This window comes from Eubalaena glacialis, chromosome X, assembly GCF_028564815.1.
Source record: "Eubalaena glacialis isolate mEubGla1 chromosome X, mEubGla1.1.hap2.+ XY, whole genome shotgun sequence".
In the NCBI taxonomy this organism is placed as follows: domain Eukaryota; kingdom Metazoa; phylum Chordata; class Mammalia; order Artiodactyla; family Balaenidae; genus Eubalaena; species Eubalaena glacialis.
Window position 1 is genome coordinate 77,750,280 of NC_083736.1, and position 144,179 is coordinate 77,894,458.

A 144,179-nucleotide genomic window follows, 5' to 3' on the forward strand; every position below is an offset into this window, starting at 1 on the left:
AGGGAGTGAAGTGAGCAAGCTACAAAACAAAGCAAGCTACAAACTACAAAGAGTTTATAGCACCTAACTAATATTGGTCTTGGGGCTAATGTGAAACTGCAAAACGCTGAAGCATGACTATAAAAGCAACACTTACTATTTAAAATAATAGCACAAACAGCCATCCTTAACATAGTATTTAATTTACCCTTCAAATAAATATTGACCAAATATCTAAAAGACGTATGTTGGATTGTCTTCCACATGGTTGCCCAGCTGGGAGTCCTACAAGTCTCCTTCTCTCTTTGCCTGAATATCATCCTTGACTTCCAGTGGGAATTGACAGTAATGTTTAAGCAGGGGAATGAGATATCAGTTTTGTTTGTTTTGTTATGCAAAGTGATCTTTGTGGTGGTGTAGACTTTACACAGTAAAAGATATCAAGTGGAGTAAAGACAGACTTGTAGCCGAGAAATGAGTTAGGAGGCTATTGCACAGACCTATTTGCTGAGGGCCTCAACTGAAATGAAATTGGAGTCAGGAAGCTTGATTTGAGATATTTTTCTGATCTGGTGATTTTTGATTTCAGGATTTGATGGCAAATGGACCAGATGAACAAGTTAGGAAGGTGTTGCAGTAATCCAGGTAAGAAGGGATGTGAACCCGAACAAGGTAATGATATTAGGAATGGAAAAAATTGGATGAATTCCACAGATATTAAGGAAGTAGAAGTCTCAGGACATTTTGATGGAAGAGATGTTTGGAGAAAGAGAGAAGAGCAAGGATGATCTTCAGGTTTTAAAAATCATCTACCACAATGTACTGTTCACAAAGGTTTTTAATGTAAAAACCCCACATCTTTCTCAGATTTTTCCATGTCTCCTATTGGAATTGTCACTGGGAGAAGACCTTTCAAATAGTATTTGCCAGGGTATCCAATGTAGAAACACAGCATGGATGGGAATATACTCATAAAAATACCTTTCTTCATCTAGGAGGGAAAATAAAAGTGTAAACAAATAATACCTACAGGGGTCAGCAAACTATGGTGCACAGGCCAAATCTGGATGGCTGCCTGTATTTTTAATGGCCTGAGACTAAGAATGTTTTTTACATTTTTAAATAGTTTTTAAACATTCAAAGAAAAATAATTTTTCAAGACACTTTAAAATGACAAAATTCAAATGTCAGTGCCCATAAATAAAGTCCTACGGAGCACAGCCATGCTCATTTGTGTACATACTGTTTATGGCTGCACTGGGGCTACAGCTGCAGATTGAATAGTTGTGACAGAGACCCTATAGCCCTCAAAGCCTAAAATATTTACTACTTGGCTCTGTACGTAGACAGTTTGCAGACTCCCGGTCTTCTATAAGCCAGATACTGTGCCAGGGCTTTCACACCGTGTCTCTTTTACTTTTCTCAAAACCTTTAGTGGTATATTAGGTTATAGAGACATGGAGAAATTATCTAGCTGATGGAGAAAAATAACGTTTTATTTGTAAAATATTCAAATTATTTAGGCAAAGGTAATGTTACTTTTTCTTTTTCTTTTTTTTTTAAGGATCGTACCCTTTCCCTCCTTAAACTCTGCTATTCATTCCAAATGCTCATAGTACTAAAGCTAAATTTCCAGAACATAAGGCCCTTTGCAAATGCAACCTTTTAGTCACATCGCATCACTCTTTTCCCTACCCTTCACCACTGAATTTCTCACTGTTCTCCCATTTTGTTCAGACACAAGCTGAAAGTGACACATTCAAGATATTTAATATTCACTTCATTTAGGTCCTTTGTCCACCTTTCCCTTCTATGCTTTTCTTCACTTTACTTTCTTCATCGAATTGTCTACCATTAGGAAATATAAAAGAAATGAAGGAGGGAAACTGCAAAACACACAAGGGTTTCATTTGGGGGAGGTAAACCTTTTATCACTCTGGTCAGCCTAATTGGTCAAATCCTCGAGGGTAGGGCCGATTTTTTTTAACGGTATCCAACATCTATGAGAGGTTCAGTGAGTGGCCATTCAGATATTAATTCTCCCCCTCCCCCTCTTCCTCTCCTTTGAGAAACCTGGAAAACAGAAAATCTTCCCACGGAAACTCCTCAGGGTCGCGCCAAGATCGAGGCTTGCGCACTGGGTCTCGGCCGGTGGCGCAGCCCCGGCTTGCAAGTCCGCGGGGTCTCCGGGCAGAAACCCAGCGCGGGCTTCTGGATCGACCGCGCGCGCGTGCGCGCTCCCCCCTCGGCCCCCTACCCTGCAGCAAGGGGAGCGTGACGTAATGCAACCTCAGCAAGTCAGCCGCGATATAAAGGAGGACTAGGCGGCGCGCCTCCCAGACGCAGAGTAGCTTGTGATTGGCTCGAGCTGCGGAACCTCGGAAACCCGAATGTGAGGAGCTTACGGATCCACAGCTGCCGCCCCCCGCAAAAATCCGGAGCGCGGTCAGAAGCCAACTGGCGGTGGCGGCTGCAGGTAAGGAGACTCCTGAGGAGAAAGTAGAGGGATTCGGGTCCGCTGCGCTCAGTGTCGTTAGCGTGAGTTGAGGAGAGGCTCCCACCCAGCGTGTAGTGTAGGACGAAGGGAACAATGGAAGTGGCGTCTAGTCCCTAAGCGTTCCCTCCCCCTCGGACAGACAGTGTTTCTCCTCAGCAGCAGCGGGCGGCTGGAGGAATTGAGAGAATTACTTACCCCTCAGCCGATCTGTTCTTCCCCAAGGCCAGAGCCCCCGGGGGCGAGAACCGTCGTGGAGGCCGTCGGTGGTTTAGGGTGACGGGAAAATGGCGGAAAACAAAACAGTGAAGTGAAGAATGCGGCGGCCCCCTGGCATTTTCTCTCGGCGACCCCCCCCCCCCCGCAATATTCCTCTCGGTTGCTCTGCCCCTACCTCGCCCCCGCCCCCCGCCTGCCGCGGATGGTAACCTTGGAACGCGCGAGGGATGGCGGCATTTGCGAGAAGGTGGCACTGAATCGGGCATTTTAGGGGCTAGGGAGCCGTCAGAGCCTGGGGTGGGGGTGGGGGGCCGTGTGCGGCAACTGTCGCCTCCGTTAAAACACCACCATTTTGGTTCCCAGCCGCCGTCTCCCTTGTAGCGGGGCAGAGGTAGCAGGAGGAGGATGAGGGGTTGGGCAGCACGGCGTGGGTAGCAGCGGTGGCGACCGCTGCACCAAGTGCAGGAGGAGGGGAAAGGGTATTCTTGTCTCTTCGGTCTCTTGACTTTCCACTGCGAAGGTTCTCTTGTTTGGTTGAAGATCCAGGCAGATGGGTAATATATGGGAGGGCACATGTGTGCGTTCTGCTCAAAATGATTGAAACTTGGCATGATCATGGGAAAGGGAGACTTCTGCGGGAAGAGGGTTGCGTCCAAAGCTGCAATACTGCTACTTGCCAGGGCTCCTTTGTCTCCTATCTCTGCTAATACTACTTTCACATTCTCTTGCTCTGCCGCCTTAGGATTTCTCTCCTGTCCTTCACCCTATTTACATTATTGAGAAGCTAGGTCCTCAGTGAACTATGTTTAGAGGAGACGAGGAGACGAATGAGAGTAAAATGTGGGGGGGCGGGGGGTTGTCTTGTTTTGATTTTTGTTTTCTGATTTCTGCTCCCCACATATTTATGGAAAGATGTTTACTTGAAGAGTACTTGGTGGTTACCTCCATTCAATAAGGATGTGAGATACACTCTTGAGAAGACTGAGAAGCCTAGCTATCTATTGGCTGTTGAATCCTTAACACACTGCTGTTCTCATACCTCATTCATTATTGATCTTATTGAAACTTCCTATATGGGAAGAAGGTGCTCCAATTTATTTATTTGGTATTCCTACAGTGTGATACTTCCCGTAATAGTTGCACTGTGTGTTAAAATTTTTACACTTCATTGAGCACTAGTGCAGATTTTTCTCTATGAATTTGGCAAGGGTAACGCTTGCCCTTGGTTGGTTCTCTTTCACTTTCCAAAATAAGGTATTGCTAGTGATTATTAAAATATGCTTTAGGGAAGATTTTGGTTTAATCAGGTGGTCGAGTTCTAAGTGAAATAACGTTGCTTATGTCGTTTTAGGTAGTTGTTTCTGTTGCAATCCCTTCGGTTGCTTTTTAGATTAGCAGTTTTGAGCATATGAACCCTTCCAATCTCACCCTGCACATTAAAGTGTAAAGAAAAATTCTTAAGTTGTGTAAGAGATTTGGTTTAAAATGTTTTAAAATATCTAATTGTGAATGTATTTTTACAATAGGTAAAAAGAACGTTTTTCCAAAGAAAGTAATGTAGTTCAGAAGGAAAAATAACAAAAAGAAAGTGCTGCAGATTTTATTTTACAATATGTAAGAAAATCAACAGTTTCTTCAGGATACTCATATTAAGGTGATTAACAAGTTACTTAATGTTTTATCTTTAATAATTAAACAAAATTAAGTGTTTAAAACATTTTAAAGACATCTGTAATTGTTCTATTAGTCATGTGATAAAGAAAGCAATTACTCTTAATTAAATTTGAAATAGTACACTGTTTTAAATGTTAAAAATAAGTCCTTATGGCATTTTAATTTATCTCTCTGAAGCCCCGGGTAGTTTATTGTGAACTCTCTTGGCCCCTCTTGACTTCATTTTGAAGGCAGAAAATAATGTGGTATTTGAAAAAAGATAGCGAAATATAGCTAAGAGTTTCTAAAAATTTGTAATTTTGCTCACACATGAAGTAATTTTGTTTGAATCATTTTAATATACAGAAAAGTAACCTACTGCTGTAGGATTTTGATATACATGACTCAAATGTTAATAAAGATTACTCTGTGAGACTTTCCTGCCTCTTTTACACCTATCAAATTTTGAGACAAGGGAAAAAATCTTAGTGATCTCTGCTACTTAAGGATAGATTAAGTTGTCTTACATGGCAGCTTTCTAAAAGTTTCTAAAACTTAATGATGCAACCTCATCTTTTGTGTGGTATAGCCCAATTTATTAAGCATTCCTAACTAAAAATGAGGAAATGTTTTATAAAATTGACAGACTTTTTGGTTGATTTACTTAGAATCTTATGTTTGAAAGCGAAGTATACATGTAGTTGTAAGAAATACGTTGAGTTACAGAACCTGACTTTAGGTTCCATACGATCTGGTGATCTTAAATATAGGATAAGTCATTTGAAATGAAATAGGTTGAGCCCTTGCTTTCAAAACTAGCATGAGGCTAGTGTGACTTTATTAATCATTAATGAAAAAAATTAGTCATACAATTACAGTAAAAGATATTCTGAAAGAACCAATTTACTAAATGTTTGTATGTGATTGATCTTATCTCCACTATATTTAGGAAGCGGTCATGTTTCATGAGTCCTCAAAACTGTGAGACAAGAGAATGTAGTAGAATAAGGCCAGACGTCCTTACTGGCTCAAAGAACTCCAGGGAAACTGGGATAGAACATTTTACATTATAAGTAGAACCCCGGGAGCCAGAGGTGAAACACACGTTTATCTGCAGAACTACGCTGCAGAGCTGAGCTGGGTCTGGAAGAAATGGATGAGAGCCACTGGATGAAATTCACTAATACTAGACACCTGAGTCCTCTAGTAATGTATAAATATCCCAACTATTGTCTGTTGTCATCTTGTTCTCTTTTTTCTTCTTATTTAATAACCTATATTTTAAGTGGAACCTCAGTGCTACAGTTTTGTTCTTTTGCTTGCTTCTATCACTTCCCTATGGCTCATCACCCTTACTGTGCTTATTCTCCATTATCTTTGGTTTACTTCCATTTGACCCTTCTTTTATTTATGGTTGTCACATAAAGCATCTAATCAAGGTTTTTGTTTGTTTGTTTTGTTTTCCTTTGTAATGAGATTTGCACACCTGGTTGAGAGGCACATTTTCAATTGCATTATTTTCTCAAAGCAACTGACTTTGGCCTAAATGTATTTAAACTATTTTTAAAACCATTTCTTTTACAGAGATTTGTGAATGAACTTTGCTAAGTATGGATTCAGGTGGTGGAAGTCTTGGATTGCACACATCAGACTCTAGAATGGCACATACCATGATTATGCAGGATTTTGGTAAAGCATTTTCTTTGTTATATTTTTTCTTTCTTTTTTAAAAGTCAGAACATACTAAATATCAAAACTGTATTGGAGAAGGGGAGAAATTACAATGAAAAATTGTTCTTTTGCCAGGAAAATACATTTGTAAGGCTTATTTTCTTAAAGTAAAGCTATGTGTCAGTAGTCTAGATAAAATCATTCTTATAATTTTGTGGGAAGGTTGAGGTAAGGAAACTTGGAATATAGTGGTAATATGTCATTGGAAATGAAAAACTCAATTTGCATAAATACCTGCATCAGTTCTCATGTGTAGGAAATATTAAAATATAAAATACATTTTAAGTTGCATTGTTAATAAAGCTGGAAAAGGAAGGGAGGGAGATGCAAGAGGGAAGAGATATGGGAACATATGTATATGTATAACTGATTCACTTTGTTATAAAGCAGAAACTAACACACCATTGTAAAGCAATTATACTTCAATAAAGATGTTAAAAAAAAAAAAGGAAGTACTTCAGTCATTTCAAAGAAGTTAGATGCTTATATAGTGGTAGAGGAATATCTTGCACTAGGTGATTAATTGTATTCTGATGCCATATCCTCAGAAAGTTGTTACTAATAGCATTACCTTTTTCTTTTTTTTGAAAAAAAAAAATCCCTACTTTTGTGGCCAAGTTTTTCAGTAGCCTCTTAACAGTAGTCATTTCGATGAAGATGATAAGACTCCCTTGACAGTCAACAAAGAAACTGAATTTGGACAGGTTCAGTCTGAATGATAGAAGAGAGAGGTATCTGAAGTGTAAGAGGCAGGGATAGGGTGGTAAGAATTAAAGAAAAGATCAGAGCGAGAGTAGAAAAGACAAATGGCAAATTGGGACAAAAAGTAAACAGAAACATGAGATACTGTAGAATTGTTAAAGATGAAATTAGGAATGGGGGATTACAACAAGTGATACTGTACTCAATTAAGAAAATGCTCCTACTGTTTTCAGATAATATGGTTGAATATGTTATGTTGTCTCCTGTTGTAAAGCCCACAGTAATGAGAGCCAGAAGAACTAGATTCTAGTCTTGGCAGTCCTATTAAATTATCTGTGTAAATGGGCAAATTACATATTTCACTTTTATGAAGGGGTTAGACTAGAAAGCATTTAATGTCCTCCCCAGTTCTCTGATTCCTTGACATTTCTGTCTGATGGTAAAGGTGCAATGCGTAGATTAAGATTTAATATGGTGGGAATCGAGATGACTGTGTAGTTGATGAAATAGAAAGGAATTATGGATTTATTCTGCTGAAAGAGTCAGAAGTGAGTTGTGTTGATTATGGATGCTTAGAAGTGATTTTATGTGGAAAAAAAGTATAGGAATAAACTCTAGAAGAAGGACAAAAGGCTGAAGCATAAGAGATTTCACAAAGAATTTTGTGAATTCTTTGCTAGAGGTAGTTTTTCAAATGCTGGAACACTTGAAACTCAGTGTGATAAATTAAGTTTTGGTTGAAATTTCAACTTTAATTTTTTACCTTTTAAAAATAAGATATTTTTAAATGGAAGAAAGGCAGTATTTTCTCCATTTAATACAAAATATTACCTACCCTGTAGCATCTGGTAAAGCGCCAGAACCCCCCTCACTCCTGAAGAGTTGCCCATTAGCAAGTAAAACTTGATTCATTTCAAAGAGTGAAAAAAATGTCTGATTGGTGCTGGTGAATATTTGCTTGGTGTTCCTCTTACCTTTCTTTCCACTGTTCCTCCTCAATATCTTAAGGTTTAATTAATCCCTTATTATATCTAATACTAAGCTTTCCAAATTCAAAAATTGATTAGAAATTAGATACATTCTCTTTAAATTTTTGCTAACATCAAAACTTAGATATCTGCAATGCCATAAATTAATTATACTTGTGAAACATAAGAGTTTAGCATACATAGGTAGAGCTAGCCAAGCAAACACACTGTGTGGTACAGGATCTCTAAATTCTGTAAGGTTTTTGGTTGGTATGAAATGGCTATTATATTAAGAATCTGAACTATTAATTTAATTCAGAAGTTTATTGGACCAGTTTCTTTTGAAGGATACTTCAGAGTTTAAATTTTACAGTAGTATGCTTTATGTAATAACTTGTGCGTGTCTCAGTATAATAGTTGCCCTTGGAATCTGTGCCATTGAATTTAATTGTTGTTTAAGATTTTATTGCTGAAAAAAGTCCATATTGCTTTGGGACTTAAGTAGCAAAAAACCTTAGATGGTGGCCCAAGACGGACCCAACAAATACCAAATTTTATGCTGTCTTTCTGGTGAAATTCCAGGTATTCACATTTAAATTAAATAACTTTAGTAAAAAGGGGAATGCTTGAAATAATGACTTGTTTCTTACTGTTATCTGGTTATCTAATTGATTTCACACTTTTTAAAAGATCTTCATATCATTTATAATTTGCTACCTAGTGAGATAAATTTTAATGCCCTTTAATGCTGCTTACTAAATGCCTTAAATTTTAAACGAGTGACTCTATGGTAGGTCTTCTTATTCTTTCTCTTTCAAACTCTTCCTTTAGTAGTCACTCACTTGATTAGCCCTATAAATTCCTTAAAAAATACTCTCTAGAATAAGTAAATTCTATTCTCCTCATTTAGGCAAGTTTAAAAAAAAAGCCAGTCTGGAGTAAAACAATGAGTTCAGTTCCCAGCTTGAACCTTGGGCAAGGTTATTTATTTATTTATTTATTTATTTATTTATTTTAACATCTTTATTGGAGTATAATTGCTTTACAATGATGTGTTAGTTTCTGCTTTATAACAAAGTGAATCAGTTATACATATACGTATATCTCCATATCTCTTCCCTCTTGCGTCTCCCTCCCTCCCACCCTCCCTATCCCACCCCTCTAGGCGGTCACAAAGCACCGAGCTGATCTCCCTGTCTGTGCTATGCAACTGCTTCCCACTAGCTATGTATTTTACATTTGGTAGTGTATATATGTCCATGCCACTCTCTCACTTTGTCCCAGCTTACCCTTCCCCCTCCCCGTGTCCTCAAGTCCATTCTCTAGTAGGTCTGCGTCTTTATTCCCATCTGGGCAAGGTTATTTAATCTCTCTAAACCATAGTTTGTTCATATTTAAAATGGGGATAATAACACTCACCTTATTACACAGTTCTGAGGCTTAAATGAGATAATATATGTAAAAGTATTAGGTTGCTTGGTGCATAGTACTCAATAAATATAGCTAGAGTATAGCTAAAATAAGTGACTTTGTTTAGAAAGTCAGTGAAATCTAACAGATGAGTTGATAAGAGGAAAGAGCAAAATTTAATAAAAGACATCTTGGATCTTGGTCTGAGTAATCTGCCAATACCCTGTGAGGAACACATCAATTCTTGGTCTAAGATCCTTAAATTATTTTGTTCAGGGCAAACAAGGATGTTTGGATTTTTTTGGTTTAGATCTGATTTATTTTGACCTGTAAGTTTCTGCTAGAGTAAAGACTAGGTAAACTGAAAAACACTTATTCCTTCTTCTTAGAATCCTCCCAAACAGGTTAATCTGAACCCAAGCCAGCACTAGCATTATTCTATCCTTCCATCCTTCCCTAGTGTCTACTCTCAGGAACCAAACTACTCTCCAGCAATGTTGTAAAATAAATGGAATTTCCCATATTTTAAGTCTAACTTATGAAAAGATTTTATAAAATACTAATTTCATTGTTCATATACATAGAATTGCAATACTGTGAATTTTATAGGGTTAACATTTAATTCTTCCCTGCTAAAAACCACATTTCCAGTCTGGTTGAATACTAAATTTGAACCCTCACCTTCTCCCTGTCTCCAAAAATGGCCAGTGGAGTAACAAGTGAATAGAAAGTACTTGTTCTATACATACTCCCTTTGTCTACCAGATTTTCAAGGTTGAGGCTGTGTCCTTTTGGGTAATATGGTGGTTTAGGTGAGAGTTTGAGAATAGTGAGAAGGCTACAGAAGGGTTGAAAGGAAGATAATCCTGAAAGGCAGCTTTTCCCTTCTCACCTTATTTTTTGATGTGTTAAGGTATTAGTAGTGTTTACTGGTCTCCATCCTAACTTGCTAACAAACTTCCATAATGAATTGGTTAATAACAGTGAACAGTGTATAACAAATGGTACTCTTTCAGGTATTACTGTATAGAAAGTGATCATTATGTAGAAAAGGCTTTGTACCGGATTATTTCATGTAGGTAATTTTGTTGTAACCTGGTCCACAAACTCTGTTAATTTGTTTACTATACCACCTCAGAGAGAATGTAACAGAATTACTCATGAAGGAATTTTACACTCTTACAGTATTTACAAGGGGGGTAGGAGTTGGTTTTTACCGTGCTACTCAAGAAAAACGTTACTTAAAACTTTCTTCCTGCAGATTTACTAATTTAGAATTTAATATAATTTAGAGTTTGTATGTATGTTTTTTAAATAAACCAAATCTTTGTCTAAAATGAGTTGGTTTTTTTCTCCTCAAATCAGATGTTAAAGGATGCTTTCCATTTTTGAATACAGTAATTCTTGTAAAATAAAGAAGTTCAGGGACTTTTATGTTTATAATACATATTTTCTAATGTATTAAGCTTGTCATATTTTATTAACTCAATTTAACATATTAGCAACCTTTTATGTTTGTGTGTCCTTTTTATTTTAATTTTAATTTTTTGAAATGCTAGACTCACAGGAAGTAGAAAAAATAGTATATAGGGTCCTGTATACCCTTTACTCATCTTCCTCCAATGGTGACATCTTTATAATAACTGTAGTACAGTATCAAAAGCAGGAAATTAACATTGGTACACTACTGTTAATGGGACTACAGATCTCATTCAGTTTTCACCATTTGTGTGTGTGAGAGTGTATATAGTTCTATGCAGTTTTATTTCATATATAGATTTGTGTAGACACCACCACAATGAAGATATAGAATGGTTCCGTCACCATATATATGCTATGCCAAAATAGTCACACACATCCCCACCCTTGGCAACTGCTAATCTGTTCTCCATATCTATAGTTTTAGAATTTTGAGAATGTTATATAAATGATTCCATTTATACATTATACAGTACAGTAACCTTTGGTAATTGACTTTTTTCACGCAGCATAATTTTCTAGCAGTTGATTCAGGTTGTTGAATGTATCAATAGTTTGTCCCTTTTTTTATTGCTGAGTAGTATTCCATAGTAAGGATGTGCCAGAGTTGGTTTAATCAACCATTTACCTGCTAAAGGACATTTGAGTTGTTGTGTTTTTGTTTTTGTTTTTTGCTACTAGGAATAATAGCTACTATGCACTGTTATGGATATTTATGTACAGCTTTTTGTGTAAACATATTTTAATATCTATGGGAGAAATGCCACAGAGTACAATTGTTAGGTTGTATTGGTAAGCGCATGTTTTTTATAAGAAACTGGGCAAATTATTTTCCAGAGTGGCTGCTGCCATCACGTATGAGAGATCCAGTTTCTCTGCATCCTCACCAACCTGTGGTGTTATTGTTTTTTATTTTAGTTATTCTAATTGGTGTGTAGTGATATCTCATTGTAGCTTTTTTTTTTTTACTTGAAAATAAAGTACATTATTTTTAAGTTCTTAATTTAGATTTTACTAACATCGTTTTCACCCACCTCCACCCCAATTCCTGGTTGGTGATGATTTTTATTACAGTTAAATTGTCAGTGGTTCTTTAAAATGATAGTTTGCCCAGGACTGTTTCATATTTTAAAACTATTTTATGTCATCTGATATATACATACAGTACTTTTAATTAATAAAATAACTTTACATTTTTGGATAATTGTTTGTATTGTAGTGGCTGGAATGGCTGGTACTGCTCATATCGATGGAGACCATATTGTTGTTTCAGTTCCTGAGGCTGTATTAGTTTCTGATGTTGTCACAGATGATGGGATAACTCTTGATCATGGCCTCGCAGCTGAAGTTGTCCATGGGCCTGATATCATCACCGAGACTGATGTAGTAACAGAAGGTGTAATTGTTCCTGAAGCCGTACTTGAGGCTGATGTTGCTATTGAAGAAGATTTAGAGGAAGATGATGGTGATCACATCTTGACGTCTGAGCTAATTACGGAAACTGTTAGAGTACCTGAGCAGGTTTTTGTGGCTGACCTTGTTACTGGTCCTGATGGACACTTAGAACATGTGGTCCAAGATTGTGTTTCAGGAGTTGACTCTCCCACAATGGTATCAGAGGAGGTTCTTGTAACTAATTCAGATACAGAAACTGTGATTCAAGCAGCTGGCGGTGTTCCTGGTTCTACAGTTACTATTAAAACTGAAGATGATGATGATGATGATGATGATGATGATGATGATGATGATGATGTCAAGAGCACTTCTGAAGACTACTTAATGATATCTTGTAAGTGAAACTTAAAGTCCATAATTACTTGGTAGAAACTGATTTATGTATAACATGGACAGGTTTTCTGGGACGGGGATCTATTCAATAAAAGTCATGGGGGTGATCTTTTTGAAAAATAATTTTTTTTCAAAGCTGTGTTGTTGAGATGCTTTTTTGAATTTGTTCATGTTTTTAATTTATGAAAATTTATACCCACAATGGAGTAAAATAATGCAATTTATTAATATCTTAGAACAAAAATACAGATTTGGAAGGTTCAAAAAAGAACATTAAGTGACACAATATTTTAATGATAAATATTTCTTTTTAATATGACAGGTACTAGAGTTGTCAGTTCAGTTTTGCTTAGGAGTTTAAGCATAGCATGTTAAGAAATATGTGATTAGTTTTTTGAATTAAATACTTGAAAAGTAAATAATCAACTCAGATTGTGTTCTACAGTTCTGCCTGTGTTTGTTTTCTGTTGTCTATATATGTGTCTGTATAGTCTATGCAAAAATACTTTAAACATATTTATTTCAGACTGCTTTACGATGTCCTTAAGACATTCTATCTGAATGAGGAAGATAGAAATATCTTATTCTCATTTTAAGTGGTAAGTTTGCCTGAACAGCAACAATAATAAAAAATCTCATGATAAGTTATTGATGGAGCTTGAGGAAGAAGTGGGTCTATTCTTTATAAAATTTGAAGGCATTCCTTTATTAAAAAAATCCCTTTAAAACTTAAATCATTTTTTATTTTAGAAAATAGGATATACAAAAATTAAATATTTTTTATATCATTCATTCTCTCACCACCCAGATCCCTAACTTTTTATAATGGTTAGAATATTCAAATTGGGACTAGTTACTCTTTTTTTATTATTTTTTTAATTTTTATATTTATGGCTGTGTTGGGTCTTCGTTTCTATGCGAGGGCTTTCTCCATTTGCGGCAAGTGGGGGCCACTCTTCATCGCGGTGCGCGGGCCTCTCACTGTCGCGGCCTCTCTTGTTGCGGAGCACAGGCTCCAGACGCGCAGGCTCAGTAATTGTGGCTCACGGGCCTAGTTGCTCTGCAGCATGTGGGATCTTCCCAGACCAGGGCTCGAACCAGTGTTCCCTGCATTGGCAGGCAGATTCTCAACCACTGCACCACCAGGGAAGCCCCGGGACTAGTTACTCTTTTTAACCATTTTCATTTATTTTATTTTATTTAGTTTTCCCTTTTTTTTCTTCATCACTTAATCTTTAATTCATTTTTTTACCTCTTGGTTTCTGTTGACCATTGAATCTTTCAGGAGTTAGAGAATAAATTGCCTTGAAAGGTCTCAATGGTAATTTTAAAAGTCCTCTGTTTTTTTCCCAAGATATCTTCAAACTACTCAAGGGGTAAAATTGAGGACTTAAAACAGACTGTTATCTTATTCCTAAATCCCTAACTATTCCTGTAAGGAAATCTTATCAGCAGCTGAGTTTTTGTGGTAGGGAGTTTGTCTTCTCTCAGTCTCTGAGGTGCATCTGAGATTTTTCCGCTTTCAGACCAAATGTCACAATTTCTTTATCTTAGCAGTTGGTTAGGCTCTTCCACTTGTGCCAAGTAACTTGGAAATTAATATAGGATAACTGTATCTGTCTAAAGTTATCCCAGGTGTGCTTTTCTTTAAAAATACCTAACACCCTCAAAACATTTATGGGTGATGATTTTCTTTATGAAAAGCTTCACCGGAGAAGGGAGGTTCCTTTAAATAATGAACCAATATAATGCATTCAAATTATTTTTTTTACCTATAAAATCAGTTTTTATTTCAGGAAAATAATTTTGTATAAAGCAAAATATATTGGTAGGGTTATTATGGGAGAGGTCATGAAACCTCACCAATTTCAGGGGTAAAAGAGAAAAGTTAACACCTTTGTATTTTTTTTAGTATAATAGCTTTATTGAGATATAATTCACATGCCATACAATTCACTCCTTAAAGGTGTGCAATTCAGTGGTTTTTCATATATTCACAGAATTGTATCACCATCACCATAATCAATTCTAGAATTTTTTCTTCCCCCCAAAAGAAACCCCCATACCCTTGAGCAATCACCCCCGCCACTCCACTCACCCCTCAGGCAACCACTAATCCAAATTCTTTCTCTATAGATTTGCCGGTTCTCAACATTTCATGTGAATGGAATCATATAATATATGGCCTTTTGTGTCTGGCTTCTTTCTCTTAGTATAATGCTTTCAAGGATCATCCATGTTGTAGCATGCATCAGTCCTTCATTCCTTTTTATTAATGAGTAATATTTCATTATATGGATATACAGTTTATTTATCAGTTCATCAGTCGATGGACATTTAGGTTGTTTCCACTTTTTGGCTGTTATGAATAATGCTGCTCTGAACATTCATGTACAAGTTTTTGTGCACATAGGTTTTCAGATGTCTTGGATATGTACACCTGGGAGTGGAACACCTTTGTAATTTAAATATTACTAATTTTTGTTTGTTTCATCATTGCATAATACGGATCCATTACACATTGCCTCACCGCATCCCTGTGGTACATCAATATACAGTTGACCCTTGAACAACACAGGTTTGAACTGTGTGGGTCCACTAATACGAAGATATTTTTCAATAAATATATACTACAGTATTACATAATCTGAGGTTAATTGAGTCCGCAGATGCGGAACTATGGATACGGAGGGGCAACTGTAAAGGTATACATGGATTTTCGACTATGTGGAGAGTCAGCACCCCTAAGCCCTGCATTGTTCAAGGGTCAACTATAGTCTATACTGATGTCATATTCACCATATAATTTTGGTAAATGTAACATGAAAGGGGTACAGTAAAAAGCCTACTTAGTTTTTAAAAGGAATATTATACTGTACATTTTGCTAAAATGAAATTTTAATCAAATTGTACCAATGGGCTATAGAAGAATATTGAACGATAGCAAACTTTGTAGGGTTGGCAAATAATGCACCTTACTGGTTTTTTTTTTTAATTTTTATTGGAGTATAGTTGCTTTACAATGTTGTGTTTGTTTCTGCTGTACAGTAGAGTGAATCAGTTATACGTATACCTATATCCCCTCTTTCTTAGATTTCCTTCCCATTTAGGTCACCACAGAGCACTGAGTAGAGTTCCCTGTGCTATACAGTAGGTTCTCATTAGTTATCTATTTTATACATAGTAGTGTATATATGTCAATCCCAATCTCCCAATTCATCCCACCCCCCCCAACTTACTATTTTAATGTTATATTTAGCACCAGTAGAATTCTGCGTTGTATATAATATTACCCACTTATTACTGGCTGGGATGTCATGTGGGTTGGGAAACAACACCGTGGGACTTGAATGTTGTAAGCCTTATAACAAAAAGGTTAAGCTTGAATTTTGGGTATTTTGAGTATTATCTGCATAAAGAAGAGTCTTTGAGGATCTATTTCTAAAATCTGTTGATTGCCTGTTAAATCTTTGTTAACTTTGTACTTTCTATAACAAAGGATATAGAATAAATCTTGGTGAAGTTGATGGTTTATCTCTTAAAACTGTACAGTAACATATTTAATAACTTTATCATCGTCTATGAACTTAAAATAGAGAACAAGTTTAATTACTCAATACATTTCAAAATTGTTCATTCTGAGGAATCTAATTAAATAGAAAATAATGGATACATTAAACTGTGGACCTCGAGGAAAGGTATAAATGGAATCAGAATAGCACCAGTAATTTCAACACTTAAAGCAAAAATTATGGTACAAAACTTTTGAGAAATGACCAAACAAATGTCTATTTCATTTCATGAGCTTTAATTTTGTGAATTACAGTTTTAATTCAGTTTATCCCAGGAGGAACTGTGATTACTTTTAACCATTGAAGTGTAATAAAGTAGTATTTATCAGATGAGAGTACTTTTTTCATTAATTTACTGTTAGTGCAACCTAAGAAATTCATATTTTGGACACTTTTTGAGTGTTTTATATCCTATGTCTTTATTTCCAAGAATGAGAAAGTACTTTTTTTCTGAAGACTTAACTTGCCTCTTAATTTTTTTAATGATCTCATCGTTTTATTCAACGTATTTTAAAAGAGAGGCTGTTAAAAACCAGTAATATCAGATTCTTCCTCATCTTTTTTTCTTTCATTTTAATCTGTCCCATTGTGAAGAAAATATTTGCCAAAAAAATACTAACAGAATTAGGGTTTATGATGGAATGAAATTTTTTTTTCTGTTTATTTTGATCATTTAGGTACTCTCTTTCATAGACAATAAACTATTTGAACTCTTAAATAGTGTGGAATCATTTATATTTAATCACAAAGTTAAAGCAGTTTTACATTGTAAGAAGAATTTCTGAAATGTGTTTTCGCCATTTTGAAAGGCCAAAGGAATATTTTTGAATTTGCATGTATCAAATTTGAAACTGAGGTAGAGAAAATCTAGACTTTGACCCATTTAGATCTTACTGAAATTCATATTTTAAGAGTACTGAGTTAAAAACTTTTTAATGTCACTTTATTCTGTTTTCATTAGCTCTGGAATTGTTTAGATATAGTCAAGCCTTCATGATTTTGTTTCATATATGATACTATGATACATATAGTAGGGAGGAGCAGATTTTCAGTTTAGGTTACATTTCAGTTTTTATGGGGACAGGACAAGCATTGAAATAAAAAATGGTAGGCATATAATCTTTGGGGGAGTATATTGTTTAATATTTATGTCCAAAGAGCAAACTTTATGAATATAATGTATTCATTGCATAGTTTATGCACAGTATTCACTTGAAACTAAATGCTATTCTTAAAGAATCAAATTTTTAAGTATACTTAAAATGTAAGTAATTATTGTTGCTTTATTTTATATATGATTTGAAGCAAATCATACAATGGTAAACCTGGAAGTATACAAAATTTCTGATTTGAAGTTGCCTTCCGTTGACTCAACAGGAATTAAAAGTATTTACTAAGATTTTATTTTTATGATTTCTGAAAAGCCCTTTTTATAAAATAATTCAGGTGTTTTCTGTTTTCTCTTTTTTTAAATACTAGATTTCATATGTTAATTGGTTTTAGTATACTGCTATTTAATTTGGGAATTGTTTATGTCAGCTTATTTCATGAGTACTATATATTTTATGTTCTAATTTTTGTTATTAATTTTGGTGTTAGGATTTAGCTTAAAATGTTGAACGTAATGGAAGATTATTTAATCTTTTCCCAAACCACTTTAATTAAAGCTGTATGGTTAAGAGTATTTCATATACATAAATTGAAATCTGTGATTATGTCTTTTATATAATTATGATCATGTAGTATATCTGTCTTGTATACTTTTTTTCATGAAATATACCACTTTTAATGGTTGCATAATAGGTCATTAATTGAATATAGTGGGTAGGTGGTTAACACATTATTTCACATTGCACTAATACTTAACACCCACTAAATGTCAATGGTACTTTTTGACTGAAACAGTTTCCCATTTATATTTTACAGTGGATGATGTTGGGGAAAAATTAGAGCATATGGGGAACACACCATTAAAAATCAGCAGTGATGGTTCACAAGAAGATGTTAAAGAAGATGGATTTGGTTCAGAAGTAATAAAAGTGTATATATTTAAAGCTGAGGCTGAAGATGACGTTGAAATAGGTACAAATAATAATTTTAATTTATTGCTATAATGGTTAGGAATTAGAACTTCTCTTTTCTGTAGACTAAATTCTAATATTGTCTTCAAAGTGCAACTCTTATAAAAGGTTTCTTTGGGGATAGAATATTTAAAAATTATATATAAATATAAAGCAGGGATAGAGAACAAGTCATCTTAGATACTTTTAAACTTGAGTAGAAGATTCCAGTTGAAATTTCAAAACATATGAGTGGAGGGGATTTGGTTTAGAGTAGGAAATTATGAGTACTTAAAGGCAGGCTAGAGGAAGGGTGCTTTGGATTTTAATCCTAGTTCTTCCATTTAGCTGAGTGGCCTTTGGTGAATTACTTAACCTTCTTCTGCCTCAGTTTCCTCATCCATAAAATGGCCATAATGGTAGTAACTACCTTATAATGCTATTGTGAGGATTAAATGGGTAAATACATGTAAAAGACTTAAATAGTGCTTGGCATATACAAGTGTAATGTAAGTGTTAACATTTGTTATTTCTTAGTGATGACTGAAAATTTAAAGTGCAATTTATAAGAAAATTCTCTTGACACTTAGAAATTTATGTTGGAATATTTGAGGGGGAATATTTTTCTAAAGGAAAATATTTTTATGTATCCTTCTTATTAATTTAGGGAATTATTCCATGATACTTACTGATTTTGATACATGTTTTAACTTTTAAGGTGGAACGGAAATTGTCACAGAGAGTGAGTACACCAATGGGCATTCTGTAGCTGGAGTGCTTGACCAGAGCCGAATGCAGCGGGAGAAGATGGTTTACATGGCAGTTAAAGATTCTTCTCAAGAAGAAGATGATATCAGTAAGAAAAAAAGGCACTGTAGTGACTTATCAGTAGTCATCATGCATTCTTAAGAAAAAAAAAAAGCAATCTCATATTCAAGCACTACATAGGAACAAAGTTCAATAAAATAAGTCTGACCCTTCGCTATAATTAATTTAAAGGAAAAGGGTCCTTTTGACTATCCGTGCATGCATGTATTGTTCAAATGAGCAAACATAAAATACTGTGTCTGAGATACTAGGGATACAGAGATCAGCAAAATATGGTTCCTGACTTTAGGAGAGCCCACAAATATGTAGGGAATTACTGAGAATCTACTTTGTATATGTTATTGAATATGTTGCATATATAATATCTCATTTAATTCTCATAATTCATCTCTGAGGTAGGTGGTATTATCCCTGTTTTATGGAAGGAGAAAGTGCTCAGGGAAGTTAAGCAGTTGCCCAAGGTCATTCCAGTATTAAACGAGGAAGATAGGATTTGAACTCATGTCTGCCTAACTCTGCTGTCAGTGATCTTTGTACATGGCAGTGAGCACTGTTGACCGCTCTCTGAATTTAGCAGTAGAAGGGCTAGCTGGTTGTTTTCCTTCTGCCACTGAGAGATTAGCTGAGTAAGTATTCTTCCAAGTCAAGCCACCAGGATTTTTACTTATTATGCCGTTGATGGTCTCCAAGTAGTTGCTGTTTAAAGTTTCTTGCGGCTGAGTACCACAGGGTGAAAAAAGCTCCTCACATTTCCTTTCCTGCCATGGTACACATTTCCTTATGAAGATGTTTTTCTTTCTTCCTACTTTCTCCTCACCTCAGTGTAGGAATGCAGCCCTTCCCTAAGGCTTTTTCTGTCTTCTTGCCATGCTGAGACAAAAACTACTTTGTTTTGCCCTAGAAGAGCAAGAGCCTCCACTTCAGTGCATTACCTTGACAATAGTTAGCTTTACCTGTACTGCACTATGATCCCCACTCCTCAGATTTCCTCCCCTAGAAGTCATAGGGAGCTGAATTCCAATCCCAAACAAACATGAATAATATACCACAGCTGAAAATGTCAAAACAAATGAGTCTAGAGGATTTGGTTAGAGAGAAAAAGAATTAATTTCTATTTGGGCTCTAGATTCTTTCTTTTCTTTTTTACTCATTGGTCAGGAGACTGAAGGTTAGGTTAGCTGATGCCAGAATTCCATAGGGATGTGCAAAACTTAGACCAATGTTTCCTTCTGGTTAATTGAAAGAAGGGAAACCTAGGAGAAGAGGGATACTTTTTTCCCACATTTTTTCCACATTTTTCAGTAGTGAGTAGGGACTTCCCTAGTGGTCCAGTGGTTAAGACTCCATGCGTCCACTGCAGGGGGCGTGGGTTCGAGCCCTGGTTGAGGAAGTTCCGCATGCCGCACCTCGCGGCGCGGCCAAAAAAAGAAAAAAATATTTAGTAGAAAATCCCAGTATGTGAATCAAAGGAAAAGCGTAAATTTAAGCCAATTTTCTACGTTAAATCCAAATGGATTATTTCACATGAAATATACTTACTGACCTTCTAGGTTTAAATTCTTTTACACTAATCCTATGTTTTTTTAAATGTCTCACTTAACGCTTTCGTCTTCAGTAGGGTCTCTGAAAATCCTGCCTGTTAATGGGTGTCCACATAGCCTTGAGCCGCCAGCATTTTATATTATAACCGTATATTATGGTTTTACTTACTTTCATTTTTAATTCTTTTTCGATTTCTAGTATTTTTGACAATTTTTCATTGCATGTACAGTACTGCATTTAATTTACATGTGGGATAGCATGGACCACTTTCTAGTACTGATTCTATGGGAAGTGCCTTCTGAGTTCTGAAGAACTATCAGGCAGAATTATGGAATACAACTCTTCTTATAAATTCCTAATGCCCAATGGACTGTGAAATCAGTCAATATATTTCAGGCGCACGTTTTATATAATCTAAAAGTCATTTTCGTAGGACTAGGTTTTAAGAGGAGGATAAGAACTTTGATAAATTACTGTCTCCTAGTGGCACCAGCCTGCGAAGTGCCTAATGTAATTTTTAAATTAACCAAATCGAAATCTTGAAAGTTGAAAGATAATCATTTGGAAATTTTTACCCATTTATTAAATACTTGGGGTTATAAACAAGCAATTATTTCTAAAATTTAGGTTGCGCTGAAATAGCAGATGAAGTTTACATGGAAGTCATTGTAGGGGAAGAGGAAGGAACTTCTCTCCCTGAGACTCAGCTTGAGGACTCTGATGTTAATAAAACAATTGTCCCTGTTGTCTGGGCTGCGACATATGGTAGGACACTGGCATTTTTTCACCTGATAAGTACATAACATATCTATTTGATCAGCCTTTAGGTCATTAAATATGCTGTGCTAATGCCCCCCATGAGTTGGCTAATACTATAAAATGTTTTGCTGTGGACTGATTCATCTCTAGTTACTTACATAATTTTTGTACCACATATCTTGTGTTATTTACAGTGAACCTTGCTTAATGCACTTTGTTTTTCAGAAGGATTTATTTTAAATCCTACATGTATAAGTGAGTGCCATAAAAAGTTTTATTTTTCTAAAATAGGAATATCCTTTGAAAATTGATCCTTCCCCTTTTGGAAAAACTTATTTTATGTTTTAACACCACAAATAATAAGATATTGGGGTTTTGAAAAGGAACAGAAATCCAGGTGTGCTCTTCTAGGAAGTACGTAATGAAAGGTAAATTTATCAAGTTATTTTTTCCCTTTCTATTTTATTGCATTCTTACGTAATTTACAAGATGGTCCAGGTATACTCTTTACTTTGAAAAATTTTGTTGTTCAAATGCATTAATGTATCTTAACTTGGTTTTTCCAAAGGTTCGTTCATTCAACAGTCATTTATTGAGCATCTTCAATTTTGAGGGTATTCTGCAGAAATATCTACCCAGGTTTTATTTGAAAAGTAAGGTTGTCCTAGATGTTAGTAGTTCGAAGGATGCTGACAGCAGCCCTTATTTTCAGTGTGTGATATTATCTAATCTATGGGAGTGGAAGAACTCAACAACAACAAAAAAAAGTTTAATCCAAGGAACGGTGATCAAAGTAAGATTTTGTAGATTAAGATGTGATCTACTAGTAATCATTATACTCAGTCTATCAGTTTTTAATTAGTCTTTTTTTTTTAAGGAGATGAAAGAAGAGTTTCTCGAAGGTATGAAGATTGTCAGTCATCAGGTGAGAGAGCATTATATGTGAGATGTAAATTAAGTAGCTGGTTTTGTGTACTGCTTGGTAGATACAGAGTTATTAGTTTGTGTGTACAGACCCATTTGTTAGACTCTTACTTGCCTGGTCATATCTAGTTAGTTAGAAGAGTTTACCTCTTTGGGAAATTGATTAATTTATATAGAGACATAGTGTGTGTTATTCTGTGAATGCAGTTCATTTTAGATTTACCTCGGGATTTCCCTGGTGGTCCAGTGGTTAAGACTCTGCCCTTCTACTGCAGGGGACACGGGTTTGATCCCTGGTTGGGGAACTAAGATCCCATATGCCACGCAGCATGGCTAAAAAGTAAAAAATTAAAATTAAAAAAATAGATTTACCTCAAGATACAAATATCAGGCCACAAAAAAGTTACTATGGAAAAAATTATAAAATAGGAATTATTCTGACATGGGAGTAAAAGTTGTCCATGATATCAACCACTTGTTAATGTCTTCCTTGGGATGGAACTATTTTTTTAATTTCTATGGCAACCAGTAGGTTTATATAGCTGTTACATAAAGTTCATGTGTCAGCGTAAATTTTTTTTTTTTAGTTTTAATACACTTCATATAGTGTTATTTATTCCATGGTTGATAGTTCTTTTTATTTTCTTACACAAGGAGACTTTTTCTTATGATAAAGTGTCTATTTTGTTTCTATCTTTAGGAGGTATTTGACTCTCTAACTGTAGATTTCAGGGGAATTAATGAGAGGCATATATATCATAGCATTTAAGCTAAACAGTTTCTTAGGGCTACACTTTTAAACTGAATTGCATAACACAAGAGATTGTGAGAACTGAGATTTTATTAAGTACTTTATTCCATATACACTGATCCCACTGAAATTGCAGTAGATTGCCTGCCACATTTATCTTAACACTTAAAAAAATCAATCTTAATACTTTTAACATTAAGTAAACTATTCTAAAGCATAAATACAAGAAATCTGTTGTTTGTCATGTATTATAGTTACCATGATTGTATTGGATAACTGACATGTGTAAATTTCTTTGCTAAATCTCTTTAATTTCATCAGCCTTCATCAATGAGAAATTGATCTGATGTCAAGATTTTGTTTAGGGTCATAAAATTCAGTTTCTTATGTTTCATTCACCTTATCAGTTTGTTCCTTTAGGATGAATAAATTGGGATATTTTGAAGTTACTTTCACATGGTATCGTATTTAAAGTATTTGCATATACACATGTGTGTGTAAGAGTATAAAAGAGAGAGAAGGAGAAGATGGGTGTACTTTGTGAAATTTAGTACTGCAATGGCAACTGAATGCCATGTCTTCTCTAATTCATCTAACCAAAACCAAAAAAGTACAAATATATGTAGTTTAATGGTGTATCGATTTTTTTTTCCAGGAAATACTTTGGACTCAACATTAGAAAACAGAAGTAGTACAGCAGCACAATACCTTCAAATTTGTGATAGCATTAATACAAATAAAGTACTTAAACAAAAAGCTAAGAAGAGGAGAAGGGGAGAAACGAGGCAGTGGCAAACAGGTAAAATACTAATACATTACTCGATGAATATTATAATTACTTGAAATGCAGTAGTATTTTTTGTAACCCAAGAATATGCCAGTTGTTTGTAGTGTAGTTAGTCCTACTCCCATGTACCTACTTGTGTTTGATCTAAATAGTTGGGGTTTTTTTACTTAATAAAACTGTGCTTGTTTGCTTTTTACCCAAATGATGTTTTTAAAGAGAATTTTCAGGTTGGTTTAACAATAAAGGGTGCCTATTTCTAGTTTACAAAGTGCATGTGATATAGCATTTTGGCAGGTGAATAGTCTATAGTAGAGTGCTGCTCATTACTTTTTAGTGAGCTACTTTATTATAAATTGCTTTCAATGTGCATTTTATCTTACGGGATTTTATTCTACTAGTATAGTTCTCACATTGTGAATGTCAGCTAATTTTGCCGCCTTTGTGGTAAAACTGTTTAAAACAGTCTGGCCAAATTTCACAACTTCCCTGTTTTGTTTTGTTTTTGTTGTTTTTTTTAATCTAGCTGTTATAATAGGCCCTGATGGACAGCCCCTGACAGTATACCCTTGCCATATTTGCACAAAAAAGTTTAAATCCAGGGGATTCTTGAAAAGACACATGAAGAATCATCCTGATCATTTGATGAGAAAAAAATATCAGTGTACAGATTGTGACTTTACAACTAACAAGAAAGTGAGTTTCCATAACCACTTAGAAAGCCATAAGCTTATAAACAAAGTTGACAAAACCCATGAATTTACGGAATACACACGAAGATACAGAGAGGCTAGTCCATTGAGTTCAAATAAACTTATATTAAGAGACAAGGAGCCGAAGATGCACAAGTGCAAATACTGCGACTATGAAACTGCAGAACAAGGACTGTTAAACCGACATTTACTGGCTGTTCACAGCAAGAATTTTCCTCATGTTTGTGTTGAGTGTGGGAAGGGCTTTCGACATCCTTCTGAACTCAAGAAGCATATGAGAACCCATACTGGTGAGAAGCCATATCAATGTCAGTATTGTGTCTTCAGGTGTGCAGATCAATCAAATTTGAAAACTCACATTAAGTCTAAGCATGGTAACAATTTGCCATATAAATGTGAGCATTGTCCCCAAGCATTTGGTGATGAGAGGGAACTTCAACGCCATCTGGATTTGTTTCAAGGACATAAGACACACCAGTGTCCTCATTGTGACCATAAGAGCACCAACTCAAGTGACCTTAAGCGGCACATCATATCTGTCCACACTAAGGATTTTCCTCACAAATGTGAGGTCTGTGATAAAGGTTTCCATCGTCCTTCTGAGCTCAAAAAGCATAGTGATATCCATAAGGGTAGGAAGATTCATCAGTGTAGGCACTGTGACTTTAAAACATCAGATCCATTTATTCTTAGTGGTCATATCCTTTCAGTTCATACTAAGGATCAGTCATTGAAGTGTAAAAGGTGCAAAAGAGGGTTCAGACAACAAAATGAGCTCAAAAAGCATATGAAGACTCACACTGGAAGGAAGATTTACCAATGTGAGTATTGTGAATACAGCACTACAGATGCATCTGGCTTTAAACGACATGTGATATCAATACATACAAAAGACTATCCACACAGGTGTGAATTCTGCAAGAAGGGATTCCGAAGACCATCAGAAAAAAATCAGCATATTATGAGGCACCACAAGGAGGCTCTTATGTAATAAGATCAATATAAAGAAAGAAGCTATTTAGAAAATATGACATGCTACATGGGAAGATAATTTCATGAACTGTTTCACCTGGTTACAAAGCTTGATATTAAATCATAAATGTACATTCTTTTTATTAAAGATCTTAAGATATTTGAATTGAGAGGGGATCTCATAGCCCTTTGAAATTAGTTAAAGAATTTAAGGAGCACCATAGAATGGTTGCAGAAAACCTTATTGTCTATTTAATAGTATTATAAGCATAATTCAGCTACAGAGGGGAAGAGCAAAGACAACCACTTTATTTGGCTGATCATACTAGAGACAGATGTTTCTGAAAAGATCATATCTAATTGAGGAGTTTAGCAATGTTTTGCTATCGCAAGCAAGTGTCACTTTTATGCAGTTTTAGAAATGAAGTGGGGAAATAAAATGCAGTCATCCATTAGTCACTTAGTCATTGAGCCTTTATATGGTACCTGGAAATTGAATTCCAGAAATGGCAAAAGTTTTGTGTATTCATCAAAAGAAATTTCACTGGAAAACAGGTTAGATTAATTCAATACTATTTAAAAGAATTTCAGAGCTGCTAAGATTTTATCACAGGATAGGATGTTTAAAATATAGCATTCTGTACTGAAGTCTAAAGATTAAAGTTCCCCTTTTTTTGATGTTCAAGTTGATTGTTGTTCAGTGTGGCATATATGACAGAAGTATATTTGAGTCAAATGTGGCTTTCTAAAATGGATGCAACAGTAATGTTGCAAAGTTAGCACTATATTTCTTAGTGATCTAAAGATTAAATTGAGAGAACACAGTTTTCTTAAATATTATGTTTAGAGGTTTTTTTAGGACAGTCATAGCAAGTATGATTGTTCTAGTCTTACTTGCTCTAATGTTTAAAGGTGCAATTTTATGCCATTATTGAAAATTTTGATTTTTAAAATCTATATACCATATTATTAACATGCATTTTCAATATGAGGCAGTATTTATGCGGTATTTAACAAAACACTATGCTGCCAATAGAGCTTGGAGGTGGATATTCAGTTTACAGTGTATAAATTTAAAATATGCATCCCTTTAACAATGCTTTATGTTAGCATGCTGCAAATCAACATGGCGCTTAATATAAAAAGCAGGTTTAGGGAAACTTAATGAAAATCCTGTTCATAAATGTAATGCATATGATGTGTACTTTTAAGTTTTAGTTGCTTCATGTTTACACTCAGCTGTTAAACATAATTAAAATGTAATTTTACTTCATGCTATATTGTGGCTTTGTGTTTTAAATAATGTTCACCTTTCTGTTTTTGCACCAGATAAGAATCAGTTCCTTGAGAATAAATTTTTTATCTTTCTTAACTTCAGAATATTAAATTTGGAAATCTAAAATTGTGTGTCATGTGATTGTAAATGATGTACACGCTGTAAAATAAGATTGTCACTGTTACGTGCGATTATTATTTCTAAATGTTACTCATTGAAATGAGCATACAATAAAAAGCATTTATTGCACTTCAGGGTTTTATGAGTTTATTTAAAGTTGTGTTGCAGTGTCCCTCATTAAAAGACTTCACTTAAAATTGCTCTTAGGCAATTTTGTCTGCAGTTTAGTGTCTTGTAGAATTTTGTGCATTAACAACATGAGCTAGGAATTTAAACAATTATGATGACTATGGCATGATTATTCCTCAAAATTTTGTGTTTTTGCTAAAACCGTGATGGAATGTTTTAAAGTTGCCCATCTTAAGACTTGAGACTTAGTATTACAGAGAAAACTAAAAATTCTTAACCTGCTTAAGTAACACAATCCTGAAAAATGAATCTAATTATATTCCCAATAGACCAATATACGTTCAAAAGGAAAAATATTAAATCAAGTATTTGGGAAAGATTTCTGCAAATGAGCGTAAAAATAACGTGCTGTATTCAAACTAGTCAGCATTCAGTAGAATCCATGTACCTGGATATAATATATAGCACTATTGCTAAGACTCTTTGTCAGTTGTGTTATTTAATGATCACTAAGAGAAAAAGAAAGAATCTATTAGCTATTACATGTTAGACCAGTGCTTTAAGCTTTAATTCTATAGAGTTCATGTAGGGATCTTGTTAAAATATATATTCTAATTCCGTAGGTGTAGGCCAGGGCCTACAATTCTGCATTTCTAGCAAACCCCCAATGTGTTACCACCATAGAAATAGTAAGGTGTTAGACAAAGCCCCCAGTGTAATTCCTGTACACTTTGCCAACTTTGCTTAAACAAATATCTATGAGTGAGTAGATAGAGGAGATCCATACTGAGGACTTGGCATTTGAGCTGAGACATGAGTGGCAGGAAAGAACCAGTCATGAAAATCTTGTGCAAGAGCAAGAGCATTCAAGGCAGAGAAACACACATGCAAATGCGAACAACCTGAGATGGTACCAGCTTTGGCTGGATCATGGTGAAGGGGGACTGATAAGGGATGAGACCTGTGAGAATTTGAAATGGGAAGTCATTGGAGGGTTTTAAGGAAAGGAGTGATATGATGTGATTTACGTTTTGAAGATCACTGTGGAGGCTGTGTGAGGAATGTATTGTACAGGGGCCAAAGGAAGCAGGCAGCCATGTGAAGAGGTTATTCCAGTTGTTCGTGGTTACAGTGGTGCTGGAGAAAAGCAAATGGATTTTCTTTCTTATAAATTGGGCCTAGAAAACAGCCAAGGTAGAACACATAAGAATTCAGCCCATGTTACAAACAAAAGAAAAAAAAAAGGCACTTTTCCAGGACAGTTCAGGGTCATTAGGGTCATTATGTGGAGATGGATTTGTCTGATTGTCACTTCTAAGTGGCCTATACCATGATGGAGAGGAAAATATTTAGAATTATTCAGGTAGACCTCTCCAATTCACGTCTCATACAGGACAACCACCAGTTTGAACCTTGGCCTTCCCTTAAAGATATGTATGATAGATGTAGTATGACAGATAACTTTTATTGTAAAAAATTTTCAACCACATACAATATAATGAACCCCTATATAGCCATTACCCAGCTTCAGCAATCATCACTTCATGGCCAATTTTGTTTCATTTTTACTCTTCCTCACTCCTACTTTCACCAACCTGCCTCTCATTGGTTTATTTTGATGACCCCTTCTCTCACTGGCTTAATTTGAAGTAAATCCCAGACAGATTTTTAAGAATTTTTGAAGGAAAACAGCACAGATTAAGAACTGGACTTAACATCTCATCTACAAGAGACCAATCCAAGATTACCAAGACTGCCTGGCTATCATGTATTATAATCATGTCATACAACGATTCCAGTCTTCCTTTGTAGACTCAAAAGCAGTATGTCTTATTTTGTCACTAAAGATTAATGGTTTTATAAGACAGATGTAGTTGTTTATTCCATTCTTTGTTTTTAAAAAATATATTTTATTTATCCTAGGATGGGCTTGAAATATGTTGTACTTTTTTATTGGACAAAAAGGTACTATGGAAATCCAATAAATTCAGTAATGGTATGTGGTGGGAGAGAGAGACCTTGTAGGGAAGTCTTTTCATGGCTTATTATTTACTTTCGAGGGAATTATTTCTACATGTTATCTTTGTAGATTATAACAGGAAAGAAGTGAGAATGGCTTTTTGTTAAAGTGATCTAAATTGGGTGGTGACATGCAATTTTTTGAGCTTTATTTTTTTCCTTTTGTACTGTTTGTGTAAAGACAAAGTATTACAATTAAAGCACCATTACAAAGATAGGAAGAATGCTTTATGGCATCTAGTTATGAACTTAGTGAATTACAGAACTTAGAAGACTAGGTTTGTAAGCAAAGAAATTCTCATTTAAAGCAGAAACCTGCATCAACCAGAGGTCCAACTATGTTAAACTGTTGTCTCTAGTAGTCCACATCAGGATTATTTTTATAGTGGTGCTTGTTAGCTCTAACATAAACATTCACATGATAATAACTTCCTGAAAAGAGTATACAGCTAAGCTAAAACTCCATTCCGCATGTTTCCTACTAGGACTTCCACAAAGACCATACAGATATATATTTTATTTACACACTTAAACAAATTACTTTGCATGTCATTGCACAGTCTCCATTTTATTCAACATCTAAAGCAAAATATGCTGGGAATAGAAATTAGATAAACAGGCATTCCTCATCTGACAATATCTTTGCAATTTTCAGAGATAAGCTGTGCAAAACTTGTGAGAGGAAAAAAAATCACTACTATTTCTATTGAACTTAATCAAAAATTGGAAAAGAAATACATACATTTAACTTTGTTAAGTATAATAAGCACCTTGTTATGACCCCCATTTCTCACTATGCATGGATCAAGTGAGCCAATGAAGTGCTGACTTCTTAACTATCCCAAATTTTGGACACTGTTATTTTTATTTAAGGGTATTTTAGGAAAATCACACTTGTTCTAATTTTCAGACAGTTATGGTGGCACTTTTCTATCAAGCTACTAAAAACTTCCACTTATATGCAATTGGTAGATAACATGGCATAATTACAGTTACACATATGAGTAGTTAGCAGAGGAGAAACTACCCTGTTGTTTCTACACCAAGGGAAAAAATGTAAGGACTACATAGCTCATAAAGAATATTAACATTTTCTACCACAAAATAACTAATAAGACTGGAATTGTATCAATCCACATTATAGAGCTTAACATTTAATATTTTTTAATATATTTTCTTTTTTTGGCCACACTGCACGGCATGTGGGATATTAGTTCCCCGACCAGGGATCAAACCCTTGCCCCCTGCAGTGGAAGGGCAGAGTCTTAACCACTGGACCGCCAGGATGTCCCCAAGCTTAACATTTTAGTCGAGGTATTAAGAAAATAAAATAAGGCTTTTAGCTTCATATCAAGACTTATTTGGATATTTATATAAGTATTAAAAGCATTTTTTCTCTTCATTTGTGGTTTGATTTCATGTAGTGCCTTATATGTTCCTATCTTAACAGTTTCTTAGTATAATGGATAATTATTAGAATATAATTATAAAGAATAACAGAATTCTATATAGTTACTTGCAGAGACATTTCAGTGTAAAATCTCATTCACATGTAAACCCAAATTTATTTGTTACCTTAATCTATACTTTGTCAAATGCAAACATTTTAATTTTTGCTAATTCTTAACTTTAACCAAAGGGCTTGACATTTTAAAATTTCATTCTTATCTACTAATGTATTTAGAAAATACTTTAGTTCACTTTTAGTAAGGTCATTAGAACCCAATTAATCAACCAACTTCTAACTAACTACATTAAATATTCTACTATAAAGTCTCTCCCAAGTAGAATACATATATCAAGTATTTGTTTTTGCTATTTTTATTCCCTAAGCTTTTACACAGTATTTCAATGTTGTTTTGTCTACTGCTATAAAAAAAAGCCCACCTTCCTTCCACCCGCTACTACAATAATAGTGCTACAGGTTTTTAAGGAAGTGGGTGGGCTCATTTGGGGATGATATGCTTCAAAAGAACAGATTTGCCAAGCTACTGATATGTACTTAGAACCATAATAGCATAATGTACAATTTAGTGGATTTAGGTATTTTAAAAAATATACTTCCCACTTCCCTGCTAAATGAAATTAATCATCACCTTTGATTTAGTTCTGTCTCCAAGAAGTATAAATAGCATGTAATAAATCACCTCTTTTAATCACAAGGTCTAATGTGAGAAAAGCAAATATATGCTGTATATTTTTAATTCAATAGTATTGCTTTTTGTTGTTGTTAAAACACAATATTTACTCTTGTAGCTAAATTGCACATCTAATATCATAGAAAAATCTTCTAATGGAATAACTTGTAAAATCTCTACCCCAACAAAGTTAATTCAGTGTCTAGGAAGCACCCTATTGAAAAATAGTGGATTAAGTCCTACAGTGCCTGTAATTGAGTTTTAAAAGCGGTGTGTTGTCCCTTGTAAAGCAATTATACTCCAATAAAGATGTTAAAAAAAAAAAGTGGTGTGTTGCTATGCTGAATACAAAAATGTGATAGAAAGGATTCAGGCCTTATAAATGGTTGGAGAAACTCTCATCTGTATATCTAATTAATTCCATTAGACTTGCTGGGTAGTAGCATGGTTCAAAATATTGACTGACTTTAGTTATGGAAAAATAACAAAGTACTAATGAAGACAAAAAAAATTCCTTTGAGTTGGAGATTCATTCACGGCTAGAAAAGAAAAAAAAAAGTCAGTTTAGAACGGCTTATAATTAATTTAAAACATTGTAATTGTATGCACACAGTTGTAAAAATGATTTAAATTGATATGAATAATACCAAGGGAAATGTATGGCACTGTTTTGGCACTTTTTATATGTATATTCAATGAAACAATGGTTTGTCTGACTTTAGCCAAGGTATACGTTTCAAATGATTTTAAGCACAAGGGAGGGAGATGTGAGTAGATTTACTCCTTGGTGTTATAGTTAGAGGTTAAATATGTCCAAAAGTCTCTGTTAATAAATACAGATCTATCATCTGTGAATTTACTTAAATATATTTTGAATTTGCTATCAGTATCTAGTCCCTTCAGATATTGAGTTTGATGTTCATTGCTGTATGCTGTTAATGAAAGGAGAAGTAATGACTATTATTCTGTAGACCCTTTATTTGGTAGGTCTTCACATTGATGCCACCTCTGAGACACATGTGGTTAGTAGCAGCAATTGCTTCTCAGTATTAAATTTCAGAATCAAATAAACTTTGAGTGACAAATTTTAAATCCTATGCTGACTTTCTCTTGTTGCTCATCTGGTTCTTGGGCCACCAAGTACCCTTTATCAATTAATAATTAGTAATAAATTATTCTCAACTAATTAATGACCTAAGAAGCACAATATATTTCAAAGCTTAAATTTTTATTTTAGGGTTACTAAGTGTTGGTTGCTTTCACTGATAATAGATAATCATATATACAAGATTGATGGCTTGTTTGTAGTCAGAGAAGTGCTTCAGAGCTAACAACTTTCTGAATTTTTTGGTTTATTCAAATATTTGAGCTTGTTCAACCAAAAGATAATTTTTTAAAGTGAGTTATTTAACAGATGTTTAATTTTATTAACTGCATCTGTAGTAATTTATTAATTATACATCTGCAGTATTTTATTAATGATAAATCTACATTTAAAAATTTCCTCAAAAGATTCTACAGAATAATTGATTGACATATATTTATCTATTGCTCATCATGATATACTTAAGCATTTTAAGACTTTTATTGAAGTATAATAAACATAGGAAAAGTGCACATATAGGTGTACAACTAAATGAATTTTCCCAAACTGAACATGTTTATGCAACTATCACTCAGATCAAGTAACAGCATATTATTAGTACCCCAGTAGTCCTCCTTTTGTTTCCTTCCAATCAGTACCCGACCTTGAGGATAACCAGCCACTTCCTGACTTTAATAACCATAGATTAGTTTTACCTGCTTTCAGTACCTAAGAAGTTTTTAACATAACAAGACAAAGGCTGTCATTTTCATAGTGTTAAAAGTCAGATTCTACATCGTTTTAGAATGTTCTACCATGTGCAGGGCAGTCCCCCCACATCAAATTATCCAGCCCAAAATGTTAATAGTGCTGAGGTTGAGAAACTCTGCTAACACAACACAATGGCCTTAGGATTTTTTCTCCCTAATTATATACTCGAGAAATGCCCAAGTGAACTTACACAAGTCCATTTGTCTTCTGTTTTCTCAATGACAGTAGTCCGTGTGTCACTACCTGGTGGTATATATTCATAGTCATCATACATGAGGCCTAGGATTGGATATTGTGACCTGTACCTATACAGAAAAAAAAATTTGTTTACAAGCTGGACAAGAAAATAACTCTCATTACTTTTTAGTCACTCCTAGTTTGATCCTCCTTATTACTTAATTTAGCTTTGAATGACTTTTAACTCTTTCTAAAAAGAAAATCTCTTCTCAGTGGTACAAAGATTTACTACTGCTATTTTCAAGAGAGTAAGAGGGAAGTACTTTTGCTTCTGGCAATAATGGACCACTGGCTGCACAAGACAGTGATCCCAGAGAAGGGAAGCAAATGACATGAGCCCTACAAGTGCCTAGCTCACTGCCTGGAGTCAGAATTTGTGGAGCAGAATACCAGACAGGAGAGAGTTACATAGTTGGAGAGAGGTCACGGGATCTGTAGAGAGTTCCCCCACAAGTCTTGGGGTGAGCACTGATCAGTGTAGGCTTGTGAAAAAGCTACTGAGGCTGGGGAAAGAAGCACTGAAAAAGAGCAGTCTTCAAATTCCTGGAGTTCACATAGTAAAGGGAACTCCAGTCTGTGTTCCACTAACCAGAGTGGAAAGACCTCCTAATACTAGAGGGCATCAGGCAAATACTACAAAAGACTATTGCCTTAGTAGTGAGATAAACTACCAATGGCATTTTTCACAGAACTAGAACAAAATATTTCACAATTTGTATGGAAACACAAAAGACCCCGAATAGCCAAAGGAATCTTGAGACAGAAAAATGGAGCTGGAGGAATCAGGCTCCCTGACTTCAGACTATACTACAAAGCTACAGTCATCAAGACAGTATGGTACTGGCACAAAAACAGAAATATAGATCAATGGAACAGGATAGAAAGCCCAGAGATGAACCCACACATATGTGGTCACCTTATCATTGATAAAGGAGGCAAGAATATACAATGGAGAAAAGACAGCCTCTTCAATAAGTGGTGCTCAGAAAACTGGAAAGCTACATGTAAAAGAATGAAATTAGAACACTCCCTAACACCATACACAAAAATAAGCCCAAAATGGATTAAAGACCTAAATGTAAGGCCAGACACTATAAAACTCTTAGAGGAAAACAAAGGCAGAACACTCTATGACATACATCACAGCAAGATCCTTTTTGACCCACCACCTAGAGTAATGGAAATAAAAACAAAAATAAACCAATGGGACCTAATGAAACTTAAAAGCTTTTGCACAGCAAAGGAAAACATAAACAAGATGAAAAGACAGCCCTCAGAATGGGAGAAAATATTTGCTAATGAAGCAACTGACAAAGGATTAATCTCCAATATTTAAAAGCAGCTCATGCAGCTCAATATAAAAAAAACAAACAACCCAATCCAAAAATGGGCAGAAGACCTAAAGAGACATTTCTCCAAAGAAGATATACAGATTGCCAACAAACACATGAAAGGATGCTCAATGTCACTAATCATTTGAGAAATGCAAATCAAAACTACAATGAGTTATCACCTCAGACCAGTCAGAATGGCCATCATCAAAAAATCTAGAAACAATAAATGCTGGAGAGGGTGTGGAGAAAAGGGAACCCTCTTGCACTGTTGGTGGGAATGTAAATTGATACAGCCACTATGAAGAAAAGTATGGAGGTTCCTTAAAAACTAAAAATAGAGCTACCATACGACCCAGCAATTCCACTACTGGGCATATACCCCAAGAAAACCATAATTCAAAAAGAGTCATGTATCACAATGTTCATTGCAGCTCTGTTTACAATAGTCAGGACATGGAGGCAACCTAAGTGTCCATCGACAGATGAATGGATAAAGAAGATGTGGCACATATATACAGTGGAATATTACTCAGCCATAAAAAGAAACGAGATTGAGTTATTTGTAGTGAGATGGATGGACATAGAGTCTGTCATACAGAGTGAAAGTCAGAAAGAGGAAAACAAATACCGTATGCTAACAAATATATATGGAATCTAAAAAAAATTGTACTGAAGAACCTAGGAGCAGGACAGGAATAAAGATGCAGACGTAGAGAATGGACTTGAGGACACAGGGATGGGGAAGGGTCAGCTGGGACGAAGTGAGAGAGTGGCATGGACACATATACACTACCAAATATAAAATAGATAGCTAGTGGGAAGCAGCCACATCGCACAGGGAGATCAGCTCGGTGCTTTGTATCCACCTAGAGGGGTGGGATAGGGAGGATGGGAGGGAGACGCAAGAGGGAGGAGATATAGAGATATATGTTTATGTATAGCTGATTCACTTTGTTATACAGCAGAAACTAACACACCATTGTAAAGCAATTATACTCCAATAAAGATGTTAAAAAAAATAAAATGAAATAAGCTATAAGGATATATTGTACAAAACAGGGAATATAGCCAATACTTTATAGTAACTAAAAATAGAATATAACCTTTAAAATTGTGAATCACTATGTAGTATACTTAAAACTTATTTAATATTGTAGATCAACTATACCTCAATAAAAAAATCTGGACTAAAAAAAAAAAAGTACATATAGATGAAAAAAATAGCAAAAAATCATGAAGGGGAAATGGAAGTATACTACCATAAAGTTTGTATGCTACATGTGATGAGGTATATTATTTGAAGATAGACTGTGATAAGATAAAAAGGAATACTTTAAAACTTATAACAATCATAAAAAAGTAATATACCCAATAAGCCAATAGAATAGATAAAAACAATAATGAAAAATCTTTAAGAATATCACTAAAATTGATATAGTTCTAAGCAGACTAGTTAGCAAAGAAAGAGCACACAATTTACAGATATTAAGAAAGAGAAGCTATCACCTCACACATGTCTTAGAATGGCTATTAACAATAAGACAAGAAATTGCAAGTGTTGGCAAAATGTGGAGAAAAGGGAACCCTTGTGCACTGTGGGTGGGAATGCATACTGGTGCAGCCACTATGAAAAATAGTATGGAGGTTCCTTAAAAAATTAAAAATAGAACTAGCATATGACCCAGCAATGTCACTTCTGGGTATTTATCAAGAGGAAATGAAAACACTATAATATATCTACACCCTCATGTTCACTGTGGCATTATTTACAATAGTCAAGACATGGAATCAATGTAAGTGCCCATCAATGTTAGAATGGATAAATAAAATATTATATATATAATATATATATTTACACACACACTGGAATTTTTTTTTAGTTTTTTTAAAATTTTATTTATTTTTTAAAAATACAGCAGGTTCTTGTTAGTTATCTATTTTATACATATTAGTGTATATATGTCAATCCCAATCTCCCAATTCATCCCACCACCACCCTGCCCCAAACTAGAATATTATTCATCCATAAATGAAGGAAATCCTACCATTTATGACAGCATGGACGGACCTTGAGGGCATTATACAAAGTGAAATAAGTCAGAGAGAGAAAGACAAATACCATATTATCTCACTTATACATGGAATCTAAAACAAATGAACTCATAGATAAGAGAATATATTGGTGGTTGCCAGAGGTGGGGGGTGGGAGTGGGCAAAATGGGTGAAAGTGGTCAAAAAGTACAAACTTCCAGTTATAAAATAAATAAGTCCTGGGGATGTAATGAACCGTTGGTGACTATAGTTAATAACACTGCATTGGATAATTGAAAGTTGCTAAAAGATTAGATCTTAAAAAGTTCTCATCACAAGAAAAAAATTTGTAACTATGGATGGTGATGGGTGTTAACTAGACTTATTGTGGTGATCATTTAGCAGTATACACATAGTGAATCATTATTTTGTACATCCAAAACTAAAATAATGTTATAAGTTAATTATATCTCAATTTTTAAAATTTTAAAGGAGATCCTTTGTCTTGAAAACATAATAAAGGAGTATTATGACAATTTTATGCCAAAAAAAAACTTGATAACTTAGATGACATGCACCAATTCCTTGAGAGACACAAACTACAAAACAGAGCTGACAGAAGACCTCAAACTTCCGAAAAGACAAGAAAACCTCCACATAACCTGCTAAGACAAAAGGGAAAAAAAAAGGAATCAGGAGAGGGAGGGAGCTGGGAAAGAAGAAAGGTTCCCACACCTTGGAAAGTCTGCTCACCAGTGGAGAGATCAGACTGGATGAAGGGGGAGTTTTGGAGCCTAAGAGGGGAGAGCAGCAACCAGTTCGTGTAAGGCAAAATGGAGAGTAACCTGCACAGAGGGTTGGCACTGCCACCCTGCACTCCCCAACCTGAGACACTCCTCTGTTGGTGAGGGTGGGGGTTGGGTGCTGAAGCTCAGACTCCGAAGTTCGGTCCCAGAGAGAGGACCAGGGATAGGTGTGGAAGCAGCCTGAAGAGGTCAGGCAGTGGCAACTGAAGGTATACCATGAAGAAGCCTTGGCCCACCAGAGAAGCAAGGCACCATTATTGGGAGGTGAATGAGGAGAGGGATGGGACCACAAGCTTCTTTCCCTATGAGTGCTCCCAGTCAACGGGACACTGCCTAGAGGAGTTCTCAGGGTGGGTGTGAGTCACCACCTCCATCTTGGTCTCCAGAGGCAGTCACTGGCCACCTCTTCCAGACCCACAGGCAGACACTGGAACCCATCCGACTGTCCCAGGAGTGCCCCGATAGCTCTCACTACAAGGAAGTCCACCAGTGGGTGCCGGGACCTGCCCCACTATCCAGGGAGCACATGGATAGCTCTCACTACAGGGAAATCTGACAGTGGGTACCCGGGCCTGCCCCACTGTCCCAGAAGGGGAGGGATAGCTCCCACCACTAGGAAATCCACCCAGAGTAGGGGCTGAAACCACCACTGAGAGCCAGGGGCTGTGTGACTAAGGAAGAAGAGATGAAATCTCTCCTCGGAGCTGAACGAACTGTGGAGTTACACCTCTGCTGATGGCTTCCTAAATTCAGCACCTGTGAAACATCCAAAAGGACAAGAACTCCTGCAGCTCGGATGGATATGGCATTAGCAGCTGTGGGATTTGTGGACATGTACACACGGGAAATGCGCCAGACCAGAGTCCGAGCAGCCTCCATAGCTCCCACGGCAGGTCCAGGTGAATGAGTACTGCAGTCCTAGGACCTGACCTCAGTGGATCTGTGCCAGTGACTGGGTGAAAATAATGCCTGAGAGTCACCAGGGCCAATTGCTGGCATACCCACAGTTAAGGTGGGACCAAGAGCAGTGCCAACAGCAGTGTACTTTGTGAGTCCACACAACGGATGAAAGAGGACACAACAGAGCACATTCACAGTGAACACCTCCAGAGGAGGAACACTCATTGGCTTCTCTCCCAGTGGGAGTCCTCCAATCCCACATACCTCACACCATACCACAGATCAGAATCACAGCCAAGAAAAAGATCCAGGGCACTCTACTCCAACAAACAGGGAGAAGACCCCACCCCTGACAGGGCAGTAACAGCCACTGGGAGCAAAGGGGAGGTCCTCTCAATATCCAGGGCAGGCTCTGATCACCACAACACCAATCAAACACCTTACCAACGGGATAACAGCACAAGCCAATGGACCAACCTCACCCACCAGGTGGCAGACAACAGAAGCAAGAGGAAGTACAATCCTGCAGCCTGTGGAAAGGAGACCACAAACACAGTAAGTCTGACAAAATGAGATGACAAAGAAATATGTTGCAGGCAAAGGAGCAAGAAAAAAACCTACAAGAACAACTAGATGAAGAGGAGATAAACAATCTGTCTAAAAAAGTATTCAGAACAATGATAGTAAAGATGATCCAAGATCTCAGAAAAAGAATGGAGGCAAGAAAAGTTTAACAAACACCTAGAAGAACTAAAGAACAAACAGAGATGAACAACACAGTAATGAAAATAAAAATACACTAGAGGCAGAGGACCTTTAAGAGGGCGGAGGAGTAAGACATGGAGAACACCTTCCTACCCACAAATACATCAAAAATACTTCTACATGTGGAACAACTCCTACACAACACCTACTGAACGCTGGCAGGAGACCTCAGACTTCCCAAAAGGGTGTGCAGGGAAAGAGGATTCAGAGCACCGCCTAAACGAGCTTCAGAGACTGGAGCAAGCCGCGGCTATCAGTGCGTACATCAGAGACGGGCATGAAACGCTAACGCTGCTGCTGCAGCCACCAAGAATCCTGTGTGCAAGCACAGGTCACTATCTACACCACCCTTCCCAGGAGCCTGTACAGTCCGCCACTGCCAGGGTCCTGTGATCCAGGGACAACTTCCTCAAGAGAACACACAGAGCACCTCAGGCTGTTGCAACGTCACTACTGGCCTCTGCCACCACAGGCTTGCCCTGCATTCTGTACGCCTCCCACCCACCGGCCTGAGTGAGCCAGAGCCCCCTAATCAGCTGATCCTTTAACCCCCTCCTGCCTGGGAGAAGAACAGATGCCAGAGGGTGACCTACATGCAGAGTCGGGGCCAAATCCAAAGCTGAATCCCAGGAGCTGTGTGAACAAAGAAGAGAAAGGGAAATTTCTCCCAGCAGCCTCAGGAGCAGCGGATTAAATCTCCACAATCAACTTGATGTACCCTGCATCTGTGGAACACCTGAATAGACAATGAATCATCCCAAAACTGAGGTAGTGGACTTTAGGAGCAACTATAGAATTGGGGTTTGCTTTCTGCATCTAATTTGTTTCTAGTATTATGTTTACCTTAGTTTAGTATTTAGAGCTTATTATCATTGGTAGATTTGTTTATTGATTTGGTTTCGCTCCTCCTTATATTTATATATATATATATATTTTTTTCCTTTTTCCATTTTTGTGAGTGTGTATGTATATGCTTCTTTGTGTGATTTTGTCTGTATAGGTTTGCTTTTACCATTTGTCCTAGGGTTCTGTCTGTCCGGTTTTTTAGGATAGTTTCTAGCGCTTATATCATTGGTGGATTAGTTTATTGGTTTACTTGCTGTCTTCCTTTTCTTTATTAATGACTTTATTTTATTATAATAATATTTTTTATTTTTTATTTTAATAACTTCATGTTTTTTTCTTTCTTTTTTCTTTTCTCACTTTTCTTCTGAGCTGTGTGGCTGACAGGGTCTTGGTTCTCTGGCCGGGTGTCAGGCCTGAGCTTCTGAGTTGGGAGAGCCGAGTTCAGGATATTGGTCCACGAGAGACCTAACAGCCACTCGTAATATCAATCAGCAAAAGTTCTCCCAGAGATCTCCATCTCAACGCTAAGACAAAGCTTCACTCAATGACCAGGAAGCTCCAGTGCTGGACACCCTATGCCAAACAACCAGCAAGACAGGAACACAACCCCACCCACTAGCAGAGAAGCTGCCTAAAATCATAATAAGTTCACACACACCCCGAAACACACCACTGGACATAGTCCTGCCCACCAGAAAGAAAAGATCTGGCCTCAGCCACTAGAACACAGGCACCAGTCCCCTCCACCAGGAAGCCTACACAACCCACTGAACCAACCTTACCCACTGGGGGCAGACACCAAAAACAAAGGGAACTATGAACCTGCAGCCTGTGAAAAGGAGACCCCAAACACATTAGCTTAAGCAAAATGAGAAGACAGAGAAACACAAAGCAGATGAAGGAGCAAGGTAAAAACCCACCAGACCAAACAAATGAAGAAGAAATAGGCAGTCTACCTGAAAAAGAATTCAGAGTAATGATAGTAAAGATGATCCAAAATCTTGCAAATACAATGGAGAACATACAAGAAACGTTCAACAAGGACCTAGAAGAATGAAAGAGCAAACAAACAATGAAGAACAACACAACAAATGAAATTAAAAATTCTCTAGAAGGAATCAATAGCAGAATAAGTGAGGCAGAAGAACGGATAAGTGACCTGGAAGATAAAATAGTGGAAATAACTACTGCAGAGCAGAATAAAGAGAAAAAGAATGAAAAGAACTGAGGACAGTCTCAGAGACCTCAGGGACATTAAACACACTAACATGCGAATTATAGGGGTCGCAGAAGAAGAAGAGAAAAAGAAAGGGACTGAGAAAATATTTGAAGAGATTACAGTTGAAAACTTCCCTAATATGGGAAAGGAAATAATCAAGTCCAGAAAGTGCAGAGAGTCCCATACAGAATAACTCCAAGGAGAAAGATGTCAAGACACATATTAATCAAACTATCAAAAATTAAATACAAAGAAAAAATATTAAAAGCAACAAGGGAAAAACAGTAAATAACATACAAGGGAATCCCCATAAGGCTAACAGCTGATCTTTCAGCAGAAACTCTGCAAGCCAGAAAGGAGTGGCAGGAAATATTTAAAGTGATGAAATGGAAAAATCTACAACCAAGATTATTCTACCCAGCAAAGATCTCATTCAGATTCGAAAGAGAAATTAAAACCTTCAGAGACAAGCAAAAGCTAAGAGAATTCAGCACCACCAAACCAGCTTTACAACAAATGCTAAAGGAACTTTTCTAAGCAGGAAAAACAAGAGAAGGAAAAGACCTACAACAACAAACCCAAAACAATTAAGAAAATGATAATAGGAACATACATATCGATAACTAACTTAAATGTAAATGGATTAAATGCTCCAACCAAAAGACATAGACTGGCTGAATGGATACAAAAACAAGACCCGTATATATGTTGTCTACAAGAGACCCACTTCAGACCTAGGGACACATACAGACCGAAAGTGAGGGGATGGAAAAAGATACTCCGTGCAAATGGAAATCAAAAGAAAGCTGGAGTAGCAATTCTCATATCAGACATAATAGACTTTAAAATAAAGACTGTAACAAGAGACAAAGAAGGACGCTACATAATGATCAAGGGATCAATTCAAGAAGAAGATATAACAATTGTAAATGTTTATGCACCCAACATAGGAGCACCTCAACACTTAAGGCAAATGCTAACAGCCATAAGAGGGGAAATCGACAGTAACACAATAATAGTAGGAGACTTTAACACCCCACTTTCACCAATGGACAGATCATCCAAAATGAAAATAAATAAGGAAACACAAGCTTTAAATGATACATTAAACAAGATGGACTTAATTGATATTTATAGGACATTTTGTCCAAAAACAACAGAATACACTTTCTTGTCAAGTGATCATGGAACATTCTCCAGGATAGGCCATATCTTGGGTCACAAATCAAGCCTTGGTAAATTTAAGAAAATTGAAATCATATCAAATATCTTTTCTGACCACAACACTATGAGACTAGATGTCAATTACAGGAAAAAAATCTGTAAAAAATACCAATACATGGAGGCTAAACAATACACTACTAAATGAACAAGAGGTCACTGAAGAAATCAAAGAGGAAATCAAAAAATACCTAGAAACAAATGACAATGAAAACACGACGACCCAAAACCTATGGGAAGCAGCAAAAGCAGTTCTAAGAGGGAAGTTTATAGCAATAAAATCCTAACTCAAGAAACAAGAAACACCTCAAATAAACAAGCTAACCTTGTACCTAAAGCAATTAGAGAAAGAAGAACAAAAAACCCCTACAGTTAGCAGAAGGAAAGAAATCATAAAGATCAGATCAGAAATAAATGAAGAGGAAATGAAGGAAACGATAGCAAAGATCAATAAAACTAAAAGCTGCTTGTATGAGATGATAAACAAAATTGATAAACCATTAGCTGGACTCATCAAGAAAAAAAAGTAGAAGACTCAAATCAACAGAATTAGAAATGAAAAAGGAGAAGTAACAACTGACATTGCAGAAATACAAAGGATCATGAGAGATTACTACAAGCAACTGTATGCCAATAAAATGGACAACGTGGAAGAAATGGACAAATTCTTAGAAAAGCACAACCTTCCAAGATTGAACCAGGAAGAAACAGAAAATATAAACAGACCAATCACAAGCACTGAAATTGAAACTGTGATTAAAAATCTTCCAACAAACAAAAGCCCATGACCAGATGGCTTCACAGGCGAATTCTATCAAACATTTAGAGAAGAGCTAACACCTATCCTTCTCAAACTCTTCCGAAATATAGCAGAGCGAAGAACACTCCCAAACTCATTCTACGAGGCCACCATCACCCTGATACCAAAACCAGACAAAGATATCACAAAGAAAGAAAACTACAGGCCAATATTAGTGATGAACATAGATGCAAAAATCCTCAAGAAAATACTAGCAAACAGAATCCAACAGCACCTTAAAAGGATCATACACCATGATCAAGTGAGGTTTATCCCAGGAATGCAAGGATTCTTCAAATATAGGCAAATCAATCAATGTGATACACCATATTAACAAACTGATGGATAAAAACCATATGATAATCTCAATAGATGCAGAGAAAGCTTTTGACAAAATTCAACACCCATTTATGAAAAAAATTCTCCAGAAAGTAGGCATAGAGGGAACTTACCTCACCATAATAAAGGCCATATATGACAAACCCACAGGCGACATCATTCTCAATGGTGAAAAACAAACCATTTCCACTAAGATCAGGAACAAGACAGGGTTCCCCACTCTCACCACTATTATTCAACATAGTTTTGGAAGTTTCAGCCACAGCAATCACAGAAGAAAAAAGAAATGAAAAGAATCCATTTCAGAAAAGAAGAAGTAAAGCTGTCACTGTTTGCAGATGACATGATATATACATAGAATATCCTAAAGATTCTACCATTAAACTACTAAAACTAATCAGTGAATTTGGTAAAGTTGCAGGATACAAAATTAATACACAGAAATCTCTTGCATTCCCATACACTAACAACGAAAGATCAGAAAGAGAAATTAAGGAAACAATCCCATTTGCCATCACATCAAAAAGAATGAAATACCTAGGAATAAACCTATCAAAGGAGGCAAAAGACCTGTACTCAGAAAACTACAAGATGTCAATGAAAGAAATCAAAGACGACACAAACAGATGGAGAGATATACCATAGTCTTAGATTGGAAGAATCAATATTGAGAAAATGACTATACTACCCAAAGCAATCTACAGATTCAATGCAATCCTTATCAAATTACCAATGGCATTTTTCACAGAACTAGAACAAAATATTTTACAATTTGTATGGAAACAGAAAAGACCATGAATAGCCACAGGAATCCTGAGACAGAAAAACGGAGCTGGAGGAATCAGGCTCCCTGACTTCAGACTATACTACAAAGCTACAGTCATCAAGACAGTATGGTACCAGCACAAAACAGAAATATAGATCAACGGAACAGGATAGAAAGCCCAGAGATAAACCCACGCACCTATGGTCACATAATCTATGACTAAAGAGGCAAGAATATACAATGGAGAAAAAACAGTCTCTTCAAAAAGTGGTGCTGGGAAAACTGGAGAGCTACATGTAAAAGAATGAAGTTAGAACACTCCCTAACACCATACTCAAAAATAAACTCAAAATGGATTAAAGACCTAAATGTAAGGCCAGACACTATAAAACTCTTAGAATAAAACATAGGTAGAACACTCTTTGATATAAAGCACAGCAAACTCTTTTTTGATCCACCTCCTAGCATAGTGAAAGTGAAAATAAAAACAAAAAAAGACAAATGGGATCTAATTAAACTTAAAAACTTTTGCACAATGAAGGAAGCCATAAACAAAACAAAAAGACAATCCTCAGAGTGGGAGAAAATATTTCCAAATGAAGCAACCCACAAGAGATTAATCTCCAAACTATACAAACAGTTCATGAAGCTCAATATCAAAAAATCAAAAAACCCAATCAAAAAATGGGCTGAAAATCTAAATAGATTTTTCTCCAAAGAAGACATACAGGTGGACAAAAAGCACATGAAAAGATGCTTAACATTGCTAATTATTAGAAAAATGCAAATCAAAACTACAATGAGGTTTCACCTCACACCAGTCAAAATGGCCATCATCAAAAAATTTACAAACAATAAATGCTGGAGAGGGTATGGAGAAAGGGGAACCCTCCTACACTGTTGGTGGGAATGTCAATTGGTACAGCCACTATGCAGACCAGTATGGAGGTTCCTTAAAAAACTAAAAATAGAACTACCATATGACCAAGCAACCCAACTCCTGGGCATATTTCTGGAGAAAACCATAATTCAAAAAGATACATGCAGAACAGTGTTCACTGCAGCACTATTTACAGTAGCTGGGACATGGAAGCAACTTAAATGTTCATCAAAAGAGGAATGGATAAAGAAGATGCAGTACATATATACAATGGACTATTGCATAAAATAACAAAATAATGCCATTTGTGGCAACATGGATGGACCTAGAGATTGTCATAGTGAGTAAAGTAAGTCAGACTCAGAAAGACAAATACCATATGATATCGCTTATGTGTGGAATCTAAAAAAAAGGGTACAAATGAACTTATTTAGAAAACAGAAGTAGAGTCACAGATGTAGAAAACAAACATGGTTACCAGGGGATAAGCGGGGGAGGGATAAATTGAGAGGTTGGGATTGACATAAACACACTACTATATATAGAATAGTTAACTAATAAGGACCTGCTGTATAGCACAGGGAAATCTATTCAGTACTCTGTACTTGCCTGTATGGTAAAAGAATCTAAACAAAGAGTGGATATATGTATATGTATAACTGATTCACTTTGCTGTACACCTGAATGTTAACACAACATTGTAAATCAACTATACTCCAATAAAATTTTTTGAAAAAGAAATTAAAGAGGATCTAAATTGAAAAGGATCCCATGCTTATTGACCAGAAGACAGTTTCATTTACATGGCAATAATACCTAAAGTGTCCTACATATTCAATGAATTTTCTGTAAAAATTCCAGTGGGATCTTTTTTAACCGAAAATAACAAGCTTAACCTAAATCTCATATGGAAAAGCAAAAGACCACGAACAGCTAAAGCTTTCTTGAAAAGAACAGTTTAAAGACTCACACTCCTGATTTCACAACTTAACTAAAATGCTATAATAATCAAGACAGTGTAGTACTAGCATAAAGACAGATAAATAGATTAATGGAGTAAAACTGAGAGTCTATATATTTGCCCTTACATTTATGGTAGTTTGATTGACAAGGATGCCAAGTCAATTTAATGGGGGAAAGGATAGCATATTCCATAAATGAGTCTGGGACAACTGGATATCCGCATTCACAAGAATGAACTTGGATACCTAATTTACAACATATAAAAAATTAACTCAAATGGATCCTAAATCTAAATGTAATAGATAAAAATATAAAACTCTTTAGAAGACAATGTGGGTGTAAATATTAATGACCTTGTATTAGTCAATAGTTTCTTACATATGATACCAAAAGCACGAGTAAAGAAAAAATAGATGTATTGGACTTTCTCAAAATTAAAAACTTGTGTTGCAAATGATACAATCAAGATAGTGAAAAGACAATCCATGGAATGGAAGAAAATGTTTGCAAATCATATCTCTGGTAAGGGACTTGTATCCAGAATATATAAATAGCTCTTGCAATTCAACAATAAAATAGAAAATAACACAATTTAAAAATGAAGAAAGACTTTAGTCATTTCTTCAAGAAGATATACAAATGGCCAATAAGCATATGAAAAAATACTATGCAACACTAATTATTGGAGAACTACAAATCAAGAGTGCAATGAGATACCACTTCCCACCCCTTAGAATGCTACAACCCAACAGATGGACAATAACAAATGTTTGGGAGGATGGAGAGAAATTGGAATCCTTTTACACCACTGGTGGGAATGTAAAATGGTGCAGCTGTTTTGGAAAAGTTTAGCAGTTCTTCAAAAAGTTAAACAGAGTTACCATGTGCTCAGCAATTCTACTCTTCTTTATATACTCAAATAAATGAACACATATGTCCACACAGATTTGTACCCAGATATTTACAGTAGCATTTTTCAAAATTGAAAACAGCCCCTAAATGTCCATCAGTTGATGAATGGATAAATAAAAGGTTGTACATCCATAAAATGGACTATTATTTAGTAACAAAAATCAATGAAGTACTGACTCATGCTAAAACATGGATGAATCTTGAAAACATGCAAAGTGAAAGAATTCAGTCACCAAAGACCACATTTTGATTATTCCATTTATATGAAATATCCAAAATAGACTTTTGCTGAAACTATTCATAAAGAGTCACTTTCTATTTGGTTTTGCTAAATTGTTGAGATGTAAGCTATGGTCGTACTGCTAACATGAGGAGAGACCCTGCCTAAGAATGACGTTTATGCAGGAAAGAGCAGAGCCAAAAGATAAAGACAGATTTCTGAAGACATATTTTGATCACACAAATCCATTTGGACACCAAGCAATCCCAATTACATGAATTAACTAATTCCCAGTTTAAGTTGGGTTTCTGGCATGTGCAACTGAAAGAGTCCTGACTAATATGGTTGGTTAAACAACTAATTATTTGCTTTTCACTTTCATTGTATTTACTGTATTGTAAATACAGTAAAAGTGTGCTCTTGAATTTTGTTGACCATAATAGCTATGTCTTTTTGTGAACATTCATTCTTCAGTAGAATTATTGGCCAGCAGAAAACACCAAACTCTGTCTAGGGGCGTATATATCAGTTAAACATGCTATAATTTGGATTATCATAACCAAAGTCATATCCAAATTTCATTAAAAATACATTACTTTCTAGTGGTAATAGTTGTCCTTCCACCACTGGAGGGTTGGTTATGAGATGAATATATATCTTGTCTCAACTTCGAGAGTTCCTTACAAATAAAAAACAATATAATCATTTGAAAACCATAGAAACATGAGGTAAGAAGTATGTTTGATCATTTAACAAGGTTACTAAGAATAATTACTTTTTTCCCTTCCTTTTTAGCCTTGAGGTAAGAACGTTCCAATCCCACTTGTTGAATTCCATATAGTCTTGCTTCATGGTACCTAATCAGTTACATTATAAGTCTCTGCAGGAATCCACTAACTGGTTCTATACTTAAGGGATAACATGAGATAGAATGGGCATGATTCTCAAGATGAAGATGTGAAAACTTTTGTTCCAAAAAGATTTAAATGTGTAGCTATAACAGAAAAGTATGAAATTTCAATATGGAAGCAGATATTGTTTCCTAACAGAAAATCTATCACTGAACGTTACTACAAGTACCATTTGTTCAATAACAGCAATACAACATTAGCCACCATTTGGGTAGTTTCTTCCTTCAGTACCTATTTTATGACAGATCTTGGGCTACATGCTACCGACATAGAAAGGAATATAACACAGTCCCTTGCTGAAGCAGCTCACAGCCTTATTGGGAGTTTGACTGCTAATGAGGTAGAAAATCAATGTCTTAAAATTATTAAAGGCACAATAGCACATATTTTTTGCTTCAATTCTAGCTTTCATTTGAATTATTTCTCCTGAAATGTGAGTCTTCTACTTCTCATAGGCACTCACATTCTACTTCATGAATAAAGTAAGTCTTGGAAACATGTCTTTTTATAGTTTGTGGGAAGTATTTATCCTACGGGGCTGAGTTGTATGGTTCATCTCCACCTTGACCCCTTCTCTGTTACCTCTGATTGACGCTTTATAAGGGAATCCTTCTCTTCCAGCAAGCTTGTCAGTTCGTGAATCTTGAGTTGGAAGTCACTGCAACTTCCTTCTCTTCTTGAAACATCTTTTTGGTACTGATTTAATTGAGTCTAAGGATTTAAAAAGAACTAAGAATTATTATAATTCTCATTTAACAAAATGGGTAACCGAGTTCCAAAGAGGTTAAGTGACATAAAGTCATACAGCTAGTTATGAAATGAAGAGCAAAATACCAATAGTTATAAACATTTAAAGAGCTTTATGAATGTAATATGTGAACTGAAATGCCAATTAGGAATTTCTCATTTTTTTTTAAGATTTATTGTTTATTTTTTAATTTTTTATTTTTGGTTGCGTCGGATCTTAGTTGCAGTACGTGGGATCTTCATTGAGGCTTCTATCTAATTGTGGCGTGCAGGTTTTCCCTTTTCTAGTTGTGGTGCGCAGGTTCCAGAGCACATGGGCTCTGTAGTTTGTGGCAATGCGGGCTCTCTAGTTGAGGTGCACGAGCTCAGTAGTTGTGGCGCGTGGGCTCTAGTTGCCCCATGGCATGTGGGATCTTAGTTCCCTGACCAGGGATCGAACCCGAGTCCCCTGCATTGTAAGGTGGATTCTTTATTACTGGACCACCAGGGAAGTCCAAGAAATTTCTCATTTTTAAAAGGTGACTTTACTATTTAGGCTTAGGCATTACTTAAGTAAAAGTCCTAGGCAACAAGAATTAAAATAAAGCTAAGAAAACAGGTACTTTATATTCCTTCAAATACTAATTAAGGAAAACTCAATAACAAATATTATATCATAATTTGCAGTTCACAACATATTCCTCCTTCATGACTCATCTCAGTCCTCACAGCAGCCCTCCAAGATAAGTATTATTATAATCTTTATTTACAAAACAGGTAAATGAGATCCAGAGACACAAAGGCACAACAGCTAGTAAGCAACATAGCTGCAACTCCATGACAAGTCTTCTGACTGCAAATCCTGTCCATTTCCCTCTTTACTGCATTATGTGTGCACAGATGGTTGTTTAGGTTAAAGTGTTATTAGTAACGTTCAGATGGAAAAGAAACCAGTGGAGGAAATCTGCAAGAAAAATCAGCAAACTTTTGAACAAATTCTATTTTGTTTCATTTTGATTTTTGGTAAAGACTATACATTATATTTAGAGAGAAAACACTGTGGTCAGTTTTTCTATTAAAATATTTGAGTTTATATAACTACAATTAGGAATCAGTAAATTAAGGGTTAGTCAATTTGACCTAGAATGACAAAATAAGGCAATGTATATTTATTCTCACAAATATCACCTTAATTTTGATGCCAATTACAGGTATATAATTCAACAGTTTTTATCCATGTGCTTGACAAAACTCTTGCTAGCCATCATCCTGCAAAATCAAGTGAGGATATTTATGAAGTCAAATGTGGCTTCACTGGATAATCTTGAAAGTTGCTTGGCTGCATAGAGCAGGCTTTAGGGAAGATCATAAAATGTTCCCCCGTCACCAAAAATAAATAAATAAATAAATAGAAATTAAAAATCAACAACCCTGAACTTAAGGTCTTCTTTTGCTTTCCTAGAAAAGATGAAGCTAAATTACAAGACAATTTAACAATATTCCCTACATAATGATATGTATTTAAACAAATGGTTCTATGGCATACTCCTAAAACTCTACCTTTGGTTGATTTTTCTTTGTAGCATTAAACTTGAGACTATCATTATCTTATTAGAAAGTTTGTGCTGAACTGTGTATTTATGCAGTGTAGGATCTACATACCCTTAGTTTGCAGATCTCTCTATCTTTCTCCATTCTTAAGTTTTTTACCATCTCCATGTAATGGTTGCCAATCTCATCCACTTTAGCCTGCAGCATCGGGCCTGTGCAAGTCTCTGAAAGCTACACAAGACAAAATAAATTTCTGTAGTTAGACTGTTATGAAGGAAATACATATTATATTACAAGACATTAATAGATGAAAACCACTTGATTAAACAAGACATTGAAATAATGAGAGTGATTTTTAGGAACTGCATTACACAGCTCAAATGGCAGTGAGTTAAGACCTAACTGCATGTGAGATCATCAGAAAGCAGTCTACATATTTTCTCGAGATGAAGTGGATATATATATATATATATATATAGCCAATGCTAGGATTACAACCATATAACTAAGGCAATAACATATATTCAAAACAAAATTTGAATACCTGCACTCTAAGATTTTTATTCTCTTGCTCTAAATTATGCTTACAGTATTCCAGTTCTTTTAGTTTATATTCTATGTCTGATAGTGTATGCCGAAGAGAAAGATTGTTTTCTTCCAATGCTTGGCATTTTGAGGTTGAGTCTTCAAGTCCTTGCTGTAAAGAAGACACAGTAAATAAGACAAATGGATTCTACTTTTGGAGAGAGTGCTTTTAGTTGATTAATTCAATGAAACAAAGCAAATATTGATATTTTTCCATGCCCAGTTTTCTTATATATTTAACCTTAAAAGGTAAGTTAAATCAGCTATGAAAGACATTACCCTCACTTGCCTATCTTGAGTGAGAAGGAATCAAGATTAGATGAATGTTCAATGTACCAATCTAGCAATCTGACTCTTGCTGCTTTTTGACAATACCGTAACCTGCCTTCTAGTAGGCACCAAAATGACCATATGCCTGATTATGTGACAAATGAAAACTCAGCCAAAACTTGGGACTGTCATGGGAGTGAATTTTAGGAATGGACAGGTCTCAGAGACTCATTACGATTTCCTAAGAATCTTCTCTGCTCAGGTATATGGAGAAATCTTCTAGAGTTCCTTCATTCAGTTATTCATTGCACAAACACGTGTTAAGATCTACAAAAACTTTTATTGACACATTAGTAGATTAAATGAACGAGTGAACTTAGATTTTCAATATTTATACAATTTTTGTCACCCAACAAAAAAGGTAATTGTGGATTGTATATACTTTCTATCTAAAATACTTGGGGTTATCTATTTTTCTGAGAGGGCTTCAGTAATTGGAAATACCAAAAGCCACTCAATTCCCATATGAACAAATTGTTCTATCATATTTTAAGTGTCTGGATTATATCTCATAACTCCAATGTGCTAGTAATTGTGCATATGAAAAACTATCAAATTTATTATCAAAGAAAATGTCAACTTACCTGCTGCTGGCGATTATTTGCTCTCACTGATGCTAAGAGTTCTTCATACTCTTTTATTTGAGTTTCTTTGAATGCCAAGTCTTTCTCAAATCTTATCTTGTCATTTTCCAGTGACTAGAAGCAAAATTATTTATGACTCAGAATTACAGAAACCTGTCAACAGTTATGTAATACAAAGACCTGTTTACATTAGAAGGTTTAAATAAGCACTTGTTTCATTTGTAGTTGTTTAATAAAACAGAATTCTTAAAAGTTAATCAAACTATGGGATACAAAGGATTGAAAATTTAAAAACCCGCATCAATGGACATTTTGATGAATTGACTAATTGTAAGTACAATGAAGCAGAACCTTTTGAATTATTTTAATGTTTTTCTTCAATCTACAAAGACCCTTGTTAATCCCAGCAGGTGGTGAATTTTCAAATTAAGAGCCTAAATGTGTTCATCAGAACCCAGAAACAAGAAAACCCACTCCAAAGTCCTCAAGGAGTTATTCATTGTATGGAACGTATTCTGAATGTATCTAGCTGATGTCATGAAGAACACCAATTAAAATAGAAAATAGAAAATGTTAAGTTCTTGGAGAAAGAAGTTTTCAAGTATTCAAAGAAATTCAAAGTATGCTTTATTATTACAGAAAAGGGGAAATTCTGAATCAGAGTCAGATTATTCTAATTTTACAAACTACTCCCTGGCTTTAAGCATTAAATTACCTTAGCGGTAAACTAAGTAATAAGTGTGCACCCAACTTTCTTTCATTTTCACATTGGATAACTCTTTACTCCTCTCTCCCAACCCCAATTAACTGTTTCAAGAAAATAACTATATCTGGGTGAGCACAATGTTGTTGTGTTGTATTAAATTTTGAAAAGGTATACTGAATGCTTTGATTTCTATGTTATGAAGCTAGGAACTAGAAAAGATTTGGAAAGAAAAATCAAAATAAATGTTACTCTCAAGTCATTCTGAAGATGTCCAAGCTCCTCCCGTATGTTGCTGAATGTGGACAGCACTAGCCGGAGTGATTTATCAGACATACCCCTCATCTGGAGGAAGAAAATGATTGATGGTTTATTTTTACTAGCATTTAAAAATAGGCAGTATAAGTAATAATAATCTTATTTTTCTATTCCTACAAGCAAACTTATTAACAGTTTTATTTTTGATATGACAATATTAGAATAGTGATGCAGGGCATTTGGTCAATAACATGCATTAGTAATCCAAGCAATATCCCTGAAGAGATCATAGCTATGCTATTAAAACAAGGGTCTCTTATTTTTTCCATGATAAAGTATCATCTTTCTCACGACAGAAATGTATCAGCAAATTCTCAAATTAACTTTTCTTCTCTATTTAAAGATTAGAAAAGATGAGATAGTCAACCTTCAAGTAATAAATTGCATCTCCCTAAGTGTGTTGCCAAATGCATGGATTTTGCCTGAGTTGAGAAGAATCTAATACAAATTAAGTTTAACCTTGAAGTATAGAAATGTCTCAAATTTTAAAGAGGGAGAAAAACCCTTTAACTAGATTAAACTCATTTCTTCAAAGAAAAATGGTTTTAAAAACAGGCAACTTCTGTTTCTGAAAAGATGGAGCAGAAATACTTTTCTCTATATTTCCTGCTAAGTCTAACTAAAAACCCTGTACTTTATGTATAAAACAAACATAAAAAGACTCTGAAAGTTAAAAAAAAAGAATGAAGTCTGGTTGAGAACATTGGGAGCTAAGGAATAATACAGAAGTGATTTCCTGGGTTTTCTTTTTGCTTCATATATGAGTGGTATTGGGGAAACCAGTGGATACAGACAACAAAAGTCCCTAGAAAAGCCTGCTCTCTCTACCCAAAGTACCAGGAAAAGGGCAGCCTAGCAAGGCAGATAGCATTTAGATAATAACCAGTCTACTCCAGCCAAACACCACAGAAAAAAATCTGCAACTCTATTCTACGTCCACCCAAACCATCAAAAGCCAAGAAGGGAACGTAGACTCTCTCTCTCAACCTCCCTGCTTGGGTGATGTCAGAGAATTCTTAGTGAAGTGTCAAGACTTTCATCGTTGCCCAACAGAAGTGAGGCCACTCACCTTGCAGTGTCAGTAGAGGCCAACAAGGGAACAGTAACACAACACACCTCCCCATCCAAACCAGGGTATTTTCAGTGGGAGCCTAGTAGAGAGCCACACTTCCTACACCTGCCAAGGAAGAACAAAGAGCTACTCCCCCAACCTGTGTCAACAGAGGCAGAGTGGGGAACCTGGACTTCCACCCCCACCTGGCAGTAACAGGTCATGCCCCTACTTCCCCTGTTGCTCAGTATCTGAGGAGGCCTGCTAAAACAGAAGATGTGAATAAGATCCAAAGTCAGAACATAATACCCAAAATGTCCAGGTTTCAATTTAAAAAAATCACTTATTCTAAGAACCAGGAAATCTCAACTTGATAAGAAAAAAGGGTTAGTACATGCCAACATCAAGATATCAGAAAAGTTAGAATTAGCTGACAAGGATTTTAAAGCAGCCATCTTAAAAATGTTTCAAAGTGACCTAAATGTCCATCAACAGAGGAATGGATAAAGAAGATGTGGCACATATATACAATGGAATATTACTCAGCCATAAAAAGGAACAAAATAGTGCCATTTGCAGAGACGTGGATGGATCTAGAAACAGTCATACAGAGTGAAGTAAGTCAGAAAGAGAAAAACAAATATCACATAATATCACTTGTATGTGGAATCTAGAAAAATGGTAGAGAAGAACTTATTTGCAAAGCAGAAATAGAGTCACAGATGTAGAGAACAAACTTATGGTTACCAAGAGGGGAAGGGAGGGGTGGGATGAACTGAGAGATTGGGACTGACATAAATACACTACTATGTGTAAAATAGATAACGAATGAGAACCTACTGTGTAGCACAGGGAACTCTACTCAGTGCTCTGTGGTGACCTAAATGGGAAGGAAATCTAAAAAAGAAGGGATATATGTGTATGTAAGACTGATTCACTTTGCTGTACAGCAAGAAACTAACACAACATTGTAAAGCAACAATACTCTAATAAAAATTAATTTAAAAAACACACCGAATTTAAAACAGTTTCAACAAGAAATTACAAAGATCTAAAACAAATAAAAAATAGAAAGTCTCAGCAACAAAACAGAAAATCTCAGAAAACAAACAGAAGCTATAAAGAGTAACTAAATGAAAATTTTAGGACTGAAAACTCAATAACTAAAAAACAAAAACCTCAGTGGATGGACTCAAAAGCAGAATGGAAAGCATAGAGCAAAGAATCAGTGAACTTGAAGACAGAACAATAGAAAATACTCAGTTCTGAACATCAGAGAAAAAATAGATTGGAAGAAAATTTAACAGAGCCTCAGTGTCCAATGGGAGTATGACATATATCTAACATTCATGTCATCAGAATCCTAGAAGGAAAAAAGAAAGAGGGGGAGCTGGAAAAGTATATGAAGAAATAATGGCTGAAAACTTCCCCAAATTAGCAAAAAAAACATAGACAGATTTAAGAAGTTGAGCAAACCCTAAAAAGGATAGACCCAAAGAAATCCATGCCTGGACATATGAGGCAAACTTCTTAAAACTGAAGATAAATTTAAAATATTAAAAGCAGCAAGAGAAACCTTAACTATTGGGAATAGCAATTCAAATGACAACCGATTTCTCATGAAAAATCATAGAGGCCAGAAGGAAGTGGCATACATTTTTAAAGTGATAAAAGAAAAGAATTGTCAACTACAAATTCTGTATGCAATGAAAACAACCTTTAGGAATGAAGGGGAAATCACATTTTCAGAGGAAAGAAAAGAATTTTTCACTAGCAGACCTACCCTTAAAAAAATGGCTGAAGGAAGTTCTCTGAAGAAAAGAAAATAATAAAAGAAGGAATTTGGAATATCAAGAAGGAAGAAGTAACACAGTAAGCAAAACTATAGGTAAATACAGTGGGCTTTCCTTCTCCTTTTGCATTTTCTAAATTATATTTGAAGATTGAAGCAAAAAATATATATATATAACACTGTCTGATGTGGCTGTCAATGCCTGTAGAGAAAATATTTTAAAAATTATAAATGTGGAGGTTAAAGAAAGATAAAAGAAGCAAAATTTTCTGCAGTTCACTGAAACTGATAAAATGTTGACACCAATACACGGGGATAAGTTATGGATATATAATGTAATACTTAGAGCAACCCCTAAAAAAGCTATACTACGAGATACACTCAAAAGCACTAGAGGTAAATCAAAATGGAATTCTAAAACATATTCAAGTAATCCACATGAAAGCAAGACAAAGAAAACAGAGAAACAAAAAACAGAACAAACAGAAAACACAATGGCGGATCTAGCCCTAACATATCAATAATTACAACTTGGTCTAAATACACCAGTTAAAAGACAGATTGACAGAGTGATAAGAAAAAACATGACCTCACTATGTGTTTTCTATAAGAAATTCATTTCAAAGATAATGAAAATTAAAATATACATAATGAAATTAAAAAGCTGGGAAAAAAGATATACCATGCAAACATTAATCAAAACAAAGGAGTGCTATTGATATTAGATAAAAATGACTTCAGAGCAAAGAAAATTACCAGGGACACAGAGGGACATTACATAATAAGAGTCAGTCCACCAAGAAGACATAGCAATCCTAAATGTTTATGCACCAGACAACAGAGCTACAAAATGTATCAAACAAAAACTGATAGAACTGAAAGGAGAAATAGAAAAACCCACAGATATAACTGAACACTATTATACCCCTCTCTCGGCAACTGATCGTACTGCTTAGCAGAAAATGAGCAAGAATACATAATACAATAATTCAACAATACCATCAACCAAAGGATCTAATCAGCATTTATAGAATACTTCATCCAACAACAGATGCACATTCCTTTCATATTCCCATAGAACATATACCAAAATAGACCATATCCTTGACTATAAAACTTAAGCATTTCAAAAAAATTGATCTCATACAGAGTATATTTTCTGCCCACAGTGGAATCAAACTAGAAATGAATAACAGAAAGACAATAGGAAAATCTCTAAACACTTGGAAAGTAAACAATACACTTCTAAATAATCCACCAGTCAAAGCAGAAGTCTACAGGGAGATAAAAAATATATAAAACTGAAAGAAAATGAAAATACATATCATAACTTGTGGGACACAACTAAAGCCATGCTGAGAGGATATTTACAGCACTAAATGCTTACATTAGAAAATAGAAAAGGTGTGAAATCAATAATCTTTTTATATCAAGAAACTAGATAAAGAAGAGCAAAATAAACCAAAAGCAAGCAAAGGAAGGAAATAATACAGACGAGAAAAAAAATCAATGGAAGTGTAAACAAGAAAACAATAGAGATCAATAAAACTAAAATATAGTTCTTTGAAAAAAATCAATAAGATTGATAAACCTCCAAGACTGACAACAAAAAAAGAAAGAAGACACAAATCACTAGTGTCAGGAGTTAAATAGGGAAGAGTAATACAGACCCCACAGACATCAAAAGGATAATAAGGGAATACTGTGAATAGTTATGCACATATAAATTTGACAATTTAGTTGAAATTGACTACTTCCTTGAAAAACACAGGTTACCACAATTCACCCAATATGAAACAGATCATTTGACTAGACCTGTAACTACTAAGGAATTGAATTTAGAATTTTTTTAAACTCTTGAAAAATATATATCCATGCCCAGATATTTTCACTGAAGGATTATACCAAATGTTTAAAGAAGAGTTAACACCATGTCTATACAGTTTCTTCCAGAAAACAGAAAAGGAAGAGACATTTACTAATTCATTTCATGAAGCTAGATTATCCTGACACCAAAATCAAAGCAAATACAAGAAAACTACAGACTAATGTTTCTCAGGAACTTAGATGCAAACATTCTCAGAGTTTTTCGAGGAAATAGGCCTTGAATGCACTTTGGATGGACATCCTGCCACCAGAAATAATATCAAGGATGTATCCAAGATTCAGGTTCTGCAGAGCATATGTGTTCCCCATACCATTGTCTCTTTATAATACAGACTGTGTGCCACTAAAAATATTTCATTTAAGTTTCACAGATAAGATGTCAGGTCCAATATCTGGATGATCAACAAAGATTTGAGACCATATATCAAACTTAGAAATTTGCCTCACTAGACAAAACTAGATTATCTTTAGAATCCTTTCTTGCAAACACATGTACTCTTCATTTTAGCCTTATTTCTTTAGCACCTATCTTGATCTGTCTTGGTCTGTCTCTCCCTTCAGTGTAGGGGAATTTACTGTTGCAGTGGTCTCTAGCATTCCACAATTCAGGAAAATCAAGTCATTGGCCTTTCCATCTGCCAGGGGTAGGGTAGGGAGGTATAGAAAGTAGAATGGAGAAGAGGAAGGCAAATCCTATATGTTAAAGTCAGGTTGTGCTACAGCAGTGAGGAGAGAATAAGGGCATTCCACAGCCCGGAATATTTCTGTAATGATTTCCTGAATGCTAGTCATTCAATACTAGTGTTTGATAGTCTGACCAAACTATAATGCAACCCTTGTTTAATCAAAATGTAATCAACTTTTGTGAAATAGGAATTTTATTTGGGACTTTCTGTTCTTAATTAAAGTAAACATCCTAGGCTAGTGGTTTGTTAGTGTTGCCTTCACAGCCACTCTTGACCCCATCTCACCTGCAGAATATAGCGAATTTGCTGTTTTGTAAATTCTGACAATCCTTTAGGAATCAACGATTCAATGTCTTCTGACTGTGAGAAAAGAGAGGCTTATCCTTCAACAGATACATGTTAGTGTTTTAATCAGAGGGTCAGCAGACTTTTGTAGAGAGGGACATATTTTTACGGACATCAGAAGATTATTTCACTTTCTGGGTAATAGTTGCCACAAACTTTACTTCTAGCATTATCAGTTCTTACTTTTTAAAAAATTCATTATACTACATACACCATGGAAAGAACCTTGAATTTCCAGGAAGTTTAGGGGGAAGTTTGGGGCAATCAATCAGATGTCCCATTTCTATTTTTTAAAAGAGCAACTTAAAAACAAAAGGGTGGTCACTTAAATCCCATTACCACTTTATTTCCATGTATTTTTTAACAACTGGAAGTTTAGTTGGGTGGTAGATATGACACTTTAAAGGCTGATTTTTTAAATAATGAAAATGTGAGGAAATAAAATAAAATTAAAGGTTTACTGAGAATTTGCATAGAGCTGTGGTGACTTTTGAAAGATTATGATGTTGCCACAGCAACATTAAGAAGCTTCAACAAATTTTAAGTGAGAAGCTGAATTGAAGTCAGTACTTCGTAAAGGCAATTTAGGGCTTACTGAATTATTGTAACAAATGCAGTATGTCAATACATTGGAAATAAAGATGAAAATTAACACAAAAGAAGCCATTGTGATTGTTACTTTGAAATCAGTTCTTTCTCTATTTGATGACTTATTCCATTAAAAGTAACTATTACAAAAATGTATATACATAATATTTAGAATTCATACTTGAAAATATTTACTTCAAGTTGCTGATTATTTGGCATGGGACATACAAGGTTCCGAAATACATTAAAACTAAATTTGCTATTTAATTAGTTAACATAGATTTCAGTTTTGTAAAACAGAGAGTATGTAGTCAATGAACTTTTAAATGTTCTCATAGGCAAAGGCAAGTTAAATTATAAGGTGACAGCTGATAAAACATTTTTTGTGTGAATGATTATTACTTTTACAATTATCACCTTTAAAGCCATTACAAAGATATAAATGGTTATATCATTTTAAAGGCAAAAGGATCATTATTTCTTTCACTAATCTGTGTTTCCAGTCTAATAAAAATACCAAACTAAAAACAATATTATTAATGCAAGTATCAGAATCTGCTTTGTTATCAACTATATTTGATTTTCAACTCTTTTTGCACTTACCTCATCTGTAGACTCAAAGTCTTGTTTGCTGCAAGAATGAAAAAAAAAAAACAGACAACTTTAGGAAAATATATACATTGACATATATAAATGTTAGTGTTCTAAATATTTTACCTTACTTTTTGATATATAATATATCCAAATGAAATTTATAATCTTAATGAAAAATTTAAAGCTAACTAAAATGGCACTTGACAAAAATAAAGTTAATTTTCCTGGAATTAGCTAATCTATTAAAAATGAACAACATCCAAATAACAAACCAATATAATATGCAGAATTAGTACCATTCATTAACACCAGTTTATTTGTGACTAGATGTAGAAGTCCTCAGTTTGGCAAGAAATACTATCTGAGTGAACAAATAACAATAATAGTCATTTTCTATTTCCACCTCCTTTTTCTCCTTGTATTGCTCCCTTTCAATGCTTGATTGCAGCTTCTCCCTACAGTGTCTTTAAGTTATTCATACCCTTTTAGTCAAAACCAAAACTTGCAAGACTGAGTAATCTACACTAATCATTCAATCTACACTACAGTATGTATAGCAGTGACAAAGCTTAAAAGGATATTGGAATGTTTACATAGGGACATAGCCTTAAGCAGCATGACCAAAATTCTAGTGGGATAATAGAATTTCCAGCATCAAAATGAAGGTTTGTCCATGAGGGTTGGAAGGCCCTTTGTGAAGCCATGTTACATAGGCAAATGCTGCAAGCGAATTGTTAGTGGTTATACCAGTCCGGCACTGGCTCCTTTGGGGAATGGTGAAAGCTGGGAAGGATACAGTTCTAGCGTTACCAGTGGCAACAGATAGGCCTTTATTTTTGCCTACTTGTTCCCTCTGCACTTCGTGGAAAAATTGGGCCCAAAATGCATACGGTGAACATACTTCTCAAACAAACAAACAAAAAACTGGACACATGTTCTGACAGCAAGACAAAGTATTTTAAAGTAAGACTAAGGAAATCATAGATATATGACTGTCATATCGTCAAGTACAACAGAAAAGTATTTTAGAGATATAAGCTAGTACGTTAGCTCCTACCTTTACCTTCTAAGTAAGTGCTTATGAGTAATATATTGCTTACAGAGATAAGTGGGTCACTCACTGTGCGAAACCTCTCGCATGCATTTATAAAAATACACAAGCTAATGTGGAGAATGAGAACTGAAGATTTCATTTCCTGAGGCATGACTGCATATGTGCAATTGTCTGTATGTATGTATGTGGTATTTCCTGGGTTGCCCAAAATAGAAATTTTGGGGAAGCCCTAGCGAAAAGAAATGAAGTATCTTCTACTTTTTTAGTGCGTTACTAAAGTAACTGCATGCATATATTGGAAGCTAAAAGAAGTTAAAATATGACTCACAATGCAGTTATAGTAGTCTTGCATTACTGTTAACTGGAATTATCACAGTATTAATAGACCTTTTATGTTTAAAATCCCAATTCCAATGCCAACCTAGTACACAAGTCCCTAGCCACTTACTTCTTTCTACAAATAAGAAAACAAAACAAAGAAACAAACAAGGAACAATCAACAGCACTTAATACTGGAATTTACAAATGTAACCAAAATGGTTTCATAAGACAACCTTTCTTAATTCTGACCCTCCAGTTTACCCATTGCTGAATTGCAATTTAGAAAGAGAAGAAAAGTGGAGACAAAGGGGTGGGAGAGAGAGAGAGAGTGGAAACAAAGAGACCAGAGGCGGGAGGTGGAAAGGCCAGTGTGGATTACATCTCCATTCAGTACAAGGTGATGGTGGCTAGAATTACAGTGGGCAGAAAAAAAAAAGAGTGGCACTCACTATGTCATCTCACCTCCTAGGAAGGAAGGAATGTAATAAGGAAAAAACAAAAGAAGAAATAAAGGAGGGGAGGAATGAAGAGAAAGAAACTGACAACCTTCTGATAAACAAAAACTCTTAAACACCAAAATTTTATGAGACCCTCTCCACTCTGGAGTGTTTACTAATGTGGATACACCAGCTTTCTATTTTCTTTTTAGTATTTTTAGCTACTCTAGAAATTAAACTCAATGTTTTGCAGCGCTTAATTACACATTTAAGTCACCCTTATACATTTATCAAAGCCCTCAATGACAGGAAGCTATTTCAAAACCCCAGATTACATCTCTACCTGGATGATCATTATAAAACAATTTAACTTCCCTTGCTCAATTACTTTGTCTACTTCTAATTAGTATGAGACTAATACATTTGGAATATATTTCTCATTCTATAAACCTTTATTGAGTAGCAACTTTGTCAAGGCCATGAGCTCTGAACTGGATTTGGGCAATCCAAACACAAATATTATCTTGTCCTGTACGTGACACAAACATAAGTGATCTAAGGCAAAATTTGAGCAATGTAAAATTGGTCTAAGTCCGCCAACCTTTTCAAATTTCATGATTCAAAAATTGATAATTTCTTTAATGTGTCTGCAATATGTTAAATAATTTAGAGACACATATCTAGTTTGAAAGGTTAAGTGATTTGCCTAAGGTAAAAATGTTCTCCCATAGGTTCTAGTCCCAGATTTGCCACTTTTGTGGCCTTAGGTCAGTGGTTCTCATACTTTAGCATGTATCAGAATCCTTCAGAGGGCTTGCTGCTTGGCCTTACCCCAGAGTTTTTGATTCAACAGGTCTGTTTCCAAGTTCTCACATGATGCTCCTGCTGCTTGTAAGTACATGTCTTAAATAAATCATTTATTGCTTATAACAAATCTATGAAATAAGTATTATTATAATCCCTATTTTACAGATGAAGAAACTGAGGTACAGAGAGGTTAAACAGGTTGCCTGATATTACACATCTAGTATGTAACAAAAGCTGGGACATGAACCCAGGGTATGAATCCTGCATCTACAATCAGTGTACTTAAGAATATATGTCTCTATATGCTCTTGATTTTACCATGTGATACTTTAACAGAAATATTCACAAGACATGATTAATGCACAGAAGAGGAACACATAGACAAAACAGTATCTAGGGAACGCTTTGCAGAAAAGCTGAGTCATGGCTTATAGGTATAAGAGTACTCAAAATGTTTGAATCCATCTCAAGCACTTAGCAGCTATGTGATCTTAATAACTTATTCTCTTTGGGTGTCCATTTGAAACTTTCTATGTGCAAATTAGATAATATTTGAAAAGCACTTAGCACAGTGTCTGGCACAATAGTGGACACTCAATAGATAATAGAGTACTCAGAATGAGGGGAAAGATTTTAAGGTAGTGACATTATGCAAATAAATGAATGTGTGAAATAGTTGTTTGGATAAGGGGAGAGGATATTGATTAGTATAAAACACTGATGAAGGCCTAGCTGAAGATGGAAACCATGCGTTAATAATGACCCCAATTCAAATAAATGGCTCTGCTTTTCTCTAACTGTGCTCAACTGCATGGATGTAGCATAAAGAAGGCATTCATTCATTCATTCAACAAATATTTATTAAGCACCACACTAAATCAGTCACCACACTAGGCACCAAGGAAACCAGGGTAAATGAAACAGCCCTCAGTGGGTAGTGTCTGAATTCTAGAGGTAGTGGGCAGTGAGTATTGGATGGAGAAAAAAAAGAAAACAATAGACAAAGCAGAGAGCTAGACTAATCCAGAGTTGGGATTTTGCTAAGTGGCAGGGACAATATGATAAAGAGGCAAGGCAGTTGAGGGTGATGGTAAGAGAATGGTTGCAATCATGAATAAGAAAGCAAGACAAGTTGGGGAGGAGGGAGCTAATAAACAGAATTGTAATAAGCAGAGAGAAAAGAGAGAAGAGATTAAAGATCTCTGAGAAGCAGAAGAATCTAGTTGGTGAAATTTCTACTGACTTTCCTTTATCCTCCAGATTTTTCTGAGTTTATAGAGCTTTCCTAAATTTTGCCTGACAGATGACCACATATATGATGTGACTACGTAGTAGAAGGCAACTTTTGGAGTATAGCTTATGAAATTCATTTCATGACATAATGCGCTCTCATCTACACATGGACAGTTGATAAATAGTTTATGTTTATATATTTAAATATGTATTATATATTATTATATAATATTGTATAATATACATATTTACATTAACTTATAAATAGATATTTGTATAATTTATATTTCATACATTATATGTAATATATAATATTAAAATAATACATGGCATTTATAATAATATATAACCCTAAATGTATATTAAACTCTGGTCTTCATATGTTGAGCACACATCAATGGAAGATAAACAGTAGTGTGTTGGCAATGGGATTGTATCTTATATCATCAGTGTAATATCTTAAAACAAGTCATAGTATGCCACGTATTTTTTGAGCTCCTTGCCTAAGTGGTTGCATTTGTCATCAAAGTACGCTAGAAAAGAAGGTCCACATAATTCTTTACTGACCCCAAAATAGCTGGTAAGATATCTTCAATGATTTTCATTAAGTACATTAACTCTTAAAATGAGATATTTACTCAGATCTGCTCATACAGTTGCCTGTTTCGCCATTAAAAGTACTCAAGTTTTGCTGGAAACCTAAAATTGCTCTAAAAAATAAAGTCTATTAAAAAATACCAGGGTATTGTAAAATGTTTGAAAGCTACAACACCAAGGCAAATGATATATTTACAGTACCTTCCTCCAATTCTCTGCAAATGTTCTAATAAGCAGTGATATAGATTCGTATTTTTACAGCTTAGATCAGCAAGCAACTCTCCAAAATATTTGGGGTCCAATTTTTCAGGGCCATCATCCTGAATTATCACCTGAAGAAAATATCAATCACAATTATAAACAATATTAAGTTCACAGATATTTTGCTGTGAAATGAAAAAAGTGAAATAACCTATTAATACAAGTAACTCATCACAAAGTCATCACATAAATGAAGCCACTAAATTTTCTTTGTAGCTGATATATACATTTTTCAATATGGGAGGAATTTAAAGGAAAAGCAACATTGTAATGGCATTTTCAGTTTCATTTCACTCAAGTCTAAGTGATCTAATGAATGCAAAACTTGAATAATTTACATAAAAATTCTTGAATATAGATGCTTAAATGAAAAGTAAAACAAGTAAATCAAAATCTCTGAATTGCTCATTATCATCACATGGCTTATTCATCTGTCAGTATCATTCCACTGATCCTCAGGTTATCTCATTGCTATAGCTAGCCAGGTAGATAACGCCTTCCTGCCTCACCTCTCTATGTGTGTCCCTTCCAAAACCATTAACTTTCCCAAGTAGAAAAGGGCATTTCTTTAGCCAAGGACATTCAAGTACTGAGCTCCCTGTTAGAATCTGCACACAAGTAATTTGATACACTTAGTATTTTGCCTATTTTTCTCCCTTAGCCAATTATAATGCCCTCATAATGCTGTGAAAACCATGGAGTTTTTTTTCCTTCCAGTTTAATTTGACAGGGTAATTTTACAGTTTCAAATTATCTTATTTATTTCTTTTTTTATTTTTGCACAAATATTCTCCTGTCATTTCACTGTACACTAGTTAACATGTTGGGTATACAATTCTTTGCCCACATTAGTAATTTGTGCCATTACTAAAACTCTTGCTCTTGTGATTTCAATGTGGCACCCAAATAAAGAGTCACAGAGTCCAGGACGGGGAATGATTTGCATCAGCCTGGTGTCTGTGTTCATAGATAAAAAGAGGTGTTAAAAGTTACCAAAGGGAGGTGATTTTATTTTGAGAAATGATAACAATAACTAATATTTATTTAGCTCTTACTATGTGTCAGCCATTGTGCTATGAACTTGACATAAAGATTAAATGAGGTGGGCTTCCCTGGTGGCGCAGTGGTTGAGAATCTGCCTGCTAATGCAGGGGACACGGGTTCGAGCCCTGGTCTGGGAGGATCCCACATGCCGCAGAGCAACTGGGCCCGTGAACCACAACTACTGAGCCTGCGCGTCTGGAGCCTGTGCTCCACAACAAGAGAGGCCGCAATAGTGAGGCCCGCGCACCGCGATGAAGAGTGGCCCCCGCTTGCCACAACCAGAGAAAGCCCTCGCACAGAAACGAAGACCCAACACAGCCAAAAATAAATAAATAAATTAATTAATTAAAAAAAAAATTAAATGAGGTAATGTTCTCTTGTAACCACTACACAACATTGCCTCCCAAAAGACCTCTTGTGTTTGTTTTCTCAGCAACTTAGGAATTACACTGCCCCTAACTGCATTATTTTGGAGGTTAGCTGGGCTAGGAGTTGAAACAGTCAAGAGTTTGATTTGCTTATTGTGAAACTATGCAAAGTATGGCTGAAGTTCAGTTAATAAATTTTAATCAGTTAGAGAAAAGGTGAGAGTATTAAAATTGAAGAATGGGTTCTTTTGACCAAACAGCCATCAAGGTAGAATAGCAAGAAGCAAAATTTCACTCCTTTGTGTATATGTTCCTCCTTAGTTGTATACAGTCCACAATTTATGGTAACATTTGAGTAACACAGTAAAAACCAAAACCCAGTTGGGTTCAAAAGTGTGGAGGGGAGAGGACAGACAGAAATCAGATTCTCTTCTGCTGTTAAGTCTTTGCCAGGACTACACTCAACAATAAAATGAAATTTCCTAACCATAAACTATGACATGCCAGTTAACAATATTTTCATTACTAAATCACAGGTCGGTAGATTTTAGTTTTATTGGAACTGTTTGTAGGTGTGATTTGACATTTCTTTTAGAGTTGGCTCAAAACCATGTTCTTCTTGACTTGAAAAAGCCAAGATAGGGAGCCTCCCAAGGAAACATGAATGTTTTCAGTCAGAATAATGGTAGCTCTAATGGATGGAGGTTTTCTCTCCGTGACAATATTGAGTTGATAAGATACTTGAAATAAAATTACCTCACATCAGCATTTCTGCCTGATGAATGAGAGCTATCTTGAATGTCAATCTAAGATAATAGCTTTAGCTTTCACATATAAACAGGGCAGGAATACAAACTGTGCTGAAGAATAGTTGTTCCCAGATACACAAAATGTGATATTTCTCAAAAAATTACAAAAATTATTAAAGATTCTTTAGCATGCATCCATCAAATACTTTTAATCAGATCACTATTTGACCATAATAATGGCTAAGCAGTCCAACTCCTTGTGTCTGATTGCTAGTAAAAGCCTCTGATTAGAATTACTGCCACAAACCCAAGGCAAGCAACAATGTTTAAGTGTGAAACCAGAGGCAAATCAGCAGTCATTTTTCAGAAAATCTATAGAAAGGAAGTACCTTGTAAAGGAAAACCATGGGCTTCACCTCACTACTGCCTTGGAAGTTCTTGTCCTGTTTCCAGTCTGGAGATTTGTTTCTTATTTGTGGTCTATGAGATTCCAGGAGTGGAATTTCTTTTGCTAGTATCTACATTATATAAACTTTGATATTCAAAGATGATATTTTTGACCAACCATATTTACAAAATTCAGTGGTAGTGATTATAGAGTCTTACCAATAGTAGACACACAATAGTTGCAGGTTTCACCTGAGCTATCTATATTTTCTTGCCTGGCCCCCTTCAAGCTTAGTGGCACACGTTTTTGAGAATGCTGTTCAGGACTAGGGATAGCCTGTGATGAAGGCACAAATCACAATCTAGTAGTAATCTCGTAGTAGAGGGTACTGGCTTAATTAAATTTATCCCCACTAGGTAACTGGCTTATGTATGCATTTTTCACCTATTTAGAATGGTTGCTTAGTGGATTCAAAAGTGCTTAAAATGCCATGTTATATAAAAGCAATTATACATAAATGCCTAACCCTCTAAAAGGTCATGGACATGTTAACTAATAAGGTCTTCTGTGCTTAGACCCTCCTGGGTAGTAACTTTTTGCTACATGACAACAGAAAACATCACTATTAAGGAAAGCTTACAACGTATAGAGTATTATCCTGCAAACCTTATATGGTGACACTTGTAGATAAATAAGGTTACTGCTTCATTAATTTTGCTTTGATTTGGGACATTTAATAGCTGTCAGATAGATTGAAACCATAGTTAATCCAGTTGGCATTAATCCCTGTGAAATGAAATGCATTTTATGTACAACGTTATTTGGCTAACAAGGTAAAAAAAAACAATAATTGGTCTCTTCCTATTTTGTACCACAAGAAGAAATCCTAGGAGAAAAAGTATCAGAATTTTAGGTTCTGAAAATCCTCAGTGCTATTTTAATCTCCATAGATATTTTAGTAAAGAAATGTTGCATTATACAGTACCTGGTACACAGAAGATTTTCAATAAATGTTGTCACTGAATTGAATGTATTGTACAATAATTATAATTCTAAAATGAAGACTTGACTCATAACAACAGTCCTGTACTTGAAATAAAGACCTAATTTAATTTTCTGTGAGTAACTCTAGGCAGCAAAGTGTTGCAATGAAGAAAGAATGGAAATTGGAGCCAAAGATGGAGCTCCCACTTCCTAGTTGTGGCCTAAGTGTATGTACTGCTTAACCTCTCTGAACCTCAGGTTCCTCAACTGTAAAATGCAGGTAATTTAGTACTTATTTTATAAAGTTGCTGGAAGTATTACTTTGGAGGGGGGCAGGTAAATTATTAAACTGTCATGTAAAAACCATCATACAAATAATGGTTTTATTTAACTGAACACATATGGACAATTGGCTATTTGAATAATGATAGAAGGAGTGGAAGATGGTTATAAATTTTCTACAAGGCTCTCAGCTACATGAGTGTAGAGACACTCTTTTTATACATTTCTTTAATTCCAGCACATACCATAGTGTCTGAATATAGTAGATCCTCAGTAAACAATTGTTGCATGAGGAAGTTGTCATAAAGGATGTAATTTGGGCTAAATGTTAACTATAATAGATGGAAAAGCACTAGTTGGAAGAGGTGCTTTAACAAGGCAACTGAAGGGCTTCCCTGGTGGTGCAGTGGTTAGGAATCCGCTTGCCAATGCAGGAGACACAGGTTCGAGCCCTGGTCCGGGAAGATCCCACATGCCCTGGAGCAACTAAGCCTGGGCGCCACAACTACTGAGCCTGTGTGCCACAACTACTGAAGGCCATGTGCTTAGAGCCCATGCTCCACAACAAGAGAAGCCACCGGAATGAGAAGCCTGCACTCGCAACGAAGAGTAGCCCCCGCTCACCGCAACTAGAGAAAAGCCCGTGTGCAGCAAGACCCAATGCAGCCAAAAATAAATAAATTAATTAGTTAATTAAAAAAAAAAAAGCAGCTGAAATTGACTTTATCCGAAACCTAGTCAATGCTGTCCTTGCTCCCTTTTTGGTGTATATGTATAGATTTTGACATTTTATTATAAAATAAGATGATTCTTCCACTCCTAACAACTAAAAAAAAAAAGTAGATGGTTTGGATTGTCATTTTATAATGAATCCAGGTGACTAATTTGTAACTGCTTAAATTATTCTGACTGGAAAATAAAATATATTTTCCTATAACACACGTGACTACTGAAAACTTATGAAGCTTTTTCTCATGAACAATGGGAATTTTGCCACTAATCATGTTTTTTCCCCCCTTGTGGTTTCCAGAAATCTCAGAGCCAAGTTTTTAGCCCATTTTTACTAATGACATGGAACTCTGTGGCCTGCATTTCTGTGTACTCTATTTTCCTTCTGGTGTTATTGCCCCATTATATTTACACTGCCCTTGACATTTCTTTTTCTGTTCTATTACATCTTATTTGTTCTTTTAAGACACTCTAAATACTTTTTGTAATGAAACGGGAGATATATCCCAATGAAATTAATTTTAAATGAATATGTATTTTTTAATGCATAACTTCTTGGAAACATCTTTGTTGCTACTTTTTTCTCTTCTCCACCTCTCTGCCATTTCTCTATTCTGCCATTCCTTAGTATGTAATTTATTCAAGGAATGGAACCACTTCTTTATTATGTAAGCAAAGCCAGTGGAGAAACTCACTGCACATATGTAGTAGCTCTTTCAATGCATTGATAATTTATCTTACATTCTAACTTTTTTTCTTAACCCAAAGGCTAAAATCTATACCCCCAAGCCACATGCAGGATTTAAAAGGTCTCAGTGGCATGATGCTTTCATTCATTCACATTTATTTATTTATATCTCACACACATTTATTGAGAACTTACTAAGTACTGCCTTATGGTACAGTTCTAAGTGCTACTGGGAAAAAAAAAAAGACATAAGATACTGTTTCCTCCTCTCTCAAGGACCTTATGGTCTTTTAGAAGAGCTAAGATATGTATCTAAATAACTTTATATGATAGATTGCCCAGTTCATAAGAGCTATGAAGAGAAGCACAGATGAAATGGTAAAAGAGTGCTCTCTTCTCTTCGGCAGCACATACACTAAAATTGGAACGATACACAGAAGATTAGCATGGCCCCTGCGCAAGGATGACACACAAATTCGTGAAGCGTTCCATATTTCTATGGGAGGGATGTGAGCCCCGGAGCCTTCACCCCGTCCTGTGGTGTCTCCCCAGGTCTTCCACAAGCTGGCCTCCTACAAGGGCTGTTTGCTGTCTAGCCTCAGCACGATGCTGAAGACGTGGGTTAGACTGCAGCCCAGGGCAGAGACTCCTGAGAGCCCTTGTTGCCGAGAAAGCCAACTGTGAGACGCCTTGCTGGCTGCTTGGAGGAAAAAAACCCTGAACACCTGCTGGCCGAGTACTGCGAGTGGCTCCCGCAGGCCATGCAGGTTGACCTCGAGAAAGCCTGGCCGCCCACTCCTGACCGCTGACCCAGTGCCTGCCTGAGGGGCCAAGGACTGGCCTGCGGACCCAGGGGGCCTGGCAGCGGCCAGTGTCCGGCCCAGTCACCCTGACCCCAGACCGCGCCCAGGAGGCAAGTCGAGCCCCTGGACACCCTCGTTCATCATGGCTCGATTCTGGGCACAACGTGTTGCCTTCCCTGGGCAGTCCGACCCAGGGGTGACTTTTGTAACTATTTATTACAGGGTGGATAATGGTTTTATCTCCCATGCTGGCCCCATTTTAAATGTGCTCTATGTACTACATTAGTCCCTGTAGAGCAGCAGGGCTGCTGGGCAAAGGCAACCACGGGCCCTTCCTCTGCTCTCCATTCCCTGCGAGTGTGGTGCACCCTCCCCACAGCCAGGGAGGGCCCCCAAAGCTACTGCTGGCTCCTGTGGAGTGGGTGTCTCCTCCCCGGTGGTCAGCCCCCCACTGGCTACATTACTGTAATAAACCTTAGCTGTGACGACAACAACAACAACAAAAATGGTAAAAGAATTATAGGAAGGAAACCCAGCTTTCAGCTATATGAGAGTGGTTTTATGTAGGAAGATTCTTCAGACTATGACAACTGATTAGGTGTGAGGTGGCAAATGAGAGGGAAAGTAAAAAATAATGCTAAATTTTAAGTCTGGTGATTAGGGCACTGAAGACATCATTAATAGAAATAGAGGGCATAGAACGAAAAGCTGGTATATGGTCAGTCGGAGGTGACTGTGGGACAGCCAAGTAGAGACATCAACTATTCCATTAAAAATTATGGATTAAAGCTTCGGAGGGAAGTTTGGGGAGTTGTCCATGTAAAGGTGATCATGTAAAGGTCATAGAAGTCAAGCTTTTACAACATATAGTCAAGGGAGAAGGGGTAGAGAAAGGAGAAGAAGGCCAAGGATGGGTCTTTGGGGAAGATCTGATGAAAGAAAGAAGAGGAGCCTGAGAAAATTAGAAGCAGCAGTACAGTATAATGGAAAGAAAGAATATCAAGAATACAATGGATCAACATTATCAACTATTCCATCTTATTCGAACTGGAATAAGATGAAAATGAAGCAAAAAAGGAAGTGGAATTTGCAACTTAGAGGTCAATAAAAGCAGTTTCAGGAGAATGTTGAAACTAGAATCTAGTTTTCAAAGTGTTAAGGAATGTGTGGGTAATGAGGAAATGGCAGCAGTGAGTATGCCTTCCTCCTTCAGGGATTTTGCAAGTGAAGGGAACAAAAATGATTGAGATCATAAGTCAGTAGATTGGTAGGGTTGCTAATGGAGTCACCTTGAAGACAAGGTTAGATTATTAATTCTCAAAGATCAGAAGAATCAAAAGTTCACTGAAAGTACAGAGAAACTTTTCAATGAAGTAGGGTGTTGAAGGAGTTCACATAGTGAACGCAAATTGTGGTCCCTGGACCAAGTAGCATTAGGATAACGAGTGAACTTGGAAATGCAAACTATCAAGTCCCAGCAATCTCTATTTAAGCAGGTCAGCCAACTGATTCTGGTACACAAAAAAATCTGAGTTCCACTGCCCATTCTTGGTAGAAGGCAAGGTTACCTGCAGAGAGTAAGAGAACAGCAATGGGACCTAGAGTATGAAGAGGGAAAAATAAAGATTATATACTGAGGACCGGGGTGGCAAGTCAATCAGAATTAACTAAAAGGACTGTCTAGCAACAGAAGGAATCCAGCAAGACAGAGATAATCTGTACTAGACTAAATTGGTCTAGTTTGCAAACTTTCTCTAGCACACGAAGTCAAAATCTAGGTGCAGAGAAAGTGGATGGCAGTCTATCCAAAGTAAGGGATTAGCAAAGTGAGGACTAATCAGAGAAGGCAACAATTTTAAGGGTTTCTAGCAAGAGCATTGTTGAATCAGCTGACAGGGGACACCAGCCCGGTTTGGAACTGAGGGCTGGAGAGCTTGTTGAGGGCAAGGCTCAATGGGAATTAGAGAGTAGGAGATGAAGTAAGAAAGTGGTGATAAGAGAAAGAGAGATTCAGAATTCCAGATGAAACAGTTTCAAGTGATGTGGAGGTTCAAGGAGTGGCCAAAGTCTATGAGAGCTGAAGATGTAGTAGAAATGAAGAAATTAAGGGTGATGAAGAACCATGAGGACAGAGCATGAGAAAGATCTCTCATTTGAGTGGAGAAGTTCTCATAGATGATTCCAGGGCAGGGGTCAGGGGAAAGTGGGGAGAAGATTGTAAGCTTGCCAGTGAAACTGTTGAAGGATGATGAGAGTGACTAGAAGGTCAGTAGTAGTGATAATATGAGCCAAGAGGAGAGGTGTATATGAATTGCAGGGTTTTAAAGAGAGGAAATGGTTGATCAACAAAAACCAGAACACTTGACTGTATAAAATTGTACTGAGAAAAGAATTAGCAATAGATACATAGAAAACCAAACAAAAGAAAACATTTAGGGAATTATTAACACCAGCAAATAATAGTTGTACTAATAAAAGCAGCAAAATAGTACACAAATTGGTTCAGCAGTAAATAATACTTTCATAGCAATAATAATATAAACACTGAATAAGATTTAGCCTAAAATATGGGGATTTAACTATACCGAGATGATGAAAGGGATGTAAACAGGTAGGTGGGTGATTAATAGAACTAAATCCTTATGTACCAGAATTACCAACAGATAATATACAACATTGATAAATCAAAAAATAGCAGCATAAGTATATCCATATTATTTAGCTATATGGAAGTAAAGACAAGAAGAAAAAAAGCTAAGAGTTGAAAATTGTTGCCTCTAACTTCCGCCCTTTTGGCTCTCTGAGCAGCACCATGGCAGTCGGCAAGAACAAGCGCCTTACGAAAGGGGGTAAAAAGGGAGCCAAGAAGAAAGTCGTTGACCCATTTTCTAAGAAAGATTGGTATGATGTGAAAGCACCAGCTATGTTCAATGTAAGAAATATTGGGAAAACACTAGTCACAAGAACTCAAGGAACCAAAATCGTATCTGATGGTCTCAAGGGTCGTGTTTTTGAAGTGAGCCTTGTTGATCTGCAGAATGATGAAGTTGTATTTAGAAAATTCAAGCTTATTACTGAGGATGTTCAGGGCAAAAACTGCCTGACTAACTTCCATGGCATGGATCTTACCCGTGACAAAATGTGCTCCATGGTCAAAAAATGGCAGACCATGACTGAAGCTCACGTTGATGTCAAGACTACCGATGGTTATTTGCTTCGTCTATTCTGTGTGGGTTTTACTAAAAAAATGCAACAATCAGATTCAGAAGACCTCTTATGCCCAGCACCAGCAGGTCCGCCAGATCTGCAAGAAGATGATGGAAATCATGACCCAAGAGGTGCAGACAAATGACTGGAAAGAGGTGGTCAATCAATTGATTCCAGACAGCACTGGAAAAGACATAGAAAAGCCCTGCCAATCTATTTATCCACTCCATGATGTCTTTGTTAGAAAAGTAAAAATGCTGAAGAGCCCAAGTTTGAATTGGGAAAACTCATGGAGCTACATGGTGAAGGTAGTAGTTCTGGAGAAGCTGCTGGGGATGAGACAGGTGCTAAAGTTGAAAGAGCTAATGGATATGAGCCACCAGTCCAAGAATCTGTTTAAAACTCAGACTTTTAATGGTGACAAATAAAAGATCTTATTCGTGATAAAAAAAAAAAAAAAAAAAAAAAACAGAAAATGGTTTCCTCTGGGCATCAGGCGTGCATGGAAAGGGTTGGGACAGGAACTTGCTGTTTGTTTTATGCCATTTAATAATATTTGACCTTTTAAGCTATCTATATGCATTACTTTGATTAAAAAAAATAAAAACTATTTTTAAAAGAGTAAATAAATAACAATTCTTGTTTGCCACAGAACAAGAGTTCAAAAGGGCACAAGAGCAGGAGGTAGCAGGAGACAGATAAGGGTGGTGTTGGAGAAAAAATGGGTCCAAAACAGATATCAATTAAATTTGGGGAAAGGATAGCAGGGAATAGAGTTTTGCACAAAAGACACTCATTTTCAATAATGGGGATGGAGAAGGCAATAAAGATGGAGAAGGACTGGAGTCACATGTGACTGAGTGAGGGAACAAGCAGAAATGCTGAGTTTATTAAGCTAAGCAGCCCAGAGTTTCCATCATTAGTGAATGACTTATGTTAAATAAACATTGTAACAAGCTTCCTGGATACTTGTCAGAAAAAGCACCTGACACTAAGATCTGTGCTGTCTTGATGTTGACAAAAATTAAATTTTCAAATGACAGAAGAAAGGCATCACAAGTTGGAGAATTTTCCATTGGCAATAGCACTATCCAAGTGAGCAGGACTCTTCCCTTGATATCTTCCCATGACTCAAAGTTTTCTTGGAAGCCTCAAGCCAAATGCAAGAGTTGTACATGCAATATATATAATTATTTGAGTCTTTATTATAAACACCACTTGTATAACAACTTGTAAAACGAGTTCAGCTGAGCTTTTCCCTGTCACTAACATATGTGGAATTATCTGTTCCTTGCTAATGGCAGGAAAATGATCACAGCATGTTATTCTTAATGTCCTCGGGGAAAGAAATGTGATTGGTGCTGTTTCGAATTTGAAACCAAAATAATGATCTTTCTAAGGACAACCATGGAAAACATACATAAATTAGTTTTATTAAAAATATTTTGAAGCCAGGTTTTTGTACATCTGATTTTCAAAAATATTTTAATGCCTTTTGCTTCTTGGAAAGCACTTTAAAGGTGATTTGGTTTCATTTAAAAATATCATTACAGGGACTTCCCTGGTGGTGCTGTGGTAAAAAATCCACCTTACAATGCAGGGGACGTGGGTTCAATCCCTGGTCAGGGAACTAAGATCCCACATGCGGAGCAGCTAAAGCCCACGCACCACAACTACTGAGCTCGCACGTTTCAACTAGAGAGCCCGCGTGCTGCAAACTACAGAACCCACGCGCCCTGGAGCCTGTGTGCCGCAACTAGAGAAGAGAAAACCCACACACTACAACTAGAGAGAAGCCCTCATGCCACAACGAACGATCCCACATGCCTCAACTAAGACCCGACGCAGCCAAAAATAAATAAAATAAGGAAATAAATAATAAATAAATCTTAAAAAGAATATCATTACAATGGAAACCAATTTTTTATTTTGATGTTTTGAAAGATTTGGGGACTGGGGTTAGGGGAGGAAAAGGCAGAGAATCAAACATTCATTTGTGTACCTAGTATGTGCTTGGCACTAAGCTGGATACTTTACATATTTTACCTCATTTAATCCATTGTAGATACACTGCACATTAAGTGTGATTCTCTCCCTCTTTTATAGATGGGGAAACTGAGGTGCAGTCCAGTTAAGTCGATTACCTCAGTCCAGTTAAAGTCAATTACCTAGGATCATGCAACTCAGCAGAATCAGGTTTTATAAACCCAGATAATTGAATTGAAAGTCTGTGTTCTTTCTACCTTATTATACTACCTCTGAATTGCAATTTAACTCTAAACACAAACTAAAAATGGGTCATCCTTTAGTTTTAAAAAAGCCTAACCGACATCTGCTCTATTACTCTTCAGAGACTCTTCCACTCATGTGGAAGATACATGTAAACACCAAGGAGCCTAGGTGAGACAACTCATTCTCTGCCCTGCTTTGTCCATGGGATCTGCACAGTTGGGTTACCCCATCCTTACTCTGACCAGAAATGGATCCAATCCTGTGTAATCCACATAGGTGGAAATTACCAGCTCTAAGCTTCCCAGGGCACTATTCCATTTTCAGAAGCACTTCAACTTTATCCACATAAAATACTGAAAAACCAGAAGAAAAGTATCTATACAAAAAGCCTCCAGCCTTTAACAAAGCTAAGTCGGAATCTCAAACTGAAAGATGAATAATAAAATAGAAAGTAATATATTAGTTACCCACCTCTGCCCATTTTCTAAACAGACAATATCTAGTCTGGTCAAATATATTATTAGTTGCACTAAGCTAATGAAAGGATATCATAGCATTACCATTGTCACTGTACAAGATTCTTAATCCTGTGATATTTTTCCCATCTCTGATAATTGTCCCTCACTCCATTCCTACTGTCATTATCCTAGTTTAAGTTTTACACTTTGACTACTGAAATATTTAGCTTTTAATAATCTCTCTGCAAATTCTTCTCTGTGGCATTTTTTCATGTTGTAGGCTTTATAGTTTATAAAGCATGTCAAACATATATTTTCATTTAGTCTTTACATCAACCCTGTGAGGTAGACATCACTACCAAAATTTATGGATGAGGATATTTCTGAGAGATTTAGTATTTATTAAGAACACATAGCTTGGAAAGGACATAGCTGGGACTGGAACCCAGGTCTTCCTACCCTGAAGCTAGTCCACTTTCTATTATACCATGAATATCTCCCCAGTGGCAGACTATTAATCCACTGTCCTATTCATGTTTACATTATTGACCAAGGACTCTCCACATTACTGACTCAACTTCCAGAGGGAACTCTCAATAAGCTCTGGAGTCAGGTTACCTATGTATGAATCCCGGCTCTACCACATGCTAGCTATGCAAGCCTTCGCAAGTAACTTAACTTCTCTGAACCTCAGTTTCCTTCTCTTGAACAATAAAGGCAACAATGATACCTTCTTCATCTGATCATTGTGAGAAGAAAACTAATCAATATTTCAACCTATCTTGTGCAAAGCTTCTAGAATTAACCTCCTAAATCATACCTATCAATATTTTCCTACTCAATAACCTTCAATCATCCTCCATTGCCTGCCAAATAAAGTTCAAAATTTTAAACTTAACGTTCGGGAATTCCCTGGTGGTCCAGTGGTCAGGACTCTGTGCTTTCACTGACGAGGGCCTGGGTTCAATCCCTGGTCAGGGAGCTAAGATCCTGCAGTGGGAAGGACCTCATGATCTGGCCTTATGGTATCATTTTAACCCTACACTCTAGTACTCTTCATCCCATGTCTTCCTTGCCATACAAACCAAACCACTATTCCTGAAACCCAAAGTGTACTTTCCCAAATATATGACTTTTTTCATGTGATTCCCTGTTCTTAGGATGTCCATACCACACATACCACAATACCACATTTGGAAATTCTGCTCACTCTTCAAAACCCAGGTCAATCTCTTCCTCCTCAACAAAGCTTTCCTAGATCTCCCAGCTGAAATTAATTTCTTCTCTCTTCTGTTCCCAAAGCACATTGCATGATCCTCTTTTATAACAGACAACACTTTGGTTTGTATAATACTTTATGTGTTTGCCACTTTCCCCTATTAGACAATAAGCACCTAAGAGAAATGTGACAATGTCTTACCAACGTTTGTATTTTTCATAGTACCTGGCATGAAGATTTAATGCTTACAAATAATAATTACTACTAAAAACTAGTAATTACCATTTAAGTACTTACCGTCAGCACTCAACAATGGTTAAGTGCTTAACATACAAGACATAATTTATTCTTACAATAACCCTGTAAGAAATGGATGATGAATCTTTATTTTATGATGAAGAAACTGAAGCGTAGCGAAGTTAAGTATTAGATTGAACCGTATGAAGCTGTTGCTCTTTGATCAACTTTAACCTATAAAAATGACAATTTCAGGGCTTCCCTGGTGGCACAGTGGTTGAGAATCTGCCTGCCAATGCAGGGGACATGGGTTCAAGCCCTGGTCTGGGAAGATCCCACTTGCCACGGAGCAACTAGGCCCGTGAGCCACAATTACTGAGCCTGCGCGTCTGGAGCCTGTGCTCCGCAACAAGAGAGGCCGCGATAGTGAGAGGCCCGTGCACCGCGATGAAGAGTGGCCCCCACTTGCCGCAACTAGAGAAAGCCCTCGCACAGAAACGAAGACCCAACACAACCATAAATTAATTAATTAATTAATTAATTAATTAATTAAAAAAACACACAAAATCCCAAAACAATTAAGAAAATGGTCATAGGAACATACATATCGATAATTACCTTAAACAAAAAGACAATTTCAAATGATTTAACCTAATAAAATGTCTTTCTAATGGTTATTACTAATCCATTTAATTTAAGAAATTCAACACCATCTGGACCATGTTTTAGAGTAATTCTAAAGGCCAGTATTTCCATACATGATAATTTTAGGCTTTTTTAGATTGGAAAAACGTGGATATTAAATATTTTGTGGTTCTTTTTTTTACCATATGGCCAAAGTGTATATTTCAAGTTTCAGTCCTTAGAAATAATCTCATTCATATTTAATATAAAACAATCATATTCTTATGTGGGCAGGCTCTCTCTTTATTTTTTCTTATTCTTCTTCTTTTGTCTTTCAGTAGGAGTTGCCTATGAGAGAGGTCAACTTGAGCAAGCTATTCTTTATTAGAAAAAAATATGAAAAAATATGAACAGTGGCTTATTCCCCACAGTTCCAGTTATAATTGTTAGTTTTTCCAAGATACAAGACAATCTTTTTTCCTTTAACACATGTATAACAGAGGTTTACAAGATTCGAAAGTATTCAGAACATAAATTAGTCACTGATGATTGCATCCCAAGATATTTCTTCTTAGCAACTAAGTTTTAGTTTCTATTTTGTTGATGTAACAAATAATAAAATGTACGCCTATTCTGACTTGAGTTAATATGCCATATTTTCAAAGAAAACATATAAAAAGTAATTGCCAGCTTGTGAAATGTGACCATTACAATCATCTTAGACAATACCACTTCCAATTCATTATTCATTTAAATATCATACTTCATGAAAATACTTAATGTTGCACAACTGTTGGACCCATTTTAGAACTGAGGATCAGCTAGAAATTAGGTGTTCATTGATCAGTTCTTAACTCCCCTCATAGATTTAATGTATTAATAGACCTGAATTATTTTGTCTTCTGAGAAGAGATGGAATATTTTGTTTTAAAAGTGCCGTAATACATATACCCTGAGAAAACCATAATTCAAAAAGAGTCATGTACCACAAGTTCATTGCAGCACTATTTACAATAGCCAGGACATGGAAGCAACCTAAGTGTCCATCGACAGATGAATGGATAAAGAAGATGGGGCACACATATATAATGGAATATTAGCCATAAAAAGAAACAAAATTGAGTTATTTATAGTGAGGTGGATGGACCTAGAGTCTGTCATACAGAGTGAAGTAAGTCAGAAAGAGAAAAACAAATACCGTATGCTAACACATATGTATGGAATCTAAAAAAAAAATGGCTCTGATGAACCTAGGGGCAGGACAGGAATAAAGACACAGACGTAGAGAATGGACTTGAGGACACGGGGAGGGGGAAGGGTAAGCTGGGACGAAGTGAGAGAGTAGCACTGACATATATACACTACCAAATGTAAAATAAATAACTAGTGGGAAGCAGCTGCATGGCACAGGGAGATCAGCTCGGTGCTTTGTGACCACCTAGAGGGGTGGGAAAAGGAGGGTGGGAGGGAGACTCAAGAGGGAGGGGGTATGGGGATATATGTATGCATATAGCTGATTCACTTTGTTATACAGCAGAAACTAACACTACACTGTAAAGCAATTATACTCCAATAAAGATGTTAAAAAATAAATATATAAAAATGCCATAATAAAACACGAATCTTCATGGTATAACTCAACATTTTGATGAAAATTTAATGTGGGTACCTATACACTGGTGTGAGCAGGGTTTAAGAGATTATTTCAGTTTTACAAGGAATCAGCTCATTAATCTCACCTGCTCATGTGTATGGTTTGAATCACTATGATACAGTTCAATTCCAGTGTTTGTAGAAATTGAATCACTTCCTGTGATGGTTTGGATTTGCTGGCTAGAATGGGATTGTTGACAGTGTAGAGAGTGGAAGATCTGGGGCTGTTGGACAATGTGATGATGGCACTGAACCTGAGGATAGCATTCCTAAAACACATACACATGCCAAAAACAGTCACTCAGAATAAAAATAACTAATAAAAGAAAAGCCAACTGAATCCACTTTAAAAAATTTAATGTGTTCTTTCACAAGATAATTCAAGCCCTAGGATTTATAGTTTTAATAAGTGATATATTATTTTTTCCAATTATTCCATTGGGAAAAATTGTATTGAACTCTATTTTTATTTGACCAGGTGGCTGTAACCATCCAAATACTTACCTAAGTTGACCAGAGAATTGCATGTTCTGATTAAATTAATATTACAGTTATACTTAACACTAAAACTATAATGAATATTAATATTAATTAATATTTATTTGATGATTCAACAGGCACTTCAGGATCTAATTACATAATAATAATACTGAAGATGTTGATGGATATAAATTAGAAAATAACATAATGTAGTGATTTTCAATGTCAGGAAGCATATTAGAAACACAGTGGGGACAGGTGCAGTTCTTATGCTTGTGAAAATCAAGCATAAATTAAGAAAAAAAATTGGAAAACAGTGACTGAGCCTTCAGATTCAGAAAACATGGATTCTAACTCTGATTCTACCACTTACTCTGTGATCTTGAGAAACTGTATATGCAACCTTTATAAGCTTCAGTTTCCTCATGTGTAAAAGTGGAGATAGTATGTACCTCACTGGGTTGCTATGAGGAGTAAATTAACTAATGTTTGTTAAGTGCTTAGTACAAAGTAGGTGGGTAATTAACATTTATTATTATTATTATCATATTTTATCATTGTCATCATCATCATCAACTTAATCATCATCCACCCCGTTAATTCTGCAGGTGAAAAAAAACATAACCATGAGGTCCAGAGAAGTAAGATGATTTACTTATAATGACACAAATAATTAATGGCAAAATTGGGACTGGAACTCATGATTTCTTGTTCAGAGTTCTGTCAGAACATTAAACTGAATTTGTACTGTCTTCAAAATATTTTGGAACTTGTTTTCAAACTAAATCTTTCCTATCTGCTTGCTTATTTACCATGGCTTTTTTCTGGTAAGTGTAGAGCACAGAATAAAAACAGATATCTGGTTATTTCAGTTTGGGGGATTTCAAGTATGCTTGAATTTTCTATATTATTTTGTTATTATTCTACTTTGAAAGCAGGCACCTGAAAGCCAGTTTTCAAAGAAAAAAATACTCTATTTGAATCATAATGCTACATTCATGCACATACAATTAACTTTGAAAGTATAAATTCAATGCTCTATTTCCTTTTGACTGTTGGAAAGGTGACCTATATTAATAAAGTAAGGCACTTCAAATTTTAAAAGTTTTATATGGAACAATTTTCAAGCTATATTAAATGAAGAAAGCAAGATGCATAAGAATGAATATAGTATGCTCCTTTTGTATAATATTTTTAATGTACATACATGTGTATTTACAAATATATACAGCTGCTTTTAAATGCATGCATAGAGCAAAAAACATTTTAAGAGTGACTGCCTCTGGGAGGAAGAACTGAGGGACAAGAGGATCAAGATAGAGAAGCTGTTTTTTCACTATATACAATTTTATTCTCTTTTCACACTCTTTTTGTACCTTTTTGTACTTTTTATGCTTTGAAATTTTTTACCATGTATACAAATATCTTTTCATGTATACAAAAAATTTTTTGAAAGAAAAAGTATATATAAAGAAACACATTTTACAAGTAGACACTGCCTTGGTAGACATATAGATAATAAAGGTCATAGAATCAGTTCATAGAATGATTTTCTCTAGGCTCTTTTCAAATATGACCTACTTTACAAATATGCTAGCACTAAGTAAGAGCTCCACAGTTTAGAAGTCTGACTGTGTACTATCAGTAACTTTTGTACAAATTTTGGGGATGAATGTATCATCTGTTCTTTTATGTTACAAAATACCTTCATACACTAGATTAGGATAAAGTCAGAGTGATAGCCAGAGAAAGCTTTCACCAGTGGGGAGCTTGTACACTACTGAAGTAGAATTCCTCCTGAAAAAAAAAAAGTGTCCCTTAAAAAGCAGATCAGGAAAAACTTTGAAAGGACAATAAATAAAACAAAACCCATTTCTCAATCATCTTTCTTTATTAATGCATCAGTTGAATAGAATGCTGACAGTCTCTCCATCTGGGATGTCTTGTGGTTTTCCTGAGCCTATTTGGCATCTGAACCACTCATTGGTACCCCTAAAGTCTTAGCAGGTTTTCAGTTTCCATTCCTCACACCTGACTACTAAAATTATTGTTCCAAAGCAAGATATTCATACATTTCTCATACTTTTGAAGCATACCACAAGCTGAGTTTTTAATGTACAAAAGATCAAACATTTCTGATTTACCATATATCTTATCATTTTTGCTCAAGAAAAAAATACACAGAGTACAATTTATATGAATTGGATAATTATCTTGCAACTGACACCACTTTACCACCCTTCTACTATAAATACTTCTTTTTTTGGACAATCCCATCTCCTAAGAGCTAGTCCTATTTTGATTAGTCTCATATGACATTAAACAGGTTCATCCAGACTCTGGCTTTATCCAGCTCATCCCACCGTATTTCTGTCACTGAGGAAACTCAACTAGGTCAAAGCAGTTGTATGCATGGTTCCTTTTACCTTGGGTAGCCTCCCATGGCAGTTCCAAAACTCCCAAATCATTTAAATCATTAATAAGAAAAGTGGACATGTAAAAGTAAATATTCTAGTTAACAGTAAGTAGCAGCAATGTTCTCTTAAAGGAATTCTTCTTTAATTGTTCCAGATGCATAGCAATAATAATGTACAGGATATTCAATATTTTCTTCTAGGGCCAAGATTTAGAAAAGCTGTTTATTCTCTTTGAAACAAGAAGTTGGAAGCAGCATGAAATGATGTGTCTCAAACATTCCTTCCTATTTAAAGTGTGTCAGACATTGTTTTGGCTGTCCAGTTAGATAAAGGACAGATGTTATAAACTGGTAGCTTGAGGAAAGTGCCTTTTGAAGAACTAAAATATTTCGAGAAATTTTTCTGTTTGGTATCATAATATCCAGAAATATTCTGCAGTTCTTTTGGAAAATATGTGTTTAATATGTACTATATTAAACCCTTCAGACTATATACAGTTTTCCAAGCAGACTAGAATCTTAAAGATTTGGATATTTATGATTCTGAGAGTTTACTCTTTTTCATTTTTATTAGGTATCAAATGAGTAATAATGTATTAGTTCCTATGAATTGGGTAACAACTGCCCATAAATGCTCATAAAAATAAGACATGTTCTCATGCCAAGAAAAATGAAAAAAAGAGAATTTAGTATATTTTAATGTTTCAGTTGTATATGAGAAAAATGATTTTGTGATCAAAATTCATTTGATAATATTTAACTGCCTGTTTTGGGTTGAATTGTGCCTCCCAAAAAAAGATTCATTGAAGTCCTAACTCCCAGTACTTCAGAAAGTGAACTTATTTGGAAACAGGGTCTTTACAGAGGTAATCAAGTTAAAATGAGGTCATTATGATGGGTCCTAATCAAACATGACTGGTGTCCTCATAAAAAGAGGAAATTTGGACACAGAGACAAACATGCACAGAGGGAAGACCATGTGAAGACACAGAGGGAGGGAGCTATGTGACAATGGAGAATTAAAATTACACATCTACAACCTGAGGAACACTTGAGGCCACCAGAAACTAGGAGATAGGCAGGGAAGAGTTCCTTCTATAGAGGCTCTAGAGGGGGCATGGCCCTTTCAACATGGCAATTTCATAGCCCTGGCCTCCAGAACTGTGAGACAATAAATTTCTGTTGTTTCAAGCCACCCAGATTGTGGTACTTTGTTACCACAGCCCTAAGAAACTAATACACTGTCGTAGTTCAAGAGATAAATCCCAGGATTTGTCTGGGCTGGGAATGCTTGTACCCACTGAGGAGATCAATGTGAAACCTCTGCTGGTTACAGTAACAACTCTGCTTAAAGGACGGAAGGGCAGGGGGAGAGAGGAGCTCTAGATGCCATGGAATTACCGTCACCCTGCTGCAGTTTTGTACTCTGTACTTGGTCTCTCAATTAAGCTTAATGGAATTTCAAAAACTGACTTCAAGCTTTAACTTTCTAGACCTTTTATAGTACACAGTATTTTACAGATCTGTTCATAGATAGTGTTCATTTAAAAATTCACTTCATATTAAATGAATTAAGATAAAATTGCAATGTTTTAAATTATGATTTTTGTGAGCCTCGTTTAAAAGAAACATACAAAGCATTGAGATATCTATATTAAGTTCAGATTCTACCATTAATTTTCCCCATGACTGGACATATCTTTATTTCAGTTTCCCTTTCAGTAAAATGGGAACAATAATACTTCAAATGAGGAAATGGAAATGAAAGCGTTAAGGATGATACAAAGGGCTGTAGATATAATGAGGTATCATTATGACATAGGGAGCTTGCCTGGCACTTGACAATTGAAGGCCATTTTAGCTCTATTAAAATATTCATAATTCAAAAGTATACACTTATAAAATAAGCCTTAAAAAAAATTTCACTTACCTGATCCATATTTAGCTTCTCCACTTTTCTTATGGTTTTTTCATAAATAACATTATTTCCTGGAAAGAAATGGCCTCCTCTTAGGAATGACGACAGTGGTTCCTATAAAGACATTAAAGACTGTGTTTTGCTTTGAAAGTTACCTTTTCAGAGGAATCTGAACTTAAGCAAATATGCATTCTCCAATAAACTCTGAGGTAGTGGCAGACTTTAGGAGGAAAGTGGAATGACATCCCAATAAGGTTCTGAGAGATATAAGGATATAGTAATAAAAATAGTCCATTTTCTCAAACAGAACAAACTGTATCTCCCACTACATTTTACTAAGCCTAACAGTGTTTTGGGGAAATTGGAAAAGAGTGGGAAAGATTTATTTTCTGTTCCTAAGGCAAGATAAGTTTCCTCTGAGGTAGACAGGCATGAGGTCAACCTCATCTAAACTGGGTTCACTGGCAGGTTACTTTCTATGCCAAAGTATTATTAGAGAAATGCAAAATAAACATAATTCAGCACCACTGAGCCATAAAGTAGGTAGAACTGTATTAAAGATTTTTTTTCTTGGAACTCAATTTGGGTTCCCTTGAAGTGTACAATTCCTACTTGTGATTACAATCAAAGCTAAGGCTCTCAGTACAAAGTGTTTTGAATAGTGAGAACAGAGTAGAGGCTTTAAGAGCCACTGTACCTCCATATAATCAACTAAATTGATGTAGGATTATCCAAGTGCTTAGAAGTTGTCACCAATGAAATAATGGGTGGTGACATGTCCAAGATCTGAAAGAAACCAGGAAGGGCTAATAAGAATCAGACCAGGAGTCCAAAATAAGTGTACTATGTACTATACTTCTCTCCTTTCTTTTGGTTTTCATATGACTTTTCACTTGTATAGGGGGAGTCAGGGTTATTTTGTTACAAACCAAAAATTGCATTCATTTATTTTTGTAATGCAAGGGAACAGTAGAGAAGGGGATTGGCTAAATCTATTACCAGTTAATGTGCTTAGGACCATTTCAAAACCAACAAAATATGATAGCATTTTTGTAGTCTGCTATTGTAAAAACTGTTAGAACAACTGGACTAAAACAGTGGTTGTTGAGAAGGCAAGACACTCTTGAACCCAAAGTATACACTTCTTGTATTCAAGTTTGGATAAAGGGTGTTTTAACTTAATGTTCCTGGGATACTTTGGTAAAACAAACATATAAGTGATTCATTTTGACTAGCTGATGAATTACCAAATCTAAAGATGGATATATATTTAAAAATTCCCCTAGAAACTATTTTGTGTTTGTTTTTGTAAAAAAAGCCTCTTTGGTAATACATGTAACACATGTTTACATTCATGTAACACATGTTTAAGAGCTTACTATGCACAATATACTTTGCTAAGTATTATAAGGCATGAATCAAAGTTAGATTATTACTAGGAGCATTGAATATTGATCAGGGTTCAAACTATAGCCAGCAGCCTATATTTGTAATGTTCTCAAGCTAAGAATGGTATTTATATTTTTAAAGGATTGTAAGTAAAAAGAAGGAAGACCAAGACCTTATATTTCTAAAGGACTATAAGTAAAAAGAAAGAAGACCAAGACCCCATGTGGCCAACAAAGCCTAAAATATTTACTATATTGCCCTTTACAGGAAAAGTTTGCTAATCCCTAGTCTAGATGATATATGAACACAAATATCTATAATACAAGGGAGAAAGAGGCAAGGGCCAATAAAAAGTACAGAGAAATAACTTATGGGATGGAATTCAGAAGAAGAAAAACCGAGTTCCATTGGCAGTGCTTGGGTAGATTACTTGGACCAGGTAGCATTTAAGAGAAGGTAAAGGTGGGCTTTGAATATAAGGAGGTGAAAGAAAATGGTATTTGAAGTGAAGGAAACAAAGTCAAGACACCAAGGTTGGAAAAGTGTAAAGTTATATGTAGGGGGCATACTTGGCAGATGGAGCTTGGTTCTGCAAGCAGTGAGATGCCTTTGAATGCTTTTAAACGGTGCTGTGATTTGAACATAAGTCTACTTCAGGAAGATTAATTGGGGAATGGAAAGAATACAGGTGAGGAGACCAGTTAGAAAATTATCCTAAATCATCAAGGACAGCACTTTTCAAAGAAGACTCCGAGATCTTGAACCTGAGGAATCTACTATATGGTAAATGGACTCAAAAACTAAAACAGTAAAAGTGGAGACACATGGAGTTTTCTGTGCTCCTGGTAAGAATCTATGTCAGATTCATGTTTTTATTCCTCATAACACTTAGCAAAGTATATAATGCATAGTAATCCCTTAAACATGTATTAACTTATTGCAAATAACTAGCAAAAGAACTCTTTTACAGCACACAGTTGAAAACACATGTCTGGAACTAAGTGGGGATTTCATGGCTATTGTTCTAGATTTCAGAATCATATGCTTAGAAGTTCTAGTTAAAATCATTCAATTGCTGAAAAGGCAAATGAAGATCAAAGACAGAACTACAAATCTTCAGACATATGAGAATCATAAGAGAAAAATGTCATACAGTCAAGAGAAGAGAAATTTTTAAGAAGCAATAGGAAGGTGAGTGAGGGTATAAATGCTTCAGGGAGGTCAACAGGTGAGAATTACAAAGTAGATTGGATTTGAACTACTACGAATCTATTGGATTTGACTACTAAAATTAGTGGAAATAGGTATAATAGAAAAAAATTTCTGGGTTAATAAAACCTGTATTCAGTTCTGCCTCTATCACCTACATGCTGTGGAAACTTAGGTAAGTCATTTACCTTCTCTGAGGCTCAGTTCCTTTATCATAGGGATAGTAATGCAGGGTACTTTATACCAAGCAAAATATGTATGTTAAAGTACCTTTAATCTGTCATGTTAATGTATAAAAGGCATTGGTTTTGAATAATACATTAATATAATATTTAAAATCAATACTGATTTTAAAATAGTTTATGAGAATCTTGTTAGAACTTTTCTAGGATATCGAGTTTAAAAATACACAAAAGTAAGCTTGTTGAGGGCAGGGACTTTATCCATCTTGAATACCCCATAGTGAATGAACAGATGATTGGATGAGAAGGGACGATATGAACTTTCATATACGGATATAAGCATCTTCTAATAGGGGAAAAAATTTAACAAAAGCATGAAATTTCCTTCTCTATGAACTAAAATTCACTCTAAATGCTGAACCATTATTATTTTTTAAGAAGAAAAAGGACTTAGGTGCTAAGAGTATTGATTCTCCCTAAACTGTGTGTTGGACTTATTTTAAATGATCTACTGAAAGAAAAACTTCCAAATTTAGGGAACTATTATTTTCCCCAAATCTATAAGAAAGTAAAACCAAATATTAATATGAATAGATCACTCTGCATAAAACAGGTCAGCAAAATTAATCAAAAGTTTTAGATTTCTAACAAATGAGTTGCTAGACAGTTTCACTATTTGGTAGCTTATTTTATTTTTCTACCTGTACATTGGAATTGGTGCCAGACCCACCCTAAAAATTAACAGGTGTTTTCAAAGATGGCTGATCTTATAATTTAATTGTTACTTTTAGAACCTCTGGGAGTAGTTCTCACATCTAACAAAGTACATAATCCCCAGCATCCACTTTACTGTTCCCAGGCCATGAAACCTTGTTGGAGAACATTTTTTAAAAAATATTTGCTGGGCTTCCCTGGTGGTGCAGTGGTTGAGAATCTGCCTGCTAATGCAGGGGACATGGGTTCGAGCCCTGGTCTGGGAAGATCCCACATGCCGTGGAGCAACTAGGCCCGTGAGCCACAACTACTGAGCCTGCGCGTCTGGAGCCTGTGCTCCACAACAAGAGAGGCCACGATAGTGAGAGGCCTGCACACCACAATGAAGAGTGGCCCCTGCTTGCCGCAACTAGAGGAAGCCCTCGCACAGAAACAAAGACCCAACACAGCCAAAATAAATAAATAAATAAATAAATAAAGGTGCTAAAAAAAAAAAAAGATTTGCTGATGTGGCTCAGTACGAACTCAAGTTATCCAACTTTAAGAGGCCCTCGGACATTCATGGTCATACTTGTATTCACCAAGTTCTCTATAACTACGGTTACAAATCTTTTTTTTTCCTCAAAGCCCCATACTCACGTTCGTTCATTCACCTTCTACTTACTGAGAAAACCAATATAATCTGTCCAATGAGATTCCTCCATTTTCCTCCCCACCTCAAAAATCTCTTCAGTTTCTGCTCCTTCCACTCATTATGGAATAACATTCTCCTCTTTTATCTGGAAGTCACTTCTCTGTCTGCACCTGGAATCCTATCCACTCTTGACTCTTCCAGAATCATGTCCCCTTTCTTCCCTTTCTCTGCTGCATCTTAACTTTTCCTTTCTACTAGTTACTTCCCTCTGTCTATAAATCTCTCAGATCTCCAAGATTCTGTGCTACTATCCTGTCTCTCCTCCTTTGACCAATATCCTTTTTAAGATAGTAATCCTCACTTATTTCCTCCACTTCTTGATCCAGTCACCCATTAACTTTTTGCATCTGGATTTTGCCTCCGTATGTATACCACAACTGCTCTCTCAAACATCACCATTGCTTTCTTAATGGTCAAACTCTATTTTCAAACCTCATCCTCCTTGGCCCTTTGGCCCTTTGAGATGGTTGACCACCCCCTTTCTCTATTTGCTTCAGTTAGTCTGTGTTCACATCCCTCTCTGACCGCTCCTCTACCTGTGAAAGTGGTTCCTTCCTTCTGTTCCTTTAGAGTAGGCATTTTAGGTTCTAACCTCAACCCCTTCCATTACCCCTCAGTGATCTCACTCATTCCCACAGCTACAAAGATAACTTTAAGAGGAATAACTCCTATGTCTCTATCACAAGTGTGACCTTCCTCAAGTTACATTTTAACTGCCTGTTGGGCATCTTCCCTGCCATGTGTCTCAAAGGCTACTGGTTCAAACAGATCTCACAGTCTCCCCCTTTCCCAAACCAGCTTCTCCTCTCCCCTACTTCTTACTCCTTTTAATTGGGCTACCATGTTCCCAGTATCTCAAACTGAAAAACTTAAGTCATATTTGATTTTTCTTCTTTTAACCCCAAATCCAATACAGGTTATCAAAACTTGTCAAAATTACCCCCAGAATAACAGTCAGAAAAGATAGAGAGTGACACATTTAGTCAGAAGACCTAAGCAAGTCACACTTATTTAAGCTTTTGTTTCCACATTAGTAAAATGGTACCAATAACAATGTTCATTGTAATAATTCCTTAAATACCACAATAAATCCTTCTCTGATTTCCCAAACAAATGTGTTATCTCCAGCCTCTGAACTTCAGTAAGACTTCATCTGTATTTCTCTTATGGCATCTATCATACACCTCACCATATATTTTACATAGCTGTTTGTGGACATATCTTATTCCCCTTCCTGAGAGGAACTGTCAGCTCCTTTGGTTTGGGAACCATGTCTTATTTCCTTTTATTTTCCAATTTGAAGGCTGTAGAGTGCCCTTCCCAAAGTAGGAGCTCTGCAAGTGGAAAATCAATGAAAATGATTAATATAATTTGGATTATATCTACTGATGGAAAAAAAATATTTCCCCATTTCTGAGTCATGTTATATACCAGAATGCATAAATCCCTTGACTAAAATGACAATAAATGGAAAATAAGGAAGATCAGGAGCAACCAAAAATAAAAAGGCTGAACAGAGTTAGAAGGATATCATGAGAGAAGCGGATTGAAATCAGTTTAATTACAGGGAGAAGTAAAGATTAGACAAACTGGAAGGTGAAAGAGGATAAAGTTGCCATTTAGGAGGCTCAGCTTATTATAAATATTGTAATTTAGCCAGAATCTTCTACTGAGGGAATTTAAAAGAACAAAAAGGCATATACTTAGATAAATAAAATGTATCTGGACAGGATTTTCAAGCTGCTCTGCAAAACCAGTTAGATTATTTTTGTTTACAAAGCATGGGGATTGAAATTTGTTTTATCCCTCAATACTGTAAAGAGTTAAAAGCTGAAAATGTTAAAGTTAAAATGATCATTTTTCTTTAACCCTCTGCTGCATCTTCTCCCTGAGGAACTATTTGCTTCTTTGCAGTTGAACACAACCATAATGAGGCAGGCTCAGTGTTACAAATATGTTATGTACTTGCATACATACTTCTGATTTCTCTGCTTTTGTGATTACACTCTAGCTGGCGAGGATGGGGGAGAGGAGTGGTATGTGGGTGGGTCTCTGGATCCTAATTCACCTACATCATCAGTCATCCTTAATTCACAAATGTTCCTCTCCCATATCTGCATTGTTCGATTTCAGTTCCAACTCTGCTGTTTTGTAACCGAATGGTTTGGGGCCAATTAAGAACTTCAGTTCCAAGAAGGTTGGGACTTTGTTTTGTTCACTGCTCTATCTCCAGTTCTTGAGGTAATTTTTGGTGCATAGTGGGCAATCAATAAAAATTCACTGAATAGTGGGCAATCAATAAAAATTCACTGAATAGGCGAGAGCTTCAATGAAAATTCACTGATAGGTGGTAGTGGGTGTCCGGGCGCGGAGGGGCGTGGAGGAGCCGAGCCGGCCTGCGGTGGGCCTGGAGCCAAAGATGTGGCAGCGAAGCTGCCGGGTTCTTCATGGTGAAAGATTTGGGGACATTTCTCTCTCCTTTGTGTAGTTGATAGTTTGGGCACTGAAGATATGGCAGACAGTGTCAAAACGTTTCTACAGGACCTTGCCAGGGGAATCAAAGACTCCATCTGAGGAATTTGCGCCATCTCAAAGCTAGAAGGTCGAAGTCAACAAAAGAGAGAGGAGCAGCGTCGAAGAAGGGCAAGCTGTGTCCTGGCTCAGAGGAGAGCCCAGAGTATAGAGAGGAAGCAAGACAGTGAACCACATGTTGTTAGTAGAATTTTTCAGTGCTGCACTTGGAATGGTGGGGTATTCTGGTTGTCTCCTCTTGTTTTATTGAGTGTTTATTCCTGTGCTTCAGTCAGCAGTGGGGCAAATTATTGGTGAACCATCACTTCCTGGGGATGTTTGGTTGTGGCTAGAATTCTTCCTCACGTCAATTTTCAGTGCTCTTTGGGTGCTCCCCGTTTGTGTTTAGCAAAGTTGTGAACGCAATCTGGTTTCAGGATATAGCTGATCTGGCATTCGAGGTATCAGGGAGGAAAGCTCACCCATTCGCTACTTTCAGCAAAATAATTGCTGACATGCTCTTCAACCTTTTGCTGCAGGCTCTTTTTCTCCTCCAGGGGATGTTTATGAGTCTCTTCCCGATCCATCCTGTTGGTCAGCTGGTTAGTCTCCTGCACATGTCTCTTCTCTACTCACTATACTGCTTCGAATATCGTTGGTTCAATAAAGGAATTGAAATTCACCAGCAGTTGTAAAACATAGAAAGAATTGGCCTTACTACTTTGCATTTGCTTTGCCCTTGTCTTTCCTCACAGCAATGCGGTCCTCCTACATTGACAGTGCCTGCCTCTTTTCTATCCTATTTCCTTTATGCATTATCAGCACCTTTTCCAATTGCACCTCTTCTCTTTGGTGGTTTTCTTAAGCAACAGACTCTTCCACAAGATGGTCTACCTACAGTTGCCCTGAGTAGCTCAACTTCTGCAGTAAAGTTCCCCTCACCTTACCCATGTCCTGCCAAACTGAAAGCTGCTGTGGGCCACTGAGTCACCTGCCTTCAAGAGGGGATGGGCGGGATTGGAGGGGCACCAATGGCAGCTCTTTTCCTTGTTCACCTCCCCCACCAGGGAAGGCAACACCAACTCTGCCAAGGGCCCAGTGCATATTCCCCTCTTTCTGAGAAATCGGGAATTTTTTATTTAACATCTTTATTGGAGTATAATTGCTTTACAGTGGAGTGTTATTTTCTGCTTTATAACAAAGTGAATCAGCTATACATATACATACATCCCCTATCTCTTCCCTCTTGTGTCTCCCTCCCTCCCACCCTCCCTATCCCACCCCTCTAGGAGGTCACAAAGCACAGAGCTGATCTCCCTATGCTATGCAGTTGCTTCCCACTATCTATCTATTTTACGTTTGGTAGTGTATATAACTCCATGCCACTCTCTTTGTCCCATTCCCCCTGCCCGTGGCGTCAAGTCCATTCTCTAGTAGGGCTGAGTCTTTATTCCTGTCTTGCCCCTAGGTTCTTCATGACCATTTTTCTTTTTTTTTTTTGATTCCATATACATCTGTTAGCATACGGTATTTGTTTTTCTCTTTCTGACTTACTTCACTCTGTATGACAGACTCTAGGTCCATCCACCTCACTACAAATAACTCACTTTCACTTTTTATGGCTGAGTAATATTCCATTGTATATATGGGCCATATCTTCTTTATCCATTCATCTCTTGAAGGGCACTTAGGGTGCTTCCATGTCCTGGGTATTATAAACAGAGCTGCAATGAACACTGTGGTAGATGACCCTTTTTGAATTATGGTTTCCTCAGGGTATATGCCCAGTAGTGGGATTGCTGGGTCGTATGGTAGTTCTATTTTTAGTTTTTTAAGGAACCTCCATACTGTTCTCCATAGTGGCTGTATCAATTTACATTCCCACCAACAGTGCAAGAGGGTTCCCTTTTCTCCACACCCTCTCCAGCATTTATTGTTTCTACTTTTGATGATGGCCATTCTGACCGGTGTGAGATGATATCTCATTGTAGTTTTGATTTGCATTTCTCTAATGATTAATGATGTTGAGCATTCTTTCATGTGTTTGTTGGCAATCTGTATATCTTCCTTGAAGAAATGTCTACTTAGGTCTTCTGCCCATTTTTAGATTGGGTTGTTTTTTTGATATTGAGCTGCTTGAGCCGCTTGTAAATTTTGGAAATTAATCCTTTATCAGTTGCTTCATTCGCAAATATTTTCTCCCATTCTGAGGGTTGTCTTTTCGTCTTGTTTGTGGTTTCCTTTGCTGTGCAAAAGCTTTTAAGTATCATTAGGTCCCATTTGTTTATTTTTGTTTTTATTTCCATTTCTCTAGGAGGTGGGTCAAAAAGGATCTTGCTGTGATTTATGTCATAGTGTTCTGCCTATGTTTTCCTCTAAGAGTTTGATAGTGTCTGGCCTTACATTTAGATCTTTAATCCATTTTGAGTTTATTTTTGTGTATGGTGTTAGGGAGTGTTCTAATTTCATACTTTTACATGTACCTGTCCAGTTTTCCCAGCACTACTTATTGCAGAGGCTGTCTTTTCTCCATTGTATATTCTTGCCTCCTTTATCAAAGATAAGGTGACCATATGTGTGTGGGTTTATCTCTGGGCTTTCTATTCTGTTCCATTAATCTATATTTCTGTTTCTGTGCCAGTACCATACTGTCTAGATTACTGTAGCTTTGTAGTATAGTCTGAAGTCAGGGAGCCTGATTCCTCCAGCTCCATTTTTCATTCTCAAGATTGCTTTGGCTATTCGGGGTCTCTTGTGTTTCCATACAAATTGTGAAATTTTTTGTTCTAGTCCTGTAAAAAATGCCAGTGGTAGTTTGATACGGATTGCATTAAATCTGTAGATTGCTTTGGGTAGTAGAGTCATTTTCACAATGTTGATTCTTCCAATCCAAGAATATGGTATATCTCTCCATCTATTTGTATCATCTTTAATTTCTTTCATCAGTGTCTTATAATTTTCCTCTTACAGGTCTTTTGTCTCCTTAGGTAGGTTTATTTCTAGGTATCTTATTCTTTTTGTTGCAATGGTAAATGGGAGTGTTTTCTTAATTTCACTTTCAGATTTTTCATCAGTAGTGTATAGGAATGCCAGAGATTTCTGTGCATTAATTTTGTATCCTGCTACTTTACCAAATTCATTGATTAGCTCTAGTAGTTTCCTGGTAGCATCTTTAGGATTCTCTATGTATACTACCATGTAATCTGCAAGCAGTGACAGCTTTACTTCTTCTTTTCCGATTTGGATTCCTTTTATTTCTTTTTCTTCTCTGATTGCTGTGGCTAAAACTTCCAAAACTATGTTGAATAATAGTGGTGAGAATGGGCAACCTTGTCTTGTTCCTGATATTAGTGGAAATGCTTTCAGTTTTTCACCATTGAGGGTGATGTTGCCTATGGGTTTGTCATTTATATGGCCTTTATTATGTTGAGGAAAGTTCCCTCTATGCCTACTTTCTGAAGGGTTTTTATCATAAATGGGTGTTGAATTTTGTCGAAAGCTTTCTCTGCATCTACTGATGATCATATGGTTTTTCTCCTTCAATTTGTTAATATGGTGTATCACATTGATTGGCGTATATTGAAAATCCTTGCATTGCTGGGATAAACCCCACTTGATCATGGTGTATGATCCTTTTAATGTGCTGTTGGATTCTGTTTGCTATTATTTTGTTGAGGATTTTTGCATCTATATTCCTAAGTGACATTGGCCTGTAGTTTTCTTTCTTTGTGACATCTTTGGTTTTGGTATCAGGGTGATGGTGGCCTCATAGAATGAGTTTGGGAGTGTTCCTCCTTCTGCTATATTTTGGAAGAGTTTGAGAAGGATAGGCATTAACTCTTCTCTAAATATTTGATAGAATTCACCTGTGAAGCCATCTGGTCTTGGGCTTTTGTTTATTGGAAGATTTTTCATCACAGTTTCAATTTCATAACTTGTGATTGCTCTGTTCATATTTTCTATTTCTTCCTGGTTCAGTCACGGAGGGTCATACCTTTCTAAGAATTTGTCCATTTCTTCCAGGTCGTCCATTTTATTGGCATAGAGTTGCTTGTAGTAATCTCTCATGATCCTTTGTATTTCTGCAATGTCAGTTGTTACTTCTCCTTTTTCATTTCTAATTCTATTGATTTGAGTTTTCTCCCGTTTTTTCCTGATGAGTCTGGCTAATGGTTTATCAATTTTGTTTATCTTCTCAAAGAACCAGCTGTTATGATTTCTTTCCTTCTGCTAAATTTGGAGTTTTTTTCTTCTTCTGTAATTGTTTTAGGTGTAAGCTTAGGTTGTTTATTTGATGTGTTTCTTGTTTCTTAAGGTAGGATTGTAATGCTAAAAACTTCCCTCTTATAAATGCATTTGCTGCATCCCATAAGTTTTGGGTCGTCGTGTTTTCACTGTCATTTGTTTCTAGGTATTTTTTGATTTCCTGTTTGATTTATTCAGTGATCTCTTGGTTATTTAGTAGTGTATTGTTTAGCCTCCATGTGTTTGTACTTTTTACAGATTTTTTCCTGTAACTGATATCTAGTCTCATAGTGTTGTGGTCAGAAAAGATACTTGATACAATTTCAATTTTCTTAAACTTATCAAGGCTAGATTTGTGACCCAAGATATGATCTATCCTGGAGATTGTTCCATAAGCACTTCAGAAAAATGTGTATTCTGTTGTTTTTGGATGGAATGTCCTATAAATATCAATTAAGCCCATCTTGTTTAATGTATCATTTAAAGCTTGTGTTTCCTTATTTATTTTCATTTTGGATGATCTGTCCATTGCTGAAAGTGGGGTGTTAAAATCCCCTACTATAATTGTGTTACTGTCGATTTCCCCTTTTATGGCTGTTAGTATTTCCCTTATATATTGAGGTGCCCCTATGTTGGGTACATAAATATTTACAATTGTTATATCTTCTTCTTGGATTGATCCCTTGATCATTATGTAGTGTCCTTCTTTCTGTCTTGTAATAGTCTTTGTTTTAAAGTCTATTTTGTCTGATATGAGAATTGCTACTCCAGCTTTCTTTTGATTTCCATTTGCTTGGAATATTTTTCTATCCCCTCACTTTCAGTCTGTATGCGTCCTAAGGTCTGAAATGGGTCTCTTGTACACAGCGTATATACGGGTCTTGTTTTTGTATCCATTCAGCCAGTCTATGCCTTTTGGTTAGAGCATTTAATCCATTTACATTTAAGGTAATTATCGATATGTATGTTCCTAACCATTTTCTTAATTGTTTTGGGGTTATTATTGTAGATCTTTTCCTTCTCTTGTGTTTCCTGCCTAGAGAAGTTCCTTTAGCATTTGTTGTAAAGCTTGTTTGGTGGTGCTGAATTCTCTTAGCTTTTGCTTGTCTGTAAAGGTTTTAATTTCTCCTTGAAATCTGAATGAAATCCTTGCTGGGTAGAGTAATCGTGGTTGTAGTTTTTTCCTTTTCATCTCTTTAAATATGTCCTACCACTCCCTTTTGGCTTGCAGAGTTTCTGCTGAAAGTTCAGCTGTTAACCTTATGGGGATTCCCTTGTATGTTATTTGTTGTTTTTCCCTTGCTGCTTTTAATACTTTTTCTTTATATTTAGTTTTTTATAGTTTGATTAATATGTGTCTTGGCGTCTTTCTCCTTGAATTAATCCTGCATGGGACTCTTGGTGCTTCCTGTACTTTATTGACTATTTCCTTTCCCATATTAGGGAAGTTTTCAACTATAATCTCTTCAAATATTTTCTCAGTCCCTTTCTTTTTCTCTTCTTCTTCTGGGAACCCTATAATTCGAATGTTGGTGCATTTAATATTGTCCCAGAGGTCTCAGAAACTGTACTCAATTCTTTTCATTCTTTTTTGTTTATTCTGCTCTGCAGTATTTATTTCCACTCTTTTATCTTCCGGGTCACTTATCCCTGCTTCTGCCTCCGTCATTCTGCTATTGATCCCTTCTAGAGAATTTTTTATTTCATTTATTGCATTGTTCATCATTGTTTGTTTGCTCTTTAGTTCTTCTAGGTTCTTGTTACACGTTTCTTGTTTTTTCTCCATTCTATTTCCAAGATTTTGGATCATCTTTACTATCATTATTCTGAATTCTTTTTAAGGTAGACTGCCTATTTCCTCTTCTTTTGTTTGGTCTGGTTTGGTTTTGCCTTGCTTCGTCATCTGCTGTGTTTCTCTGTCTTCTCATTTTGCTTAACTTACTGTGTTTGGGGTCTCCTTTTCACAGGCTGCAGGTTCATAGTTCCCGTTGTTTTTAGTGTCTGCTGTAAGTGGCTAAGATTGGTTCAGTGGGTTGTGTAGGCTTCCTGGTGGAGGGGACTAGTGCCTGTGTTCTGGTGGATGAGGCTGGATCTTGTCTTACTGGTGGGCAGGTCACACTGGTGGTGTGTTTTAGGGTGTTTGTGACCTTATTATGTTTTTAGGCAGCCTCTCTGCTAATGGGTGAGGTTGTATTCCTGTCTTGCTAGTTGTTTGGCATAGGGTGTCCAGCACTGTAGCTTGCTGGTCGTTGAGTGGAGTTGCGTGTTTATGTTGAGGTGGAGATCTCTGGGATATATTCGCTGTTTGATATTATGTGGAGCTGGATGGTCTCTGGTGGACCAATGTCCTGAACTTGGCTCTCCCACCTCAGAGGCACAGCCCTGATGACTGGCCAGAGCACCAAGAGCCTGTTATGCACACGGCTCAGAATAAAAGGGAGAAAAAAAGAAAGAAAGAAAGAAAAATATAAAATAAATAAAATAAAATGAAATAAAATAAATAGTTATTAAAATAAAAAATAAAAAATAATTATTAAAAAAAATTTTTAAATAAAAAGGAAAGAAGAGAGAAACCAAACCAAAAAACAAATCCACCAATGATAACAAGTGCTAAAAACTATACTAAAAAAAGGAAAAACAAAAACAGGCAGACAGAACCCTAAGACAAATGGTAAAAGCAAAGCTATACTAACAACATCACACACAGAAGCATGTATATACACACTCACAAAAAGAGAAAAAGGGAAAAAAATATACATGTCGTTGCTCCCAAAGTCCACCTCCTCAATTTGTGATGATTTGTTATCTATTCAGGTATTCCACAGATGCAGGGTACATCACACTGATTGTGGAGATTTAATTCGCTGCTCCTGAGGCTGCTGGGAGAGATTTCCCTTTCTCTTCTTTGTTTGCACAGCTCCTGGGGTTCAGCTTTGGATTTGGCTCTGCCTCTGCATGTAGGTCACCTGAGGGCGTCTATTCTTCGCTCAGACAGGACGGGGTTAAAGGAGCAGCTGATATGGGGACTCTGGCTCACTCAGGCAGAGGGAGGGAGGGGTATGGGAATGCAGGGCGAGCGTGCAGTGGCAGAGGCCGGCGTGATATTGCAACAGCCTGAGGTGCGCCGTGTGTTCTCCCGGGGAAGTTGTCCCTCGATCACGGGACCCTGGCAGTGGCAGGCTGCACAGGCTCCTGGGAGGGGAGGTGTGGGTAGTGAACTATGCTTGCACACAGGTTTCTTGGTGGCAGCAGCAGCAGCCTTAGCGTCCCATGCCTATCTCTGGGATCCGCGCTGATAGCCGTGGCTCATGCCTGTCTCTGGAGCTCCTTTAAGCAGCCCTCTTAATCCCCTCTCCTTGTGCACCAGGAAACAAAGAGGTAAGAAAAATTCTCTTGCCTCTTTGGCAGCTCCAGACTTTTCCCAGACTCCCTCGTGGCTAGCTGTGGTGCACTAACCCCCTTCAGGCTGTGTTCACGTAGCCAACCCCAGTCCTCTCCCTGGGATCTGACTTCTGAAGCTCAAGTCTCAGTTCCCAGCCCCCGCCCACCCCGGCTGGTGAGCAGACAAGCCTCTCGGGCTGGTGAGTCCTGGTCGGCACTGATCCTCTGTGCAGGGATCTCTCTGCTTTGCCCTCTGCACCCCTGTTGCTGCACTCTCCTCCGTGGCTCCAAAGCTTTCCCCCTCCGCCACCCACAGTCTCCACCCGCAAAGGGGCTTCCTAGTGTGTGGAAACCTTTCCTCGTTCTCATCTCCCTCCCAGAGATGCAGGTCCCATCCCTATTGTTTTGTCTCTGTTTTTTCTTTTGCCCTACCCAGGTACGTGGGGAGTTTCTTGCCTTTTGGGAAGTCTGAGGTCTTGTGCCAGCATTCAGCAGGTGTTCTATAAGGGTTGTTCCACATGTAGATGTATTTCTGTTGTATTTGCGGGCTGGAAGGTTATCTCCACGTACTACTCTTCTGCCATCTTCAGGAATCGGGATTTTTGTCTCCGGTGCAGATAAGGCAGAATCTTCCAGACATCAGTATGGATTTTAAACACCGGTGAGTCTGAAAGGACCACAGGTTTTTCTGCTCTTTTCTAGCATTTGCCAGCCCCCATGCCTGGACTGATTTGAATTTCTCCCTGTGCCATTTATCTTCCCACTTCCCCTTCCTGCCTTCCACCACCCTTGGATGAATGGGTTTTTGTAATTCTAGCTGTTGTATTTTGTGGACTTGTTATTTTTGTTTTTCTGTGAAGTACATATATTGGATGTGGGAGTAAAGGAGGCTCTGCTGCTCCTGGTCACTCCCTTTATAGCCATCACTGTTTTGTTTCTTGTAACTCAGGTTACATTTGTTCTTTTGCTCCACTGCAAGGAAAACAAGCCTGAAGAGATGGAACAGGAGGAAAGACCTCACAGCTAGATCTGCTGGGTTTTGAGAAGTGATTTTCTTTCTTCCCCTTGAAGGGGAAAAAAGCCTTTTTCACTGGTACATTTAACGTGCCCCCAACTATAGGGAGGTACCAATTTTGGACAAGTGCCATTGCAACACAGAATGCTCAGAGAACCTGAACTTTTAAACTCTGGAGTCTGAACTTTACTGTTGGCCACTGATGGGTCTGTCTGGTATTTCAAAGGATATTGGGTGCTGCAAATAGGAACTGAAAGGGTAAACTTATTAAACCCATTAAACCTGTGGGAAAAAAATTCACTGAATAAATGACTTCTCTGTGCTGCCGTTTTCTCACTTTTTTAGAACTAAATGGGATAAAATATGTAAATTGCCTAGCATGGAGTGTATATCCAATAAATATTAATTCTTCCATTTCCTCATTAACTAAAGAATAAGAATGCATCCAAAGTCACATAAGAATCACTTGCAAAGAAGGCTGGAATTCAAATGATTCGATATATAAAATCTCTCCACGGATATATCTTAGGCAAACACAACACTTCTCACATCATGAAAAAAAAGTGCTATCTAGAACTAATTCTTTGAGAGCCAGGGATGTCAAGTGTAATATGCATTCAAGTATGCATATTCCCCAGTTTATTTGTGAAAGGAAGAAAAAGAGTGAGAGGGAAAAGGGGAAAGCATAAAGTGATTGGCCAAGTTGTAGAAAGAGGTACAGTCTCATCTCCGAGGCCTTCCTCATGTCTCCCTTCCCCCACACACATTTTTCAGATTTGTTGCTTAAACACTTGATTCTGCAAAAGTAGAAAGCAGCTGCTTTACTATAATCACATTCTCTCTTGATTTATACATAGATGTATGAAAACTCAAGGAAATGTCCAAAACAGTCACCCCCTCCAACACAGAGCCTGTAAGCTCATAGGTTCACACACGCACATGTGCACAACTAACAGCCTCTCTAGCTAAAGAGACATGAGACAATAATTTTTAAATGAATAAAGAAAGAAGAAAGACGGGAGATAGATACAAGCAGAAGAATAGTATTAATATATACTTCCCACTCAACTAGACTAGTACCAAGTGTGTTACCCTAATTTAACCCTTTGTTTTCCACAGCTGAAGCAAATGATCAATTTTATTTTTGAGAGAGAGGAGAATTGTTTCCTGCAGTAGTAGAAAAATAAAATAAAGAGAAAAGCAAAGAATTGTGGTATTATTATTCGGGGCACACTGTTTCTATTTGTGAAACTTTTGTCCTTATAACCCCATAGAAGAACCTCCGGTTGCAGCAGCTAAAGTAAGGCCGTGTGTGTGTGTGTGTGTGTGTGTGTGTGTGTGTGTGTGTGTGTGTGTTGAGGAAGGCTTATTACTGTGGGAAAAATTTTTTTCTTAATTTTCTCCTCAAAATGAGTCAGAGAATAATATCCTAGTTTGTATAATATAAGGTTAAATATCTTTGTAGAAAATATAATAATGTAATTTTCAAAAGACCTCATTTCTAGGCACAAAAGTTCATACACCATAGGAAACAAAGGCATGGAGACACTTCTGAACTTTTGACTTTTCATTTTCTTCTTCCTAGCCCATATCTCAATGGTAAATCTAAATAGACTAAAGACTCCAACCGCCAATGCAACAGGTGATAGTTTTATATGAAGCCTGTGAAAGAACTTTGTCCCTTTTTTCTTTGGTTCAAAGTGCACAAAGGGTGGTGCTATAGAAGCAGAAAGACTTTATAACCCAAGAATTTCCATGCTACTTGGAACTGTTGCATCTCTGAGGCACATGGTTGTCTGGAGCTAAAGATGACTTTGTTAATATTAATGATCAGAAAGTAACTTTATAACTGGAAGAACTCCAACAATCTGATTTTAGGAATCTAGTAGCTGACTCACCCTTCTTGTTTAAGCTATCAACTTCTGAGGAATTACTAGATTGGTACAAGAGTTTGCATGATATAGCTTACCTGTTCAGGATTTTGCACTACATATTGCCTAATAGTGGTCTGCGGATATGCAGTGACTTTCACTGTTGGAGAATGGAGTTCCTGTGAAGAAAAGATAAAAGCTGCATATAATCATAGTTATTTAGTGACCTTGGAGCCAGAATAATAGGGAGCAATTTTCAGAGTGAAATTTTAAAAACCATTTACATAAATGATGACATATGAATTTATGTTTTGGTTAATTTCTGTCTCAAAAACATACATGAAAGAGTGTGTTTATGGGCTCAGCACCATGCTAGGTATTTCTATTATACTCATTGCATAGTAATTCATCACACATTCCAAACTATATTTGATGAGAGTTTCAAAATATTTGTTTCATTGTAAATGCCCCCACATGATTAGAAGAAAATATAGCTTAATATTTATTAATCAGATCTTCTGTTTGGAAAGGACATCCTATATTTTAAAAAATGAAAGGAGACACAAAGAGAAAACTGTGTGTGTGTACACTTAAACATTTAAATCTTCAGTGTGGTGGCAGGCGAGAGCCATAAATAACGTTAAAAGGGAGACAAAACACCAGAACAAAGTCATTTGTAAATTTTTGATGGAAAAAGAGTGGGTATCATTAATATAAAGAGAGTTTTTATACCTCGGTGAGAAAAAAAATCTTCACATTAATAGAAAAATGAGCAAACGGTATGAAAGCAGAAAAGAAGAAAAGCAAATGATTAACAAACAACAAAAATTATTCAAACAAACTAAGAATCAAATAAACATAACAAAAGAATACCATATTTTAACTGGGAAAATGTTAAAATAATAATGCTGATGAGGGCACAGTAGGAGGAGCATTTTCCTGTGGAGAGGGGAAAGATTAAATAATCATTCATAAGCTGAAATATGTAGCCATCGAAATAATGATCTTGATAATACAAATTTACATTAAAAAGTTCATAATATTATATAAGATTAAGTGAGAATGAAGATATAAAACTGCATATATGGTATGATCTTAATTTTTTATTTGAATGGAAGAAAACACAACAAAATGCTAAGAGTACTATCTCTGGGTAGGGGACGGGTCATCAGTGAATTTTATTTTTTCTTCTTTATGTTCTTCTGTATTTCCAAATTTTCTAGAATAAACATATTTTTTGTCAGAAGTAAAATTTACAGCAAACTTAATTCTAGAGCCCTTTATTATGAAAAATAACAGTAAATGTAATTTTATGACTGGATTTGAGTGTAGTGAACAGCTCTGTGATTTAAGTAGACTTACTTTTCTGAGCTAATCCTATCTTGGTGGTCCATCCCGTGGGGCTCCACTTTTAACTCAGTTGTAGCCTTTATTCCACTGTCCTATGTTTTGTTAAGTGTGTGACCCATGTTAGTCTGAGTTCTTTGGGAGTAGTGATTGGTTCCAATTCATCTTTGTGCAATATTTGGTACATACTTGGCACTCAGCAAATGTTCGCTGAATAAATGCATGACTCTAACTGACCTAGCTCTAGGCCAGGCCGAATTGGGACATGGTAGGCAAACTTTTCTTTGATAATCTTACTTGTTCTGCATAATATCACCTTTTCCTCACTGTACCCCAGGTCTAGAGACCAGCTTTTGTCCATTTTTCCCTTCATTATTCAAGTTCACATCGTGACACTTCAGTCTGGGCAGGCATGTTTTCTCAGAACAGTATCTTTCTCCCTCCTATCCTCCAAATCCTGCAGCCTTTATACTCCCCTCCTGTGTACTAACAAACTTAGGATGTCATATGGTTTATTTACTCAGAATTTACTTTTTAGTATGTGGGACTAGCTCATTAAACACATATTTGTTAATATGATATTTAATTATTATTACAGGTACCTTTGGAGATATAATGTGTACACTCAAAAATAATCTTAAAAGTGGGATTATTAGGTCACAAAGGTTAAGGGAACTTGACCTTGTGTGTCTTTCAAATCATGCACCTTGGAGAAGGGCTAGTTCTGACCCTGTAAGTTATTCTCTCTGGATATAAATGTACAGTATTATCATTCACAAAGCCACATCCTCAATCAATCCAAGATCTAGGTACTTCATTTCTGCCCAGATCAAGGACCCTTAAAATATACATAATCAGTGGGAGATCCTTGGCAAAAAATAAACTGCACTCAAACAATAACAATCAGATTGAGTAGACAATGAAATTGAAAACCTCAATTCACAGCACTTGCTTCACATTCCTATAATGGGCTGAGCTGACTTTCATATGTAAGGCTCTCCTTTCCAGTTTTATGTTCCTGAATTTTTGTGAATGTGTAAAGCTTTATGAGGGCCTAAAGATCACTTAAACATACAAGCAAGGTTTACACAAAAAGAAAATAATCTAATCTAATCCATATCTTATTTTACCTGTTCAGTATTTGGGGTTATATGTAGAGTGCTTGGGGCACAAGTAGATATTTTCAGAGTTGGAGAATGAAGTTCCTGTTGATAGAAACAAAAGGGGGTTCAGAAACTGTTACTGGGCAGTGTCATTTAAATGTCTTAGGTTAAGATATTATTATTTCCTTTATTTTTATAATAACCCAATTTGTCAGAAATAAGAACGTTATTTAGTGCTTTCTTAGATGATGTCCATCTTTCCAAAGAGCACATTACCAATTCCTTTGTCAGCATTGCAAGTAATTTAATGAAAAATAATTTCTAGAATGCTTTCATAACAATACATACTTCTTGCACTTTTAGTTTGCATCCCTTTTTTTGCTTTTTTGAGAACTCGGCTGATGTATCCCCCAATGTTATTGTATGTCTGCAATTAACAAGATTTAAAATTTATCAAACAAAAACATTAAATGTAAAAAAATCTGAAACCAATATAGGAAACTACCTTTGAAAACTCAACTAAGACTACTGCTCTTAGATTACTTCAAGCTTATTTTTAATTCTGCTTCGTGTGATCTGCTTCTAGTTTAATTTCAAAGAGTAGGTTCTAATGTTAAAGAATGATCCATAAAGATGAGAGTATGATTTTTGATAATGATTAGATAAAATGGTCACTATTGATTATGCTGGCATTCTTTACGTTTTTTCCAGATCAGCAAATTGCATAACTTCATCAGTGTGCAAAGAGTTGACAGCATTACTCAATTTCTTCATACATTACTATAATTTACAACCAATTGACACAACTCCAGGATATATTCCTAAAATGATAAAAATAGTGTTTTCTTCAGATCAAGGAGGTATTAAAAATCAGAATCACAGACTTACAAGGGAAACACTGACAGACTAATACCGAAGTATAGCTATAATGTAGGTGTAACATGCTGTTCTTAAAACAGGACTGTGCATTTACTCAGACTGCCAAATGTTCTGCACACTGTGGTTTTCCTTTTGGTTCAACTTGTAACATTTTCAATCTTCCTCCCTCTGTTACATCAACAGCAACACTGCAAGCTTAATGTTTCTAGGCAGACTTTGAATAGGTTCCCAGATTTCCTGCTGGTAGCTGAGGATAATTGCTCAGACAAATGCACAGAATTAAAGACTTTAGACCAAACAGGTACGTGTTCTTCAGTTTAGGAAAATGGCTACAAATACAACCAAGTGCAGGTGGATTTGGCCCACAGATCCAACAGGAATAAGTTCAGAAAGACAAAAAAGGTGCTTTTTAGTTATGCAATAGTGCATGAATACACTCTAACATAAAAATTTATAAAGTCAAAGATCTTCCCTTAACCATCCTCCCTTCATTCAAATCTCTTACCCATATTTATACATATATGTATAAATAATAATATTTACTGCTTTTATTATTCTGCAATGTAAGCCTAACAATATCTCGTATTATAGATTAATGTCTTAATTCATTATTTTAAATTATAGTGTTCCATAATGTTTGTTTGATAGTTTACTTATCTATCTTTTTAAAATTGTTTCCAGGTTTCCACTATGCTGCAGAGCATACTTGTGCAATGTGAGTATTTCTCTAGAATCCCACAAAGTGGAATTACTAGGGCACAGAGTATGTGCATTATTCATTTTAACACATATTGCCCAATTGATTTCTCAAATGGCTATGCCAATTCCACATCCATCAACAAAGTGTAAAATTACTCATGTGTGAAAGATGTTTTTATGAAAACTTTTAGCCTTTTTAGGCTGTGGCTAGTAATACTAGGGTTATTTTGAGAATACAGTTAGTGCACACTGCCTGGTACCTGGTTCTATAGATGGTAGTTCTTTCCCCTTCCCTTTACCCTATTCAAATCTGATGACATCAGCAAATTAAACAGAATGAAACTTAACTAGCTATGTGGAGTAGCTTTTAAGATGAAAGAGTACACTGAAAAGTTTTATAAACTTGTTGAAATTAACCCAAGTAGGAATACACACACATACACAAATATATATATATGTGTGTGTGTATATGTATCTTACATCTTTAGGGCATATATTGATAGGCAGTTACTTTACTCAGATGCCAAGATAGCAGATATTCAAAAGGCAAATTGGTGTATTTGCACAAAGACTAGTCTAGTGCTAAAATGAAGAAATTATTCAATCTTCTTATATTTGGAAAGCTGGTACATTAATTCCACAAATTATGCTTTACATAATTGTTCTGAGCCTTCATTATTAGAATTGATCTAGGCAAATGTGGCTTTTCCCCTACAACCATATGGAAACGAAGGACAAATGGAATGACTTCAAAAAGTAAAATATTAAGGCAATAGCTTAATATGGGTCAAAGAGATTAAGACATATGGCAGTGACCAGCATGAGTTTAAATTGCAGCAGTATTAGACTTATCATAAGGTGGAAAAAAACCTATCTGAATATAAGGTGTATTAATTTCAGAAAAACTTGCTAAAGAAAACCCTTTTCCCCTGAAAGTCTATGTTATTAGGTAAGTAGTGTGAGTAAAGGTCCAAAATGAACATTGTCTTGACGATGGAAGTTACTTTCAGTGGCATCTAGCTCTAGGCAGGATTGCAGCAAGTCATCCCACAAGTAGCCATTGCCTATTCTACAGGAAGTGATCAGAAATGTTTGTGAATGAATGAATGGATGAATGAAGAGGATGTCTTAGTTTTAAAGGCATCTCAGGAATAGAAATCTAAATCCCTCTCTTGATAACCTACATCAATGTTTAATTTTCAGTGTCACTCATCTGTATAGAGCGTCCTTAAATCCTTCATGTTGAAATCATTAAATCTAATGAATAGTTACATCTTTTGTACTTATGCCCTCTATGCCATAGCCCCATGTTCCTTATAACAAAATAATTGAAGGCTGGGGAAGGGGTGGTGGTGACTATCATAATACAGTGGAAAGAGTCCTGTGTTGAAGTCCAGAGACCTAGGTTCTACTTCTAGTTATACCACTATACCACCAGCCAGCTGTGATAATGAACAACTCATGCCATCTTCCTGAGCTTGTTTCCTCATGTGAGAAATGGGATGTGGGTATGTGTAAGTGTGGATTGGAGGATCTTTAAGCCCCATTCTATTTCCGACATTCTGTGAATATAAGAGGTCACTCCCAGCTTATTTTTCCATACAGACAAGACAATTTCAAATCCTTTAAACTTGTCAGTCTTGTTTTCTTTTGATGAATATGATAATGACAACTAACACATATTAAGAGCTTTCTATGCCAAATATGTTACATAGATCATCTTATTTAACACTGAGAAAAACTGCCATCAGAAATGTACTACTATAACCCCATTTTACATATGAGTAAAGTTAGACAAAGATAGGTTAAGTAGCTAGCTGAAGATCACACAGCAAATACTAAGGTGTTGGGATTCCAACTCAAGTAGCATTATGCTACTTAATCACTAAATCCAGAACTCATGCCCTTAATCACTATACTTTCCCACACCTATAGCCTGCCTCATTATATTTTCTGTTTTTCAAGTTGTGGAACAAAATTCTACTGTTAGATTTGACTAATTCTCATAATAGGAGGCTAGATATTTGACTCTTTTTATTATTTACTATCAAAAGTAACTTTTTGGTGCCTGAAAACAAGAAATCCACCCATAACTGACCGTGTGAGAGAATAGCCCTGATTAAATATTTTAAACTTCTACCAATTCAACAGGGTTTTTTTGAAGTAGACAGCATGATATATTTACAGAGTGTACATACAGAACTCTAAACTCAATAAAACATTGAATTTTTATTTAATTCTCATATCATTTAAGCCCTTTGATTTTGCAGGAAGGCCCTACTTTTTCTGATCAAATATTCAGCCTAGTATTGAGTCGTTTATTCCTGTGGCTTGTATTTGCTAAATCCATAAATATTGCCTGTTGGCAACATTCTTTAGGTAGAGTTTTGTTGAAAAATAATTTTGTTTATAATTAGTAGATTTAGGCTTAGTATGAAATCCAAGACTGTTTTTCCCACGATGACTAAAGTCATTTTCTACTTTGGGAAAGTTGTAGCAGCCCTCTTCCCTCTTCCTCCTCATCCCCACCTTTTTCCTTCTTCTCCTCCTCACCCTTCTCTTTCCCTTTTTCTCCTCCTCCTCCTCTTATAAAGTACACGTGGCATTACCAATTTTAAGATCAGAATGGATTAAAATCAGTCTGCTTTTCTGGGATAATTTTACAACATCACTTGAGATAATTGTTCATACCTTGGTTTAACCTAAATCATAGTTGCGATACAGGAATCAGATATCAGAGACTGTATGACATAAATAAGAGTCAAATGTATAGATCAGGAATATCCAGTATAGCATGGTGGTTACAAGCATAGACCTAGAACTAGACTGCTTAGATTTAAATCCCAGTTCTACCACATACTAGCTGCATGAACTTGAGCAAGTTACATAGCACTCCTGTGCCTTGGTTACCTCATCAGTAAAAATGGGAATGATATTTGAACTTTACTTACTAAAGTTTAAAATTAATTCAGTAGCTTAAGGGACATAGGCAGTTCCAGAGAGGCTATGGAACTCAGATCATGTGCTAAAAGAAAGGAAGGTGCATTTTGATTGAGGGGGGTTATTTCATCTTTTTCCTCTTTTTAAATATTTACTCTTTCAAAAAGTAAGGTTCTGGGGAAATTATATAAAGGATAGATACAGTCACCCCTCCGTATCCACAGGTTCTGCATCTGCAAATTCAACCAACGAAGGATTGAAAATATAAAAAAAAATCTGGAAAGTTTCAAAAAGCAAAACTTAAATTTGGTGCGCTCTGGCAACTATTTATATAGTACTTACACTGTATTTACAAATCTAAAGATGATTTAAAATACAGGGAAGGATATGCATAGGTTATATAAGATACTTGATCATCCGTGGGTTTTGGTATCTGGAGCAGGGGTCCAAGTACCAATCCTCCTCAGATAGCAAAGGATGACTATATGTGCATACATACATAAAAATATTTCATTCAGCTCTTTTAAAAAAGTTGTATGAATTTAATTTTCCTTCTACTGAAATTGTCATTCTAAACTTATACTTTGAAAGTTTGTGGCTTCATTTTTTGTTTCATTCCTATGTGTCCGTTAAAGCTGATCATGTACTTTGGCAGCCCTTTGATTGCACATTTGCACCACCATGAATTTCTTTGAATTGTGATGATCTTAGAGGTAGTTCTATACTTAAATGAGTAGCTTGAATATATAGATCTGCAGTGTCCAGTAGAACTCTCTGCAGTGGTGGAATGCCCTGTATCTGTGCTGTACAGTACAGTAGTCACTAGCCACATGTGGCTGTTGAGCACTTAAAATGTGGCTATTGCAACTGAGGAACTGAATAATTAGTTTTATTGGATTTGAATTAATTTAAGTGTAAATGTAAATAAGCACATACTACCCTACTGGAAGTGTAGCTCTAGAGGAAGCATTAGGTAAGAGGCAGACTGCAGGCAAGCTTTAATGCTCAGCATCACTACATTTTAAAAAGGAAAAAGAAAAAACCACACACTAAAAAAACTTCATTTCAAATATTGAGGTTCAAGTTCAAAGACTCTAAGAGCATGGGAACTTCCAAACTACTCTTTCTAAAGGATATTTATGCCAGTAAACATTATAAATACATTCCTGCTGCTCCAGTCTTTTGATCATATACCATGTTTTAGAAAATTGCTTTAATGCTTTTCCTCATTATTCTTTCTTAGCTAGCAGAGCCCTAATAAGCCTTTCAAGCATATGTGTTTACCTAATCTTCCCAGTGTCAAAGGAACCCTTACTTTATAGTCTATTCATTTAGTTTATTACCGTAGTTTGTGCAGCTAACGGCTTTTGTTGGCTATATTTTTATAAATCAATAATACAAACAGAAAGAATTATCCAGTGCTAACTCTGTGCTGGACACCTTCACATGTTATCTCAATACTCACTACAACTCTGAAGGAAGGTATTATTGTCCCCACTTTACAAATGAGGACACAAGGTCATGAGACGTCAAGTCATTTATTCTGGGTAATACAACATTAACACTTACTGTGTGTCAGGCACTGTGCTGTGTATTTTCCACCATATATTATTGCATTTGACTCTAATAACAATCCTATGACTTAGGTGTTATTATCGCCCCATTTTATAGATGAGGCAACTAAAGCATATAGCTAGCAAGTCCCTGAACCAGGAATTAAACCAAAGAAGTTTAAAACCTAAGCTTACACTATTAGCCACTACACTTGACTGTTTCATAGTTCAGTTCTCCCCAAGTCTACCTCATCACTGCACATTTATTATTTGTAGCTCTCCCTGGGACACTACACATAGATTCATTTGGATGGGCATTTTCTCCACACAATGTTCTCTGTGACTGATCTTTAGGCTCTACATAATATGAACATTTTCAGTCAATACCTATTGGCTTTCATTTTCCTATTGATAACTCTGATCAAAGAGTTCAAGACCTTGGTGCAATATGTAAAGGAGAGACAGCGAGACTGCTGGGAACGAGAATTAGGTAATAGAAAAGATTACATGCATAGTACAGGACTTTGTTCTTTAAATATTTGGAATCTTGTTGAAATAAACATGGCACTCTTTCATGTTGCCTAATTTGAATTTTAAAACTTTACTTAAAAACTAATACATAATATAATGTTCCAAGAAGGAAAACCATGGGAGCCTTGTATACGCTTCTGTCAGTTTTAATGACTATGAGAATCACTGAAAGTAATAATAGTGACTTAGGAAAAGGCTAGGCTGACTAGTTTCAAAAGAGGCAGTATCTTTAAAAACCACCTGACATTTATGCTGACAGAATTTGCCAAGGCAAACGGCCATTTAAATAGGCCATTTAAATAAATTTTCGGAATAGTTTGGGAGATGCTTTTGTTAGAGCCTGTCAAAGACAGTAACATGGTTAAACACTTGCCTTAGGTTATTATTGAGATGCTGTTCTGAACTTTGTACAGGAAGAAACATGTAAATTATAATGACCTCTGTTTATATGAAACAAACACTTCCTTAATTTAGGATAAAATCTGTGATCCTGTTCTCATGTAAAGAAAGCATTAGAATGTAATAGTAATAGAACTCCTTCCACTCATCCCTTCCCTCCAAGGAAAATCCCTCATTTAAGAGACCCATTCCTGGATTCTTTCTTCTTTTCTTGAAGGCAACTAGGAGAGAAAATAAAGTATACAGTCACTTTGCAGCGCATGCTTTTTGTCTTTAAAAACTGAAAGTACATACGTTCCATTGGAAACCAAAAAAGGATGGCTATTAAGATAGCTGCTGTTGTGAAGAAAAAGTTAGCTCAAATATACCTGTTTAGAAAGGTTTTCACTTTTAAATAGGGTTTAAGAGCATGGCAAACTTGCAGTTATTTTACCAAGAATTGTCAAGAAAAAAAATTTGGATCACAACAATTAAAGGAAAAGTTCACCTCCCTCCCCTTTGCCCACACCACCTTCACACACACACACACACACACACACACACACACACACACACACACACACACAATGATAGCTCGTGAGTGCCATTGACTCAAAACAGGCCAAGCAATTTATCAGACCTCCCTTAAACAAGAGACAATTAGCAAGGGCATTTTCACCCAGCAATTAGTTGCACTCAATTTCTATAGCTTCATTTAACTGTAAGCACAAAAGGGATGACCAAAGCTGAAAACTCGGGCCTCTTTATCCTACAACCTCATTGCTTTCTCAGGCAACCTACTTCCCTGAATAATCATTCACTTTAGTGACCACTCCTTTGAACAACAATTTTTCAAAGCAACACACCCATCCCCACAGAACAGGACAATTTTCTGATAGTGTATAGAAATCCTGGCACAGTAAGGGAACTATCCACTATCTCTGTAACCAAAGAAAAAGGAAAAAAGTCATGTAAACAAAGAAAAGCCCAAGCTGGGTAATTATTGAGAGCAGAGGCCATTCAAAAACTCACTCACATTCTCCCCTGGGCTGCTTTCTGGAGCTAAATTTGGTTGCAAGTTTCAAATTTAAAAAAATGGTAATCCATAAAATACAATATCTAAGAGATCCCTTCTTGCACCAAAATGTTTTATTCAATAAAATATTGATGGCTAAAGCACAAAATTATATTTTAAAATGAAATATAAACATATAGGACACCTACAGACCAGGTCGTATATATCTGTCCTCAATATGGACTCTCCTTGGATAAGCAAATGGTATTTATCCACATAATCATGGTGCTTCTTACATAATAGGCACTTAATAAATATGTGTTCAATGAATGACTGGTATTAAAAATATTTTATTTTGATCAATTTCTCTCTCTCACAACAGAACTTCTCTGTATACGTGGAAAATATCTTGAACTTCGTAAAAAGCTAAAATTAATGGAAGAGAAATACATGTCCAATGCATATTAACATCAATGCTGTTCATTTGAGGCCGTGTTTCATTTTGAGTTAATGATGGTTGTTTAATGTTTAGGCCTTTTAAAAGGTTGAGCCATAAGGTTTTTGTTTTCTTTAGTTTTATATAGTTTCTAGAATTCCATTTATTTACAAGATTATATTCAGTTCTAAAATGCACCTATGACCTTGATTACACCTGCTTTTGATTTTTCCTGTTTATATGGATAAACTTAGTAATTTTAATTCTACCATCAATTTAGACAATTTCACCATACTTGGTTTCTATATTCAGTTTTCTCTGAGAAACACTCTATCAGTCAGACAAAATAATAACTGAGGGAATCATAAAATATATCTGATCAATTTTAGACAAGAAACAAAGCAACATTATATCTGGAGAAATTTAAAATATGTTTATGTCTATAAACACTATTTTAGTGCACAAAAAGCAAAAAAGGAAAAACGTGGGCCAAAAAGCCAGAAATAGAAAATACTAAAGTGCTGCAAAAAGCATTTGGTTAAATCTAAAATGTCTACTACATAAGCGAAAATTAAGATTCAGGAAGCAAAGCAGAGTGACATCAATTTCAGTCTCTCAAAGGGAACATATTTTACTACTGGCAATTATATATATTTTTAATCTTAGGAATTCTTTTACTATCATCCAAACACAAAAATGCTAAAAACAATTCAAGTAAAATTTTAATTGAATTCATGATAACCAACAATTGATTATAATACTTATCTTCCTAGCTGCCATGGTCACAAAATTTAGCATCAGAATAATTGCTATATACCAACTCAAAATGTCATTGAAACATGGCATATTAAGGAGAGAATTTTAAATCATAAAACAAAAAGTGTTTTAAGTAATGTGTACTGCTTGCTTGTGCTTGGCATGGTATATAATAAAGCTGCCACCACATCTTACCCATTTCGTTAACATGAAGGTAATTTCAGATCAATTTTAGGTCCTACTTTATACAATGCCATCCTGCCACTAAACAGGGAGAAAAGAAATAAAATAATAGAATAATAGTTTCCTAGTCACATTCTTTGTGGCAGCTATCTAAAAGCTTTCTTGCCAAATTATCTTTTAGTGGATTTATGAATGCCCTTTGATATCTAACTCAGTTTGAAATTTTATAGTCAAATTTTCTTTCTTATTTCACTAAGAGAATGAAGATTCTTATTTTTTTTCCTTTACCACATATCTAGAAGTTCACCTCCCTCCCTCTTCCTCACCCAGCCCTTTTCTTTCTTTTCAATTATAAATCACTTCAGACTTCACAACACCCTCCATTCCAATCTCTTTTCCCTGTTTCTGCGGCCATACTTTCTGTCCCTAAGGCTCTTTATAAACTCCTTTGGGGAACTACATTTCAGGATGGAGCTAGTCTTGTGAGGATCACTTAGCAAATATCAGGTAGAAAGGTGAGTCTCGTAAAAAACTCAACCAGCTTGGTCCCAGGAATATTAAAAAGGAAGGTTGAACTATGGAGTATACAATAAAGTGTGACCCTAAAAGTTGTTCTGTGGTCAATGTTTATAATTTGCCAAATTTCAGCTTTTTAAATTTCTATCTATTTATTTTTCTTTTACTAGGAAGTTGATAAGAAAAGAGGTTAATGTATTTAAATAACTACGCCAGATAGGGTGATTTTAGCATTCGTATGATAATAGTAACTGTTGTTTCAACTTCCCCATTGTTTTGGGGTTACTCAGGAATATAGGTGACACCCACTTTGTTGTTCATTAACATCACTGAATACTGGAATGTACATTTGCATTATTATTATCACAAACTAGTAGTTTTGACCTTTTATTTTTCTTCCCTTTGACTTCAATGCAGGTGGAGTTTTTCTCAAATAGGTAATTACTGACAGTGAATACTGGGTTTTTCTTCATATTTTTCCCTCAAATTAAGCTAGGAGTGAAATAAAACAGGAAAATTGTGGCCTTTGTAGTTGTTGGGTTACCTATATCTTTAAAAACTTCTTTTTAAAATAGTTTCGGGCTTCCCAGGTGGTGCGGTGGTTGAGAGTCTGCCTGCCAATGCAGGGGACACGGGTTCGAGCCCTGGTCTGGGAGGATCCCACATGCCGCGGAGCGGCTGGGCCCGTGAGCCACAACTACTGAGCCTGCGCGTCTGGAGCCTGTGCTCTGCAACAAGAGAGGCCGCGATAGTGAGAGGCCCGCGCACTGCGATGAAGAGTGGCCCCCGCTTGCCGCAACTAGAGAAAGCCCTCACACAGAAACGAAGACCCAACACAGCCAAAAATAAAGACATAAATTAATAATAAAAAAATGATAAAATAGTTTCATTATATACTTTAGAAATGTTGCTTCATATCCTAATTAAAATTATTGTTTTGGGAAAAATAATCCATATTATTCCAGATCAGCATAACAATGCAACATAAGATATCAGCCCAATGGTTGCTTTTTGAGCTCTTCACAGTACTACTTGTATCTTGAAACATAATTTCAGTTTGGATGGAAGTTTCCAGAAAGCTTAAAGACATGCAAATTTAATATAAAGAGAGTCAAAGATGAAAACAGGCATAGAGCTGTTAATTTTATATTGTCTTACAGTGTTCTTTCATATTCACTGGCAAGATTATTAACATAGATACTGATGCTAAACTAACCCCTTTAAAAACAAATTTGTTTCATTTTAAAGGGTGTCTTAGACTTCCACCATTTTTAGCTTTCATGTAACAATTGCTTACATCTTGCCTTCCTCAATCTTATATTCACTCTTTCAATATTCCTTCTACTAATATTCATAAATTATCCACCTGGGGTTTCCCTGGTGACGCAGTGGTTAAGAATCCGCCTGCCAATGCAGGGGACACGGGTTCAATCCCTGGTCTGGGAAGATCCCACATGCCACGGAGCAACTAAGCCCGTGTGCCACAACTAGTGAAGCCAGCGAGCCACAACTACTGAAGCCAGAGAGCCACAACTACTGAAGCCCGCGCCTAGAGCCCGTGCTCTGCAACAAGAGACGCCACCGCAATGAGAAGCCCGAGCACAGCAACAAAGACCCAATGCAGCCAAAAATAAATCAATAAATTAAAATGTATTAAAAAAAATAAAAAATAAAAAAATAAATTATCCACCTTGACTATACAAGAACCAATGCATCATTTTCAAAAGATGAAACACATATGACAATTCAAATAGACATTGTGCCTGTCACTTATCCTGGAGTAGCATACTATTTGCTAAACACAAATAATTGCTCGTCACTCCATACATGCCATTATCCCTGCACCACCATATTTGATACAAAAAAACCTGTTTACTTTTGATATGAAGTGAATCAGTGGGAACCTATTTTATAAAAATGACTGTATTCAAGTTGAGGATTGCTTTGTGGTAGGAGCAAAAGAATACCTCAGGTCATATATTCCAATCTAATTCAACAAAAAATGAACCATCCTATGCTCTAGTTAGATTATGAAAATCACTGGAACTGATAAATAAATGGCTACGGGAACTAGTAAATGAAAGAACAGCCAAGAGATGGAATTTGGGTGACCGTACATTGCATATATAGCTGCAATCCAAGAGATAATATCCTGTAGAACAGAGCCAGAGAAGCAGAAAGAAAAGAAATGAGGTTCAAAAGCAAATAAAGGCAACAAAGATTTCCCCTTTCTGGCATAGCTGTCTTTGTGGTACCTGGGAACGGTCGCTCCAAAGCAAGCTTTGGTAGGAGGAGGCAGTTTTGAGAGAGGAGCACACTTCCCGTGAGCCGATGGGGTCCAAGGCCTCAACCACCTTGTTCATGGGCCCACTGTAGGTCCTCACTCGCTCATACACTACATTTTTTTCTGGAGGCTGCTGGGCTTGGCTTGACTGATGGTAGCAGTGGTAATGCTGGGGCTGGCACTGCAGCCCTTCTGGGGATTGCTGAGTCCCACAGCTGCTGCTGCTAATCTCACTCCAATAGTTTGAGCTCATCATCTTCTCAGTGGTCAGCAAGGTACTCCCCAGATGCTCTCCCTAAGGAACAAACAGAGAGAGAGATAATGAAAGAAAGGGGTAGGAAAGCAGGCAGGCAGGCACACGTTAGAAGCCTTTTATCAACCACCTCTGCCTATAGTGGAGCCAGAGAGAGATGGGAGTTACCTGAGCAACAGCAGAAGCAGGTCTGGCAGTTACAGAGGAGGCAGCAAAGTAGTTGAGTGCAAATGCAAAGTGGAACCACCCTGTGAAATTGCTCCAGGAAATAGTACTGCCACGCCCCTGAGGGGCGGAATCACTGGGTAGGTTTACCTGCCGGGAGAGGCCCTGCTTTGTTATGGAGATAGTTACTAGGCTGCCCAGTAGGCTAAGGAAGTCTGGAAAGAGCAGGAATGTGGAATTTCAGGGCTAAAGCCAGAGCTTCCAAATCCACAGTCTTGGAAATTCACTTGAACTGTAAATAGGCAAACAAAGACATGCCCATGCCAAAACTTACTGCAGAAAAAAGGTCACAAACGTCACATGAAAGTGGCTTTCCCATGGTTTTTAAGCTTATCAAAGGTAATTACAAGCATAAGTATTATCATTCCAGAGTCCCAGACCAAAGTAAGGGGTATTAGCCTAAGGACACATTAGTTTTCACAGATAAATCTGCATTCTTTGCAAAACCCAGCTAGTAATTGCAGTTAAGGGAGATTGCTATGAGGTTTCCTTCTGGCAACACTCTCTAATTTGTGGACCTGTTTATCTTGCTCCAGGCCTCGTGTGGCTTTCTAATTTAAATTGAGGAAGATTTGTCTAAATGATTAAATTGCTGTCTGTAGGTGGGAGATTTGGTCAAGAAAAATCTAACCATTCCAGAAATGCTTTGCATTTTAGCACTTATATTTATTGTTTCACATTTTTACAAAAGAATGTACCCTGACTTGATTTGTGCCTTAGGAAACACTGAGTTTGATTGCCTTTTTAATATCTAGTTGTTAAGGGAGCTGCAAGTCCTGAGAGGTGCCTTACCTGATATAATGAGATTAAATATGCTCAGCACTTATATTTATCACTACTTGAAATTACAATCATAATGCCTACTTAACCACCAGATTTTTCCCTGCAAGATATTTCAGCACCACGGAACTCTAGAATACTCACTGAGGGTGTCTTCAGAAAAGGGACATCTTCCTAGTGTGTATACATACCATAGAACCCAGCACACCACCACCATTCTGGAGAGGAAGAGAATATCATCAAGCTGGCTAGCCAGGTTTTTATCTGCTAAGTGAACAAAAGGTAGTGACTTACTGGTCATTCACTCTGACCATGCGAGAAGCTTTACATGGAATATCTGTCATCCTCACAAATTTATGAGGGTTTATAGGCGAGGAACTGAGGCAGAGACACAGAGAGGCTGAAAAACTTTCCAAAGTTAAACTACTAGTAAAAGATGAGTCTGGGATTTGAACATAGAGCCTATAGCTCTACTATATTATACTGCTAAGTAAAAATTTAAATTATGTTCTGTATCTGGACATCTAATACCTCTTCTAAGTGGAAAACTAAAACAGTTTTGAACCATTAGCACGTTAAGTGACTTTAAAAAGAATCTTTGGATTTTTTTTAACATCTTTATTGGAGTATAATTGCTTTACAACGGTGTGTTAGTTTCTGCTTTATAACAAAGTGAATCGGTTATACATATACATATGTTCCCATATCTCTTCCCTCTTGCATCTCCCTCCCTCCCACCCTCCCTCTCCCACCTCTCTAGGTGGTCACAAAGCACCGAGCTGATCTCCCTGTGGAATCTTTGGATTTTTTATGGAGGAGAGGTATGCAAAATGCTGAAAATCGACCTTAAAAACTCTTTAAAATAATTTATTGTATATGTACGTTTATATTTGTGTACTGTGTGCAGAGCTTTCAAATCTAATCCTTGTTCATTATAATGCTGTTGCTCAAGGATCAATGAAAATTTAATTAGGAACACATGACCTGCCAAACAGCCTGGTAAAATATCAGATCAATAACTTGTTAATATCACTAGCAGTATCATTTTGAATAAGCGTTATATGTGAATAGGGAATGGGTATTAAGTGGGATCATCCAGTCAGCTCTGATTGTTGAAATCTGAATTTAAAACACACACAAACACATACACACAGTGCTGTTAATATCTGCATCCAGTGCTATTAATATCTGTATCCTAGTAACTAAAGTAAGAGATTGAGATGAAGACTAAAAATTCCTTCATCCATACCTGCCCTTCACATTTCTTGGATATATGGCATTTTGAGGCAACCACCTTAATGCAGTTGGGCAAAGAGTAATGTGTGAAACTGACACCCTCTTTCAATTCCTGAGCCTCATCCATCACTTTTCCACATGCCTGGATATGAGGAAGAGAGAGCTTGAAGCTCAGGGATACTATATAAGAAATGAGATTAGACACTCTCTGGCAGACAAACCACATCTAAATATGAAACAGATGTTGACCACCCTTGCACACCTCAGAGAGACTTATCAATCATTCTCACCAAAGTCTGTGCTCCTTCTCTGAGAATGCATTTGTGCCTTCGTTGATCTGCTTCTCCAATTGTTTTATTTCTCCTTTATGCAGATAATGTTAATACTCACCTATTTTTTATTAATAAATGAATATAAATTATTTGACCATTTAATAATGGTAATTGCTCTGTTTTCTACTTGAAAACCCAAGGGCTTGACACTCTGCATTCCTCAGGCTTCATGATTATGCTACACTTCTTACACTGGTGGATGAGACAGTAAGAGTTGATTTCTTATTCTCAGCTCCAGACTTGTTCAGAGAATCCTTAATTATATTTCTGGCAGTTATTTTGTTTCACTCAGTAATATAGATATTTTATGTTTAGTACTGAAAAAACCTCATTTATGATGATGAATTTGATTTCCCCTTAGACGTGATATCCCTTTAGAAGCTAATTCAGTTCTAACAGACTTAAAAACCTTTAGTGTTTTTGATTATAAAAGTAATTTATTCTTTAAAAATTAAAATAACTAAAGACATGGAAAAAGTAGAAAATGAAACTTCCCATATTGATGGTAAGAGCAAGGGATAGAGTAAGGATCAGGAATGTCTGCCATATACATTACTGGTAATAAAAATAACAACAACAGTGATTAGCATTTTGACTAAGCTGTTTTGAAGGCCATCTGAAGTCTTGACTTTACCTACCTCACAAAATTGTTATTAGGTTTAAATGAAAAAGTGCCTGCTAATTGTAATACACTATCCAGATACAAACATTTTAAAATATGTTATTAACAGATGGTGTTGTGTGACTTTTGTGAAATAGAAGGCTTTGAAAAGCAAAGCAAATATGAATGTCCCAAGAGGCTATAGGTCTGGTTTTTTAAAAGCTTAGCTACCTAAAACCATTAAGGTAAAATAGTTCAGTTATTTATCAAAATTGATATACAGAACTATCTTAGAATATTAAATAATAACACTAATTATAAATTTAACACCAAATGAATTTTATAAGCATCAGCAGTGGAGTTTTCATGTGTATAACTAATCCTGTACTCCACCTCTTGTTTTATGAGGCTGACTCTCAAATCTATCTCTATCCCTGGCCCATTGCTTCAGGCTAATGGTGTAATGGCAAAAGATAGAGTTAAAAGCAAAGTTATTCAAATACTTTTACTTTTGATTTCTCTATGATCAGGGAAAAGTATGTTCATATAAAAAGGGTCAACAAACAATGGTCAGAGGGAGCTAAAGGCCAAGGTAGTGAGATGATTATAGGAAAGCACCTATGTTTTACTAAATAGGTCCAAGTCACTTGATCCAACAGAACTCCATTCCAGCCTCTGACAGAACTAAAAGTTGAGCTTGCTTAACTGCTGTTGGGAAAGTTTAGACCAGGCAATGTTTCAGAATATCAGATATGAAAAATCATTGTCTTGATTTTAAAAAAACTGAATGGCGAAGTTTACATACTGAACAGTTTAGTCTGATATCAATTCAGGTCAAAAGTCTGTATCCGATTATCAAGTGTCTGATGATACACATACTTAGAATAGAGATAGTTGATCCCTGAAAGTCCTTTGGTATCCTGTATTATGGTTTCTGAATCTCTGTCCTTAAGTAAATTTTAAGTGTGGCATAATTTTGCTCAGAAATAACTAATTCCGATGTTCTAAGAGTCACACTAGAGAAAATCAGACCTCGATCCTGAACAGAGTAAATAACTCCCCTGTATGATATGAATGCAGCTGAACAGGCACCAAGCCTCTATGATTCTGGCAGATCCCCAGGGATGCCTGACCTTTCCTGTAAAAGAGATTATTTTAGAACAACATTTCTCAAAGTGTGTCTTGAATAACACTAGTATACAGCATGTTATACCTGGAAAAGTGTTTTATGACCAAATAAGTTTAAGAAACACTTGGTTAAATATATTGTGAGAAGTAGCTTTATTGACATAATTCTTATAGCCTTTCATAAGCTAATGGAGACTGTGATCTTCTAAATGGGTCAATGATGTGTAGACGTTTTCAAATTTTGTTGGTGATGAAATATATTTTGTGTGGAAAAACTTTAGTGACTGGTGCTCTTCAGACTTTTTTCTTCTCTATGCTTTTTTCTTCCATATGTTTTAAACTAAGCTCATTAGGTGGGAATTCATAACTAGTTTATAATTCTGCCAATATTATGAAAACATACCAAAGACCATTTGATCAGCCATATCATTATACCAGTGATACTTGAAGTGAGGTCCCTGAACCAGAAGCAGCAGCTTCACCTGGAAAATTTTCAGAAATGCAAATTCTTGGCCCCCACCCCAGATCTACTGAGTCAGAGACTCTAGCGACAGGACCCAGCAATCTGTTTAACAAGACCTTCTGGTGATTCTGATGCACAATAAAGTTTGAAAATCCCTGAATTATACCAGTATGTTGGGGGCAGGCTTGGACAAAAGAGGAAGGCAGTAGTGCCAGAGAGATGAGACTTCCTGTGTATTGGGTAAGAAATTGTAAGCAGCTCAGGAGTGGGTGATTAAAAGTCTATGAGGAAGTAGAGGTGAGCTACAACCTTGGGTAAGAGTCTTTCTGTTCTATGTATATAAAGAAGTTAGAATGAGAATGAACTACAGTGTAGTACATTAATTATAGCTATCTAAGGTATTCTGATATTAAAAATAAAATATTTTCATTTTAATAAAAGAAGAATATTGAAGGTTATATAGTGTAGTGTCGATGAGCATAACTTTGCATTCAGACAGACCTGGATTTAAAATTTTGCTCTACCACATATTAGCTCTATGGCCTGGCAAATCATGTTACTTGTCTGAGCTTCTGTTATTCTTAATAAAATGGATAATAGCCCCTAACAAATGGCTTGCTGTGTAGATTAGATAAAATGCATGTAAAGTGTTTAGCATGGTGTCTGGTAAATAGTAGCTATACAATAAATGGGAGTTCTTAACATTATGCTCTAGATTTGGCTTGGGATAAAGAAAGAAAGGGCTTGCCATGGTTTTGCAGATAGAAATCTGCCTATAGTAGAAAGTATCATATGATACATGTCTGACTTGAGAAAAGGGAAAACATCAGAAGTGGGGAAATGCCAGATGACATAACCACAGAGAAGGCTCAGTCAACTTAACAAAAAGGAGAGATAGAATGAAGCTTGATTGTAAGGTTTTCATTTATAATTTTAAAAGCTTGGCTAGAATGGAAGAGCTTAGCTAGAAGGTAAAGTCCCGTGGTGTCTGTTCCAGGTATCTGTGTTGTAATGTAGAGAAACTATAAGGAGTAATTTTAATGTAATCAAATTACTTAAAAATATATGTACAAAAGTATCCAAAGCAAACATAAGAAGGGAAATAATAAGAACTGAAATCAATGAGACTGAGAACAGAAAAACAATGGAGAAAATCAATAAAACCAAAAGATGGTTCTTTGAAAAAAAATCAATGAAATTGATAATCCTTTAACAAGATAAAGAAAAAAGAAAGTACAAATAACCAAAATCATGAATAAAAGAGGAGATATCACTACTGACTCCACAGACATTAATAGGATAATAAAGTACCCTATGAACAACTCTATGCACATACATTTTCCAATTTAAATGAAATGGACCAATTCCTTGAAAACCACAAACTACCACAACTCAGACAAGATGAGATAGATAAACTGATTAACCCTATATCTATAAAAGAACTAGAATTCATAATAGTAAACCTTCCAAAAAGAAAAATGCTGTATTTCACCAAATATTTAGGGGAAAAATCAATACATTTTCTATACAATCTTGTCCAGAAAACAGAAGAGGAAGGAACACTTACTAATGCTGGTAAGTGTTTTGAGACCAGCATCAAAAGAGACAAAGACAATACAAGAAAAGAAAACTATAAAACAACAACCCTCATGAATATAAACTCAAAAATCCTCAACAAAATGTTAACTCAAATCCAACAATATATAAAAAGAATAATATATTATCAACAAGTAGAGTTTATCCCAGGAATGCAAGACTGATTCAACATTTGAAAATCAATCAATATAATTCACCATATTAACAAACCAAAAAAGAAAAAAAAATGTATAGTCATCTCAGTTGATGCAGATAAAGCAGTTGACAGGATCCTACATTCATGCTTGATGATAAATCTGATAAAGGATATCTAAAAAAAAAACCTACAGCAAATATACTTAATGGTGAAAGCCTGAATGTTTTCCCCCTACAATCAGAAACCAGCAAGAACATCTTCTCTCACCACTCCCTGAAGTCATTGACAATGGAAAAAGGGAAAAAAACAAAATAAAAGAATTCCAAATTTGAAAGGAAAAGAATAAAACTCCCCTATTAGCAAATGACATGATTGTCTATGTAGACAATCCCAAGGAATCTACAAAAAACCTCTTGGAATTAATGTAAGTAAGTTTGGGACAACTGCAGGTTGGTAAGATGAACATACAAAAATCAACAGTATTTCTATACATTACCAATGAACAAGTGGAAATTGAAATAAAAACAAACAATATCATTCACAATACCTCCCAGGGAAATATTAAAGTATATATCAAAAAATATATGAGCTGTATGCTGAAAACTACAGAACACTGGTGAAAGATATCAAATAAGGCCTAAGTAAATGGAAAACACCCCATGTTGATGGACTGGAAGATTCCATATAGTTATAATGCCAATTCTTTCCAAATTCATCTTTAAATTTTTTTTTAACATCTTTATTGGAGTATAATTTCTTTACAATGGTGTGTTAGTTTCTGCTTTATAAAAAAGTGAATCAGTTATACATATACATATGTTCCCATATCTCTTCCCTCTTGAATCTCCCTCCCTCCCACCCTCCCTATCCCACCCCTCTAGGTGGTCACAAAGCACCGAGCTGATATCCCTGTGCTATGCAGCTGTTTCCCACTAGCTATCTATTTTACGTTTGGTAGTGCATATATGTCCATGCCACTCTATCACTTTGTCACAGCTTACCCTTCTCCCTCCCCATATCTTCAAGTCCATTCTCTAGTAGGTCTGTGTCTTTATTCCCACCTTACCCCTAGGTTCTTCATGACTTTTTTTTTTTTCTTAGATTCCATACATATGTGTTAGCATACGGTATTTGTTTTTCTCTTTCTGACTTACTTCACTCGGTATGACAGACTCTAGGTCCATCCACCTCACTACAAATAACTCAATTTTGTTTCTTTTAATGGCTGAGTAATATTCCATTGTATATATGTGCTGCATCTTCTTTATCCATTTATCTGTTGATGGACACTTAGGTTGCTTCCATGTCCTGGCTATTGTAAATAGAGCTGCAATGAACATTTTGGTACATGACTCTTTTTGAATTATGGTTTTCTCAGGGTATATGCCCAGTAGTGGGATTGCTGGGTCGTATGGGAGTTCTATTTTTAGTTTTTTAAGGAACCTCCATACTGTTCCCCTTAGTGGGTGTATCAATTTACATTCCCACCAACAGTGCAAGAGGGTTCCCTTTTCTCCACACCCTCTCCAGCATTTATTGTTTCTAGATTTTTTGATGATGGCCATTCTGACTGGTGTGAGATGATATCTCATTGTAGTTTTGATTTGCATTTCTCTAATGATTAATGATGTTGAGCATTCTTTCATGTGTTTGTTGGCAATCTGTATATCTTCTTTGGATAAATGTCTATTTAGGTCTTCTGCCCATTTTTGGATTGGGTTGTTTGTTTTTTTGATATTGAGCTGCATGAGCTGCTTGTACATTTTGGAGATTAATCCTTTGTCAGTTGCTTCATTTGCAAATATTTTCTCCCATTCTGAGGGTTGTCTTTTCATCTTGTTTATGGTTTCCTTTGTTGTGCAAAAGCTTTTAAGTTTCATTAGGTCCCATTTGTTCCTTTTTGTTTTTATTTCCATTTCTCTAGGAGGTGGGTCAAAAAGGATCTTGCTGTAATTTATGTCATAGAGTGTTCTGCCTATGTTTTCCTCTAAGAGTTTGATAGTGTCTGGCCTTACACCTAGGTCTTTAATCCATTTTGAGTTTATTTTTGTGTATGGTGTTAGGGAGTGTTCTAATTTCATACTTTTACATGTACCTGTCCAGTTTTCCCAGCACCACTTATTGAAGAGGCTGTCTTTTCTCCACTGTATATTCTTGCCTCCTTTATCAAAGATAAGGTGACCATATGTGCGTGGGTTTATCTCTGGACTTTCTATCCTGTTCCATTGATCTATATTTCTGTTTCTGTGCCAGTACCATACTGTCTTGATTACTGTAGCTTTGTAGTATAGTCTGAAGCCAGGGAGCCTGATTCCTCCAGCTCCATTTTTCACTCTCAAGATTGCTTTGGCTATTCGGGGTCTTTTGTGTTTCGATACAAATTGTGAAATTTTTTGTTCTAGTTCTGTGAAAAATGCCAGTGGTAGTTTGATAGGGATTGCATTCATCTATAAATTTAATGCAATCCCAGTAAAAACTCCAACAAGATTCTTTGTATATATACACAAGTGGATTCTAATACTTATATGGAAGGATAAAGGTACTAGAATAGCCATAGCCATACTAATTTTGAAAAAAAAAAAAGCAAAGTTGGAGGACACACACTACTCAATATTAAGATCTATTGTAAAGCTACAATAATCAAGACTATGTGGTATTGGAGGAAAGATAGATACACAGATTGATGAAATCAGAAGAGAGAGTCCAGATATAGACCCAAGATGTAAAGACAATTCAATGGAGAAAGGCAAGTCTTCTCAACAAATGGTACTGGAACAACTGAATATACACATGCAAAAAAAAAAAGATGAACCTAAACCTAAACTTTTCACTATATACAAAATTTAACCCATAATGGATCATAGACCTAAATCTATGAAACTATAAATCTACAGTTTATAGTTTATAAAAAAACTGTAAACCTATAAAACTCATAGAAGAATACATAGGAACAAATTTTCGTACCCTTGGGTAAGCAAAGACTTCTTAATTATGACATCAAAAGCAAAATTTGTAAAAGAAAAACTCACTAAATTGGATTTCACCAAAATTAAATCCACTAAATTGGGTTTCACCAAAATTAAAAACTTTGCTCTGCTAAGTACACCATAAATAGAATGAGAAGACAAGCCACAGTCTGGCAGACAATATTTGCAAATTGTGTATCTGATAAAAGACTTGTATCCAGAATACATTTTAAACACTCCCGAACCTCAACAATAAGAAAACAAACAACCCAATTACTAAAAATGGACAAAAGATTTTGACAAACAATTCACCAAAGAAGATAAATGGATGACAAATAAGCATGTGAAATATACTCAGCATCATGAGTCATCAGGGAAATTTAAATTAAAGCCATGAGATACCACTAAATACTTATTAGATTGGAAATAAATAGTAATAAAAACCTGACACTAACAAGTGCTGACAAGGATGAGAAGCAATTGGAACACTCTACCATTGCTGGTGGAAGTACAAAGTGGGTGCAGCCACTTTGAAAAAGAGTTTGGCAGTTTCTTACAAAGTTAAGTATAGACTTACCATGAGACTCATCAATCACACTTCCAGGTACTTATCCTAGAGAAGTTAAAACTTATGTTTACACAAAAGCCTACATGCAAATATTTATTACAGCTTTATTCATAATTGCCCCAAACTGGAAATAGCCCAGAGGCCCTTCAACTGTTGGACATCCATACAATGGAACACTACTCAGCAGTAAAAAGGAATAGATTTTATACATGTAACAACATGGATGAATCTTAAGTGCACTTTACTAAGTTAAAGAATGCAGACCCAGAAGGATACATATTATATTATTCCATTAATGAGTTTATGGAAAAGATAGATCTATAGGACAATGGATACCAGGGGTTAGTGCTGAGAAGAGGGTCTGAATACAAAGCGGGTAGCATGAGGGAATTCTTTGGGGTATTGGAATTGTTCTTTATTCTATCAGTGGTGGTGATTTCAAGGTGATTTCATGCATGCATTAAAATTCATAGACCAGTACACTAATAGAAAATTTAATTTTACTGTATGTCAACTAAAAATAATAGTAATGAACAATTTTTTTTTTTTAAATCCAGATAGCCATTAGCACTGGGATTATGACTTCCTGATGGGCAGGTCAGGCATACGTGGCCCAAAGGAAGCCTTCAGTCTCCTTGGTGAGTACTTTCTTGAAGGAGAGGGTTAGTATTAACTGTGAGGCCATGAATTACTAACAGGTTATATCCAAAGAAAACAGTTATCTATTATCAAGTAGGCATTCCTTACTCTGATCATAGGAAGAAGTCATCGGGAGGGCATTTCCCCTGGCTTTCTGTCCTCTCAGACCTTTTTTCAAGACCCACCAAATGTGCATTTGTGTAGCTATATAAAAAGGTTGATATTTGTCAGTGTCATTCTTTGGGAGAAATTAATTACTTGTGAGTAGAGTAACCATGACTACCTTTCTATTTTCTTCTTCTCCCTCCTCCCTTTTAAAAGCAAAACCAAAATATTAAAGTTGTCATATGCTTCTGTATAGGTAATTCTGCAACAGATTAGAAATGACTATAAATATACACACGAGTCAGAGGTGTTACAGTTCATTCATAGTGTACCCTGCTAATTTTTATGATTTAAACAATAAAAAGTATGGCAATTAGCCACTTTCATTTTCTGGCAATGTTAAATGAAGCAGATTATTTAGGATCTAAAATAAACAGGTTTATTTTATTATAAATCAAAGTCAAATGGACATTCCAAGTGGGCTAACAACTTTCTTTTTAGCATGGCATTTGCAACATCAAAATCTTCTATCTGCTTTATTTTTAGTTAAATTAGATAAAATTGAAGTGATTCCCTTAGAAAGGACATTTTTCTAAAGGAGCCATTTTCTCTAAAAGTCCAGATAGTAAATAATTCAAGATTTACAGGCCATAGAGTCTCTTACTCAACTACTCAACTTTGCCTTGCACTGCAAAAGCAGCCATAGATAACGTGCAAAGAAATGAAAGTGGCTGTGTTACAATAAGATTTTATTTACAAAAAAAATGTGTCAGCCATAGCTTGCCAACCCTTGCAATATAGGGGATGATAAGCTTTCTTTGATGTTGCTGCAACAGATAGAAAGGCTGAACAATGAAAATGGGTCTTTTCTCACACTGCTCAGAAAAATTAACTCCAAACGGGTCAAAGACTTAACATTAGACCTGATGTCATAAAACTCCTGGAAGAAAATGTAAGGAAGAAGCTCCTCGACATTGGTCCTGGCAATGATTTCTTGGATATGATGCCAAAAGCAGAAACAACAAAAGCAAAAATGAACCAGTAGGACTGCATCAAACTTAAAAGTGTCTGCACAGCAAAAGAAGCAGTCAATAAAATAAAAAAGCAACCTACAGAATGGGAGAAAAATTTTGCAAACTGTATATCAAATAAGAGGTTAATATTCAAAAAAGAACTCACACCACTCAATAACAACAAACAGTCCAATTAAAAATGGGCAGTGAATTAAATAGACATTTTTCCAAATGGCCAACAGATACATGAAAAGATTCTCAACATCACTAATCATCAGGGTAATGCAAATCAAAACCACAATGAGATATCACCTCATACTTGTTAGAATGGCCATCATCAAGAAGACAAGGAAGGGACTTCCCTGGTTGTCCAGTGGGTAGGACTCTGTGCTTCCACTTGCAGGTTCGATCCCTGGTCGGGGACCTGCAAGCTGTGCAGCATGGCCAAAGAAACAAAAAAGAAAAGAGAAAAGAAAAATGGAGGGTCCTCAAAATTTTAAAAATTCATCTACCATATGATCCAGCAATTCCACTTCTGGGCAAAGATCAACCCAAATATCCAAGAATGCCTTGCTCTATTCGTAATATGGACAATTATGCAGCCATTAATATTATATCATAGAAACTCATTTAATTTAATGGATAATGTTCATAAAATAATAAATTAACAAATGGAAAAGTAGGTCATGTAAGATGTGATTTCATTTTGGTAAAGAAAAAAATATGCATGTATAGAAAAAAGACTAGAAGGACACAACAAAATGCCATTTTGAAATAATGTATTTATAAGAATTTTTATTTGCTTTATGTTTTACTGTTTTCCATATTTCCTACAATGAATATACGTTTATTTTGTAATATGAAATATTATTTTGAAGCAACATTTATTTTTCTTTCCTAATTCTAGCAGTAATTCATGTCTACTGTAAAATATTTGGAAAACCTAGCAAGTTATAAAAAAGAAATAAAGCCTCTGCAATACCACCGCCAGCAAGAGACTGTTTTGCACATTGTATATTAGGATGGTTTCATCCACAGGTAATAGAAAACTTGACTCAATGTGGCATAAACAATAAGGATATTTATTATCTTAATAAGGATCCCAGAGGTAGGAAGAGATTCAGAGATGGTTGATTCAGCAGCTCAATGATATCATTATGTTGTTAATTCTGGAGGCGGGGGTGTCTCTCGAACCTGTTCTCCACAGTATCCTACAGTAATTTCCTCTTATGTTTATATGATACTTGCCAGTAGCAACCAGGGTTACAGGCTTCCTCATTCACATCCAGCAGCAGAAATAATATCTCTCTCACACAATCTGGAAGAACAAGTTGATTGGAAGCCCTTCAGTGGAACTGGACCAACTTGGGTCATATGCTCACTCCTCGATCTGTTAAACTTACCTCTGGAAAAAGAAGTAAGGTCTGTTTTCCCTGAGGCATATGAACGGAAATGGGAAAGAATGGATACCTAAACAAGATTGAGATTATTTAGAAAAGAGGGAGGGGAGAATGGTTATTAGAGAATCAACAAACAATGTTTATTACATATATATTACTTTTATAAAAATACATCACTTATGTATGTCAACATCTTTGTACATGTCACAGATCCTATAATCCTCTTCTGCAAAAATAAAAAGTAGTACTTGATAAATGTTTGATAATTTCTTGAAGACAAGTCTTTTATTCTACTTATGTATCTCCCTTGTTACCTAGCAGACTACTGGGAGCTAGAATAATAAAATCTGAGGGTTGGAAAGTAACCTAACTATCATCTTATTCTATGCTACCATGTTCAAGAGGTTCTCAAAAGTCTGCAGCAGGGCTTCCCTGGTGGCGCAGTGGTTGAGAATCTGCCTGCTAATGCAGGGGACACGGGTTCGAGCCCTGGTCTGGGAAGATCCCACATGCCGCGGAGCAACTAGGCCCGTGAGCCACAACTACTGAGCCTGCGCGTTTGGAGCCTGTGCTCCGCAACAAGAGAGGCCGCGATAGTGAGAGGCCCGCGCACCGCAATGAAGAGTGGCCCCCGCTTGCCGCAACTAGAGGAAGCCCTCGCACAGAAACGAAGACCCAACACAGCCAAATAAATAAATAAATAAATAAATAAATAAATAAATAAATAAATAAATAAATAAATAAATAAATAAATAAATAAACAAAAAAAAAGAGACAGATTAAAAAAAAAAGTCTGCAGCAAATATCATTTTTTTTATGTGGACCATTTTTTTAAAGTCTTTATTGAATTTGTTACAATATTGCTTCCATTTTTAATGTTTTTTCTGGTTTTTTGGCCCTGAGGCATGTGGGATCTTAGCTCCCCAAAGAGGGGTTGAACCCCCACCCCCTGCATTGGAAGGCAAAGTCTTAACCACTGGACCGCCAGGAAGTCCCTGCAGCAAATATCACTGAATGACTTCTTGGTTGGTTATTTCATCTATTTACTATCTCCTTAATTGAGAAGCTAGTGACTAGCTTTCCAGATGTTCCCACATGATACGGCTGCATCTCCTCCCCAAACTCCCTCCCTCCTTTCTTTCTTCCTCTCTATTTTAACATTTACTTATTAAACTGTAAGAAAAATGCACATTTGGTTAGAAAATTCAAATGATACAGTAGGGTATAAAGTAAAAACTGAAATCCTCCTGATCTTCCCCCACTCACCCCCCCATAGGTAAATAATGTTAGCAGTTTTGCGTGTATTGTGTGTATTCTAGAAATTTAGATAGATAGATAGATAGATAGATAGATAGATAGATAGATAGATAGATAGATAATGTATGTATGTATACATATATATTTATATACATAGACACATATACAAATATTCTGAAATGTGCTTTCTTCTCCAAATAATTTATCATGGGCAATTTTTACATAAATATCATATTGAAAATTCTCACTCATAAAAAGCTGCATAATATTCCAGTGTATGGAGGCATTATAAATCAATCTCCATACTTGTGAACATTTAGGACCCATGTGCTTTTTCTGTATTTCAAGCAATGTTGTAACATATTCCGAGTTATGGCCACATTTTCAAACTCTGTTATTATACTAAATCTATAACAAATAAAATTTTATGTGTGAAAATCCTTGAAAACTGAAGAAAATGAATCTGAGGGATGCTTATCAATAAAAACTATTAAGCCTAAAAATATTGATTGTATACTAAGTTACATAAACAAGATTTTGTTTAAAAACCAAAATATTAAATAATAAAAGCAGAACTATTTAGTTGGGTAGGACCATTTGAAACAGATATTACTGAGCAGAAAATGACTCAGTTACTAAAGGCAAAAACTGCACAATCAAAAATTGCAACTATACAAAGTATTCAAATTTAATAGAAGCAGTAAACAGTGTGCAGTTGGATGATAAAAGCTCGGATAAATAATTATAGCAGTGTAGTATAAATGTGGTAGGGGAAGAGATAAGAATACTGAGAAAAAAATCACCAACACTCCCAAGGAGAATAGATTGACCATGTTCTTGAACTTTTATAACAAGAGGTGATATTCATTAAATGATAATGTTCCCAGCCTTGTCCCAATGTAAGTGTAATATTAGGTACAATCACACTACAAAGATATATTCTGTCATAAAAGCTACTTTTCAAAAACGATCACCACTAGACATAAGTATATACCATACATAACAGGAAATTGACTTGATCTAGATTGACAGGGAATTCCTTGAGGGTAGCAATGGTGTCTAATTACATTTCTATCACCAGGAATATGGCTGGAATTGGCTTCTTTTTCTTATAGATGAGTGTGCTTCACCAAGAGCATATAGACTCACAAGATATAGGTAAATCGCAAGCAATCTTAAATGTCTGCCTCCTTTTTGCTCTAGACCTAATGGAGGAAGAAAGTGAGAATCCATAGCTGAGCTAATGATTATAGCCCTCACTACTACAGGTAGGATATGGGATATACCCTGTGGCAAAGAATGGTGTAGTCTTCCTGATAGCCTGAGAGTTTCCAAGGTAATTGAGACCTTTCATATGTAGTTGGAGGAGGAATAGAACCTTCACTAGTGATACAGTAGTAGCCCCACTAGATTCATGACCATGATTGCTTTAGGCTGATCTACAGAGACAAACACTGGATCCTCACCTTTACAGGGTCACTGAGTGAAATGTTGATTTTCATGGACTTTTAATGAGGGTGGCCAGACAATTAGAGACTTGGCTGCCATAATAAAATTAGCCTACCAACATTTTAAATCACATAGCCAGAAGCCAAGTGCAAACTTCTGTTTCAAACTTAGCATTGATATTTAAATTCAAACTTCTTTATTACAAACATGTTGCCTTAGTGAGCGTTATTATTTAAGGACTATAGCTTCAATTCATTTATGGAAGTATCTGATGATCAAATAAAGAAAATGACATTATGAAGTAACATTTACTTCAGGAGGTGCAGAGTCCATGAAAGAATTTGTCTCAGGAATACCTTACTAAGACATAGTTTGAGAATGTTTATTACTTGTCTCATATCAAACCCTGAAACATAAGAGAGAGACTGGTAGAGACTCAATTTCCTTACCTAACTCCACTCTTAAAGGAAGTATTTAATTTGTGTCTCACAGGCCCAATAATTAGAGATAAGGCCAAGGGGAAAGGGAAGGAAATTAACATTATTTTAAGAACCTACTCTGTGTTGAACTAGACAAGTTTTTTAACCAGAAAAATATATCTCCTTGCTTTTGAATCCCTGTGAATCCTTGTCTGATGATCCTGCATGAATTCTTGTAATAACCTTAATTGGTCTCTCTACTTTTAAATTCATGTCTCCCACACCATCACTCTCCCCAACCATCCATTGTATCAGCACCATCTTTCTTTAGCTAGGCATCTGTTCAAAGCTCTTTAGAATCTCATCATTCTTCTGTATAATCAAGTCTGAACTCCTTAGCTTTACTTTCAAATACCTGGTACTTTGCAATCAATCTTGATCTTTACTCACATATTCTCTCCCTGCTTCCAACTCCTCCCCACCCACCCACTGAACATTCCAGCCCATGGATGCCTTATTATGGATGGCTATTGAATGTTATAAAGAAATCTCAACACTTATTTCTAACATAGGATAGTAATTAACTATCTCTTTTAAAGAGGTTATTTGCTGAATCAAACTTATAGTGTTCTTTTATTACATATTTTATAATAACATTGACATTTCATATTTTATACTTTCAAGGAAAAAATCTCCATTCTCCTTTCCAGTCCCATGACCTTAATACCATCTAATTGCTGATAGCCCTCAACTTTACATCAACAGCCTACTTCTCATATTTCCACTGCCTACGTGGCATCTCCACTTGGATATAATAGACATTTAAAACTGAACATAACCAAAACAAAACTTTTATTTCCCTATGAAAAACCCCATACCTGGTCCAGTCTCCTTCACCTCAGTAAATACTACTACCTTCCTTACAGTTGCTCGGGAAAGAATCTTTTCAGTCATTCATAATTTCACTCTTTCCTTCATAATCCACATATAAGCTGTCAGCAGGTCCTGTCAGAAATTTATTAAAATATATCTTGAATTCATTCACTTCTCTGTCTCTCCAACTGTATTATCCCTGTCCAAGTCACTATTATTTCTCCTCTGGACTATGACAAAAATCTCCTAACTTGTCTCCCCGTGTGTTATAAGCTGAATTGTGTCATTCCTACCCCAGATCTGTATGTTGAAATCCTAACACCCAGTACCTCAGAATGTGACTGTATTTGGAGGCAGAGTCTTTAGAGAGGTGATTAAGTTAAAAGGAGGTGATTAGGGTGAACCTTAATCCAATATGACCAGTATCCTTATGAGAATAGATCAGGGACTTCCCTGGTGGTACAGTGGTTAAGACTCCACACTTCCACTGCAGGGGGCATGGTTTTGTGCCCTGGTCCGGGAAGATCCCACATGCCACAGAGCAACTAAGCCCATGCGCCACAACTACTGAGTCTGCGCTCTAGAGCCCGTGAGCCACAACTACTGAGCCCGCATGCCACAACTACTGAACCTGCGTGCTGAAACTACTGAAACCCATGCGCCTAGAGCTCATGCTCTGCAACAAGAGAAAACACTGCAATAAGAAGCCCGCGTGCTGCAAAGAAGAGTAGCCCCCGCTCGCCGCAACTAGAGAAAGCCCGCGAACAGCAACAAAGACCCAACGCAGCCAAAAAAAGAAAAAAAGGAAAAAAAAAAGAATAGATCAGGACACAGACATACACAGAGGGAAGATCATGCGAAGACACAGGGAAAAGACAACCCATCTACAAGCCAAGGAAAGAAGCCTCAAAAGAAACCATCCCAGCTAGCACCTTGATCTCAGACTGTAAGCCTCCAGAATTATGAGAAAATAAATTTCTTTTTTTCAAACCACCCCAGTCTGTAGTACTTTGTTATGGCAGACCTAGCAAACTAACACATTTTGTATTGGTTTTCTGTTGCTGCATAACAAATTACCACAACTTTAACAGCTTAAAACAACACCCATTTATTAGCTCACAGTTCTGTAGCTACAGATATAAAACATTCCTTTTCCATCTTCTGCCAAACACACACACACACACACACACACACACACACACACACAGTGCAATACAGTGTAGGTAAAGACACAAAGAGAATAAAGAGTGATAAGAGAATAAGAAGAACAAAGAGAGACATGGAGTCAAGAATGAATATTTGTCTTGCACTCTTTTGAAATATAACAGCCTAAACATTTTACTAAATTGCTTAGCGACATGGGCATTTAAAAAGCTATTATTGCCTTTGGGTTAAGTGTTTTTCATCTTCATTTCATTTCTGAGGTAATTAAGGTCTCATGAACCTTCCGTGCTAGAATGTAAGCTCCACGAGGACATGAACTTTTTGTCTGTTTTGATCACTGATGTATCTCAAGTACGTGGACTATTTCTTGGCACTTGCTTAGTTCTCTATAAAATGCTTATCAAATGCATGAATAATTCAGTTTATCTTAATTTAGAAATTTTTGCTATTGGCCTTTGATTGTTTAGTTTCTTGATGTTTATGGAGGAAATCTTTTGCTATGCAAATTAATAATGTAAATACGTTTTTAAAATGTTTATGTTACACTCAAAGAACAAAGTGAGATTAAAATCCCTAAGTATCTTTCAAACATTTGCTATGCTAACTTTAAACTCTTTATTAAAAATCTATACACTAAAACAAATTTTATATGAAGTCCTTTATAATCTGTAGCTGAATATACTGGCTATAAAATTGCACATCATAAAACTGAATTTCTTTTTAAATGATTTATAATCTTTTTGTACCTTCAGATTCATGTCTCCAAATAGTCCAAAGAAGAGCTGATTTATTATCTGCTAAAAGAAAAATATGGACTGAGCTTCAATTATAGTTGCAAAATATAGCATGGCTTAATGTTTATGTGACTATGCAGATATACATTTCATTCATTGACAATATGAATCATTTAATATTCCTTCTACTCAAAACCAGTCAAAGCTCTTAATGGTAGTTGGAACATTTAGCTTGTGAAATTTAATTTTACACTTACTGGTATGCTGCTTTGTACCATTGTTAATCAATTCTTTGAAAATATGCCAATCTTTTCTGCCCAAGCTAGTTTTTAAATTTCTTTACAAGATGGACCCAGTCACTGTTTTCTCTTGAGTCTTCCATAACACCTCTTCCAAGGCTTGGTTCAAAGTAGTTTCTCAATTAAACATGTATTCATTGATCAATCCGGTCAACAAATATTTATTGAGGATCTTCAACTTTGTGCCAGTTATTTTTCTAGGTATTGCCTGCAAATTAGTGATTAGAGTCCTGTAAAAATGTGAATAATGCACTAATGGATTATCTTAGTCTGATTAGAAACCAATTTATAGTTTCCCAAGTGGGATAGTTGGTTGTGCTCCCTCTAAATGAGAGGACCTTTACACAGAAAACACAGACTTACACTGTATTAGTGAAATAAAAGCAAATTCTAATTTCACCTAGCCCAAAAGTAAGTAAGGAATTCTAGTCTCTCACTACTCCAATAAGGGTAGAACATATTCAGACAGCATAAAAGGAGGGTGGGCATCATTACAGGAGTCTTCAATTTGGCAGGGAATTTGGCCTGCTTTGTCAAGTTGGTCCAGTCAGGGGAAAAACAGCAATCCTCCCAGTGGGCCTCTGTAAATATATCCGAAAAACCTAGACTCGGGCCTCCAAAGAGAAAACAAGCCACAGGATCTTTTTTTTTTTTTTTTTTTAAGGCTGAGTGTAGTCATAAGTTTTATATGGACTGTGCATGCAAAATTCTTTTAACAATCTTTTAAAATTATGTTGCTAAGAATCAATCATACTCCTATATTTAAAAAATAACTTTTGTACCTAAGTTCAGATCACCCTCTCATAATAAAGTAAATTCAGCCAGATTTTAAGGACGATGGTCTTCAACTACTTTAGGTGACAATATAATAACCAAAAGGAAAAGATAAAAGAGTAACAAATGAAAGAGGAACTCAGGTGTTAAAAAGGGATTATTCCAGGGACCAGTACCAATATTTGAATTAATTTATTATTGATCTTTCCTGCTATACACATTGATGACTATTCCTTCTTTAGCCATAATTATAGCATGTGTCCTATTCTCACGCTTCCCAAGTTATTGAAAGGACAGTACATTCTGCTAAGAGCTGACATAGAAATTCTTTTCCAGTAATTCAAATCTATATCCTAAGTTTTTTCGGCCTGTTTGGTTTATTATTTTTGGAACCACAGGAATAAAAGAATGCAGGAAGGAATTACCCAAATTACACAAAACTAACTTTTTCACCCACTAATAGATTAATTAATAACTTAGCAGATTAATCAACCTTCAATTTGAGATGTGGTCAAATCTTGAGTATTTTGATGTTTGCTACTTTAGCTGCCTTTCCAAAGTAGCAAGTTTGTTAACTACCAAAATCCCAGCCTACAACAATGTAGTGGTTATGATTTGGGGATCTATATTCAGACTTCATGGTTCAAAGTTCAGATTTAGAATCGCCTAATTGTATAATATTGCAAAAATTTCTGAAGCTTGCTAAGAACAAATTTTAAAAGTTCAGAACAATAACTGGTTCAAAGTAAACCCTCAGTGAATGCTAATCATTCTCCCTCATTTCCCACCCTCTTCTCCTGGCAAACTACTTCTCCTCTTTTAAGATCCACTTCAAATGTAATCTTTGTAAAGTTTCCTCAGACCCCCAGGTATACTTGGTGCTCACATTGCCTTTTGTGAATGATTAAATTTTAGCAATTCTTGGGAATTCCCTGGCGGTCCAGTGATTAGGACTCTGAGCTTCCACTGCAGGGAGCATGCAGGGATCCCTGGTTGGGGAACTAAGATCCCTCAAGCCGTGTGGTGTGGCAAACAAACAAACAAATAACAAAAACACAAACAAAAAACAAAACAAAAAACACCCCTAAAACTTTAGCAATTCTTATGATACTGCACTTGAATTATTCATTTGCATATCTGCTTTATCATTTGACTGTAAGCTTTTAGCAGCATGTCTGGATGAGTTAGTCATGCCTTTTCTGGACTTTCGGAACTAGCATATATTTCAGTTATCCCTTATCACATTATATGGCAATTTGTTGTTTTTCTATCTCTCTATCTCACTAGAATATGAGCTGCGTCTTCAGTGATCTGATCAGCACTTAGCACACAATAGATGCTTAATAAATCCCGGTTGAATACATGAATGAATGCTATGTAAGTAGCAAGTGGGGTGAGATGAGAGTGTAGTACTAGAGATGGTACCAGGCATTTTATAAGCCATAAGAATTGCCATTTCAAAATCAATCAATTCTTTGACCCAGAAACCATGATTTAAGACAATGGTTCTCAATTCTAGCTGTATGTTACAATCACCTGGGGAACTTTTAGAAACTAATGATGACAAGAACTTACCCCCAAGCATTCTTATTTAGTCAGTGTAGGAGGAGAACAAATATTCATAACTTTTTAAAAAACAGTTTTATTGAGGTATAATTTACATACCATAAAATTCACTCATTTAAAGTGTACAATTTCAGTAGTTTTTAATAAATTTATGGAGTTGTGCAACTATCACCACAATCTAATTTTTGAATATTTCCATCAACCTACCCTCAAATCTCCCACCCATTTGCAGACACTTCCTATTCCTACCCCCAGCCCGGGCAAACACTAATCCACTGTGTCTATATAGATTTTCTTTTTATTGAGGTATAATTAACATATCACACAATTCATCCAAAGTATACAATTAAGTAGTTTTAGTATATTCTTGGATTTGTGCAATCATCACCACTATCCAATACCAGAACACTTCCATCACCCTGAAAAAGAAACCAATACCCATTGGAAGTCACTCACCATTGTCTTCCCATTCCCTGGAAACTATGAATCTATTTTCTATATATGTGGATTTGCCTATTCTGGACATTTCATATCAATGGAATCTTACAAGCCTTTTGTGTCTGGCTTCTTTCACTTAGCATAATATTTTCAAGTTTCATCCATGTTTTAGCATGTATCAGTACTTCATACATTTTTCTGGTTGAATAATATTGCTTTGTATGAATATAAAACATTTGGTTTATCCATTCATCAGCTGATGAACAATTACTTGGGTTGTTACCACTTTTGGGCTATCATGAATAACGCTAGTATGAACTTTTGTGTATGCATTTTTGCATGAACATTTGTGTTTTTATTTTTCTTGAGTAGAGCCCTGGGAGTAAAATTGCTGGGTTAAATGGTAATTCTATGTTTAATTTTTTGAGAAATCATCAAAATACCTTGCAAAGTGGCCATGCCATTTTACATTCCCTCCAGCAGTGTATGAGTGTTCCAATTTCTCAACATCCTTATCAACACTTGTCATTTTGTTTATTTTTTCTTATAGCCATTATAGTGAGTGTGAAGTGGTATTTCATTGTGTATTGATTTACAATTCCCTAGTGACTAATAATGTTGAGTATCCTTTCTTATAGCTTTTAAAGCTCCAGAAACCTGTGTTTTCTTCAGCCAGAAGTCAAGAATCACTTATTTAGAAAATGCAGGTCCAAGATTTGAAGAAAAACACTGTGAGACACTGTGTCTCTGAACTGGAGTTTTTTTGGATAAACGTCAATGATCCTCATGTGTGACAATAACTGGATGGGCTGGGGTCAACAGATGCTTCCTCAGGCTAAGGACATATACAGTGTAAAAGAATAAGGGTGACCTCTTAACTTATACCCTTTCAGAATGTTGACTTAATAATGGAGGTACTGACTTACTTTGAGGAAAATGAGAGTCAAGATATTGAAACTTGGTTTAGAAGTCTGGTGGGGGTAGCAGGTGAAGAATGATTGTAAGTGCAATAATGTGGGTGCCAGTGAGGGCCATGTGATGGTGATGACTTCTGGTACTATCATGGGAAACAGTGACAGATCTCTAGGGCAAGATGACCTGTAACTGACTCAAGGTGTAAATGAAATGAAAGAGCTATATCTAAGTTTTTAAATTAGACTAGAAACAGAAAGCATGATGTGCTTTTGTTTTGTGGTCCTGTAATTGAGCAGATGATGGGTAGGAGATGAAGGAGGAAGTTTTTTCTCCCACTTCAGTGTCATGATTGTTAAATAATATCCTGGCTATCCATCTAAATGAGGCATAAGGAACCGTGGAAAGGAATCGGTAGCCAGGAAAGGTGATTTCATAGGCTATTATAGAAACTTAAAATGACCAAGAAGCCAGAACAGGAACAGCAGACAGAGAGGTGAGAACCACTCATAAATGTGGGCACTCGTGATTTATGAATGCATGAAAAACACCACAGGGTCTCCCTGCAAGAGAGATACCAGAAATAAGACACTTAACAGGACTAGATTTTAGTTGATGATCAAGAGACTATTTTGTTACAAAAAGTCACCCTATTTTACTATCATGCTGATGCCACCTGAATAATGGTTATGCTATCCTATTGCAATTCGTTCAGTCAAGGCAGATAGGCTACCTTCTAGCCTATTAATCAGTAAGAGCTGTTTTCCTTCTCTTTGCTTCTTCCTCCTTCCCTCTCTATCTTCCTGGAAACGTCTTCCTCTTGAACATCTGAGGTAAATTTAAATTTGTCTTTTCCTGGTGGACTTTAGCTTCCTGGTGCCTATTAGGTAGCTCCCAACCATAAACACCACTCCAGACCACCTGCCTCTCCAAATCTTGGCTTTGATTAAAATTTCTTCTAGTTTTCAACTGATCTTTTCTGGGCCATTCCCCCAAAGTGTTCTCTGCTACAATTTTAAAGAATCTATTGATAATATACTTCAGCTACATCATGAATTCAACTGGCTGTTGTGTGCTAGCTGGGGAATATAGTCACTATTTATGTCATTATTCCAGATGGGGGATTGCACTGTTAATTCTAAAAAGTGGCTAATAAGGGATTCTTTAGAACAATATTGTTCAAGGTTGAGATTTTCCAATATGGAAAATATAAGAGCTAACAATAAAATAAATCAGGTATAAATCTTGCTGATGCCTATGTTTCCGTCCAAGAAAATACACAATCAGAAACAACATTTTCAAATACAAAGGATAACCTTTCAGATAAAGATTTTTCCTTCTCTAGTTGATTTTAGCCCATAAGGATAAAAATCTACCTAGGTCGATCTACCCAGTATTTGAAGTAAGTAGATAAATTCTCGTGCAGGTTTGGATAGATTTAATCATTCTTACTCTGTATTCATATTCTCTTGACAGAAAATCATCCAAATATGTGAATTCAAGCAAAAGTTTAAATTCTTTCTTGCATTGTATCTTATGTTTGATTGTGATTCATTTTCTGAATTCTTTGTTGAATCTTATATTATTTTGTAGCCAAAGAAATGCATCTCACTTTCAAGGAGACATACATTTAACTCATTAAGAGACTGAGAATTTGGGACTATCCAATAGATGGGGACAATGTTTCTCCTTACTACTAGAGAATTTAATAAATATGGAAGCAGGAGTCCATGAGGAAATTACTTAACAGAGGAGGAAAGAGGCCTCAGGTGACTTTGTCAATGTCATACAGCTAGCTAACAGCAGAGCTAGTGCTAAGAACTGTGACAACTTGACCCTTAGAGTTTTCTTCCACAACACATTGCCTCTGTGCCTCCATATTTGTGAGAGATAAACGTCTATCTAGGTGGTGCATTGCCAGGACTATGGTGAGAAATTCAGAAAACTCTCCCAAGTCTGAGCAGATAACAAAGTATGAGTTTCATCGTGGACAAGTAAGAATAAATGAGTTTGCAAGAAAATTACACAAAGTCCAAAATATTGGTAAAGGATTAGGGACTCATTATGGAAATACAGACATTATTAAGAAATGTGTTAGTTGGGAACAACCTAAGCATCCATCAATGGAAGAATGCATAAAGAAAAGAAAATGTGGTATACACACACACACACACCAGAATGGAATATAATTCAGCCATAAAAGGGGAGGAAGTTTTGCCATTTGTGACAACATAGATAAGCCTTGAGGGCATTATACTAAGTGAAATAAGTCAGGCAGAGAAAGACAAATACTGTATGGTTTCACTTATACATGGAATCTAAAACAACAACAAAACCAAAACAAAACAAAAAAACAATCTCATAGATACAGAGAACAACAGGATTGGCGACTGCCAGAGGCAGGGGTTAGGGGTGAGCAAAATGAGTGAAGGGGGTCAAAAAGTACAAACTTTCAGTTATAAAATAAGTCATGGCATGTAATGTACAGTATGGTGACTATAGTTAATAATACTGTAGTGTATGTTTGAAAATTAAGAGAGTAGATCTTAAAAGTTCTCATTTAAGAAAAAATTTTGTAACTACGTGTGGTGATGAACGTTAACTGGACATTGTGGTGATCATTTTGCAATATATACAAATATTGAATCATTATGTTGTACACCTGAAACTAATATAATGTTATGTGTCAATTACATCTCAACAAAAAAATTGAGAATGGATTGTCTTAAAAACATAATAAATGTACTAGGAAAAAACTACAAAACATTAACATTGTTTAATACAAAACCATAATGTATATAACTGGAACACTATGTCTTAGTTTAGTCACTATGTCAAGGAAAACAGAATAGAAATTTCTGGGAAAAGCTATAGGGTAGATAAGAAAATTATCTAAGGTATAGAGACTTCCATAAAAAATCTTTCCAGGCTGGGAAAATACAGAGTGGGTGGAAATAAGACAAGTATTTATTAAATTTTATGAGTTTATGGTTTAGGTGAACATATTCTATTAGAACTGGAAACTTGAAAGATGTAGTTTTAGGACTCTTATTTTTTTTTACCAGAGATTTAACATGTTAAATGAATTATTTCTTGGCCACATATTCCCTGTCCTTGCTCCAGTCCCCTCAGGGGCTCTGGCACATGCATCGAGGACTTAAAAAGTAGGCAGCTTTAAGGAGCCACCGTAGTAATGAAAAGTGTAACATGAGGTGCAAAAATACCATTTGTAGCATCAGAGAATAACAGATATTCCCCGAATTTCACACTCAACTTCCTCCCCAAGTTAGTACAACACATGATATGTGAGTATGGGTTTTATGGTGTGACACATCCATGGTTTAGCTAAAGTGGTTAGACTGATTGATTCCACAGATGTAATAGTGTTCAGCTTTTATGCTCTATCTTATTGAAAATGTGAATTTCACACTGTCACAGAACAAATAGAAGCGTGATTTACATTAAGTACCTGATTTCAGGTATTTTTGATAAGTCCATTACATTTCCAACAGTTACAAAATTTTTGCTCTGGGAAATGGGGGGGATGTGATGTGATGTGTGGCCACCTCTCTTTCCCACACTTATGGTAAAAGCAGTAAGAGAATTATAAAGAGCTTTATTCCTCTTCTATGTTCTTTTTTTAAAAATAAATTTATTTATTTTATTTTTGGCTGTTTTGGGTCTTCATTTCTGTGTGTGGGCTTTCTCTAGTTGTGGCGAGCGGGGGCTACTCTTCGTTGCAGTGCGCAGGCTTCTCATTATGGTCGTTTCTCTTGTTGTGGAGCATGGGCTCTAGGCACGTGGGCTTCAGTAGTTGTGGCACAAGGGCTCAGTAGTTGTGGCTCATGGGCTCTAGAACACAGGCTCAGTAGTTGTGGCGCACGGGCTTAGTTGCTCTGTGGCATGTGAGACCTTCCTGGATCAGGGCTCGAACCTGTGTTCCCTGCACTGGCAGGTGGATTCTTAACCACTGGGCCAGCAGGGAAGCCCCTCTTCTATGCTCTTGTTTCTCTCGGTGGTAATACAGGGAGAGGCTAATTAGGTGGCCTGGGTGGGGGGGTGGTTATTCTGTCTGGTAA

General features: G+C 36.2%; 2 protein-coding genes, 1 non-coding gene and 2 pseudogenes across 4 annotated transcripts; 4 read left to right on the forward strand and 1 right to left on the reverse strand.

Moving 5' to 3' along the window:
* Positions 1-5,955: 5,955 nt before the first annotated feature.
* On the forward strand, positions 5,956-26,035 carry ZNF711 (zinc finger protein 711). Of its 2 annotated transcripts, XM_061177855.1 has the most exons (8): positions 5,956-6,034; positions 11,855-12,424; positions 17,922-18,077; positions 18,774-18,911; positions 21,053-21,190; positions 22,062-22,109; positions 23,515-23,658; positions 24,170-26,035. In XM_061177855.1, the coding sequence occupies exons 1-8, from the start codon at positions 5,956-5,958 to the stop codon at positions 25,345-25,347; spliced, it is 2,451 nt and encodes an 816-aa protein (XP_061033838.1). In that variant the 3' UTR covers positions 25,348-26,035. The 2 variants fall into 2 exon arrangements, with proteins under 2 accessions (XP_061033838.1, XP_061033837.1); XM_061177854.1 differs by lacking the exon at positions 21,053-21,190.
* Positions 26,036-31,532: 5,497 nt separating this feature from the next.
* On the reverse strand, positions 31,533-117,030 carry POF1B (POF1B actin binding protein). The gene is made up of 16 exons (XM_061178669.1): positions 116,746-117,030; positions 104,632-104,706; positions 102,253-102,333; positions 84,956-85,057; positions 80,216-80,398; positions 64,405-64,535; positions 59,764-59,791; positions 58,513-58,587; positions 52,746-52,838; positions 51,791-51,904; positions 50,836-50,988; positions 50,403-50,522; positions 48,597-48,725; positions 47,700-47,782; positions 33,056-33,170; positions 31,533-31,549 (listed from the first exon to the last, which is right to left on the reverse strand). Exons 1-16 carry the CDS (start codon positions 117,028-117,030, stop codon positions 31,544-31,546), a joined length of 1,773 nt encoding a protein of 590 aa, XP_061034652.1. The 3' UTR covers positions 31,533-31,543.
* Positions 70,090-70,194, forward strand: LOC133082855 (U6 spliceosomal RNA). The gene has a single exon (XR_009699071.1). It is a non-coding gene; the product is annotated as a U6 spliceosomal RNA (small nuclear RNA).
* On the forward strand, positions 73,312-74,106 carry LOC133082193 (small ribosomal subunit protein eS1-like; annotated as a pseudogene).
* Positions 91,628-92,628, forward strand: LOC133082397 (etoposide-induced protein 2.4 homolog; annotated as a pseudogene).
* Positions 117,031-144,179: the final 27,149 nt, after the last annotated feature.

Excerpts from the sequence above, each read along its gene's own strand:
- ZNF711 (XM_061177855.1), top strand. The coding sequence starts at position 5,956 with ATGGATTCAGGTGGTGGAAGTCTTGGATTGCACACATCAGACTCTAGA. Across the intron at positions 18,078-18,773 it reads TGAAGATGACGTTGAAATAG|GTGGAACGGAAATTGTCACA; the intron begins GTACAAATAATA and ends TTAACTTTTAAG. Across the intron at positions 18,912-21,052 it reads TCAAGAAGAAGATGATATCA|GTTGCGCTGAAATAGCAGAT; the intron begins GTAAGAAAAAAA and ends TCTAAAATTTAG.
- POF1B (XM_061178669.1), bottom strand. The coding sequence starts at position 117,030 with ATGATGAGCTCAAACTATTGGAGTGAGATTAGCAGCAGCAGCTGTGGG. Across the intron at positions 64,536-80,215 it reads CAAACCATACACATGAGCAG|GTGATAATTCAGGATGATGG; the intron begins GTGAGATTAATG and ends TATTTTCTTCAG. Across the intron at positions 59,792-64,404 it reads TTGCAGAGAATTGGAGGAAG|CAAACAAGACTTTGAGTCTA; the intron begins GTACTGTAAATA and ends TCATTCTTGCAG.